Here is a 144,179-nt window from a genome sequence, read left to right on the forward strand (position 1 = left end):
TAATCTAGAAAATTGTAGAATGTCTTGGGTGCCTTGTAAGCCCGTAAGCAAGTAGACCGATCTGGATAGCACTGCCTTGACCAGAGTTTGGCGCCCCGACGGTGATAGAAGATTTGGCTACCTCCGCGACATCCTGCGTGCCGTCTTATCAAAAACAGGCTGTAGGTCAATGGTAGGCTGTGGTATTGCATTGGGAAAGGTTCCAGTATCTCATCCAAGTTGACCTACAGCCCAGGATGTCAACTTGTTGGATGATATCACCTCACTCTGTTGCACACGGCCATGAAGTTGCCCTAATTCGGCCATCTTTTATGAATGTACTGTCGGGTAACGGGTAGTTTACCTTAGCTACCGTCAAAGATGGTCGGGTTGTCGGCACGGTACAAGGTACGGATTGATTTAGACGGGTTGGCACAGTCACTGCCTGCTCTGGCTGCCCGCCCTCGTGTCGCCTGTTAGCCCTGTCTTGCCGTCTGGCCTCGCCTCCCTGCTCGGCCCTACCGTCTAGTGGCCTGGTATGATTCGTCGTGCCGCAACCGTATCTAGGTCGGTCCAGTATGGTACTGTGTTTCACGGGTCGTGCTGTGGGTTGAGAGCGCGGCACACGGGTCGGCACGGCACGGCTCGTTACAATATTCGGATCTATCGGGTTGGGCCCATGCTGGACCGGCATAACTGGTCTATTTGGCTGTCTCTGGCTACTGTATTTACTTAAGAAGTCATGCTAGTGCAGCGAAAGGAGAATTAGAGTAGAATAATTCAACGTCATACACGTCAAATTCTTCTAGCAGCTTTTCGATCAGATTTGCGACTAGTTATGTGCAGGTGCTCACGCTCTCTGATCAACTCTGAGTAGGTGGTCATGCTCCTTAACTAGTTTCTAGATCAGGTCTGTCGCGTTCTCGATCAGTTTTGAGTGGTCGTATCATGTTGTCCGATCAGATCTGAGTAGTCGTGTTGTGCTCCACGATTAAATGAGCAGGTACGTCGATCAGTTCGTTATGATCGGCGACCAGTCTTGAACACATCGTGATCAAGTCGTCGAGAAGATCTGCGCCATAATAGTAACAACGTTTCTACAGTATCTATACGTATTAGGTAGAAATACAGCACGCACGTTTAGGCTTTTGGGAGATCGTGTATAGGCTCTGAGTAGGGTTTCGGAGTGGCTTAACTTTAGCACGCTCTATCCACATCTCTCCTTATATAGAGCTTGTCAATGTGCTCCTAGTTGAAAGCCGTTTAGGACTAACTTATCATGAATCACAATCTAATCAAAACCCATATACATATTCAATTTGCATATTTTATTCCAACCCATTAAGTGTATAACCCTTTAAATTCATGTACAAATGGCTACGACTGAAAAACCCTTTCCAAACCGAAATCAATAACGGTCCCTAGCAGGACATGTTGACTCCCGAGTATATACAAAAGATCATATCGGTTGGACCTTGATATACACATGCACCGATTCCTTCGCCTCACGAAATCAGTCAAGCTCAAGACAAGATATGTGCGACCATTGTGATAGCTCGACCATTCACTCGATCAAGTAGTGAATTCATCAAGACTAACTCTTTAATTATATTGGTATGATCATGCACTTTCTCGATCCAACTACCTCGAGGGGCACAGAGATATCTCTCCCGTTATCAAGGAGGAGCAAATTCCATCTTGATCGCTCACACCCTACGACATGTTTCATGATAAGCTCGAAAACTATCGTTATAACTACCCAGTTACGAAATAGCATTTGGCAGCCTCAAAATATGCCATTACATATTCTGAGAATCAATGACGATCTTAGATCTAAGGATCCTGCAGGTACAACATTTGAGATAACAACTGATGGTACATCATAAATAACAACCCCAACAGTATCTCAAGGTGAGTCTATCCAACATCATGTTCTCTAACATAAATATCCAATTATTGACTTGGTATCTTTATACCTATGATCTATAAAATATAATCATCAATCAATACATGTGCTGGTTTTATGTATCATCACAATGACATGCGACCAGGGATCAACTAAGAATAATATCGTGATATAAACAAAGAGTTTATGAATAAGTCTCATACTTGTCCATCAATGTAAAAGGTAGTTATTTTTTAAATAATATATTATTTAAAAGTACATTAACATAGATATATAATATAATCATCTTTATGATTGTTTCTAGGGCATATCACCTTCATGTATTTTGAGATCAGGAGATGATATTGTCTATGTGCTTTGAAAGCCAAAGGGCCAGAACTTTTGCAAGCAGTTTGGTAAAAGAGTGGATGATGGCTCATAGGTCTGTAGTCACTAGCTGTGGTGGCTGCCTCTTTCTTTGGTACCAAAACTATCTTGGTTGTGTTTAGTACTGTGAAGGCTGTCGTTGAGCAGTTGTGGGTGCATAAAAAAAACTACCATGACATCCCCTTTATGATCGGCCATCAAGCTCTGTAGAAAGTGCCTGTGAAACCATCAGACCCCGATGCCTTCTCAGTCGGCATTTCAAGGATGGTATTCCAAACTTCTCCTCAATGAAAGACCCTTCCATGTCATTTGCATCAATCTGCGGCAGCTAGAGGTTTTCCCATTTAATTATGCACGATCTGCTGACTTTTGTTCCTAGCAAGGCCTTGGAATGTGTAGTAAGGCCACCATCGAGTCTTAATGCGTTGAAGCAATGCCATTCATTGTATGCAAGGAATGCACATATTTTTTCCTCCTTCCATTTGTTTTAAGATAGGAAAACTCTGTGTTCACATCACCTGCCTTGAGCCATGTAACTCTATAGACCTGACTCTTCCTAGTCTTCTCTACAGCTTGAGGTTTTTTCATAAGATCATTTCATCTAGGGTAAGGGTCCTACTTTCTTGGGCTATATCTATTAGAGTATATTTGGTAGTTAGGATTTATAATCCTGGATTGCCATTTGTATCGGGGAGGCTTCTTACCCACTAAGTCTCTATACTCTATTTATACCACCCAAGAGGCTCAATGGAATACACCGACAACATTCAACCAATCCTCATTCTCTCACATGGTATAACGAGTTTAGGTTCTAAACCTAGACCACAAACTCTAGCCGCCACCAGCTTTCGCACTGCGCGGTCTTGGAGAGATCGATCTCTATGATCTCCGTCGGGACAGCGTTGCCTATACCTAGGGTTCGCGCTGCTGATCGTGTTGATCAGCCATCATAGAGTCTTTTTTGATCTCTTGTTTCTCTTGGTTTTTCTGATCTACAATCAGTTTGTGTTGCACGTCGCCCTCCATCGTCCTCGCGCGTCTTCGATATCGGCACGACAACACCAGCTCCCTCCGTTCATGCACCGTCACCTCGCACATCGCCTATCTCCGATCACTGCCCTGTCTCCACATGTCGTGCGGTGGTCCTCTATGTGCCATGCCTCCACGCCTCTCGTGCAGCATGCAACATGTCCACACGCCAGGACGTCCTTGAATGTGAACCAGGCATCCTCGACCACATTGTGCCTCCTGGATCACGACTCCAGTCTTCGCTTGTCTACGTTGTCCCATGCCCGGCTCCATGCACCGATGGCCTCCACGCACATGTCATCGACCACAACACCTCTCTCTGGCATGTTTCCCATCCATGAGCCTAGACTCCCTGTCGCGATGCGAGCCCATGCACACATCTCCGTCCGCAAGGTCACCACACGCATCTTCGTCGCCACGTCGCCACTTGCCCACCTCGACCACACGCCCATGCGCACGTCTACACGTCACAAGCCTGTGGTCTTCATCCTCAACTCCATGCGCTTGACCACTCCATCTCCACATGCACGATCACGCCGCTCGACCACGTCGCCCCGGACCACGCTGACCACGGCCGCACGTTGGACCGTCGCGCTGGATCACCGACCCCGACCACGTCGTTCGACCATGATTGTCCTCGACTAGCTCCCTCGACCACGGCCATCTGCGACCACGTCTAGGCACATAGTGCTTCAGGGGAGGCCCTCACGTGTCACTGCTCTGCCACTCCATTCGCATGGCGCTCCATACAGGTTCATCATTGCCTCCACCACTCAGGACACCTGCACCACGACCGCCTTACGTGCCCTCGGTCTGATCAGCAGATCGCACATGCCTCCCGAACAATTAGGTGTGGCTCTCGTCCTCCACGAGTACACGCGTCTCCCTCCCAAGAATCGAGTGCCGCTGTGTTGCCTTTGGGCCACAGTCCTGCCGCCTGTGGTTGTGCCTCCGCAGCGCTGCCGCACCTTCCCTAGCACAGTCTGACCGAACAAAGGATCTCGCTGTCGCCCTACATCATCTTCCCACACGCCACGGTATTTTGGCCGACTGACGTCGCCTCTCTCATCGTGTCATCACCTCAGTCGTCGGCACCCTTGGTCTTCGTCATGCTGTTCGGATGTTCTTCATCGGCTTCTTCGAGCACTACCGTCACGCTATCTCGAACACTGGTATTGCCGCTCCAGGCCACTGGTGAAGCATCTAGGCTCATATATCTATAGTGCCACAATTGCTCAAATTTGCATTTCATATAGAGTGAGAAATTTAGTTTGAGAGAAACCAAAGAAAGATGGTCTTTGGGGTGTTTCTGAGTTGTGGCGGCCTGACCGCTGGAACGGCAGGTCTGACTGCTGTATAGCAAAGGTTGTTCTATTCAAGTTTTAAGTATCGCGGTCTGACTGAAGGGCTTTGCCAGTCTGACCGTTGTATAACCATGTTTGAGATGTGTTTGGACCTCAGTCCTGTTCTGACTGTGGTGCGGCTTGATCTGACTGCCAAGGAACAGAGGGGTTTAGACCCTCTGCTCTGGCTGGCGGTCTGACCGCCCGTGAAAAGAGAGTTTTGGCACTCTGTTTCCTGCTTGCGGTCTGATGGTCAGCCTGTGTCAGAAATCATCATCACGACTTTATAGATGTTAAATGATTGGCGGTCTGACCACCAGTTGACTTACGGTCTGACCGCTAGTGTCACAGAGATGTCAAATCAATAGAAACAGTCATATTTTGGAGTGTGGTCTATATATAGTCGCTTGGCTGGTTCAAGAGAATTCTCTAGCACTTCACTACAATACATTTGAGCTCTTACCTTCTTCCTCTCCCTCTTCACTACAATACAATACTTGATTTGCAATTTGTCCAGCAGGAAAGAGCAGATGAGGAGTCATCGCTACGTCTCTCTCAGGTGCTCCGTTATCTTCCAAAAAGCAACCCGGATGCTGCAGCGACGGAAATTTCGCCACACCTATATTTCATTTGCCTTTTGCATTTGGCAAATGAGCACTCTCTGACACTGCGGGATTGCCCAACATTAGATGAAATTGACATCTACATAATAACTTCAGCACTTGTGAAGTAACCTTGCTGCAGCTTAATGTGTTGTACATGGTTTTGCCATGGGGCCATTCTTGGCCAGGCAAATCGCCTTATAGTATTAGATGTTTTTGCATTGTATCATGTAATATATCATGTGATGATGATTGTATGACCGAAAACTATTGTCTAATTCTACTTTGTAGGCCTCTAGTACAACTGGAGAATGCTAGCGGATAATTTATTCTTTTTTTTATCTGCTCGTTGCAGGTGAATGCAATTTGTTTTGCTTCCGTGACAGGATATTTAGCAGCCTGCACCAAGAGAACAATCAGGAATTTCCACGACTTTTTGGCTATTGGCTAGAGACCTCACTTGAAAACTGTAATGTGAGCTATGAGCTAGCAGTTCACTATTATAAAACATCACATATATATCATTCCATCAGTATCAGTTCAATAGTAATCAACACTGAATACGTATCAGTACCGGTTCTTAAACTCTCGCGCGCGAAGAATGACTGAGGAGCAAAGAACCGACACTGATATATCAGTGTCGGTTTCAGCCACGAACCGACATTGATAGTGACTGTATCAGTGCCGATTCTAGACACGACCCAGCACTTATATATCAGTACCGGTTCTAACCATAAATCGACACTGATAATGAGTATCAGTGCCAGTTCTAGCCACGAACCGGTACTGAGACTAGTAACGAACCGCTTGTTACTGTCACAACTCATCTTGAAAATTCATAACTTTTTCACACGAAGTCGGATGAGGAAGAACTTTATATAAAAATCATATCTCTCGATGAGATCTACAATTTTTGAGTTGAAAACTTTTTAATTTGAGGTCATTTAAATACCTAAATAATTATAATAAAGTTGCAGCAGTGGTCGACGATAACTCATATTAAAAAATTCATAACTTTTTCACACTAAGTCGGATGGGGATCTCTTGACGAGATGTATAACTTTATATTTAACAACTTTTTCATTTGAGATCATTTAAATATCCAAATAGCTATTCAAACGTTTGGTGAGAAGATGTCAAAATGATTTATTGTGCTACTATATTCACGAACAGATGATAGCTGAGATGGTTAGAGGGGTCATATGCGCACATAGGCTATGAGATCTTTAGTTCGAGTTTTGGTTGCCACATGCGAGTGAATATCGTGTGACTTGCGAATGTCGGGTGGACAACCTTTTGTCAGGTTGTCCGTGGTCGCAAAAGAAAATTTTGAAGCTTTTTTGACAAAAAATGTTGAATCAAGACCAAGACTATCAGTGCTAGTTGGTAGCTCTAACCGGTATTGATAGTGATTTTTATGCCGATTTCACACCCGACACTGATAGTCAATATCATTGCTGAGTAATTAATATCGATTTAAAATCTGTCACTAATGACGATTTTAAACTGACACTGATAAATTTTTTTACAATAGTGGTTGTAGCTGCTCAACTGGTATTTGCACGAATTGGACTGGTCTTATTTGCATTTGGCAGATGCAACTGCTGCGATGCTGCCGACTTTTTAACATGATCTCACCATCTCTTCGCAACTGCTGCTAACTTACATGATATTACCACCGTCAAACCTTTCTCGAGATAGATTGAAACTTTCAAAATTTAAACTTAACCAACCTATCTCCGTTTCCTAGTTTGCACATATCTCAATTGGAGGGATTGGCTGGATTCGCATGTCAGATTTTTGAGGCGCCATTTACGGCAGTGGTAATGCTTGTATCCGCATGTACATGTGTAAAAAGAAAGAAGTTGCTAATATGATAATCTCTTTGGAGAAATGCCAACCCAGTAATCTCTTCTTCCCCGTTGTAATACTCCTGTGCCATCAAATAATATGCTTTTTTTTTTACTTATGTGCCATCTTAGAAATTGAACTCCCTTGAATGACACTGCTTCTAATTACCATGGAAGCACTCAGAAAGTGCATATCCTCTATTACCATAGAGGGTATAAGAATATTGGTGATTGGCAACTGAGTTATTCCCTAAGTACTAAATTAAGACTAGTTTATGAATTTCTCTTTAGTGGTACAAGCCAAATCCTGAAGCTCTATAATTGGCAATTGCCAATTAGTGGATTCAACTAGTTGAAAGTATTCAACCTCCCGTATAAGGTTTGATCTGTTATATCTAGAAGGAATGTATCATTGCAACTCATATATCCTCATAATCTTCTGCAAGGATTAGTCCTCTATAAGTAGAATTTGTTTGTATTGCACAACTGTAATCAAATTAGTTGTCATTTGTGCATGAAGCATGTTGCTCTAATTACTCTCATCACAATAGTAGAAGTTGTGAGATAAGTCTATGAAGGACTAAGCATTGTAGTAATTGCATTCCATTGCTTATGCATTTATGAAAGAATGTGATTAAGACATTTTGAACAATGAAGTTTTAAGAATGTCATTGTGACGGGGGCATATATATTGAAATTTGATTATCACATTTTAGATTTGAAATCTTTATTTTGTTTTCCTAGAAGGATTCAGCTTGATGATTGATAGTTGAATCTGTCTTGAAGGTATGCCATTTAAGTTTTATGATCAAGTAGATCAGTATTACAAGATCATAAAGATCAATAACTATTCATGAAGAATAGGAGGTCTAGAAGACCATATGACCAAGAAGGTTAAGTATTGTACTCTTTTTTCCGTTTCTGAGTTTTTACTCAGAAGTTTTACGGGATGTTTCACGGATTCAAAACATGCGTTTGAATTTGTATTTGTATAACTGTGAATGTATGTATTACGGGCGTGCCAGTATACCAAGTATATGAGAGACCAGAGAATAATGTAATGAAAATGTAAGCTTTATTAATTCATGTCGAATTCATAAAGTACATTTTTTATTACAGGGTGTTACTCCACAAATGCACATGCTGTCTAACTATGTAATATAATCTGGCGATTGCTTTGTCTTAGTTCCCAGTGCTTCGTGAAGCTCTCCGGTTAATTACGCCCGTCCTCGGGCTGCCTCCGATTAAGCTGCGCTGGCGGTTGTCATACTGAGGTCGTCTCCGAGTCTGCAAGGCTATAGTCACATGCAACAAAGACCAACCAAAGTAAGCGTTAGAAATCAAAAGGTAGCGAAGAATGGGATAACAGTCTAGCATGGGTTTTTTGGACTGTTTATGTATCCCGGGTCATCATCGGTCACGTAGGCCTTAGAATTATGTATGTGAGAAGAGGTGAGCTAGGAGCGCGGCATGACGCGTAGCTTCAACCGGAAGGTGGCAGCGAGGCCACAACCGGGAGCTCCGATGTCATGCTTGACTCACTAACTTCCTCCTCAGCCTCGAACGTGTCCTCATCGGCCGACCAAAGGCAACATGCCACAAAGGCGAAGCCACATAAGCAGGGTAATCACTTTGGGCCACAAAGGCAAACACCACAAAGGTGAAAGGGTAATAACATCAACAACCAAAAAGATACCCGAACCGCCAGGCCTCCATAAAGTCATCGGCTGCGACACAATACTCAACTCGTTGATCATCATCGGCCCATCAACATGATTATCATGCTATCAATAAGAGCAGTGACAAAAAAGGCCTCAGGTTAAACAAAGACTCACATCATAGATCCCTTACAGTACGGCCATAGCACAAAAAGGGGAACAATCGACAAAAGGGGCTCGCATGCATCAAGCCGGCCACAGTGAGACACAAAAGGTGAAATACCCCAGCAGCAGAGAGAGTAATCACAAACATATCATAAGAGGGAAAGCAACAGCATGCCACAAAGCTATCAGTAATGATCAACACCTAACGCTCAACCATCAACAGGTCAGAGGAGTAACTCAACCGTCACTAATCACAATAGCACTAAGCTCACAGATCAGCAGTAACAAAGGCTAACAAATCAAGGCCTTCAAGATCAACACAAGTGTATACCCACGACAGCAAGGGCCAGCAGACCAGGCGTAAAAGACCATACAGGCAACAAGGGCGCCCAGGCCATAGGGCCATCACCACTAACAGTCAGTCAAACCAATGACCAAACTTGTCATAAGCATTTTGAGTAACCAACAGCAGGCGCCAACAACAAGTTTGGGCTATAAATATAACCAGCGACAGCCTCAACCCTAACAGCATAGCCAAACAAGCTGGCCATATCATCAAGACCTAAAATAACTAGAGATCGAACTCATCACCAGCAGTAATCGGTCACAACATGCTAACCGAGCTCTACCACACATGGATCAGAGCCTCAATGACATTACAACCATCACCCACATATGCTCATGAACTAGCTATACAAGGGAAGGGTACACAGACGCACCATACCTCCCTGATAACATAACATGCACCTGACGGCGCTTAGACTCCCTGTTGGTTCGTCGGCGGCCCTCTAACTCCCAATCGGCCACATGGACATTATAGCAAACAGAAAAGGGAGAAAAACACATTTGTATCCATCCAAATTCACGACAACACATGGTTACGAAATAATCAACAGATATACTATATCAAAAAGACAACACATATGTTGCACATAATAGGAGGGCACACCAGCCGGCATGCCTCAATAGCGAGGAGACGAAATGCTGCTTACCACCGCCGACGGCATGGCTCACCCAGCTGACGGCATGGCTGCACAGCCTACCCATCCGGCGGCGGAGAAATCAACGGCAAACATCAAAAGTCGATTGGCCGAGGATAACACCCACACAAAAGAACATCCAGACCCAATATAACAGCACAACTCCACCTTTGCAGACGCGGCGCAAGAAACACCGGCCGGATCACCATCATAAGAACAGCCAGCCAGAACATATACCAACAACATAGCACCACCACAAATCACAATGGCCGGCCATCACAGATCAAAAACAACCGGCAACCAACACTGCTTCCTCCACGAACGCGGCACATCGGCTGGCTGGGTTCACCACCAAGCAACAAGAACAGGTACCACCTCAAAGCCAAAACAAACCGGCCACCACCAAATCACCACCCGGCCACCTCAAAATATCATAGCACAACATCATCCCACGGACGCGGCGCGATGGCCGGTCAGACCACAGAACCACAAGAATGGCTGGTCGGGTTCAATTACGAACACCTCGGCACAGTCCAACACACGCACGGACGCAGCATGAACGCCGGTTGGCATCACCATGCACACGGCACAAACACAACACCAAAGTGCCGGCTGGCCAAACCACATGCACGGACATGGAGCTGAAGCGACAGCCGGCCACCTCTGTAGCAACAAGAAGGAAGGGAAGGAGGCAGCTATTGCGGAGACCTACCAGCGAGAACGACAGCCATAGCCCTCAGGCAAAGAAAAAACATGACGGCAAAGAGTGGATTGAAAAAGAGGGAGAGCTCTCCTCTCTCTCTCTCTTCTCTCCTCTCTCTATTCTCGCCCTGATCCCCCCTCCACGGGCACCCCCTTTCCAGTTATATAGCGGTGGCGGGGGGCTCCCACGCGAAGGGTTCGGATTGATTCGGTTGGGGATGAGGATAAGCACAATGAGGAGATAAGGTAGGGCGAGCAGCTCGGGGGCGGCGCAGCTCGGGCATGTGGGGTGGCGTGGCTCTGGCGCGGTGGTGGCACGTGCTTGAGTGCTAGGCCCATGGAGCAGAGGAAAGGGGGAAGGGGAGAGGAGAGAGCGGGGGGAGAGAGAGAGAGAGAGAGAGAGAGAGAGAGAGAGAGAGAGAGAGAGAGACGGCTCGGCCAGGCGCACGCGTGGCGGTGCGGCACGGGAGCGTGGGCTAGCGCGACGCTAGAGGGGGCGGCGGTGCATACGAGGGATAAGAGGAAGAAACACAGTGGCCCGGGTGCCCTAGGGTGATATGGTGCACACGAGGGATAAGAGGCTGCACGGCTGGGCCGGTGCGGTGGGAAAAAGGAGCTGGGCCAACCGAAGCAAAAGGTCGGCCGTCTCTCTTCTCTTTTTTTCCTTTTTCTTTTCCCCCTCTTTTTTCTTTCTGTATATGTGTATATGTATATCGGGGGATTGCACATATACGTGGTAAAATACCGTCGTACAAGGGAATTGAATTTTTTCCTAAAAAATTTCACAAGTTCAATTCCCATAAGAACTTGTAAAAAATTCTCACATTCCAAATGACCAAGAGCAAACAAACGCAAATGTTGAGCGCAACACTTAGAGGTACTAGCCATCATCGACTTCAAAATATAGTCAGCCCATCAAGGTTTTGTTTTGTTTTAGACTAGCGAATTTTGCAGTATCGACAATGCTGAACATCTTCCCCGCAAAAAAAGAAAAAAGAAAAGATAATGCTGAACATCTTTGAATAGAAAAGCATCCATCTAAAACATGCATGTTTTTAGAATTACGTTTTCTACAGAAGTAATTCAAATGTCTAAGGAGATGATGTGGATTATCTCATATAGTAAACACACACCATTAGCCTTGAGTGGCTTTTATCCAAATAACTTCACAAGAAAGATATGCCTTTTGAATCCCACTTACCCATTTACTAGTAGGTGCTAAATTTCTTACTAGATACATTGTACAAAAGGCAATCCATGAAGGGGCAAAACATATACTGATATACCATCTACTAGTTGTGCGCCCAGAAACTAGTAAACCTCAGTGCAGTACTTACGCCAACAATCGATCATGATAGGAAGAGAACTTGGGAGTTGGGCGAGTCTATAGGATAGATGAAACCTGTCACTCGGAGTCCCTGAAATCCTCCTTCTGACCAGCGAGGATCCTTGAGATCTGGAGGCCCCGGCTGAAGGCTTGGTTGAACAGCAGCCGCGTCTGGAACTCGGAGACGAAGGGAAACCACGACAGGAAGCCTATGGGCAGGAAGAGGACTAGACCCATTATGTTCTCGTACTGCCTCCCGAGCTCCATTATGGAGTCCCACAGTCCTATCTTCTTAAACAATGGCGAGCATGCTTGTCCGATCTGCGAGCAGGAAAGCATAAAAAACCAATATGTACATGTTGAAGCGGATGCGCTCAGCCAGTCAAAAAGGGAAAATTGCTAGAAGAAAAATCCTGGAAATCTTCGAAGCGATTTGACTGCCAGAGGTGCTTCCGATCAATGTGCTTCTCAATAAACTGCATGCTTATGATTCTCTTCACAGTTTTTTTATATAATTATTACTGAAGTTTTCATGCACATATGAAGCAATGTCGAAGATTGGAGACAACCATGATGAAAATCTACTCTCGATATGGCTGGCTGTTTAGTAATGGATTTTGTGCTTGACTACTATCGGACTTTGTTGATGATGTTTTTGTTTTTCCATAATTTACCCGGAATGCCGGGTTTTATGTCAAGCTCTGTAATAATGAATGGTTGCGTGCATAACCTTGTGCAGAGACTAGAATAATTTCTATTTCTTTATCTAAAAATGAAGCAATGTCTCAAAGACAAACACATACATAAATGGAGAATGCTTACCAGAAGAATACACCATCCAGTAGGCAAGAATCCCAGAATACTAGCGAAGACATCAGTAATTGTGAGGTTACCGACAAGAAATAGGACAGCTATCACGCAGACAAAACCAAGGAAGAGAAGGCCCTTGAGGATGCGGAACATAAGCTGCAGGTCCGTCCCAAATTTCTGCCGTCCTATTGAAACCGTCTAGTTGGAAGGAGTAACATTCAACTGGTAAGATTATTTAAGAATATGATGTACCTTGACCAAATGAAAGATCGCAGTCTTACCTTCAGAACTACTATAACAATGAGCATAACCAGCCATGACAATGCATATACCTAGATGTTGAAAGGAAAGGGGTTAACGGGGCATTGCATTAGATATCCTGCAAATGTGCTGACTACCAAAAAAAAAAAAAAGCAGATCATGTGTCGATAATGTACCAGAATGCTTCTGCTGCGGCGTGCTATGTTCAGATGGTACACAATGCCATACTGATAGATCAAGAAACGAAGTGAAAGGATTATTTCCAACAGAAGGGCGCGGACACTAGTTTTTCTGAGATGCTCCTGCTCATTTATCCACCATGCCTCCCAGCTTTGATCCACAGACATGCCGATACCCCCTCGGTTATCCATCCACTTCCTCCAATCTGTCCAGTCATCAACCGTCTTCTGCCACTCAAAACCTGATGGATTGAAGATAAATGGTGCAAAGAGCCAAGAACCAACCAGGAACCATATGGAGAAGGTGACAAATAGGTACAAGTTGGAGCTGTGATAGGAACTTCCATAGACTAGGTATACAACCAGAAGTATCAACAGTTCGAGTCCTTTAACGAAATGGCTCCGGGAATACATGCGGTAATTGTCAGCAAACTTGGCGTGGTAAACAACAAATCCACGGCCAGTAGGTCTGTATTTAGCGCCACCATGGAGTATTGTTCTCCCATAGTAGTGGGTTTTGGTGCCAAGCTGGAATGTGAAGAACACTGAGGCCAACTGAAGCTGCATGATTACAAACTCTCCTAAGGCTGTGCGGAACCCCTTCTCTAAGCCCACTTCCATGATCATAGGGAGGACAAGCAGCAAACCAAGTTGGAAAAAAGACTGTGAAGCTAGGGCGTTTTCAAGAGGCTTGATGTTCTGCTGAATACGTGGATCCAGTAGAATAGACCTTTCCAGACCACTCATAACTAGGTATAGCCGCCCATACAAAAATACATAGACAGTAAGTACAGTAACCTGAAAGAAAGAACTATGGATGTCAGCATTGCAAAATATGCAGGAAGTCCACACAACATGTAGACACCATGGTTAAACTCAGTCATAGTGCTAAGCATGTGTTACCACTATGGTAACTGCCTTTCTCTTTCACGGGTTTGAACCCCAGCGGCAGACTGGGTAGTTTAATACTACTCAGGTGGAAAAACAACCTTTATTGATACCAACTCAAGATTTGGATAGTCCATCATATAAAAATTAAAAACAATTTTCCATATGATGGACTATTCAAATCTTGGTGCATCGAGAAATAAATGGCAAAGAATTAATTAGCCACACCTGTGGTGGATGCAGTTTCCCAGTTGCAGGGATGACTCTTATAATACTTCCTCCAGTTCAAAAAAAGTGTTGCTCTAAGTTTGACCCTTAATTTCAAAGGTAATATATTTATAGAACATATCAAAATTATGATATTGTGAATCTATCTTTTCAAGACAAATCTACTCATGTATTTTTAAAATATTCAAACTCAATATTCAAAGGATAACCAATTTTTCAATAGTTTGACTGAACACAGCCCAAAACAGCAAAACGTCACTATTTTCTGACTGGAAGCAGTACATCTTTCTTTGTTTCCTTCTAGTTTTACAAAAAAAAAAGGGTCCTTTTGTTTTCTTAAATTTTCATAGACCTGTGCAGTACCCCTACTGTTCCAATCAGAAAGAAATAAATAGCTTAAACATTGTTTAGTTTCTTACCATGCTACTGAAATAAAAGCCAACTGTAGTAAAGTAGAAAGATAACATTCTATAAAAGTCAAATCTGCGTCCCAGCCGATAGATGTCGCGACTCAATGTTTGTTCACCATTGCCATTGGCCACCTTAGCTTCAAAGTTAGAAATTTGATTCATTCCCACATCACGCCCCATACCAACTTGTATGTATTCGTGATGTGTAACATTTCCTCCCCTCATTGTCGAATTAAAACCTAAGAACATTAAACTCTGTAAGTGCCTATCAGATAAGAGATGACTGCATGTTGTCTCTACGAGATGCATGTACCTGAAAAGATATCTTCACTTAAATTTATAGTCTTTGAAGCTTTACTTATGCCACCTCTAGTAATATGGAAGAGCCTATCAAAAATATCTGGATGACCATAATGGAACCGAACCCTGTATTAAATTGGAACAGTGAATTATGAGATACAAAGCCTTATCACCATAAATGATCAATAACATGATGGCAAGAAATGTGAACTTTCCATACAAACATGGAAAGACCAAAATATCCAGTTCTATACATCAACGGGCTCACCCAAAAGACTAAGCTAACAAGGAAAAACGTGCACTTCACTTGTCATTGAACACAACCCTCGCGTGTAAGCAGCCTCACACCTAAGATGTGGAATAGAAGTGAGCTCAATTTTTTATTTAAATTGCGCTAACTAGGACTTGAACTCAAGATCAGTCACCTCTACACCCCCACCCCCGTGGTTACAGCTCAGAAAAAGGTCAGTTGTGATCGCACAAATAGTCGAGTTACAATGACATGTCAAAAAGTACATATTATGATCAGAGAAGGTAATGAGTTAGGATCATTTTTTTTTCTTCTCCGACTTAATATTTCAAATGGAATTGCATTTTTAGGTTATACAATAATTAGTGTTAAATTTTCTTTAGGTTGCAAAGCATCGGGCAAGACATTCGATAACAATTGTGTTCATTCATAACACAATTGCGACACAAGATTTTTTTTTTAATTACTACAAGTCGTAACTCCTCTATTTTATGGATCACAACTGAATTATTTTTATGACCATAACTAGAGTGTGCACAGTAGTAAACTACATTGAGCATACCTATAGAAAGTCTATTCTGCGCATGTAGGCAGAATGACCCAACGCGCAGCACTGGCCACTGGACCGAGCCAGCTTCCTTATGTGCTCAAGCTCTAGCTACTTTTCGCACCCCTCAATGCAAAAACAATGAAAAAAAGTCATCTAGCATGTGCCACGTTGCTATCCATCCCGCACATCAAACAAATCTGTCCGCAAGGAATCTTCGTTGATTTCAATATTTAAATTGTGATTTCTCATGAACCGTAAATCTGATTTGCGATCCATTTGAAACATGTTGCTGAAAAAATATGCTTAACACAACAAGATCCATGAAGGCTATGTTTTGACAGAAGTTTTACATAGTTTTAATCAGAATTTCCATGGGTCCCATGACCTTGGGCCCGCCAAACTTGGTGCTCCAAACTTCTATTGCCAATGAGCTTTCCTCGCCTCCACCTAGCATCCCCCATGACTCACTCAGGCACCCGTGGCAGAGCCGGTTCCCCAGCGAGGGGCCATGTGACTCTCGTGGGTCCCACAGTAGCGCCAGCAATCTCATCTATCGTCGCCTGTCCTATGGATTCTGCTTCCGCCACCGCCTCTGATGCACATATGCAGGCAGAATCCAGGATGATAGTGGCTCTTGTGCCGTTGCCCGAGCTACCGTTGGGCGTGGTGCTCCATCGAGCCAACAAGAAGTACCCCTTACAGACCAGTACGCTAGGGGAATCTACCATCACCGAGGCCGAGCTCGATTGGATGTTCAAGGAGGGTAAGATCCCTTCCGACTTCATCGCCCGTGCCCCATGAGCGAAGGCTGTCCCAGCACCCCGAGGCCACGAGACAATGGTCTTCAAGGCCTTCTTTGACATGGGCCTCAGCTTCTTGGCAGTGCTGCTCCTTGAAGGGGTGCTTCGCCACTTCTACCTAGAGCTCCCCAAGCTCTCAGCCAATGTCATCGCCCGCCTGGCCATCTTCGAATGGGCCATGCAGGCAGAGGGCTACGAGGGACGAGCGAAGCTCTTCGCCGCCATCCATGAAGCCAGCTACTGACTAAAGACCAGGATGGAGGGATGGGAGATGAAGGCCCTCAGTTTTGGCAGTGTGAACTTTTAGCTCCGTCAAAAGTACCAGGATGCATTTCTAGCGAAGGCCATCAATGATCGGTGGTACACCAGGTGGCTGAAGGGATGGTTTTACTATGACATGGGCTCTGCCCCCCCCCCCTTGTTCCACCAACTAGGACATTAATTATGTTCGGACCCCGATGGCCAATATTCCAGGGGCCCAGCTAGCTTTGAGGGTGTCACTGCTCCGGAGGGTGGCCCGAAGGATGAACATGCATGACCTCGTGGAGGAGTTCACCATGCTACGAGTTTGACCCCTCTGAGCTGATTGGGACCATGCCTTCAAGCAAGGTGAGTAAGGTGAGCCAAGCATGTACACCAAGCCCATCGTTTATTCTGGTGAGTCCTCCCCTTTATCTAGCATCGAATCCATAGATGTGAGACACCTTTTGCTTTTAGAGGCTTGCCTTACGCTAGATCAAGCTATTGAGATCGTGGAGAAATTCCTCGACCAACCTTCCATTGTGGAGCGGGACCAGTGCGGGGGGCTAGTTGAGAGCTGGGGCCAGCGCAACCACACTTGTTCTCGCCTAGGGATGACAGCTCTGGCATGGCCAGATCAGGTGGAGCCTAAGGCCATCTGAAAGCGAGGGAGCTGGGCCTCCAGCATTGTGGCATCCACGATCCCCGCAGTCCTGATTCGGACTCGTCCCCCACCTCCTCCTGTGGCTTTGTGTGCTACTTCAGCAGCGAAGTCCTCTGAGGCAGTTGGATGGGGAAAAGCACCAGAGGCTTGTGACAGGCTCTCGGACTGTGAGGGGTGAGGTTGAGGAGGAGGTTTAGGCCGAAGATAGTGGCTTCGAAAACTCTCCAGCCATCCCTGACTCAGCCGACCAAGGCCAAGGTAGAGGGGAATACGAGGCCTCCCTTGATGAATTTGCGGCTTGGGGCATCGTCAACCTCTTCGATGACGAGGACATCACGGGCCCTATTGCCACTATGACCATCAGCATAGGTGAGGAACTGTCTCCCATACTTCCCTGCCAAGCTTCCACTGAAGGATTCTGACCTCTGTGTTTTTCTTATTTACAAAGGAGGCACTGATGCTAGTCTAGTGTCGGCCTCTACCCCATAGGTCTTGGCTCCCCTAGAGGACCCAGTGGTCCCTCAGGCGGAACCGAAGGATGCTGCTCTAGGGGTGACAGCTTTGCCGTAGCGGGGTGTCTCACCAGGTCGTAACTTGGCTCTCTCGGCTAGGATCGTAAGTGTTGTACCCTCCATGGCGACCGCATTGGCACCCTTAGAGCAGGGCTTGAGCTTCAAGGCCTTGACCCCCGATGACTTCGTGCTCCGTCCCGAGGTGTCGAGCGCCTTTGCCTCCCCTCGTCTTTCCTCAAGAGCACGGAGATCGGGCTATCCCTAACTTAGAGGCCTCTGAAGGAGGTGGCATCATGCCTTGAGGCTGCAGCCTAGCAGGTACGTGCTTATATGTAGCATTTTTGACCCTTAGGTAGCCAACCTTATCCCTTCTCTATTGTGCTTTGCAGCAACTGCTCCTAGCGAAGGCTCTAGGCTACTTGTAGTGTTGGGACCTCATGACGGCACATGACTCGACCCATGATGAGGCGGCAGGGTTCCGTCGTGCCCTAGAGGAAGCCGAGAAGTGAGCGGAGTCTATAGAGGACAGGTTGTAGGGAGAGACGACGTGCCAGGAACGTGCGAAGGCTATGGCCTGGGAAGCTACCGAAGCCCAACTTGTTGCAGATGCTACGACCCAAGAGGTTACTAAAGCCCGTCGGGTTGTGGAGGCAGCCATTGAAAAGGCCATTGCAGGCCACATTGCCACGGAGGGCGAGGCCTAGGATCTCCAGATCGTGTTGCCATTGGACCAACAAGAGTGGGGGGAGGGGACCTAGGAAGCGGAGGATGCACGATGCATAGAGCGCCAACAGTTGGCCAAGCACGCGACGGAGGCATCCTGTGCCATTAAGAAGGCTTTGGGTGGCCTCAAGGCCAAGGGTCCCTCATTTCCCTCTGGACCAGAGACATTGGAACCGGCACTCCATAGGCTCTGATCCGCTGTGGGGGTGATGGCCAGTGTCGCCAAAGCCTTCACCAATTCCAGTGTACACATGACCCTAGTGCTTCAGCTGACGCTGCTGCACCATGCGGGGTGCAGCCAGCTCACAGCTTTGGAGCAGTCAGCCCCAGACTTCGTGGCTAAGGACCTCCGTCCAAAGGCACCTCTAGCGAAAATCCACGCAGCCTTGGATGGCTTCCACTATGGGATATAGGTGAAGCATGGCATGCAACGACTCTATGCTTCATGGCGGATCGCAAGAAGTCGAGTGCTCGAGGAGCTTCCCGCTCGGATTCCCTCACGAAGGATCAAGCCACACGCCTGGAGGTTTCCTCCCACGGACTGCCACCTGGACAAGATGTCCCTTCATCTAAGCCACCTGTGCAAAAGCCGGCTCCATCGGCCGATGCTGCCTCCCTTCCAAATACCACATCGTAGGAGCAACTTCCACATGCAGGTGATGTCTCACATGACCAGCCTTCTGAGTTGTAGCTCTGAGTAGGCTTCATCATTTTTTTGTTCTCTCTTATTTCCCTATGGAGGATCGAATACCTAATGTGTTTACTTGGCCCTCCGCTATATGTATATTATCTTATATTGACTTGTTTGCCAACTTTATAGAGATGTGTCCCTTTTTTATTCCATTCCTTTATTTGTGCGTTGTGCTGGGACACATGTGTCACATGGCTAACCCTTTTAGAGGGGACGTGATGCAAGAGAAAACTTTCTAAGCACCTGGGCTGCTACCTCCAGAGCTGGGTCCAGCGTGCCTTGATTGTTCGGGCCTTCATTACCCCTCTCACAATAGGAGCACTTCCTCATTTTTTTCCAGAGGAGTTGGACGACCCCTCTGCTTCTACTTCAGAGGTTGGCTCTGACTCCGTAGGGATGGAGGGGAGTTGAATTGGCTAAGAAGCAACATGCTAGGAATTGTACTTTGAATTCTTTGGTCTGAGGCCCATGGCCCTTGGCGCTGGGACTCGATACGATCGTAGCATGCTACTCTCATCATACGGGGATATGGGACCGAACGCGATCGAGGCCTGTGGACTTCAAGGTGCGAAGGGATCGTTGCTCGATGCAACCAAGGCTTATGGCCTTCGAGGTGCAGAGCGATCATTTTTCGATGAGAAAAGTGGAGGGATTGTTGCTCGACACGGTCGAGGTCTATGGCCTTCGAGGTTCGGAGGAATCATTACTCGACACAACTGAGGCCTATGGCCTTCGAGATGTGGACGGATCGTTGCTCGATGTGACCGAGGCCTATGACTTTCGAGGTGTAAAGCTATGGTTGGAGGCCAATGGCCTTCAGGATCGAGTTAGATAGGGCACACTTGGATGATGTTTTACATCCATATATTACAAAAGATTGCCAAGGCCTTAGTGAGGGTACATTGTTTCTTATATACACCAGCTCTCTTCCTACACTACGAGGAGGGGGAAACTTTACACATGATATTTACGAAGTGCCTTTGCATGCCAGGTGTGCTCGATATGGGTCCTCTTTGTATCAACCAAGCAAAGGAGCCAGGTCTGTTGGATGTGAGTACCAGTTAAGTGACTTCCCATTTGATCTGTAGCGTTCCTGGAGCCAAGGCACACCGAAAGGATGAGGTCACTGGGGTGGAAGGTTCGCGGCGTGACCATAGGATTGTACCAACCCTTGGTTTCAACAATGTAGCGGTCGAGGTTCTGGATGACATAGAGCTTGTGCCTTCAGCAAGGGTTGAGGGAGAGTTCTCTTTCTTTGGGGCTCCCTAGAAGCTGGACCAAAAGGGAGCATCCCTTGACTTCGGTTGGAGTCATAGCCTCATCACCAAACATGAGGTGGAAGGGAGTAAATTCGGTGGGGCATGTGACTGTCGTGAGGAGGGACCATAGCACCTTCGGAAGCTCTTCCACCCATAGGCTTTTGGCAAGGCCGACAGGTGCTGGTTGGGGTCAGAGAGGATGCTGCCATTGGCATGCTCGATAGCCCATTGGACTATGGGTGATGAACTGCAGTGAAGCAAAGCTCGATGCCGAGCTCGGTGTAGAACTCCAACAATGGGTCAGAATCGAACTACGTCCCGTTGTCGGTGGTGAGTTGGGGAGGGACGTTGAAGCAACATATGATGTTTTTCCAAAAGAATCACTGGACATTCCTGGACATGATCACCATGAGGGGCTCTGCTTCAATTCACTTAGAGAAGTACTCCAAGGCCACCACCACATACTAGAGGTTCCCCTTGGCCTGAGGGAATGATCTGATCCAGTCCATTCCCCAACGCACCAAAGGCCACACATGAGCGATTGGCTATAATGGAGTCAGAGGTCGGTGGCTTCGTCACCCCATCCACTATCATCCTTTATAGGTGCGGACGTGTTCCTCTGCATCGGACATAATCGTTGTCCGGTACAGCCCTAGGTGTACTTTGCCTTTAAGGGCACGAGGTGCTAGGTGGCTGCCGCAAAGTCCTTCATGAATATTTGGAGGAGGTTGGACCCCTGCTGCTTGGAGACGTAGCGGAGCAGAGGGGCGCATACTCCAGTCTTGTAGAGGGCTCTGCTCACCAGGAGGTAGCCCCTGGCACGTTGCTCCACGTGACATTGTTCAATAGGATCATCAGGCTCCTCCGTTCTGTTTATGAAGGAGACGAGGGGGTCCTCCAGTCCGGGAAATTGATGGGGAGGACAGTGGAGGCAGCCTCACCGGAGTTGCCCGCCAGTTGGCTCATAGAGGACTTCAAAGAAGGCCCCTGGTGGAAGGTCCCTGCTCCCAATGGTAGCTTTGGCCAAGGCATCAACTTCTTGGTTATCTGTGCACGGTATGCTCCACACTGTAATGCCACGGAAGGACCCCTTAGCCTTCTGGATGACCGGGAGGTACTTCGCCAGGTTCGGATGCCGAGCTTGGAAGATCTTGTCAATGTGCTCAGTGATGACCTGAGAGTCTATTTTCATGATGAGTCTGGCAAATCCCACTGCTCAGGCCTTTCAGATCCCTAAGAGGATGGCTTCAGCGATGTTGTTGGTTGTCTTAAACTTGAGGCAAGTGGCGAACGCAGCCTGTTGCCTAGCCAGGGAGATGAGGATGTTCCCGGCCCTCATGCCGGTGGACCCATAGGCTTCATTAGTGTATATCATCCACATACCTTCGAGGGGAGTTGCAAGGAGCCCCGCGAAGGTGGGAGTCGCTAGGACCTGTGATTTGATGGCCTAACATGCCATAAACATCACCGAAAAGGATGCTAGTTCCATGGCCCATTTACCTACGTGTCTCATTGCCTCCCGGTTGCAAAACATGTTGCCCAAGCGGTATGAGGACAGTACGGTGATGCTGTGGGTGAGGAAGTAGTGTCAAAGCTTGCGTGAGGCCATCAAGAGCACATACACCATCTTCTCGAGCTCAGTGTAACACATTTTGGCTCTGAATAGAGCCTTCGAGATGTAGTAGACCACCCTTTGAACATTGCAGCCATCAGTCTCCTCCTCCCGCACAAGCACGACACTCACAATGTAGGTAGACAAGTGCAGGAGGAGGTCTTCATTGGGGTGTGGTATCACAAGTGTCCTGAGGTCGTACAGGTGAGCCCTGAGGGCCTTGAAGGCGTGTTTGCACACCTCCATCCACTGGAAAGGCTCGGAGCCCCTTAGCGTTTCGAAGAATAAAAAGGTTATGCTCTGTGGACTTGGCAAGGAACCGGCTGAGGGGTGCAAGGCGATAGAGTCGCTCCTCCTCTGCACGTCCATACTCCTCAAACTTGCATATGAGGGAATCCATCATGTACACTGAGCACTGGTGCAGTCGATCAAAGAGGGGCTCAGAGGCCAGATCTTGGGTCGTTGCATCGATGATCGACTACTCTGAGATGTCCTTGATCTGGGCCTTGATTCGGGTGAACCTCCGAAAGTAATCCTAGAGGGTCTCTCCCGGCTGCTGCCTAATGGCAAACAGACTCACAAAAGTCACCGGTTCGATGAAGGTTCCCTAGAAGTTATTGCAAAAGGTGTTCCAAAGCTGGGTCCAGGCGTAGATGGACCCCGACTCCAGCGCCCAAAAACCAGTGAAGGGCCACCCCGTCTAAGGCAAGGGGAAAGCATTTGGCCATGGCAGCCAGTCCACCCCCATTGGCCTCGATGGCCAGGGCGTACAAGTGGACGAACTCGTTCGAGTCCGAATCGCCCTTGAACCTAGGAAGTTTAGGGGCTCAAAACCCACCAGGGAAGGCCACAACCTACAGGTCCGCCTCTAGGGGTGAGACAGAGTTTAGGAATGGAGCCTCGCATCGATGGGAATGAGGCTCGAGCTCCCAAGAGCTGAGCAGAGGTGGTGCTTGGTGACGATGGGGAGCGGTGACAGTGTCCTCGCTAGCCCCTGGATCCCATGCCATAACACTAACTAGAGCAGTCCCAGCTCCGGCCGGTGCCTACTGCACGGTCCGTAGGGCTGTCTGCAGCTCCTCCAGCTGGGCTTGAAGGGCCACCACGTGTGCCTGCCGGGTGACCGTGGTGGTATGAGCGGCCACGGCCTCAGTCGCGGCCCCTTGGGGGTGCAGTGAGGTTCTCATTGTGCTGCTACTGAAAAGCGTCCGAACCGGCCACGGTGAGAGTCATGACTGGGTCGATGGTGGCCTCAGGGACATCGACGTTAGCATAGCATGCATTTTGTCGCGGCTTGAGTGTGGATTTTCGCACAGGCGTTGCCGCAGATCCAACTGCTTGGGCCGCCACCCTAGCGGTCTTCTTCTTTGGTGGCATCTTTTCTCTCTGAATGCTTGATCCCCATGGACGACATCAACTACTTTGATAATGTCACCCCCCTCAGTAGAGATCGTGGCGGCATGAGGCCACATTGCTCAACATGTCCATCTGCTACAGCGATGGGGCCGTCAAATACAAGCAGTCGACTTCCAACAACTCTAGCATTAAATGCTGGTCACTTTATAATAGATTACAGGTAGCAGGTAGCCCCCCTCTCTACCAGTCCTTGGCTACGGGGGTCACATGCCTTCTTAGGGCTCCAGAAGCCCGCGGCCTCCGAAGCTTAAGGGCCCTATGGATCCATCCTTCGAGATGACTCGGAGCTCGGGGTCTCCGAAGGGGCTTCGAGAGCCACCCTAGTACGTTAGGGGGCTCGAGGTCTCCGGAGATTCTCCGGAGGCCTTGGTAGGACGGTGAGCCATAGCACCAACATCCCCTCTTTAACTCTTGCCTCTTGGGTCCCTGGGCTCAGAGCCCCGCTGCCTTTGAACTCTGAAGAACGAAGCGAAGGGACGTCGGGAACCCTCATGGGTGACCTCCCCAACAGGAGGTCCTCCCAAAGACTGCATGCCTAGGACCACCTCGTATCCCTCCAATGGAAGCATGTAGAAGTCCAGAAAGTCTTCCTTCAAGATGGAGATCTGCACTGCATCGCAGACACCTGTGCTAGGCACACGGTCCCAACAAGATGACGAATGATGTCATCATCTCTGATGGCCCCCACTCATTCTGCACCTCCCTAAGGATTTCAGTGGTGCATCCTTCAATGACAACGTCATCAAGTGTGGCGCCCTAGCCTCTATCTTGGCCTTATCCCAATACCCATTACTGGATTTGTTGTGCTCTAGCCCCCATGTCACCGAGGATGACCCACACTCCACCTTCGTCGTCCACTCCACCATGGGCTCCGAAGGAGCATCCTCCAGGTAGCACGAGTCCATTCCTGACACCTTTATCCGCAGCCCAGCTGGCTCATCCATGAAATTGGGGGAGTGAGGAGGAAGTTGGAGGAAGGAAGTGCTAATATGTGGGCTCATTGTTATTTTATATCAGTGGATGAAGAGGGAGGTGATGATGTGGATGCTGACATGGATGCCATTGTGTCAAAACCACTGTCGCATGTGATAAAAACTGGTTTTGAATCGGCAAGAGGATAAATTGACTGGTATTGATCGATCAGGGAAGACTCCATAAAAATTTTAGGGGGTGAAATGGACTTGTTCTTTTTTGTTTTGACAGGGAGGAGGCACTGCTGAGGGATTACGTGAGATCTAGACGGAACTTTAGTATTCACTGCTTAGTCAACTAGGACTCACGGTGGTGGCACGATTGCTCTAGGCCAGGGCCAATAACATGAGATTGAAAGGGTCCGATCAGGGTTAGAAATTGAGGAGGTCTCACGGCATTTTCTTCCAAGAAGAAGAAAATGGGATAATTTGCACATATTTCTCTGTTGGAAACGAAAAGGAAAAAGAAATACAATTGTCGTTATGTGACTCAAAAGTAATACAAAATCAGTCGTAGCATTCATTTATGGTATACATTAGTAAATGACAGGCATCTGTAGTGTCCTACAACCTATTTTGCCAATGTATAATTTTTTTTAAGTATGTAAACGTATGTCATTTTCTTTAGAATGATTTATCAGATAGAGCTGAAAATGAGTTCAAAACACTTCCGGCCCCATGGCCATGGTTTGGCCAAAAACAAATTAAAAATTAAAAAGTGAACCTAATGGCCAATTTGAATATATTTTCATTTGAAAGAAGGAACTGTTGTAAATTAATCTTGTTTTACGGTAGGTTTAGTTTTGGCATGTAGGAGAGTCCATGTCAAAGTAGAGAGTTGGAGTAGAATTAGAGTTCTAGTAGGAATAGGATTGCATCGGAGTAGGATTAGGAGTCTAGTATTTAGCCCTTATATAATGAAGGGAGGGGGGCACCCTATAATGTGCCTCGGAGAAGAGAGAGGTGTCGTGTAAAAAAAAAGAGTCGTGTCTGTGAATCATAAAGTGTGCGTGCGTGAGAAATAAAGTAGTAGCGTGTGTTGAGAAAAATCTCGTTGTTATTTTGTGTGTTTGTGTTCTTCGTGTTTGTTCGATCCTGCTGAAAAAGCCAACAATTAGTATCAGAGCCTGTCAAGATGTAGAAGCTGATGAGATCCGAAGGCCGGTGCTATGTCGCGGGTGTGCGGCTTGAGCGCAGTGTAGCTGCGTGGTGCGGCTCGTGAGGCCAGGCATGACTCATGCGGAGGTGGAGATCGACAGGGGAGTTGATGGTGTGGGTGATTCGGCAACTCGGACTCGATTCAGCGGCATCTAGGCGGTTGCGCTGCGAGTTGAACTGGAATGCGAGAGTTCAACTCAGTTACGTTTGTGTGACCGGCTGCTATTCAGGAGTCGTACTTGGTTGGCGGCGTTGGTGTCTGTTTCGGGATCGGGCATCGGTTTCGGATCGGTTGGTGGGGCCCAAGTTGGAGTGCTGCACTGGAGGAATCGCGGGACGGGGCATGAAGCGTGTCCGGTCCGGACTCTGTGCTTGGCTTGTTGTGTGGGAGACGGTCCAGGTCTTGCCACGTGCAGCAGGCAAGGCTGCTTGGTGGCTGGTTTGGGAGCGTGGTCTCAATGGGCTTGCATGCATGCTGTGCGGCTCTTGTGGCTTGTGGGGCTCCTGTATAGCCAAGTATGCTAGCAAGACGTGTGCAGCCCGTGGGCGCTGGTAGAGGCCTGCCTCGGTGTAATGCAGTGCGAAGCGTGTGATCTTATGTCGAGGTGTGGTCATGCATGTCCAAAGTGCATGTGTGGTGAGTGCAGGGTGAAAGAGGTGTGGTCTCCATCCTCGATGATGAAGTACTGTTCGTCGTCCTAAAACAAGTGCAGGGTGAAAGAGGTGTGCTGTCCATCCTCGAATGATGAAATAGTGTTCGTCCTAAAACAAGTGCAGGGTGGAAGAGGTGTGCTCGCCATCCTAGGTTGATGAAGCAGTGTTCATCATCCTAAATCAAGTGTGCAGGGAGGCAGGCAGGAGTGTGCTCGCCATCCTGAACTAAGTGCAAGTGCATTCAGGGTGATGAAGAAGTGTTCATCATCCTGAATCGAGTGCAAAGAAAACAAGATTAAGGGGGAGTGTTGGAAATTAATCTTGTTTTATGGTAGGATTAGTTTTGGGTTGTAGGAGAGTCCATGTCAAAGTAGAGAGTTGGAGTAGAATTAGAGTTCTAGTAGGAACATGATTGCATCAGAGTAGGATTAGGAGTCTAGTATTTAGCCCTTATATTATGAAAGGAGGGGGGCACCCTATAATGTGCCTCGGAGAAGAGAGAGGTGCCGTGTAAAAAAAAAGTCGTATTCGTGAATTATAAAGTGTGCGCGCGTGAGAAATAAAGTAGTAGCGTGTGTTGAGAAAAATATCGTCGTTATTTTATGTGTTTGTGTTCTTCGTGGTTGTTCGATCCTTGTGAAAAAGCCAACAGCAACCTGGATAATCTTATATCAACTTGCAGAAAGAAAAGGATTGACATACTTGAGAGGATTGGCCAGAACTCGTTGCCCGATTGTAACAAAACTGGTCTCTTGATTGGACATAAACCAAGCAAGCGACGAAACACTAAAATAGAGAAACGGCACAATGTTATTAACATAAATATTTGGCATATAAATGGCATAAACAAGGCTAATCGAAAAGATGTTTCTTTGGACACATGGACATACCTTCCAGTAAAAATGTGTTCACGTAGGCCTAATATAGTGGGTTTGCTCTTTCCATACTTATTACTCTTAAACTCCTCCAGTACATTTCTCATCTTAAATGCCTCTTCGATGTAATTATCCTATTAGCAAAGCTACATAAATTACAAGTACTTTATAACTTGTGCAGAATGTGGAATTCAAAACTGAACCTGATTCATATCAATGGCCTGGAGTGCTTCTCCCCTAGTGAAAATTATGGCATGATTTTGATTTTCAGGTTTTCCTTCTCCAATGTCCGTGGGTTTGCCAGGAAGCTTGATGCGGTAAATTTCCTAAAATAAATTTAGAGCACTAAGTACGAAAATGTCATCTGATTAAACATATATGCATAAATAATATAGTGTTGCTTAACCTGAACTAAGCTAGGTTCAGTTGGTGGGAGGTGTGGGTGTACACCCCTTCTCAACTTGAATTTAGTGTCTATTTATTCTTATATGCAAAGCCATCTAGTTACTCCTAGGTTAGTCGTGTTTTTTCTCTTTTTTTGGCGTAACCTGAGCTTTTGGCTTGTATAAATTGGCGCATAAATTGATGAGAAACTAGTAACAAAATTAAGTACAGCGTGAAGAATAATTTTGTGCGCTGGCAGATTTCCTTTCCTTATTTTTCTCCAATCAATTAGTGTGTGATTTCTCCCTGATTGCTAGTTGTACATGCTGGAGAAAATCATGGGATTGTATGCATTAATTAGTTTCCATTTTCCTGCTGTAATTCTTCTATAAAAGGAATGAGAAGGTCAGAAATAGGTGTGCAGTTTGGCAGCGGCAAAACTTCTCGTGTTCTAGTGCTCTTGGTTGTTCTTGTGTGCGTGTGCAAGGGATTGCTTAGGAGGATTGCTGGCATGGTACACTGCTATGAACTTCAAAACAAGTGTAAATTTTAATGAAAGGTGCGCTCATGTAAGAATGGAGCTTTAACAGGAAATCATTGTACCAACACAGCCGATTATTTTATAAGCCTTCATGAATCAAAACATAGGTAAGTAAAATATGTAATTTATATTCAAATACCTCATCATACTTTTCTTCGACAAGATTAGAACAATATCCTTTGAGAAGAACAGAATAATATGTCTTCTCTGTTGTTCCATGTCCAGTCGGAGCTTCTACCTCATCAATGAATGCAACTCGTAATGATGGGTACCTGTGCAATTTAAGTTTCAGATGGATCGGAGCAATCTTAATATGTAAGAGATCTCTTTGCAAAACAGAAAACATTAGCCTTCTTACAATATCATGAGATCAAGGATATTCTGATAGCGGATTTTCTCTTTAGCATTCTTGGACATCTTTTGTGTGCCATAGGCTTGACAAGATACAACATATGTGAATTTGATATCAGCAATAACTTGTGCCATTTCACAAACATCCTCTAACTCCTGATTGGACGCCAATGTTCTACCACGGTCCAATTTAGCTGCAAATTTAACATTGGGTCAAAAATATATAAACATGAGCACACATTGGAAAAAGAAAAAGGAGAAAGCATTGATCTGACCAAGATCATTCGTATCCTGAATACATTGGATCTTAAGTGCCTCCCTATAGTACATGATTCCTCTCACTAGCAAAGTAAAAGCAAATAGTTAGAGGACAAGTTAGATGTCAATGAAACACAGGATTTCCCCAGTGATATTACCAGTTCTGGCGAGCGTTTGACCCCTATAAGATGCCCAAGGACAGATTTCATGCATCACATTTTCATCCTTCCGATTGATATCTATCCTCTCAGTAAAGTTCCACCATTCATCTATTGGTACGCAAGATTCATATTGTATGATTTTCTGACAGGAGAAATAAGTAACTTGTTCTGTAGATAGAATACCTGGATATATTTTCCGTAGATAGAAAAGTATGGATATACCATCCTCATTCTTTTTACTAAGATCTTTTGGTGAAAAGAGCACTTTCTCTGTGTAGTACGGAGTTAAAACACTAACAACAAAGCACAAAGGCCATTAAACAAACTACTAATAATAATCAGTATGGCAAGGTATGATCTGACATAAAAAATGCTTTCGTAAAAAGCTACTGTTGACCTCAACAAACAATTTCAAACTGAGTGCCAAGAAAAGGCCAAAAACCATGCCAACATTGATTGATGAAAGAAAAGAGATAGTGGGAGAGTGAGTTTAAGTTGCCTACCTGAAGGACATCATGCTACGGACCGGTTGAGCCTTAGGCATTTTCATAAAAAGTGAGTTTGCAAAAAAGGTGATTCTACGCCGAGCTTCCAAATTCGTCGGTACATATATAGCAGATTCTTTTGTTGTCAACAACAGTTGGAGCCTAACACACTGTTAACATATGATATCAATAGGTAATAGTGTACTGCTCCTAACTATATAAACAATGAATATTACTAATGAAATAAGATGCTCAAATGGAAGCACGACCTTCTCCTTCCAAGCTTTGTCCTTTAACAAGCCCAGATTTATATTTGTAAACAGTAGTTTTTCCTTTTGTTCTTTTCTGTCCTCGTCCTTCAAAATACTGCAAGATTTGCAGAAATTAGGATCATTAGAAATTATTCATGTGATGCTCATATTAGCGTATATATTACCCTTGTTCATTTCTCATAATATCCTGCGTGATAATCTCCACTATATCTTGTAACAGATTGGCAATTTGTGTCTTAACTAACTCAATCTGATCCTCAGGAGTTTTCTGCGAAAGGAGCCAGTCAATTTTTTAAGTTTTATAATAAAAGTACGGTAAAAAAGATATTAATCAAATACTGAGAAGATTGGTTACTAGTACCAGTATATTATCGAACAGCTTATCAAACCTAGTACTTAGCTGAGGAAGCTGATCCAATCGGAAGTCTCTCACAAGTGACCGACGCTGGATGCTGCAGTCAATGCGGTCACGTATTCGATTTAAAACTCTGTAGCCATGGTAACATCAACTGAATTAGTTAGCCGGAATATACACACACACAAGCCAAGCACTAGCATAGTGGACCAAATAGAAGATATCTTACTTCTTATCACTTTCTTCAGCCATGAGGCTGCAAAGAATTTTCAACAATGTCTCGTAGCATTCTTTTACTGCATAATAGGTATAAGGATCCTGGTTTATTCTCTTTATCAACTCTTCGTCCGTTATTTTGACACTTTTTGCCATGTCAAGTGCCATTGGAATCTAGAACATCACAGCAATAAGCATCACAGTACTTTCTCAGGGAGAAAATTGTGCAGTTCAATTAGTGCATAGCTGAAATAGCGTATACCTTACTGGCAAGAAGAAAAGGAGGCCATTGAAAAACAGTAGCGTCACCGACCGATGGTGGAACAACTAATAAGTTTTTCTCCCTGTACGGAATGGCAAACACAATATTTGTAATATATGGCAATTCAACAAAATAACAAAAAGATGAGAAGTTAAACAACGATGCCAACCTATTGTTTAGTAAGTCCTCATTTCGCAAAGAATCAATAAAAGCATTCCATATGTTAGCAAACTTATCCAAATTTTTGTCCTCCTGGTGAAAAAGTTTACACCACAAGTACGAAACAATAATTGTAAATCCACTATCAAGTCAATTAAAAACAACGTCACAAATAAAATTTGGAAACAAAACTTTAGCAGAACCAGACCTCATGTATTTTTGATTGACTACCATGATTAGGTACAAGGTTATTGCTAAATGCACTTGGGATTGCGTTAAATCTTGATCTTAACATCTCGAGGGTTCGGATCTGCATGAAAGCAAATATTTTGCATCCGCTAAGATCAGTAAATACAGAATGTCAGCACTCCAAGGCTATGACTAGTACTAGACTACCAACCTCACCCAAGTGGCTGAAAGCACCATTTACTCCACCACATATTGTTGAGAAAATTGCATACCATATCTGTGTATCCATGAAGTATACCTGTATGAAAATTTTAATTAGCAACATGGAAAATTTGAAAAACAAAATACCCACCGCAAAAGAAAACTTATAAATTGGCACGTACCATGACAATTGGTGCCCATACAGTAAGCACAACACCTAAATTATGCTGCACTGTGAATCACATTCTTTTCAGTGCCACAAACTTTATGCAAATGAATTAAATATGATGATACTATAGTATGACAACATAATCTTACAGTAAGGGAAGAACTCATGCCACTCATAGGTCCCCACTCCCAAAAACATGATTGTCCTGGTAGGCCCAACTAGAGGAGAAATCTGCCCATGGTAAATAAGCATTAAAAAATCTCAATAATTTTGCATATTTGATGTTATAAAAGATTAATAATTTTTCTCTTAAGGTAATAAAGAAGTTGGAAAAAGAAAGGGGAATTTTTCATAAATTCCAGGATTTATAAATAGTTATCTGAGTGTAACAGTGGTAATGTAAAGGCAAAATACATACTAGAACCACGACACGTGCTAATAAAAAGTAAGGTATCAAGCCATATTTTCTTTGGTGATGGATAAGATCAAAGGGGCATACAAGGAGATATCCTTTGGTGTATGCTCTTTGATGACAATGTCATACTAGTATACGAGAGTAGGACGGGTGTCAATTGGAAATTGGAGTTGTGGAGATAGACTTTCAATTCAAAATGTTTTAGATTTAGTAGGACTAAAGCCGAGTATATGAGGTGCGACTTCAATGCTGCTAGGCATGAGAAGAGAGATGATACCCTAGAAGGACATGTAGGGACGAAGACGGTGACACGATCATGGCAATCGTGGCGTAGATGGTCAAAGCCAAAGTTGATAATGTCAAGGTCACCATAGGCGAGGCATCACACCAGGTTTGCCAAGCCCTGAAACACATTGTGAACGAAGGGACGTATCTGTATAGCCAATGCCAAACATGGGAGCGAGAGTACCATCAACCACGTGCCAATATTTGAGGGATTAGTAGAGAAGACTTTTGTGATAGTTGTGATGCATAGAGCAGCATGAGGAAAAATATGCCAATGCAGCCCACTGTTGCCAGAGTAGATGAAGCGTTGTGGGGAAGAGATGGCGACTCTGGCGATGAGGCTATAGTGGATGAAGAGAGACTGAAGAAATAGATGATCGGATAGGTCGGCTAGGGGCCGCATGGTCCACTGCATGGGCCAAACATTCCGGTGCAAGGGCGCTCAGAGAAGGTGGAGAAGTACCTGAACGGTGAACGAAGACCATGCGCATGTTGTGGGCATTGATGTGGTTTCAAGCGTAATTGTGGCAGCATTAAAGACACAATGGCAAGAGCCACCGTGGACAAGGACGCACCTAAGAGGGCACACCCCAATCGGGTGGCACCCATTTCGGGGGCACTATGGCCCAAGGAGGTGATGCAGTGGCAACCCTAGTGATCAGAGGTGGTGCACGTGTAATCGAGACAACTATAAAACAATAACGCATCATAGCCATGCGCTTAATCGGACCAAGGCGCATACATGCAAGACTATGAAGGACGGTGCCATGTAGATAAAAGGTGGTGCCAGCATTGATAGGGACAACTGGATCAGGACGGGATGACATCGAGTGGTGCCGAGATGATTAGGACCAGCAAACTCTAAGCCACGCGCCCACACTAGGCGGTGCATCATGTCAAATAAGCGGCACTTGGATGCCTGACCGGCATCATGCGTGACCGATCAGATCGGTAGGGAACACATGTATCATGCGAGGAGACAAGTCGGACATCCTGATTGACATTGGCGAGGATGAACCGGCATCAATGCCATGCAGATGGAGTAGCCGGTGGAGTCAACACTAATGTCCCTGCACGCACCGCACGCTAGGCCACGTCACACGGGTGAAGACGAGGAGCACTTGGTGGAGTCGACGTTGATGTTAGAGTTGAGGCATGCCAGGACGATGGGCAGTGGGCAATGCAAATCAATTTTAGATCAAAAAACCAAAAAGAAACGCTGATCAACATCCAGCGAGAGAGGAAAAACCTGACCAACAAATTAGAAAAAGACTATCTAGGTTGGCCGATCAACACGATCGGTAGCGTGAAACCTAGCTACATGTTGTTTAGCCCTCAGCTAAGATCATGGCGATCAATCTCTGCGAGGGCAGCACAACGGAAGTGACGGTTTTGGAGCTAGGACCAAAACCTAAACTGGTACCATGTAAATAAGAGAGAATTGGCTATTTTAGCTGTGGATTTGTGAAACACAGATTTTGGATTGTGAATTTTAAAAAGTTGGATTGTGGATAGTTGAAGCTCTAAAAACTAAAGCCATTTGGCATTCTGTATTATGGATGAGTTAAGTGGTAGCTTTTGTTGTATAATGTCAGTGTCACCACTATAGGATGGGAGAGAGAGACAAGAGATAAGGGAGCAATGTAATGTCATTAGTGGGTAATTTTCTCAAACTACAGGGTGACTCGTATCTTCTAAAATCACATTCCATAGAAGCCGATGGAGGCAGCTTGTGAATTGTAGTGCAAAATGGGGTTGGACTGTAGAAGCTACGTACTCATTTGTTTTAGCTTCAACTTTTTAAAAACTAGAATCCACAACCCCAAGCTAAACAAATAGGCCCTTGATGTGGCGTGTTGTATTGTTGAGCCATGAGCGAATTATGTAGAGTATAGGGCTTGGAAGACAAAAAGCCTCTGCTAGAGATAAGACAGAATCACATAATTACAATATAGAGTTATGCTAGCCATGTTCACTGCCAAACAATTTGAGCATGAGTTGTCTCGCTGCAAGAGGTGTAATGTTATCGGATTTGGTCCCCACCAGCAACAATACGCTGCTGAAGTAAGGCACAATCAAAGCAATAAATCTATTGTGATCAGTGATCTGTTTAGTTTTTTAAGTTATGATTTTGCAAGATTATTACCTCTAAGGTAATGATAAGATTGGTCATTTCCCTTATTAATTGTTGCCTAGCTTATAAAGTCTATGGTAATTATCATTAGGAAGAAAAAAGAGAAATAGAAAATTCTCTTAGGTACCTACCCCTAGTGTTCCCTGCTTATCCACACTGCCCCCAACCCCCGAGGGGCCCGTGGCTTAAAAAAAATCTCTACCAAGCCACAAACACCTACATACACACATATAGGCAAATCCACTTATATGTCGTACACCTCCTATTTGACTTTTTTTCCCTCCCTATTTTAAGCTGTTGCCTTGGCCTCCTTTTGATGGCATTTACGTCGATATTACCAGGTTTATAAGACACTACTAGAAAATAATAATGCCGGTATTATACCAACCTCAACATAAAAACTGAAGGCAAGCTTGCATACAAGCAATAGAATCCAGAACGATGTGTACCTGTTTTATGAAAAAAAAATCAGTATTAAATGGAGATCATAAAATTGAAAAATTAGGTATCAACAAAACGTAGCTCTTACTTAAGAAGTGAACCTGTGCCCTCATACATGCCTCGGGCAACATATAACTTTGGCTGATTAGAAAACAAACATGTCAGAACTACCAACAATTCTGTTAAGAGGTTATGTACACAAATCTAGTTAAATGCTAAAAAGCTTACCTGAGTCCACCACAAAAGAAATCTAACAATGTGAGCATTTGAGCGCTCTAAGGCCCCACGAATAGGTAGAAATATAAAGAACAAGGCACTGAATATGTTTGGTAACATGTAAAGAGCAACTGCAAAGTTATAAATAGATTCACTCTGCAAATTTCCAATCCAGTTGCTAAAGAACTTCACAGGGCCTGTGAGATTTCGAGTAGAGCTTGAGTATGTCGTCGGAAGAATGATTAACCAGGCAATAGATACGGCAAATTTCATGATATATCTTATTATTTGTGAGCACTCCAGGCTCCTCCAAGCTTCCCAGTTAAGAACAATCTCTAGTGTGGCTGAAAAAGTTTAAAAGGCCAAATTCAGAAATTGGTGCATCATTTGGAACAAGGACCGGACCAGCACCAAATTCTATTAAGATGCATACAAATTGAAATTAAGGAAGGCTTGCTTAAAATAATTGCAACAAAAGAACTAAGGTCACAAGATGCAGAAAGCCCCTCAGTAGGAAAGTAAATTTGTACTTTGAAGGAAGTTTAGAAATGCAGCCGTTATGAAGATTGTCAACACATTTCTGAAAACCGCTGGTTCAAATATAGCAGAAAGCGATCCAGAAGGGCTCCAAGCAATAATTACCATGGCCTGCAAGTGCATAAAAATATTAAATCGTGCATATAAGAAAATGTAACAATCCTTTAAGCAATGACAAAGGCCAATGTTTACCTGGAAAGCTAATATAAAGAAGGCCCACATACGATCAAAACTTCTGAATAGGTGCAGAAATGTACGAATTTCAACAAAATTTGTTTTTGGAATCCTCGGACTGCTAATTGCATGATAATGTTGCTGCAAACATATAAAATTAGTTCCACATTGTTTTTCGAAGCATATAGTTTCAAGTGGCATGAAATTTCCTTAAAATATAAGCAAACTGGACGATCAATAGTAAGCATGTAAAATCAATTGATGTAGCATCCTCTAAATTTCTGACTCTGTGTTGTGGCATGGGCACTAGGCCTTGGGCCACAACGGTGCCGTACGGCCAAGGAGCAGAAGCACCACATGTCAGGCAATCAAGAGGAGATAAGGATCATTAGTTTCCTTCAAGATTAGACAAGTTAGTAGCAGATTTTGTTAGTTAGGATTTAATTAGATTTGATTAGGTTTGATAATGGAGTCCTAGCCGGCTATATAAAAGCCACCCATGCCACGTTAGGAAGTAGGCAAGAAAGAAGTAGGCTGGGTCCCCTTCTTGCGCTGTGGGCTGAGGCCCCCGGCCGCGCTATATCAACTTGGTATCAAGAGATCTTACCGGCGCATCGCCTCCATACCCGGCACCGACGATCTTGCGATCGCGACCTACTTAGCCAAGATCGATTGCATCCTTTGTCGAGATGGAGATCGTCCTCGGCCGCTTCAACGACTACCACGACGACAATGAGACTCGCATCGTTGTTGTGGAGATGGCCAGTGAGGGGCACGGTGCCACCTCGACGACCCATCTACAGCACGGGAACGCCTTCATGTTGAAAATAGAGGAGCAACTCCAGAGGGATTCGTTGCATTTGATGGCATGGACCACCCACCCTCAGCATCTTTGCCTCTGCAGTCAAAAGCGACATGCTGTGCAGCCCTCCCCACCCTTCTGCCTGCATCTTCAACACTGCCACCACCAACCCCCCTCTAGTGCCATCAATGACATTTGCTCCGTTGATGTAATGGTATTTGATGTAATTTAAGAAATACATGTAGTTTGAATTAATGTATTAAGTGTTTATCGTGACTTAAACATTAGAAGAATTGATGCATGTGATGCATTTTAGATTGTGCATTTTCTTAGCTGCCGAATATCTATTAGTGCCGGTTCCCTAGGAATCAGTGTCGGATCGTGGATTGAACCAGCACTGATAGTGATTTTTAGTACCAGTTCCATACCCAACAATAATAGTCAGTGACTATCAGTACCGAGTAATCAGTGTCGGTTCAAAACCTGTCACTAATGGCGATTTTGAACTGACACTGATGAGATATTCTGCAGTAGTGGAGCCAACCATCATGGCTTGTGTTGTCAACTTGGAAGTGCCATAGTTGGTTCTGCCATCACTATCCCCAAGGGCGACATCATTGGCGGGCATCCATGGCATAGCAACTTGTCACCGTTCGTCAAGAGAAGGGTGACCAACTATCATCTTGGAGGAATTCCCAACGTGTGATAGCAAGGATGACCCATTGTCCTAGCTGTGAGCAGTTCTTCTGGGAGAAGCCACACCGGAGGAGAAGGCTTGGCTCGTGTCATTTCACATGACCGAGGTTGTGTTGATGTGGTACTACCGATCGGGCCTCTGTGCAGCACCTCCTTCGTTGGAGGATTTCAAGGTGCACATCAGCAATGGTGCTAGAGTCTATTGCAGCATGCAAAACACACTGCAGAACATTATCATTGCCCCCAGCCTCAAGGCCCAACGCATGACAAAAGATCATTGCAGTCTAAGGATCTGAGGGAGAAGATGAGGCAGCAATAAGCCATTGCGCCTTCACCACCAGCACATCACCGATGATATCGTCACCAACGCTGGTGATGTCTCATCAATCGCGATAGCTGAGACATCGCCAACCATGACAACCACAATAATGCTAGGGTTTGTAGCCACAAACTCTACATGTTTTCACAGGAGTCTGCTGCTGTCGTGCTATCCCGATCTGCAGTGGAGCTATCTGTGAGTACCATGATGGTGCCCAATGTTGATGTAACGGCACCACACCCTGTTTTGGCCATTACAAAATTGCAACAATAGCTACAACATTGCTGCAGTTGTCTGTAGAAATAGATGGGCTGCCACAACATCATTGGGGGCTCTTATGGTGCTGGTGGGATCACCTCAACTGTCCATGGTGCTGCCACATAACATGCCTCACCACTAATGCTCATCAACGTGGGGCTACCAAGGACTATCGTTGTGGCCACCACCACCACAGCTCGACAATTGAGCTGTGTTTTAAGGACGAAGGAAAAGGAGTTGAGGAGGGGCAGGGCATGAGATGTCCAGCAGCTGCCCTATCACTCCTTTCAATAGTGAAGGCTACACTTCTCCTCATCCATAGGTGCTATGGTAGAATAGGATGCAATACATGCACAGTCCCTTCCCTAAGCAAGGATAGCGATACTACACAATGTCCCTTCCGTAAGCAGCGGCATGGGCATTACGTGTAATCCCATGGGTAAGGGTGATGTTGCCCCAAGTCTTGAAGGATCAAGCCAACTGCCATTGTCGAGTCCTTTCAATAATGTGGGGCCTTCTTAGGTATCAACCATGGCCCCCACCAGCTCCAAAACGAGCTATGTCGAAAGAAGGGTGGAATTGTCATGTGCAGGTCTAGAGCAGGGCCTTTGGGTACTGTAGTAGGCACTTTTTGCTTAGATCTTGAGAAACTTAATTGAAATATGTCTTGATTTATATGTAATGAGTGATTAACAAGATTGTTGATTCGATCTGATGATTTCAGGTATTGCATGAGTATGTCTATGTATTGCAAGTTTGATCATGACTAGCTAAAATTGGTGAGAATATTGGAGTTGGACTAATTAGAGATGGAATTGGAGAAACATGTGTGCTTGTCTCATAATGTGCAGGTAATAGATGTAACTTGGCGGTTGACGGTGGGATGATTGGGGCTAAGCGGAGTGCTTAGAGCCGGGTGATCAAGGAGGCCAGACGGAGTCAAGGCCGATCCTATCTGTATACATAGAGATCAAGAAAAGCATGAAAAGACAGATAAAGACGGCGTGTTGACAAAGTCAAGCAAAAGGGATGTCAGTGTAAGTGGCAAGGCGGCTCGAGGGATCGGGAGCGGGAGAGACTTGTCAGCGGTTAAAATTGCAAGACGGAGAACACATATCGACACCGGGATGCTTGATTAAGGTATAAGCAAGTGGCAGTGCGTCACGCTTTGAGAAGCATGCAAGGTAACTCGTGATTTGACCTCAAAACCTTGGAAGGATAAAATATACGTGGTATCATCATGAAGCTTGTGTCGAGGTGAAGCTAAGTTATGAAGGCGCCATGACCATCCGATGGACGAGATAAAAGATGGACAAAAATACTCTCGATGATAGGTAGGAGTATATTGAAAGATAGGGGCATTTTGGCAACAAATTAGAAAACTTGAGAGTCAAGGAACCTAGACTATAAATAGAGGGGGAGGGCTGATTAAGCCCTTTGAATCATCCATTTGAGAGTTGAGAGCTAGTATTTTAGAAGAGCAAAGGAGTGCTTAGCCTATGTATTAGATGAGAGCTTTGTGAGGAAAAACGCCTTGTAATCCGCTAAAATTGGGTGTTCCTCTGCTTTTAATGAAGATGTTGTGTTCATCTTCTTCTAGTTTCTCTCTATTGATTCTCTTGCTTTTTTTGCAAGTTCTTTAATTTTTGTGGCAATTTTCGTTTTTATTGAAGAGCTGAAATTTTTCACCTTGTTGATTTGTTCTTCTTGTTGCTAGAGGTATAAAATTCACATACAAATGTATACAGGTGAGTATTGAATTCCATTGCCTCTAAATAATTAATTTGGAGAGTTTCTTCACCCGATGACTATCTTTTTGGTTCAAAGTGTTCTTTTTCTAGTTCCAAGATTTTGTGTGCAATGACACATGATTTGGATTTCAATAGAACTTAGTGTTTAATTCCAACTATGAGAGCCATGTTTTCTTTGAGGATCTTTTGGTGCAACATGTCTTTCTTAACTTTTTGCTTCATCTCTTGTTTTTTAAGTGTGTTGGGTAAAAGAATAGGAGAATGTTGTCTATTTCAAAAGAAATTTGTAAGATATCTATTGACTCCCCCTCTAGTTGCTGTTCTCTATCCTACAATTAGTATCAGAGCTGAGTTTGATCATTTGTTGACCTTAATTGGTTTTGTGATCCGTAGGCGACAACAGAGAGACATGAGAAGATCCCTTTCTTTAAAGGTCGTAATTTTCGTACTAGAATGTGCGTATAGATGCTTATCTCTTAAGCCAAGGAAGTGTTATATGGGAGGTTGTAGACTCCAACTATGAAATTTCTATCACTCGCACTTCTCAGACCCAGATTGAATAGTATGAAGTCAACAGCAAGGCTAGAAATATATTGTTCACTAGTCTGAGTCGTAATGAGTTTGATAGAATTCAACACCTCCGCACTACTAAAGAGGTATACTCTTAGTGTCTTTCATGAGGGCACTAAGCAAATCAAGGATAGGCGTCATAGCACTTACAATAAAGAATATCAGATATTTGTGTAAAGACCCGGAGAGTCTTTGAATGCTATATTTGCTCATTTTGATGGAAGTGTTAGCAATCATAGATCCACTGGGGTTTTGCCTTACTCTGATCATGAGTGGGCGATCAAGTTTCTCTATGCTCTCGACTGTAGCATTTGGGAAGTAATGATCTCTAACATCGAGGAGTCATCCAGTTACGACACATTGACTTGTGATGAACTTTTTAGCAAGCTAAAGTCCACAGAGATAGCCAAGGAGGCTATGATAGGTCTAGAAAACCTTTGTCTCAAAACATGACGTTGGTTTTAGGACCTAGTAGTGGTAGTTAGGCTGAAGTTGATTTTTCTTGTGCTAATCCTTCATCTAGTGGATTTACTTTGTCTTCCTTGGTCTCTATCACTGACTAGTAGGTGAACGCACTCGATGATGAGGATTTGGCTTTGATTATGAAAAAGTTCACCCGCTTCTACAACAGTCGAAGAGACCGGAGGAGAGGCGGCTCTCACGCTTGTTATGAGTGTGGTGATACCACTTATTTCAAGGAGGACTGTCGAAAGCTCAAGAAGGAAGACCGCGGCCATGACCATGACAAGCATAAGAAGAAGAACAAGAAGCCCTTCTTCACAAACCACGATAGGATAGCCAACAATAGGGCAGCCAAGATGGCATCTCGATCTTTTGTGGAGGCACTCAGAGACATTGACACTTCCTTGAGCGAGGAAGAGATCTCAGAGGGGGAGCTGCCTATGAAGAAGAAGAACAACAACAAGGACTTCGCCAGCTTTTGCTTCATGGCAGATGACAATGATAGCGATCTTTAGCTTGATTCTTCTGAGGTATCACCTACCTATGACCAGCTTTCTATTCAGGTTGATACCTTGAATGATGCTCTTGTTAGTAAGGATAGATTACTTAAGAAAGATGTTCATGAGTTGAAGGAGCTTAAGTCTAGTTATGACTGTGTGATAACTGAGTTTACCTTATTTAAGTCTAGGGCCAAAGATGAGGATTGTGATAGTTACCTTGTGCTCATGAGTGAGCTTACCGAGCTTTAGACTTTGCATACTCAAGACACCAGTCGGCTTGAGACTACTGAGAAGAAGCTACTTGAGGAATCTAGGTCTACTCTCTTGGGAACTTGCAAGAATTGCCCTTTGCTTGTAAAGGATGTTGAGATGAAAGACAAATGCATCAAGGAGCTAGCGTTTAGATTGGAGAGTGCTAAGTGTTCCAAGGATGTGCAGCCAAATTGTTCTACCTGCATTGTCTTTAAGGACAAACTCAGTTTGGTTAGAGGGCAAGTTCAAAAGCTGATGGTTGAGAATGAGTATTTCATTTCTTAGTGGAAAAATGCTTAGAAGGCAAAGGAAAAATGAGTCTGATTTTGGCCAAGATCAAAATGAGGGCAGATAAGACAGGTTTAGCTTTAGGGTTGGGTTTTGAGAGAGTGGATTACAATGGGGATAGAAAGACTGTTCTCACCACACCTACTATCTTTGAAGCTGAGAAATTCAAAATCAATGTCACACCACTACCCACTAAGAAGAAACCCACACCCTGACCAATGAAAGCTCCACAGTCTAAAATGAAAGCCCCTGTGAGAGAGTCTGGAGTGACCGGCAGAAAAGTTCCTCAAAGACGCTATCATTGCACTTACTGCCAGAATGAGAGGCATGAGTGGGAGTTGAGTATTTGGGACATGTACCACCCTTCCCTTGGTGTATATGAGCTTTTTCTTCGCCCTCACTCATGGGTTTCAGGCTCTTTTCAGTTTCCTTCTAGAGGTGGTGCCCGGCGTAGATCATATCATAATTCATATGGTTTTGGTTAACATATCAGAGACTTTGAGTCATACTGCTTTGTCGGACCACTCTTTCCTCATCGTGGTGCCCTCCCTCAGTGTGCTAGGATTGATTTGCATACACCTGCTTTTACCTCTTCCCCTTGAGTGTCTCGATACTAGATTCTCAAAAAGTTTCTTACTTACCTTAGCACTGAGTACTCGAGCTCTTCTTATTTGATGTAGGTGGTAGGTGGAGGCTTGGAGAACAAGTTGCTTATTGATTCCAGTTGTTCGCGCCATATGACAAGAGATGCATCATGGTTCTCCAGCCTCACCCCGATGAAGCGACTTGAATATATCACATTTAGGGATGGCAGAAAAGGAAGAGTGAAGGCCAAAGGTATGGTAAAGGTGAATAAGAGTTTTTCTCTCAAAGATGTGGCTTTGATAGAGCATCTGTGATACAATTTACTTTCTGTATCTCAATTGTTGGATGAGGACTTGGAAGTGCGCTTCAAGCACAATGCTTCTTGAGTTCTTGATCCCTCGGACGCTTTGGTTTATCCAATTTCTCGAGTTGGGAGAGTTTTTACAGCTAATTTTTTTGAGTTATGTGGTTCTTCTCTATGTTTAATTACACAACTTTATTCTGAGCTTTGGATGTGGCATAGTAGGCTAGGGCACATGATTTTTGATTTTCTCACATGGTTGAGTAGCCTTAGCTTGATCCAAGGATTATCCAAGCTCAAGTTTGAGAAGAACCTTATTTGCACTCCTTGTCGGCATGGCAAGATGATTGCCGCTTCTTACTCACCAGCTAATCTGATGATGACTGAACGACTAGGAGAACTTCTCCATATGGATACTGTTGGTCCTTTTTGAGTTCGTTTGGCAGGTGGGAAGTGGTATGTACATTGTTGATCACTACTCTTGCTATTCTTGGGTTTTCTTTCTTGTGAGCAAGGATGAAGTGTTCTCACACTTTCGGAGCTTAGCTTTGAGATTATTCAAGGAACTCCTTGGTGCATTGAAAGCAATATGCAGTGATAATGGCACTGAGTTTAAGAACTATCTCTATGATACTTTCTGTCTTGAATATGGCCTTGAGCATCAATTTTTTGTTCCACGTGTTCCTCATCATAATGACGTGATTGAAAGGAAAAATAGAACTTTGGTTGAAATGGTTAGGACGATGCTTGATGAGCATAGGATTCTTAGAAAGTTTCAGGTAGAGGCTATTAGCAAGCTTGCTATATCTCTAATCAGATTTTATTGCGCTCAATTTTTAATGTGACTTCTTATGAGTTGCGCTTTGGGAGGAGGCTGAAGGTTTCTCACTTGAGAGTTTTTTGTTGTCGTTACTTCATCCTAAAGTATGGCGATCTTGATAAGTTCGAGCCGCGCTCTTCCGATGTGATTTTCATGGGTTATTCTCTGCATGGTCATTCTTACAGGGTTTATATTCTTGACACCAACACCATCATGGAGTCCTATGATGTGACATTTGATGAATCAACCTATTGTGCTAGCTCTGTTCTTGAGTGTGCAGGTGATCAAGAGATTAGTGAAAATATCTTTGTAGATGACAACCTTCCAACTCTCAATAATGATAAGGATGACCCACTACTTCCTGCTATCACACCTGCTTTAGAGCTGGCTCCTGCTTCTTCGATACTGGCAGAGGGTCCTACAACATCTACTTCCACTTCAGCTACTTTCGAGCCTACAACAGCTGTGTTTGAGTGGAAGATCATTTCACAGTGCAAGGCCCCTCAGCACATTCAGCGGAGACAGTCGACGACTTTGGTGAAGGGTAACAAGGTCCAAATCTGCTCAATATGATCATTTAATTGATTATGTATTTGTTGCTTTTTTTGAGCCCCATGATATTGGACACACTTTTTCTAATTCAAATTGGATCAATGCCATGCATGAAGAACTAGAAAATTTTGAGAGAAACTAAGTTTGGGTTCTTGTACAACCACCCCAAATATTCATACCATAGGCACAAAATAGGTTTTTAAGACCAAATAGAAGGAGGATGTGCCCATAGTTAGAAACAAAGCTAGAATTGTGACTCAGGGTCTCACTCAAATAGAGGGGATAGACTTTAGAGAGACCTTTGCACATGTTGTTAGATTAGAAGCCATTAGGATCCTCCTTGAATTTTCGACATCCTAAGGTTTCAAGTTGTATCAAATGGATGTCAAAAGTGCTTTCCTAAATAGTTTTATAGAAGAAGATGTCTATGTCAAGCAACCCTTTGGTTTTGAGCACCCTAAATACTCACATAGAGTATATAGGCTTTGAGTATTTAAGCTTCAAAAGGCTTTGTATGGGCTTAAGCAGGTGCCTAGTTAAAGTGCATCTAGCCCTTATATGTGGTTTTGATAATTAATGACAATATCTATAGACTAACGATGGTGTTGAGTTTGTCAGTAGGTTATTCCATAGGTATTGTATTGAGAGATATGCATGAGCTCTAGGTGAATGGGGCGATTAAAAATGCATCAAAATGAATGAGCTCTAGGTGATGCTCGCGTAAGTGATGACAATACCTATGGACTAACAATTATGTTAAGAATTGTTATTAGGTTATTTCATAGGAGATGCATAAATGATGAATCATAGATTTTCTGAGAAATGCCATGAGAACAAAAGAAATGCATCGTTCTCATTGAGCTCCTAGTGATGCTCATAAGGAGAAATAAAAGCTCAATAAGATTGACAATAAACTTGAAGATTAAGTTACTTGTGGAGATCAAGTAACTAAAGGTATGACATTGTCAATAGAGTTTTATGGACTAACCCGTGTGCTATGTGCTTGAGAATGAGTGGGGTTATGTTCTATATGAAGATTGAGAATATGCATGAAGGCTAATAAGTTATGTGTAGAGATCAAGTAACTTAAGGTACAAAAGTTGTCAATTAGGTTTTATGGACTAACCCATGTGTTTTGTGCTTGAGAGTGAGATGGGTTAGGATCCATTAGAAGGCATAAGTTGAATTGAAATCATATATACCAAGAGTAAAGAACAAGAGTGGACTCCATATTTGATAAAGTTAATTCCTTGAAGATGTCGAATACAAAGTGGTTTTCTACGGCAAGACGATGAAGGACAAGTAAGACTCGGTTGCGGTGGACCATCCGTAGTAAAGAGTAAGAAAATGGCTTGGCACCGAAGGAGTCTTTGGGTGAGGTTCTGAGGGGAAGTCTCAGTTTGGGGCTGTTTAGTTCACCTGAAGTCTCCGGGTGGAGATGGGTACTCCGGGTTCCAAAGTTTCCGAGTTGAGTTCCAGCCAGGGTTCTCGGTTAAGCGTTCCTGTGCCAACCCAGAGTCTCCGGCTTGACCTAAATACTCCAGTTAGACCAGAAAAGCCTATAACAGCTAGTTTTTCTAAGTGGGCTATAAATACCCCCTCAAACCAAGAGTCTCCGGCTTGACCCAAATACTCCGGTTAGACCAGAAAAGCCTGTAACAGCTAGTTTTTCAAAGTGGGCTATAAATACCCCCTCACCCCCATTCTTTGAAGCTGCTGCAAGGATACGAAAGAAAAATCTTTTAGAGCCAAAAGAACTCCTTCCCACTCCATTTTAGTGAGAGATTTGAGAAGAAAAGTGAATTGGGTTGAGAGACTGGAAGATACAGTACAAGTGAGCTAAAATTTATTCTTGAGCACTTGAGTTCATCGGCAAGAAGTTCATGAAGTATTTGTTACTCTTCGAGGTAAAGCCTCCTCGCCGGCTAGGTGTTGCCCGCCGAGCTCCCGTGCGTGTGGTGAGCCGCAGGAAAGTTTGTGAAGGTCGATCTCGCCTCTGCAAGGGAAGAGATAAAGCTAGTGGATTGAGAAAATCGGTTGAAAGAGACCTGGCTCGTTGGAGCTTCCTCAAAGGAGACGCAGAATTCATGGTGGTGAATCCGAACTTCAGGAAATAAATCTTTGTGTCTCCACTTCGGTTGTTTACATTTGAGTTCTTGCTCAATATTTGTGCATATTGCTCGATCTACTCGTTTGTGTGTTTTTTATTGTAGATTCTCCATGGATTTACTTGGAATCATAAATTGGAACACACAATTTCATTTGGTTTGAGGTAGAACTCTTTAGGCGCTATTTAATTTCAATTTCGAGCTTGTTTCTGTACAGACCCCGGAGATTCCAGATTTACCCGGAGGTTCCGGAACTGTACAACCCGGAGTATCCAGGTTCGGATACTCCAGTGGACAGTGCTTTCAGGGTTTTTCAATTAATGTTTTCTTGCATATGTTTTGCTAGAATTGGATAATTTTTGTCACCGTAGGATTGTAACTTTCACACTTATTTAGGGTGTTTGTGCACTAGTTGAGCCTAGCATATTTAGATTTTTCACTTGTGAAAAATCCGTTATTTTATATTGCTTTGCAAGTTTAGGCTAATGGTAAAAGGGGATGAATTTTTGGAAAAACGCCTATTCACCCTCCCCCTAGGCAACATCATTGTCGTTTCACCTAGGGCTCGGTATTATAGGCTTAAGTCCTTCTTGTTAGAGCATGGGTATGTGATGGGGTCAGTCGATAAAACTTTGTTTACCTTCAGACATGACAATGATTTTCTACTTGTTCAGATATACGTGGATGCTATTATTTTTTGTGGCTCTTCTCATACTCCTGTGGTCAAGTTTGTAGAAACTATGAGCAGGGAATTCAAGATGTCGATAATGGGCAAGTTTAACTTCTTCCTTGGGCTTCAAATCAAGCAATGCAAGCTAGGTACATTCATCCACCAGATGAAGTACACCAAGGATCTGCTAAAGAAATTCGACATGAGCGATGTGAAGACCTTGGTGACACCGATGGTTACCTCGACCGTACTTGATCACGACGAAGATGGTGAGGCGGTAGACCAGCGAGAGTATAGGAGTATGATTTGCTCCATCCTGTACCTGACGGCAACAAGACCTAACATTCACTTTGCCGTCTGCCTATGTGCTCGCTTCCAAGCATCACCAAGGACATCTCACCATCAAGTGTTGAAGCGCATATTGAGGTATCTCAAATACACCCTTGAGTATGGTTTTTGGTTTTCTGCATCCTCTTCGCTTTCTCTTCGAGGTTTTTTGGATGCAGACTTTGCTGGTCATAGGGTTGATAGGAAGAGTACCTCAGGTACTTGTCCTTTCATGGGTTCGTCTCTTGCTTGTTGGTCCTCTCGCAAGCAGTCTACTGTTTCCCAGTCTATTTCTGAAGCTGAATATCTTGTTGTTGCTAGCTGTTGTTATTAGATTTTATGGATGGTTGCCACTTTGAGAGATTTTAGGTTAGATTTCAAGAGTGTGTCACTTTTGTGTGACAACACCAGTGTCATAAGCTTAGCTAATAACCTAGTTCAACACTCCAGAATAAAACATATAGATGTGAGATTCTACTTCTTGCGAGACCACAATGAGAAGGGAGATGTTGACTTGCAATACATAGATACCCAATACCAGCTTGCTGACATCTTTACCAAACCTCTAGATTCAACTAGGTTTGCATTTTTAAGGGAAGAGCTTGAAGTGTGTCATCCCTATGGTATTGTGTAAGGGGGAGTTATCGTTGTACATACTCTTTCTTGCTTTTGTTGCATTTGCATCACATCTCATCTTGTAAGATAATCATAGTAGTTGAGTTTTGACTTGTATGTCTTTAGCATTTTTAGTTGCTAGTCTTGAATTTGAACTAAGTTGATTAGTTGTGCGAAGTAATCTTTCATCTTAGGCTCCTCTTGACGCTTTGACGTGAAACTTCTCGAGCAAGCTAGCTTTCCTAAAGATGAAATTTAGTAATTTTATGAATCATGTAGACTATGAAATGTTACATTCTAGATCACCATGTTCGTAATTATTTTGACTTAGTCAATGCTTGTGTTAAGGCTAGTTTTATTAATATCTTGCTCTAAGATTTTTAGTTCAGGACAGTGGATTGGGAAACATTGCACTATATTTTCTATCTTTGTCAAATATTTGGATCATGATAGAACCTTAGAGGAATATGTGTTCCTTGTGTCACAAAGACACTACTTAATTTGATCTCGTGAAAACTTGATACCTTGTGAAATATGAATAATCTTGAGTAATCAAGTTTCTTGTGCTAAAATGTGATCAAATACAGTTGTCTTGAAGCTTTCAGGTGTTTGCGTACCCAGTTGTGCGACATTTCGCTTGGATAAGAAACAACTTGAGGATAAATGAATTATAAAGAACTGTGTCTAAATGCTCAATCTTTTTAATCACTTGATCTAACTGAGTCTTGGTTTCATACGTGAGTGTTTGCAAAGCCTACTGTCATGAATACTTATTTACCTAGTTTGAGATTATAGTTTGCTAGTTCTTAATACTTGTATTGCCTCAGCACGAGTGGATGGTGGTCGCTTTTACTATGATTCAGCTATGTGAACCTAAATACGCCAACAATTCTTCAGGTTTAGCTTGTGTAGCTTCATGCTCTTTTGTCGCTGTCTCTTTTTGAGACTTTGTGTGATTGTGAGCTCCACATTCTACTCTACATAGCTCTTTGATGTTTCTAACATTTGCAAATGCTTTTTGGTATACTTGTGAAAGCTTATTAGGATTGCATGTTCATGCATTGCATGATGTTTTTGTCCTTGATGTTTGCATTGCCAAAGGGGAAGAAAATATGCACTAATCTTCTGGGGATAATTTATGCACAAAACCACAAAGAACAATCTTGCATAATGAAAAGAGAAATTGTGCATGCATCAATGAGGAGCATTTGATTTTGTGCATTTGAGGTTCCTGGCTTGTCTTTGCTTTTCTTCGGGCTTATGCAATCTTCTTATGCCAAGTGACCTCAGTTTGCTCTTTCTTTAGCTTTTGGTCACTTGGATGAGCTTTCTTGTTGCAATTTCTTCAAACCAAAGTCTTTGTACTTTGAGAAGTTGTCAATGCATTTATCAAGGGGAAAATTGAGAAACCAAGTTGAAATGTGTCTTGGTTTATATGTGATGAGCGATTGACAAGGTTGTTGATCTGGTTTGACGATTTCAGGTATTGCATGAGCATGTCTATGTATTGCAATTATGATCATGACTAGCTAAAGATGGAGATAAAATTGGAGTTGGACTAACTGGATATGAAATTAGAGAAATATATGTGCTTGTCTCATGATATGCAGGTGATGGATATAATTTGGACTAATGGAGTCAAAGGTTATCCTAGCTATGCACATGAAGGTCAAGCAAAGCGTGAGAAGACAGATGAAGATGGTGTGTTGACAAAGTCAAACTAAAGGGATGCCAGTGCAAGTGACAAGACGGCCTGAGTGGGAGAGACTTGTCAAAGGTCAAGTTCGTAAGATGAAGTACACATATCGATATCGGGATGCTTGCTTAAGATGTAAGTAAGTGATGGTGAGTCACGCTTTGAGAAGCGTGCAAGGCAGTTTTGTGGTTCAGCTTCAAAGTCGTGGAAGGATGAAATACATATGGCATCATCGTGAAGCTTGCGTCGAGGTGAAACTAAGTCATTAAGGCGCCACGGCCGTTGGATGGACAAGAAAAAAGATTGACGAAAATAGCCTCGGTGGTAGGTAGGTGTGTATTAAAAGAGATAGGCATTTTAGGAACAATTTAGATAACTTGAGGGTTAAGGAATCTAGGCTATAAATAAAGGGAAGGGCAGGTTGAGCCCTTTTAGCCATCCATTTGAGAGTTGTGAGTTGGGGTTTTAGAAGAGCAAAGGAGTGCTTAGCATATGTATTAAGTGAGAGTTTTGAGAGGAAAAACACCTTGTAATCTGCTAAAAATAGGGTGTTCCTCTGCTTTTAATGAAGATGTTGTGTTCCTATATGCGTGTGTTTATCTCTTTCTAGTTTTCTTCTATTGGTTCTCTTGTTTTGTTTACAAGTTTTTTGTGCTTTTTTGTGATTTTCTTTTTTATTGAAGAGCTGAATTTTTTCACCTTGTTGAAGTTGTTCTTCTTATTGCTAGAGGTATAAAATTTAGATACAAATATATACAAGTGGGTCTTAAATTTTCTTGCCTCTAAATCATCAACTTAGAGAGTTTATTCACCCAGTGACTATCTTTTTGGTTCAAAGTGTTCTTTTTTCTAGTTGCAAACTTTTATATGCAATGATGCATAGATTGGATTTCAATAGAACATAGTGTTCAATTACAATCATGAGAGTCATGCTTTCTTTGAGGATCCTTTGGCATAACATGTCTTTCTTAAGTTTTTGCTTCCGCTCTTGTTTTTGAGGTGTGTTGGGTAGAAGAATAGAAGAAGACCATCTATTTCGAAAAAAATTGTAAGGCATCTATTCATCCCCTCTAATCATCATTCTCGGTCCTACAACCCTTATGTTAGATTGGTTGTTAGGGATAGTATCAGATCAGATCGGTTATACTAATCTATTTAGAAGAGACTGGATTAGATTCATTTTTAGGGCCAGCTTCTATATAAATGAGGCCATGACATCCATTATTCTTCAAGCAATAAGAAAACCAATATGTTCTTAGTCTCCTTTCTCATACCCTAGCACTTTGGGTGCGTTTGGCAACCGATGGGAATGGAAAGGGGAGTTGAAGGAGTGTGTTGAAGAGGAGAGTTGAACTTCCAGGTTCCACCTGTAGTTGATTAGAGGGGAGTTGAACTCCCATTCCCACCAAACAAACAAAAGAATTTTAGTCTCCTGCCTCTAAACTCCCATTCCCTCCTATCAACTCCCTCCAAATAAACGCACCCACTTAGGTGCGTCTACCGCCCTTCAGCGAGGTCAAGTTGCTTGGGTTCAGAGCCATCTAAATTGGTCCATTGCACAAACTGCTGACAGCACATGTTTAAAAAAATCAAAATAATGCAAACAATTAATGACTAACCGCGATTTTGCTTTCAGTTTCGGGAGGACGCACGAAAAAGTCAGCTGTTAGATCCATTGGCCATCCAACTTTTTTGAAGCATTTCTTCGACCTGAAAATGTGGATGTTTATCACAAAAACACAACTGGTACAAAAAGTTTGGCTTATTAATAATCCACCTGTTTCGTCGTAGCGGAGGCTGCAATTTGTATGTGACTATGTTACAAAAATATAAGAATACAACAAAAACCATAGTGCATTTAATCCAAAGTTTTCATGTTTATTCCCTATCAATTGTTGACATAGCATCTTTTGATAGGGATTATACATGGCATATTTTCCTACTCTCACCTTCGTTTCAACATTTCTTAGTCTTGGTGAAAAGTGCAACGGTGGGCCTTACATTATGAAAATGGGACACGGATCCTCTGCATTAATGACGATTAATGCAGAGGATTACTGTTTTGTACAGTAATATGAGGCTATTGCTACAGCTCTCTGCATTAATTAATCACGGGTTACTGTGGATTACTGTAGCTGCAGTGTTTGATTCTACTGCGGCACGAATCTGTACTGTAGCATCAGGTACTGTAGCGTTAGTGTAGCAATTGATCCAATCCATACATCTCCAAACCAAGGGTTGTGGAGTGCTCCTAATACACTCCACTGTAGTTCTCTATAGTTATCAGTGGCAACTGCAGAGGATCTGTGTCCATGAAAATGAACGGAGTAGGTAAAGCATAGAAGGTGCAGCTATTAAGAAGGAATTACCAAAAGTACTCATTCAAGTCATCATAGTTTCTCCACTTCGAGTGGCTTGCAGTAACTCTTTTGCTCCATGAAGCTTCCTATTGTATCAAATGAAAATAAAGGAAAAACAGAGCCAAATAAAATTTAGGAAATAACATTATAGAAAGATTATTGAAAGGATTATTCATAACTGGATGTAGGTATATACACAACTATGCAAGAGAGTAAAGTTAGATATGCAAAAATTAAACTTAAGAATACAAGATCTAACAATAATATCTGAGCACGTACCTTGTACATAACATCGTATATTGGTTGAATAATTAGCTGCAGAAATGCATCATCGCACCCCTCTCTCCGAAATGGTGGGTCAAAAACTCCATCTCTATCAGTTATTATATCATGTAAATCTCTCGCCATCTAGCTCATGAATTATTAATGAGTTAGTGTATGCTCATACATGCCCGAAGACATTAGCCCCTAGGCCATTTATCAGAAAAAAAAAATGCTTGCAGGTCCATTTTCTGAATTTTAGTTAAAGAATATAATTATTTAATGAAAAAAAGGTTAAAGGTGCGGTAAGGTTTGAAAGACATACAGACAATCATATTAATTTTCAAGGTGCTATTGAGTATGTCACTTATGCTGTTGTATACTTCATTCTTCCATAGTTCATTTTATAAAAATACATCACGCATAACTCAGAAGTCAGAAGACAACTTTGTGTTCTCAGGACTCTATCCAATTACATAACATTCAGAAATGGACAAAAAGATATTCCTTCATGTTAACGGTATTATTGTCATTTTACTGAATTAGGGTTTGAGCGTGTCTTGTACTTTTTATATAGCCCTTTTGAGCTGTTGAAACAGATTGAACACACATTCTTATATGGTAGGAAAAATTGCATATTTGCCATTAGTTTCACCCCCAATCTGCATGCTCGCCATTATAAAAGGTCAAACTGCAGACTTGCCATCGAAACGAGCCTCGAAGCCTCCCGTTTGCCGCTGCTCCGTTGCCATGAGCAGAACTGTTCTATTTTAGAAGCAAAAATAATTTACGAAAGCCAAAGAAAAAATTTTAGTGTCATGAAAGGACTCAAATACCCCGACAGCTGCCCGGGAGCAGGAGTAGCATTCGGAAGGCGAGAGGCAGCTCGGGCCATGGAGGAGCACAGAGGAGCGGCGACGGGGTGACTCCGACGGCTACAACATTTAGTGGAGCAAAATGGAGGCGGGAAGGAAGAGAAGACCACCGGCGGGAGTGATCAAGTATGGCCGTTAGTGGACTATGGAGAGAAACAGAGGGGCATTAGCGTCAAGTGAACGGTGTTAGTGAGTTCTGCTAGTCCAATGGCAAGGTTGTTCGTGAGAAACCAAGTTGAAATATACTATGATTTATATGTGATGAGTGATTGATAAGTTTGTGAATTTGGTTTGATGATTTGGGATTGCATGAGCTTGTTTATATATTGCAATTATGATCTTAGCTAATCAAAGTTGCAGAGAATACGGAGTTGGCATGTTTGTCTCTGAATCTAGAAAAATTGTACACACCAGATGATCCGGTGTTGGGGATTTTGTACACGCTAGAAAGTCTGGTGTTCAAATGAGTTTCACGCTGGAGTATTTAATCCCAAAGGTAAAAATTGAAGTGTACACCAGAAGATCTAGTGATGGAGTGAAGTGAACGTTTGAGCTTTTCTTACAGAGAGATTGCAAACTAGCTCTGATGTACTTGTACACGCCGGATGGTCTGGCGTTCAGAAGGACTTCACGCCAGAGCATTTCAACTCAGAAGAAAAAATTAAAGTACACACCAAATGGTACGGCGTTAGGCAGTAGTGCTCATTGGAGCATTTCTTACAGAGAGGTTGCAAAATGGTCAATCTGTTGAATTGAACTCGCCGGATGGTCCGACGTCCAGGAAGTGTATGCGCCCGAACATCCGGCGTTCATGTTTTTTGAGGATTGTGTCCTGAAATAGAGATTTTGATTTTGACTAACTTTTGAAGGAGTTAAATGGAGTTGGAGATATGTGTTTATTTGTCTCATATTGTGCAGGTGATGGATGCGACTTAGCGGTCGACGGTGGGATGATCGGTGCCAAACGGGGTGCTTGGTGCTGGATAATCAAAGAGGCCAAGCGGAGTCAATGGTGATCCTAGCTGTACACATAAAGGTCAAGCAAAGCATGAGAAGATGGATGAAGATGACGTGTTGATAAAATCAAGCGAAGGAAATGCCGGTGCAAGTAACAAGGCGGTCCGAGGGATCGGGAGCGAGAGAGACTTGTCGGCGGTCAATCACAAGACAGAGTACATGTTTTGACATTAGGATGCTTACTTGAGGTGCAAGTAAGTGGCAGTGAGTCACACTTTGAGAAGCGTGCGAAACAGTTTTGCGGTTTGGTCTCAAAACTGTAAAAGGATGGAGTGCATGTTGCATCATCGAGAAGCTTACATCGAGGTGATGCTAAGTCGTGAAGGCACCACGGTTGTCGGAGGATTAACTCCTGTCGCAGGGATCCCGAGAGACCCCTTTTTTAGAGATTCGGCCGGGGGGATGATCCTGAATGAGTTCGTCGGAGAAATAAATGGAAGTGGAAGTAAATGCAACGGCCGGTGGTGGGGGATGATCAACCTAGTGCAAAGGGAAGTAAATGCACCGGAGTTTAGACAGGTTCGGGCCGCACGGGGGCGTAATACCCTACTCCTGTATGGATGCTATATCCTACCGTGAGGGGGATCCCTCAGGGATATGTCTGGTTACAAGAATGTATTGTCTAACTAAGAGCTTGAGGCTCCTTGTTCTAGCTCTGCTCAGGCTTGCTTGCGATGTTTTCGTCTGAGAGTGGCACGATCGACTACTTGGGCTTGTCTTTTTTCCAATTGTTCTCTCCTCCGATGTTCCGATTTTCTGATCTTTTTTTCGATTGTCTTCTTCTCTCTGTATGCCAATCCTTTTATGCACTCGCCGGCCGCGACATACCCGAACGGGAAGGAAGGGGCACAAGTTCCAAGGCGCCACGACTGAGAAAGGCGTCATCATTTCCTCTGGGCGAAGTGACAGGGGCGGTGGAAAAACGCGGCGCGCGTCCGGTCACTCGTCACTGTGGACGCCCTGGCGACGGGCGCCGTTGAGAGGGCCCACCGAGCAGCCACAGAGGCACCCGGCGTGCCCGCCCTGTCTTGTTCCTCTGCCACGGCAGGGCGGCAGGCAGAACGTCTTGATCCTGGCAACGTTATCCCGAGATATACCGGATGATACGGGACGGGACCCGTGCAATTAATGGCCCCACGCCTCCCTGCCAAAGCATGGCAGGGACTGACACTGCGGCGGGAGCAGTTGGGAATATCAGGCCGCGCACGCCCATTAAATGCGGCCTCGGACCTCTGATTGGTTGACACCTCATCGGCGGGTCTCTCGGGGGCCCTTCTGGGTCGTCGGGGCACCGAGTGCTCGGGGGTACTGTTCACCTCCCCGAGCACTCTCGCACGAACCTTCGGGGAACCGAGTGCTCGGGGGCTACCACGTGCAACCCCGAGCACTTTCTCCCGAGCACTTTTGCACTGACCCTTCGGGGAACCGAGTGCTCGGGGGCTGCCACGTGCAACCCCGAGCACTCTCTCCCGAGCACTTTCGCACTGACCCTCGGGGAACCGGGTGCTCGGGGGCTGCCGCACGCAGCCCCCCGAGCGCTCTCTCCCGGAACTTAGCTCTTCTGATCGTCGGGGGACTAGGGTGCTTGGGGGCGACCGGGCACCTCCCCGAGCATTTTCTTCCCGGTACTTGGATTCTGCGGGTCATCGGGGAACTGGGGTGCTCGGAGACCAGAGGCTGTGGCCCCGAGCACCTTCTCCCGGAACTTAGATTTTCCTCATCCCGCAGGAGGGACCTCGCGGGATGGTGATGCGTGGCGGACGGCTGGCCTGGCCTCGGGACTCAGGGACCCTCGGTTCCTGATACACCGATAGTAGCCCCCGGGCCCATTGGCAGGCGATGGCACGGAGACTGCGGATGGGCCCTTCGCCGCGGACGAGGCCGAGGCTAGCGTGGACGCCACATGGCAGGCTTTCAAGAGGTGGACCTTTAGACCCGGGCCTCTGGTACGGCCTAGCGGGGAGACAAGCAGACGCGTGGCCACACAACTTCCGAAGGGCATGACAATGGTACGGGCGGCACGCGCGGCTACCGCGCAGATCGAGGAAAATACGCCTGGCAGCCGCTGACGCCGCACGATCGGTGGGAGATTCGCCTGGTAGTTGCGTTGACCGAGGAAGCCGTCCAGCCGAGCGAACCGTTGGCCGGCAATGTTTGAACTCTGAAATATAAAAGGGGGAGGGGATCAATCCACCCCCCTCTTTACGCCTTCTTGCGATCTTGCTCTTGTCTCCTTCGTGCTCCGGAGCCCTTAGAAATCTTTCAGGCGATCGGAGCGCTTCTACTCCTTTCTCTCCACCACCAGACAACCTCCCCTCCTGTCGAGATGCCGAGAGCCGGAGGAGGCCGTCGTGACAGGACTCCGGACAGCGTGCTGCCGGAGTCTCGCCTGAAGAATGAAGAGGCGGCGGCCAAAATCAGGAAGCTGCTGGTCCCCAATGGGCAGGAGGGAGCCGTGGTGGTGACGCCGGTGAACTTTCCGCCGGCGACGACCGTTCCCGGGCGAATCGTTTTGTTCACTTCTTTTGTGGCGGCGGGGTTGGTGCCGCCGTTTTCAACTTTCTTCCTCCAAGTTCTCGACACCTACGGCATCCAACTGGTGCACTTGAGCCTCAACTCCGTCGTGGTACTGGCGGTCTTCGCGCACCTCTGCGAGATGTTCGTGGGGGTGGTGCCTTCGGCGACGCTTCTCCGGCATTTCTTTGTCCTGCGGCCAGCCGGGAAGAAGAGGGGGTACTCCACGGCGGACGTCGCGGGGTGCTGCAATCTTCGGCTGCGAGACGGCTTGGGGGAGCAGTACATCCCCCAGGTGCTACGCAGCAAATGGGAGGAGTGGCGACGGGACTGGTTCTTCGTCGACGTCGACCCCCACGATCGTCTCACTCTACCGGAAGCGGCGGCGGAGCCCTAGAAGTCGACGTGGGAGGTGCCGTCGCCGGAGGACGCGAGGTTGGAGCCGGTGTTCGAGCGCATCAGGCTCCTGCGCGACTCCGGGCTGACCTCGGTAATGGTGGTGGCGGACTTCTTGCGCCGTCGCCTGGTGCCCCTGCGGGAGCGGGCCCGGCCGTGCTGGCTCTACACCGGGCCCGAGGATATCACCTGGACCCAAATCGGTGCAAGCTGGGACCTGGGCCCAGCGGAGCTGAGGGGCATGACCCGAGTGGTGACCGGAGTGGAAGACATGAGCCGGGCGGAGCTCCCGTGGCCGGAGATGGCGCTCTGCGCCAACCCCGAGCGCGCGGCGATCATGGCGAAGCTGCCGGAGTTTGATGCCTAGGGGCTCGTGGACCGGTCGAGGAGCCAGAGCCCCGAGGCCCCCGAGCTCCCTGGGTTGGATGAGTTGGCCAGCGAGGAGGCCACGAACAGCCCGGCGCGGGCTGGTGGCGGGGCCGCTGCAGGCAGCAGCCGCCACACCAGAGAAGAGGGCACCGCCGACAGCGTAGTAGCGGCGACGCCGGGGGATCGGGGGAAACGCCCCCGAGTCTACATCCCAGTGCCGGATTCCCCGCCGTCGCCATCGGTAGCGGCGGCGTTCCCGGTCCTGGAACCGCGCCTTGTGAGGATGGGGCCTGACCCGGCGTCTGGGAACCGCGCGGCGGCCCCGCCGAGCCCTCGACGGAAGAGGAGACGGGAGGATTCCGGGCCGGCACTGCCGGACCCGGACTTCAGGCTCCCGGTGGCCAAATGGCAGTACCGGGGGACTACGACCGAGTAAGTTTCATTCTTCGCTCATTCTTGGGTGCTCTTTGCCCGAACTAGGCTTCGATTTTAAACTTCGTCTATCTCCCGCAGGTCACCCACGGGCGCCGCTGCGATCGAAGGAGCGCCGGCGCCGGCGCCAGAGCCAAGCCCGCCGGCCGAGTCGAGGCAGGCGGACGCAGCGATCACGTTCAGCATGGCCGATCACCTCGCGAGTACTGCAGCCGTGGGGCGACTAGGGCCAAGGATGAAGAGTATGATAGTTGCCTTATTGTAATGAGTGAACTTGCTGAGCTTCAAACTTTGCATGCTCAAGTTGCCAGTCAGCTTAAGACTGCCGAGAAGAAGTTCCTTGACAAGGAGTCTAGGTCTACTCTCTTAGGTGCTTGCAAGAATTATCCTTTGCTTGCAAAGGATTTTGATATGAAATACAAGCGCATCAAGGAGCTAGAGTCTAGATTGGAGAGTACTGAGTGTTCCAAGGATGTGCAGCCAAACTGTTCTACCTATATTGTCTTTAAGAACAAACTCGGCTGAGTTAGAGGGTAGGTTCAGAAGCTCATGGCTGAGAATGAGTATCTCCTTTCTCTTATGGAGAAATACTCACAAGGCAAGGGTAAAATGGATTTGATTTTGACTAAGACCAAAATGTACGCAGATATGGCAGGTTTAGCTTTAGGGTTGGATTTTGAGGGGGTGGCATACAATGGGGTTGGTAAAACTGTTTTTACCTTACCTACTACTCTAGAAGCCGAAAATCCAAGGTCAATGCCACACGCCACACCACAACCCATTAAGAAGAAACTCACACCACAACCCACTAAGAAGAAACCCACACCATAACCCAAGAGAGTTTCACAGGCTAAGATGAAGGCTCCAGTGAGAGAATCTAGAGTTACCGGCAGTCAATTTCCTGAGAAACGCTACCATTGTACCTACTGCTAGAGAGAGAGTTACCTAGTTAGATTTTGTTTTCACCGTAGGAGAGATGAGTGGCGTGAGTGGGCTTGGGGCACTTGGGACATGTACCGTCTCTCTTTTGGTGTACATGAGCCTTTTCCTCATTCTCGCTCATGAGTTTTTGACACTTCTCAAGTCTTTTCTAGAGGCGGTGCCTGACGTAGACCATACCATGATTCATATGGTTTTGGTCCGCATGTAAGAGGTTTTGAGTCGTGGCGCTTTGATGGACCACACTTTTCTTATCGTGGTACTCAACCTCAGCGTGCTAGTGTTGATCTGCATGCATCTACTTTTATTGCTTTAGGGTAGATGACCCAGTACTAGATTCCCAAGAGGTTTCTGTCTAACCCCAATACTAAGTCATCCACCTACTATTCGTCTCAGATATAGATGGCAGGCGGAGGCCTAAAGAACAAGTAGCTTATCGACTGTTCATTCCATTTGACTAGAGATGTATTATGGTTCTCCAGTCTCACCCCGACGAAGAGACACGAGTACATCACATTCAGGGATGATATAAAAGAAAGAGTGAAGGCCAAATGTAGGGTAAAGGTAAATGAGAGTTTTACTCTCAAAGATATGGCTTTGGTGGAGCATCTTCGATACAATTTTCTTTCTGTATCTCAGTTGCTTGATGAAGACTTAGAAGTGCACTTCAAGTATGATGCTTCTCGAGTTATTGATTCCTCAAGCACTTTGATTTGTTAAATTTCTAGAGTTGGGAGAGTTTATTGAGTCGATTTTCTAATTCTTTTGGTTCTTCTTGATGTTTGATTGCTTAACCTTCTTCTGAGCTTTAGATTTAGCATAGGAGGATAGGGCACATGAGTTTTGACTTGTTTTCACGGTTGAGCGCCCTAGGTTTGATCCGAGGATTGTCCAAGATCAAGTTTGAGAAAACCTTGTTTGTGCTCCTTGTCGGCACGGCAAGATGGTTGCAGCCTCTCACCCACCAATCAATCTAGTGATGACAGAAGGACCAAGAGAACTTCTCCATATGGACACTATTGGTCCTTCTCGAGTTCGTTCGGTGGGTGGAAAGTTGTATGTCTTTATCATTGTTGATGACTACTCTCGCTACTCTTGGGTCTTCTTTCTTGTGAGCAAGGATGAAATGTTTGCGCACTTTTGAATCTTAGCTTTGAGGTTTTTCAAGGAACTCCCTAGTGCATTGAAAGCAATTTGCAGTGATAATGGCACTGAGTTTAAGAACTATCTCTTTGATGCTTTTTGTCTTGAACATGGCATTGAGCATCAATTTTCTACCTTACGCGTTCCTCAGTAAAATAACATGGTTGAAAGAAAGAATTAAATTTTAGCTGAGATAGCTAAGACAATGCTTGATGAGCATAGGACTCCAAGAAAGTTTTGGACAAAGGCTATTAGCACAACTTGCTATATCTCCAATTGGATTTTCTTGTGCTCGATTTTGAATGTGACTTCTTATAAGTTACGTTTTGGGAGGAAGCCAAAAGTTTCTCACTTGAGAGTTTTTGGTTGTCGTCGTTTCATCATAAAGCGTGGCAATCTTGATAAGTTCGAGTTGCATTTTTTTGATGAAATTTTCTTGGGATATTCTCTTCATGGTCATTCTTACAGGGATTATAATCTTGATACTAACACTATCATGGAGTCCTGTGATGTGACCTTTGATGAATCAACCCCTTGTGCTAGCCCTGTTCTTGAGTGTGCAGGTAATCAAGAGTTGAGCAAAAGCATCTTCGTAGATGGTGACCTTCCAGCACTCGGTGATAATGAGGATGATCAACTACTTTCTACTATCACTTCTGCTTTAGAGCTGGCTCCTACCTCTTTTACATTGGCAGAGGGTCCTGCAGCCTCTACTTCCACTTCAGCTACTTTCGAACCTACACCAATAGTGTTTGAGGGGGAGATCGTCTCACAGTGCGAGGCTCCTCAACACATTCAGTAGAGACATCCCCCATAGCTGATGATCAGCAACCTTGGTGAAAGGGTAACAAGGTCCAAATCTGCTCAACATGCTCATTTTACTGATTCTGCATTTGTTGCTTTTTTATGTCCCATGATGTTTAACACTTTCTTTCTGATTCAAATCGGGTCAATGTCATGCATGAAAAACTAGAAAATTTTGAGAGAAACCAAGTTTGGATCCTTGTAGAACCACCTCCAAAGGCGCAAAATAGGTTTTAAAGAACAAACAGGCGGAGGATGGGTCTATAATTAGAAACAAGGCTAGACTTGTGGCTCAGGGTTTCACTTAAATAGAGGGAATAGACTTTGGAGAGTCCTTTGCACCAGTAGCTAGACTAGAAGCCATTAGGATTCTCCTTGCATTTGCGGCATTCCAAGGTTTCAAGTTGTATCAAATAGATGTCAGGAGTGCTTTCCTAAATGGGTTTATAGAGGAAGAGGTCTATGTAATATGTAAAGTAACACACTAGGTTTGAGCACATCAAATATCCACATAGAGTATACAAGCTTCGGAAGGCTTTGTATAGGTTTAAGCAGGTGTCTAGGGCTTAGTATGATTGGTTTAAGTCCTTGTTAGATCACGGGTATGTCATGGGATCGGTGGATAAAACTTTGTTTAGCTTCGGGCATGACAATGAATTCTTACATGTTTAGATATAGATGAATGATATCATTTTTTTGGCTCTTCTCATGCCCTTGTATCTAAGTTTGCAGAAACTATGAGGAGTGAATTCGAGATGTCGATGATAGGTGAGCTCAACTTCTTCTTCAGACTTTAAATCAAGCAATCCAAGTAAGGTACATTCATCCACTAGACAAAGTACACCAAAAAATTGCTGAAGAAGTTTGACATGAGCGATGCGAAGCTCTTGGTGACAACGATGGCTACCTCAACCGCATTTGATCTGGATGAAGATAGCAAGGCGGTAAACTAGCTGGAGTACATGAGAATGATTGGCTCCCTCCTGTATCTGACTTTGACAAGACCCGACATTCACTTCATCGTCTGCTTGTGTGCCCCCTTCCAAGCATCGCCAAGGACATCTCACCGTCAAGCGATGGAGTGCATCTTAAGGTATCTCAAATACACCCTTGAGTATGGTCTTTAATTTTCTGCATCTACTTCGCTTTCTCTTCGAGGTTTTTTGGATGCCGACTTTGCTGGTTGTAGAATTGATAGGAAGAGTACATCAAATACTTGTCATTTCTTAGGTACCTCTCTTATTTGTTGGTCTTCTCGCAAGCAGTCTAGTGTTGCGCAGTCTACTGCTGAAGCTGAATATGTTGCTGTCGCTAGCTGTTGTTCTCAGATTTTGTGGATGGTTGCTACTTTGAGAGATTTTGGGTTAGACTTCAAGAGTGTGCCACTTTTATGTGACAACACTAGTGCCATAAGCTTAGCCAATAATCCAGTCCAACACTCCAGAACCAAATTCATAGATATGAGATTTCACTTCTTGCGAGACCACAATGAAAAGGGAGATATTGACCTATGTTACATTAACACCCAACACCAGCTTGCTGATATTTTCACCAAGCCTTTAGATGCAACCCGATTTGCTTATTTGATGGGAGAGCTTGAAGTGTGTCATCCATATGGCATTGTGTGAGGGGGAGTTACTTTTATACATACTCTATCTTACTTTTGATGCATTTGCATTGCATCTCATCTTGCAAGATAATCATAGTAGTTGAGCTTTAACTTGTATGTCTTTAGCATTTTCTATTGCTAGTCTTGAATTTTGATGAAGTTGAGTAGTTATGCGAAGCAAATTTTTAATCTTAAGCTTCTCTTGATGCTTTGACAGCATTTTTGGCAAGGTAGCTTTGCTAATGATGAAATTTGGTAATTTTATGAATCATGTAGACTATGAAATGCTACATTATTGATCACCATGTTCGTAATTATTTTGGCTTAGTCAATGCTTGTGTTAAGGCTAGTTTGACAAATATCTTGTTCTAAGCTTCTTGGTTCAAGACAGTGGATTGGAGAATATTATACTATATTTTATATTTTTGTCTAATGTTTAGCTCATGATAGAACCTTAGGGAACATGTGTTCCTTGTGCCGAAAAGACACTACTTGACTTGTGAAAACTTGATAATTTGTGAAAATTGAATACTCTTGAGCAATCAAGTGTCTTGTGCTAAAATGTGATCCAATACGATTGTCTTGATGCTTCAAGGTGTTTACCGTACCTAGTCATGCTACACTTTGCTTGAATAAGAGCCAACTTGAGGATAAAATGAATTACAAAGTGTGTCTAAATGCTCAATCTTTTCAATTATTTTGATTTAACTAAGTCTTAGTTTTGTATATGAGCGTTTAGAAAGATTACTATCATAAATGCTTGTTTGCCTAGTTTGATATTGAAGTTTGCTAGTTCTTAGCTTGTATTGCCTCGGCATGAGTAAATCCTTACGTGGTGATCGATTTTATCATAATTCGGTTATGTGAACCTAAATGCGCTAACATTTCTTCAGGTTTAGCTTGTTCAGCTTCATGTTTTTGTATCACTGTCTCTTTTTGAGCCTTTATGCAATTATGAGCTCCACATTCTACTTTTCGTAGTCCTTTGATGTTTCTAGCACTTGAAAATGCTTTGTGATCTACTTGTGAAAGCTCATTAGAATTCCATGTTCATACATTACATGGTGCTTTTTCCTTGATATTTGCATTGCCAAAAGGAAAAAAATATGCCCTAAGTTTTTGGAAGAAAATGAAATCTTGCACTATTCTCCAAAGAAGAATCTTGCATGATGAAAGGGGGAGAAAATAAATTTGAAATCTTGCATAAAGAGGGAACATTTGAGCTTTTATTGCGCTTTTGAGGTTTTTGGCTTATCATAGTTTTTTTCGAGCTTTTGCAATCCTCTTATTCAAGTGACATCTTATGCTATTTCTCGGGTTCTTGTCACTTGGATGAGCTTTTCTTGTTTGGATTTCTTCAAACAAAAATCTTTGTGCTTTGAGAGTTGTCAATGCACTCATAAAAGGGGAGATCGAGAAACCAAGTTGAAATGTACCTTGGTTTATATGTAATGAGTGATTGACAAGTTTGTGGATTTAGTTTGATGATTTGGGATTGCATGAGCTTGTTTACGTATTGCAATTATGATCTTGGCTAACCAAAGTTGCAGAGAATACGGAGTTGGCATGTTTGTCTCTGAATTTAGGAAAATTATACACGCCAGATGATCCGACGCTAGGAATTTTGTGCACGCTGGAAGGTTTGGCGTTTAGATGAGTTTCACGGTGAAGTATTTTATCCTAGAGACAAAAATTGAAGTGTACATCGAAGGTCCGGTGATAGAGTGAAGTGAACACCGGAGCTTTTCTTGCAAAGAGGTTACAAACTGGCTCTGGTGGACTTGTACACGTCGGATGGTCCAGTGTTTAGAAGGACTTCATGCCAGAGCATTTCAACTATGAAGAAAAAGTTGAAGTCCATATCGGATGGTCCGGCATTAGGTAGTAGTGCTTGCCGGAGCATTTCTTGCAGAGAGGTTGCAAAATGGTCAATCTGTTGGATTGAACTCACTGGATGGTCCAACGTCCAGGAAGTGTACGCGCCAGAACATCTGGCGTTCATGTTTTCTGTGGATTGTGTCTTGTAACAAAGATTTCGATTTCAACTAACTTGTGAAGGAGTTAAATGGAGTTGAAGATATGTGTTTGTTTGTCTAATGTTGTGCTGGTGATGGATGTGACTTGGCAGTTGACGACGGGATGATTGGGGCCAAGTGTATTGCATTGTGTCGGACGATCAAGGAGGTCGTGCGGAGTCAATGGTGATCCTAGCTGTGCACATGAAGGTCAAGCAAAGCATGAGAAGATGGATGAAGATGGCGTGTTGACAAAGTCGAGCAAATGGGATGTTGGTGCAAGTGAAAAAGCAGCTCGAGGGATCGGGAGCGGGAGAGACTTGCCATCGGTCAAGATCATAAGATGGAGTACATGTGCCGACATCGAGATGCTTGCTTGAGGCGAAAGCAAGTGGCAGTGAGTCACGCTTTGAGAAGCGTGCGAGGCGGTTTCGTTGTTTGGCCTCAAAACCATGGAAAGATGGAGTGCACATGGCATCGTCATGAAGCTTACGTCGAAGCAAAGCTATGTCGTGAAGGCGCCAGGGTCATCCAATTAATGGAGGAGAAAATTGACCAAAATGTCTTGGTGGTAGGTAGAAGTGTACTGAAAGAGAAGGATATTTTAGGAATAAAGAAACTTGGCTTCCAAGGAAGCTCCCTAGGCGTATAAATAGAGGGGTAGGGCTATTAGGAAAGATTTAGTCAGCTATTAGAGAGTTATGTGGTTGTGTTTTTGGAGAGGGAGAGGAGAGCTTAGCCTTTGTAATAATTGAGAGCTTTTTATGAGGAAAACACTTTATAATCTGAAAAAAAAGAGGGCTGACCTTCACAAGAAATGAAGTGCATATTTTCTCCGATGCTTGTGTTCATCTCCTTCTAGTTTCCTTCTATTGGCTCCTTGCTTTGTTGCGAATTTTTCCTTTTTAGTTGTGATTTTTGTTTTGATTGATGATTTGAAATGTTCTTACCTTGGGAAGTTGTTCTTCTTGTTACTAGAGGCATAAAATTCACATACAAAAGTATACCCTTGGGTCTTGAATTTCCTTGCCTTTAAAACATCAACTTAGAGTGTTTCTTCACCCGGTGACTATCTCTTTTAAACCGGTTTTCTTTCTCAAGTTGCAATTTTTTTTATGGCGTTAACTCTTGGAATGATTTGCAATGGAACCTAGTGTTCACATACATCCAAGCGAGCCATACCTTCTTCAAGGACTGTTGTTGTCCCTTGTTTCTCTTGGTTCTTTGTTGCCGCGTGTGTTTTGAGTTGCTTTAGGTGTCAAAATAGGAAAAGACCATCCGTTTCAAAAAAAAAAAATAGTTGATGCGCCTATTCATCCCACCTCTAGTTGCCATTCTCGACCCTACAGTTTTGGTAAAATACTATTCTAGTGGCAAACATGCAATTAAGTTTTTGTAATGGCAAATATACATCAATGTTTCAAAGCAGTGGAAAAAATGCAAATGGCCCTATAGTCCTTGCTTCAGCCCCGTCAATCCAAGTCCACTGCACTTGCTCTACATGTTCATCTGTGCTATGCGAGTCCACGAATTCCTTGGCAGTCGGCCGATTGATATTCATTTGTCGTTGGCCACTCTTTTGGCTAATTGCTTCTCATCATTGTTGATGCAGCTTTGCCTTCTCATAGGGATGAAAACGAACGGGAACGGTCGGGAAAACCCCCTAACCGTTTTCATTTTCACATTTTCTCTCGAAAACGGAATCGAAAACGGAAAAGCCGGAAACGGGTACGAACTCGGGAATGTCGGGATATCAAAAACGAACCAATCCGAACATAAATATACGGGTATCAGTCAGGAACCGATAATTTAAAATGAGAACACTGATCCGTAGAATAATGATTTCAAGCATCGGCGCGACACATAATTAATTCACACCAACAAAAGTAATTTATATCATACACAGATAAACCACATAATGACATAAGTATCAACTAAAAAACAACTATCATGTTGTAACTCGAGTACTCGGCATAACATACAATCATACAAAGACTAGAATTGTAGGTGGTGCAAGAGCTTGAACAACATCGGTAGGTCAGCAGCCAACTGAGACTGGACCACTGGGATTTGGTTGAACTTTGGGATGGAGGTTATGTTTGGACTGGCCGATCGGGCTTGGTATGTGGGCTACATTGTGATTTGTGAAGTTTGATCTCAATTAGAAAAACGGGAAATTCTAGATTAAAAACGGGAAATCCGAAAACGGTCGGAAAAACCCCATAACCGTTTTCATTTTCACATTTTCTTTCGAAAACGGAATCGAAAACGGACAAGAAAATATAGAAAATGGATCGGAACGGAACGGGATTTATCCCGTCCGTTTTCATCCCTACCTTCTCAGTCCTCATGTCGCCCCTAACTGCTACTTGTAGCTTCGCAACTCTCAACTAGAGACATTTCTTTATCGGCCAAAATCATGACTCTATTCTCATGCTCCTCATGTCACCCCTAACGGACACTATGAAGCTCCCGGACACACTATAGGAACACTATGCAGCAGATAAGGCTAGTTTATAGACTGACGAGACATACTATCACTACTTGTCACTATTATTGCCATTGATGCAGGTAGCTAAAGGAGTTGGATAAACTAAATGTTTAATACAATAGAACAAAATGAAACAGCAAAAGAACTATGTTCGAAATTCACATGCGAATAATGAATCATAAGTAGAATAATGTTGCCACTTACATGGTGGAAGATATAGCAAAGGCATTCAGGCATAAAGCGAACATTGGAAGCTTCACCCCAAATCAGCAAATACAGTCCTATATAAAGAAGTTCTGCCTGTAGTATGGAGGCACCATTTGGGATTCTACGACACAAAATTATGATTAATGAGGTATATGATTTCAAGAACCAAACGTACATCAAACTATTACACTGCTTACATAATGTTTGACTTCAAATGCAAATATTGACACCAAGATTCGTAATTCTGGAAAATTTTCTTCCTCAAAGATTTCACTGTAGCATCAGCTATCTGCAAATCATATGATTAAATTTGCAAAAGCGCTTGAAAGAAGATGAATTCATTCAAGATAACCAACATAAGAAGTTTGAAGATTGTTTACAATATGAAGGTGTCTTTCAGTCTGGTGGGCATTATGCTCTCTTCTCATATCAATGTTTGCAAGCAGCAAAATCAAATGCTCCTTTTGATTATATACATTGCCTTTCTACAACAACGAAACAACATACAGTATTACATAAGACATGTTTACCAACATTCTAAAAACAGACCATATAAGATGTATTCACAACACTCCTTGGTGCCTAGGCACCAAACTCAAACACCACTATATTACTTCGCAATTCTAGAACAATTAGATAACAATAAGATACTAAAAAAGATTCCACAAAGATAGTTATTAGAAGTCTATATTTTTGCCTCTTGGAAATGACAAGATACAGGTAAAATCAAACATAGATTAGAATAACATGCCTTCTATTAATTTATATCATTATGCATGCCACATTTCAGGAATGAGTGCAGTCAAGTTCTATTTTGTTACGGCTAGGGGGCTGTGGCAGGTGACGCAGGAAGTAGGAGTGCTCGACGAGAGGGTGAGGCTTGAACCCTCACCTTCCTGGAGTTATGGTGGCTGTAGGTGCAGGGCACCGGAGATAGAAACTAGAAATGAATCTTTGCTTGCCTTCATTCACTGATGAGCCTATCCTTATATAGAGAAGGCCTTGCCTAACAAACATGATTAACAGCTTAACAAAAAATTCTGTCACTCCTAACAAACCCAATCTTTATCTAACCGAAAGGATGGCAAACACATATCTCTTGGAATTAGGTTGTGTCGCTCTGCTTGTTGCACCAGCCATAGACTTTGCCCCTCATAACAACTCTCCCGCACTCGAGAAGCCGCTGAAGCCGACTGGCCACACCAGTGGATGAGCTCCTCTCAAACGGCATGGACAAGGTGGAACTTTAGCTCGCGCTTAGGCTCCATAATCACAACACCATGGTGTGTGGGTGGCAACGATGGAGCTACGGGCGGAGTGCCAATGTATTTCTTCAATAACCTAACATGGAACACATCATGAAGGAACACAGGTGGAAGGCGATAGGATTGATCTCCTCGATGACCATGTATGGCTCATAGAAGCATGGACGAAGCTTGAGTCGATGACAAAGTGACAAGAGAGCCCATTGGTCAGTGGCGAAGACGGAGCCACTCCCAATCCTCTATCGCAATGGTAGCCTCTCAGTGGTTGCAGTCATAGCATCACTTGGCCAGTAGTGGAGCCTACTCGAGCCGATAGTGGACATCCACCAAGAACTCTTCGCACTCCCTTTATGTACTGGCCACCATGGTAATATGGGAATCCCCTACCTCGCATGAGCGAAGGGATGTCGACTCTTGGCCGTAGACCATGTAGAAACAGCATGTCATGCAGTATGGAGTGGAATGACATGTTGTATATGTACTTGGCCCACGGAAGCCACCGGACCTAGTTGCGTGACCAATCTCCGGTCATGCACCACAGGTACATAGCGATCACCTTGTACATAGCTTCAGATTGGCCGTTGGACTCAGGGTGAAATGCCAAGGTCATATGAAGCTTGGAGCTAGTGGCATGGAAAGCTTGCTAGAAGGTCTATATAAATAATAGGTCATGGTCGTAGACAATGGAGGGCGGCATGCCGTGAAGGCACATGATCTCTACAAAGACCACCTTGGCAATATATTCGGCAAAGTATTGGTACACCAGTGGCATGAAGTGCCGCATACTTTGAAAACCTTTCCACCACTATTAGAATGACTGTTTTTGCGCCCCACCTTAGGTAGTCCCTCAATGAAGTCCATGGCGATGCCAGACTGCTGATGGCACTGGCAAGGGTAGTAGCAACCTGACCGGGTAAAGATGGTTCGTCTTGTTGTGCTAGCAGGTGGCGCAATAACGAACATACTCCTACACGGCTGCCAATGTGTTCGGCGTGTGGAAGTCACGACGCAAGCAATGTAAAGTCTTTCGAATGCCCTCATCGTCGTCCTCATGTATCGTAGCTATGAGGGCCTATAGCACTAAGGCACGTAGAGCTGGTGCTAGAATGTGACAAGGTTGTTAATGAGCGCCCATGGTTCTCCCAATGACCACGTCATGATCAGTCACACAGTTCCACCAGAGCTAGATCCATGGTAGCGGTGGCCCGGTATTCATTGATGATGGTGAATATTGATGCAGACATGGCAAGTAGCACACCGGCATCATTGTCACATTGAGAGAGCTTGTATTCCACTGAGAAACCAAAACCAAAACCTAAAAATTTGCTTACCTAGTGGTGCTGCGGGATGGTGGCGAGACGCTCACCAAGAAGGAACTTAAGGATATCATGTTCAGTCTTGACGACAAACGACCTCCACCACAGATAAAGACACCAATTACGGACCACTTGGACAAGCTCGATGAGCTCACGTTCATAGGCTGCTAGTAAACGATGGTGAAGGCTGATCAGCTAGCTAAAGAACGCAATTGCCCCCACACCCTGATGAAGCATAGCACTGAACACCGAGCCAGACATGTCGCATTTGATGATGAAGGGTTGCTCGATGTCTAGCAAGGTGATAATCAGGGCCATGGTGAGCGCTTACTTCGGTGCCTGGAACACCTCCTATGTTGGAGACCATGTCAAAACCTTCCTTCTTCAGTAGCTGTGTCAAGGGTGCGGCGATGGAGCCAAATCCTTGGATAAACCTTTGGTAATCACTGGCGAGTCCCAGGAAGCCACACAGGGCCTGAGTAGAGCAAGACAGAGGCCAATCATCAACAGCCGCCCCTTTGGTGCTATCCATAGCCACCCCTGCCATTGAAATGAAGTGGCCCAAGATGAAGATGGAGTCCTTGCTGAACGAGCACTTGGAGCACTTGTGGAAGAGTTGATGCCAGTGCATGATGGTAAGGACAGCGCAAATGTGACACAAGCGGCTAGACCATGATGAGTTGTATATTAGAATACCATAAAAGAAGAAAAGGATGAATTTGCTGAGATACGACCTAGAACGTCATTCATCAATGCTTGGACCATGACCGACGCATTGGTGAGCCATAAGGGCATCACCAGAAACTCGTAGAGGTTGTTGTGGGTGTGGAATGTCATCTTCTCCTTGTCGGCAATGTGCATTCGCACTTGATGATAACTGGATCAAAGATCCAGCTTGATGAAGAATGTGTCACCATGGAGTTCATCGAGGAGCTCGTCGACAATGGGGATTGGAATCTTATCCTTGATCGTGTGCTAGTTGAGGGTGGTAGTCCACACAAAAGTGCCATGAGTTGTCCGCCTTCTTGACCAACAACACCGCCAGATCAAGCCTTTTCCTCCATGCCATGGCACTGGCACTTGCATTCATATTTGTGCATCGTCGGGTACCGATAGAGCCACACTTGCAACCGGTTCTATTCTGGGCAAGAGGTGAATCCCATGAAAGAAGTGGTGGCAAGCTGGTTGGCTCAGCGAAGATGTACTTCAACTTAGCAAGGAGTTTCTTCAAGAGTTTGTGCCTATCATAATAGTGGAGCTGCGGACTAGGCTGCCTGACCACGCCATGCTAGGTGACGTAATGATCATGACACTCGAAGGACATGGGGGGCGCCCAAATTTCTAAAGGATTGGGCCTAGCATTGTGAGCCACTACGTCCCGAGAACAATGTCATAGCCACTGAGTGGTAGGACATAGAGGTTAGCGACGAAGTGCTCATGTTCAATGGTGAAGATAGCGTGATAGTAGACACCTACACAGGGCACCCATTCACTGTTGACGACCATGATGAGACGATTCCCGTGAAGGCAAAACTGGCAGCTAGTGCAATACGTGGCACATCAAACACGAAATTGTGTGTCTAGCCAGAGCACCACCAGCCGCTCGCCACCCAAGCTGATGGCCACATGCATTGTCTCACTGGTTTGGGTCCCCGTGATCGCATGTAAGGAGATGTCCCATGTGACACCATCATCGTCCGTGTGGCCATCATCGTCCACGAGCTCCAGGCTGAAGAGGCACGTGTAGGTTTATGTGTGGCCTCACATGTACTGCTCATTGCAGTTGTAGCACCAGCCGAGGCATCATCATTCTTCCATTTCTTTTGGCATCAGGCAACGGACGGTTAGCCCTCAAGTCGTAGTTGTATGGGGGGGTTGTCGCTGCTGCATTTGGCTAAGGCATGGTCAACATCCTCGATGCTTGGCGTCAATGAAGAAAACAGCTTGGCTCATAAGGCCACACAAAGGGCGCGACTGTTATTCACTACCGCTTGCTCCTAGTGCTCGAAGGAGCGAGCTAGGGACATGGCCATCTCAAGGCTCCAAGGGTCTTGCATCCAAACGTTGAGGCTCATTGGCTCCTGAAAGTCGACGGTGAAGAGTTGCACTTGTTGGTCCTCATTGAGAGGTCCTATTTGGAGACAACAAAAAGAGGAACCATTTCGCGTAATCGGTGATGCAGATTGACAAGCTCAATGAACTAGTTCTAGTATAGCGTACCTTCTTCACTCTCAATGTGCATGTACCATTGTTGGGCGATGTCAATGAAATGGTAGGGCATGAGCCAAATGTTCTCCTTCTCGTTGATGCGCTAGCCACAGAAGAATTGTTCACATCGATTGATGAACAACGGGTCCTCTTGGACATCAAACTTTGGAAAATTGAGCTTGTGGAATCGTGGGGATCACTCATTGTAGCAACCGTCCCCCATCTAGTTGTTGTCGTGACTGTGATGGAATGCACCAGCACCGTGGGCTTGCGGCACAATCTCGTGCTTCTGCTCCAAGAAAAAGATGGTGATGTGGTGGGCATGTTTTTTCTGGTCGAAGTCTTGGATTTGTCCCTCGATCATTCTTGGAGCTGCCCCTTGATCAAGTCGAGTTTGACAAGTTTGCCCAGGATGGTCACCAGGGTATGCTTCTTGTCGCTGCTATCACCATCTCAACTTCCAGGCATGGTGACAATGGGCACAGGATCGGCTGAACCTGATACCAAGGTGCTATGGCTAGGGGGTTGTGGCAGGTGGCGTAGGAAGTAGGAGTGCTTGACGAGAGGGTGAGGCTTGAACCCTCGCCTTTCCGGAGCTATGGTGGGTGTAGGTGTAGGGCACTAGAGATAGAAACTCGAGATGAATCTTTGCCTGCCTTTATTCACTAATGAGCCTCTCGTTATATGGAGAAGGCTTTGCCAAACAAATTCGACTAACGGCTTAAAAACATTCTCTCACTCCTAACAAACCCAATTTTTATCTAACTGAAAGGATGGCAAGCACATATCTCTTGGAATTAGGCCGTATCACTCTGGTTGTTGTGCCGGCTGCAGATTTTGCCCCACATAAAATATTCACAAGACAACAAGATTTTCTGGATGATAGAATTTCTAATTTTCTACCAAGGGCATATCAAGTACAGAAATAATAGCTACATGAGGTCACTGTAATCTGATTAGTTTGCTCTTATATGCCCTCATTTAGCAAATCATGATTCTAGCTTGCCTGACTTTTTTTTTTTGTAACTCACATTTTGAATTTTTTTTGTTGGGGGGGGGGGTGCTAATATAATTTTCACAAAAGCCTATTAGTATATAATAGAATAACTGGATCCAGTTTTAGAAAAACAAAAAACTTCACTCAAATGATACCTCACCCGCGTAACAATTTGAATTCCGTATGAATAAAACTTCTGCAAAATTGTATTTTCACAAAAGCTATTATCAAAATTGGAGATCCAAAAAAACCTTGCATGTTGATCTCTGTAATTACTATCTAAAAAAATTTCAAAAATATGGATAGTCAGGAACTTCCGAATCAGATCTGTAAGATTCAGATTAGATAATTAATAGGCAATACGCTACAGTCTAGGAAATGAAATAAATTCGGTGTTCATTTCGTTGGAACCTGAAATCCAAATGTGAGCCAAAGCCAATCAAGCAAATCATTAACAATAGGTATTTCCATCTCTTTAGGCGCTATTCCGTCCGAGCTTTGCGGCGCTTCAGTCCTCGGCATTGGAAGGCCTTCTAATATAAGAAGGAGCTGCAATGCTGCCTTGATCTGTATTTTTCACAGCACATGAAATTCATACTACATGCGGTATTTACAAAAGCAACTTGAATTAAATTTAAGGTATATGACCTCAGGAATTTCCATTATTGGTTGTTTGGTCTCATCAGAAATATCAAGGGGTAGAATATTGTATGGAAGTGAAGGTTTCTTTTTTGCAACCCATTTATCATGCCTATCAAGCTGCAAAGATAAATAAAAAAAATGAAAATGTAATATTACTGCATGATATAGCAAAATGTGAAGAAGATGAAATAGCATGCTGCCAGTATATGTAAAAGTTGGATATGGAACCTCAGCATGTAATTTTTCAGGTGTCACAATTTTTAGAACATCATATAGGACGGTTGCAACCTGATAGTGCCTAGCTGTCTCCTCCCTAAGTCAAATAATCAACAATAAGTGAACATGGCTAAGTATAATAATTTATAAGGCTACTAAATTGCTAATGCAAAGCAACATTGATCAGTCTTACGGTTTTCTCCCTTCATGACCCTCTAGATATTTTCTACAGTATTGCTCGTAGAACTTTTGTATCTCCTTTTGATCGGTTGTAGCAAGCTTGCGCATTGTCTCTAGTTCATCCTGCCAAAGAAAAAATAAAGGGCAAACAGGTGGAGATTGTATTATTATTTTTGGATGGCAGCTAGAGTGGTTGACATACTGAGGCATTTTTAGTTACGGACAATCCCTAATGATTCTCTTTGGTTTTCAATTTTTCATATTATTCTTGTACATGAACCCCTATTTTCATAAATTTCTTTAAGAATTATTACAAGACCTCTCACTCCACAAAGTTGTTCCAGAAATAAAGGAAAATAATTTGTCACTGCATGAATCACCAAATTCCTGTTTTACTGACAAACAATGTATCAGCTAATACCAAGACAATTTATCACCGGCAACTAGCTTCAAAGTAGAAAAGGACCCCAAGTGGTACCCGGTCTGGCACCGGTATTAGAACACCAGCTCTGAGCCCTCTCAACATACAGTAAACACTTAAATCAGCTGATAAAATAAACCATTCAAACAAGGTGTTCGTTGCTTCATGTCTGGCTGTCTGCACTATGGCCAATAACATGAGAAAAAGTAGAAAAACCTGAGGAATTAAACTTTGTCTTGTGTAACTTGATCAGTCAAATTTATAATGATACCATTAATACAATATTCTGTTTTTGCAGCTGAATATAATTTGTAGTTTAGTTTAGCATTGACTGGTCCGCACCGAGCATACATATATATACCTTTTCAAGCCTGTGCAACAGATACGTCTTGAATTGCCGAACTCCACGTCCTCTTGAGTCAGGATCCTTTGTGTGAGCCTTCTCGAATGCAGCAAATCGACCTTGTTCATGAACAAGTCCAAAGAATATTAATAAGCAGAGAGGCACACGAATAAAATCAGTTTTTCCTCAACAAAAGTGCACCGATGATTCTCGAAAATTCAAAGAGCAACAACACCGGCAGTGTGTGTGAGAACTTGTGCAGGTGAAAGAGCGAGGTAGCAGCACTAAGTGTTGGTTGGACGCGCACAAAGGTAGGCGACTCGCGGGTTCTCGTCTTCGATCTCGTTGGCAGCGCGGAGGATGGGGACAAGGATGGAAGCGAGCGAGGGGGGCACGAGCTCCTCCTGGTCCAAGGGCGGGCCCCCGGCGCCGTCGTTGCCGGGGAAGCCGTCCAGACGCATGGTGAACGCGCGGCTGGGCTGCCGCGAGAGCGTCCGCCTCCGCCTCGACAGCGACCGCGACGGCACCGACGGACCGCCGGTGGTCGCCATCCCGACCGCCGCTCCCAACGGCGCTGCTGTCGCTGTGCGCGCGCGCGCGGCGGCGGTGGCGCAGGTGGTGATCTACTGGTGGTGCGGCGGTAGTGGTGAGGAAGCGACGTGTGGGAGGGAGGGGAGCGGGGCAATGCACCTTCTTCTTAAAGAGGTGAGGAGGGAGGGGAGGAGAGGAGAGGAGAGCTCGGTGCAGTGCCGCCGTGCGACGCTTGTGGCTTGCTGCTGACTCTGGCGTGCGCTTTCTCGCTTTACGGCTTTGCGCCGCTTTGGCTCCCGGGGAAAGCGCATACTTGCGATGCGTTGCTTCTTTAGCGGCGATGTGTCGGGGAATTTTCGATGGCCGACGAGGGAGTGAAGGAATTTGCGACGCCACGGCAGTTTTTGATTCGGCTCGGCGGGAGTGGCAAGCGAAGCGGGGACTGCCGGGGACCGAGGGCGGGACGGGACGAGTTCAACTGACGAATTAACTTATATTTTAATACAGAGAGAGTAACTAGTAATACCTGTGCTTCTTCATTTTCGGAAATTGTGTGGACACTAACATTACTTCACTGTCCAGTAAGCATCGATTCGTATGCCTTGGTGAAGACAAGACTATCCCCTCGTCGCCTCCAGGTGGGATGGACAAGACTATCCGGGTCGGATGGAGCGAGCCCGGATGGATAGAAGGTGCGTTTAGGATGGGTCTAGATTCTTCTAAAAATATTTTGGATTTAGATTATTTTTGAAAATATTTCTCTGGTGAATCAGAATTATTTCTAAAAATTGTTTGGCTAGCTATCTTAATAGTAGTGTAATTGACCATTTTACCCTTTATTGATATCCTAATTTTTATTTTTATTTGATTTTTCTTTCAATACAAATAATATTTATTTCACTTTTCTTTTAACACAATTAATCTCTCTCTTATTTCCCTCCCTCATCTCTCCCTCTCCCTTATCCACTCATCTCTTTATCCATTCCTCACTCTCTCTCCCAAGTGGGCGGTTGAGCGGGCGGCGCAACGGTCGAGCGCGGCGGCCTAAGCGGGCGGAGATCGGGCGCGGTGGGCATCGGACGAGGGCAAGGTAGGAAACCAAGGGTAAAGGTGAGATTGAAAATCTCAGTAAACAAACTTGTTTTAACAAGATATTTAAATCATAAATTGATTAAGCATCGATTTAATATAGGACTTCTCTAAACATAAGGCATGTTAGGATAATATCAATAATATTAAAGAATAACCTCGAATAACGGTCATAACAACAAGTATAACTTCATATCTACAATAACATATAAATGTGATTAACTTCCATGAATGCATATGAATGCAATGAATGTCTTCTTTTACATCGCACCCCTCCTCGGGTAACGTATGATACGTGCCGGTACAGTCATGATCATTACGACATAACTTCCAATACATATGCAAATGCAAATGCACATAGCAGAAATATGTTGCAATTGCACTAAAGTATACCACCAATAATACCTCAACTTCATTCTCAAGTCGAACAGCAACATAGTTCAACAAGAATTGTAGCAACATAAAGATAGACATAAGGCAATATTTAACCATGCTTAAAGGTAAAAAACAACATAGAATTCATATCATATTCAAATTTTATCATGGTTCTGAAATAAAGGTGTAGGTGATAAAAATAACAAGTCAAAATAGTAGCAACACACAACTACGTTTACTTGCATGCAACCGATGGTAACGGTGGACTACAAGTGTGAGACAAAGCACCACCACCTAAACACAATCATATCTCAGTACCAACGATCCTCATAACAAGCAAATACATAATACAAAGCATTCCTACACCCGAAACCCTCAACCCATCGCTCATAAGAGAACCACAAAACAACACATGTATCCATCTACCGATAAAAGCAGTAGGGATTCACATATTCATATCTTTTTTCTGCAACTGTTAACATAGCAAAAATCACACTTCTAGAAACGACACAACAAAGGCTAAAACTTTTGTGGAGAAATCATATTTTTATTAGGTCAATAAAGGCCTCTAATCTACTGTTGAAAACAGTACTGAAAACTATCTCGAAAAGTCTGATAGAACCCTTCACATTTTTCCCGTAATTAATCCACAAATCCAAAAATTCTAAAACTTTTGCGGAAGCTATAAAACTCCATTACCTACCACTTTCTAGTTATAGTTTTTTGTATTTGAAGCTTCTACGGTGGCCAAATCATGCTCTGAACATGACTGAACTTTTCTGACGATGAAACGACAACAACTTTTAAAAGGCCATAACTGGAGTTCTACTCATCCTATGATAACGTTATTTACACCATTGGAAAGATTATGAAAAAAACTCTACAACTTTGCTTCAGATCATACCCTAAAATTATCCCATTATGATGGCCAAAAACTAGTTCGATCTATACTGTCCAGATTCTTGGCAGAGAAAAAAATAGTCAAATTGAAACGATGATATATCTCAAACTAGAGAGGCTATGAGGGTAATATTGGTGCCAAAAGAAAGGTATTGAAGTCCTCTACAACTTTGTCTATGGTGGACAAATTTATTTCGGCCATTAACTTGCCCAAAAATGACGTTGAACAGAGACTGCACAAGCTGACAGATTTCAGAACGTGGACGAAATTGATTTCGACCAAACCTCCAACTAAACCCCCTCTAAACTCGTGATTAAAACCTCATAAATTTACCAAACGGATGGGATTAGAGTGGAGAATCTCACCTAGGCAACCACAAAGAGCACAACGACGTCCCTCGAGGTTCTCCTCTTCTTTCTTCTCCTCCTCTCTCCCTTCTTCTTCCCTTCTTCCTTTCTCTTCTCTCTCTATTGCACAAGAGCAACAGCATGGGTGAGGACGTCCAGCAGGTGCAGGGTGGCGGCCAGGGAGGAAAAACAAGTTCTGGCGAGGGTTTTGGCCGGGTGAAGGGGAAACAGAAAGGGGAGGGGCCCCTGGGCCTTTGGGGAGGGGCCCCTGGGCCTTTGGGGAGGGGTTGGGCTAACCGGCCCAAGCCCAGGTTAGCTCAGCCTACTCCCCAAGTCATGTTTTTTTTTAAAAAAAAAGAAATTTACTGTTGCTATTTTGCTTCAATTTCTTCTCTTTTCTTTTCCGGAGAGAGCGATTGAACACCGGAAACCAGAAACGACAACTTCTAACTTTTTCCACAATTTTAGGGCATTACATTCTCCCCTCCTATAAGGAATTCGTCCCCCAATTCAGCTATACTACGACAGCTACCGAAAAGAAACATACCAACTGAAACCAAACTTAAAACTGACCTTCCTCGAAGAGCGTTGGATACTTATTGCACATTTTCTCCTCGAGTTCCCATGTAGCTTCACGTTCCGACTAATTAGTCCATAAAACCTTCACATATTTGATCATCCTCCTCCTCATGATTCGCTCTGACGAGTCCAAAATACGCATTGGGTGACACTCAACAGACAAGTCCTGGTGCACTGTGATAGGCTCGAGGTCAATCTTATGTTCTGGATCTCACAGATATTTCCTTAACATATATATATGGAAGACATTATGCACACTACTGATAGAATCTGGTAACTGTAAACGATAAGTTAAACTACCAACTCGAGCTATGATAACAAAGGGTCTAATGTACCTCGGGCTAAGCTTCCCTGTAGTGCCAAACCGAACAACACCCTTTGTGGATGATACTTTGAGGAGAACCTGGTCACCCACTACAAACTCCAACTCACTTCTCCTCACATTTGCATAACTCTTCTGTCAACTTTGAGCAGCCAACATGTTCTGCCGTATCTCCTGCACTTTCTTGGCGGTCTGTTGAACAATCTCGGGACCAAGCACAACCCTCTCACCAGATGAATCCCAACACAAGGGAGAAACACACTTCCTACCATACAAAGTCTCATATGGAGCCATCTTAATGCTAGCATGATAACTATTATTATAGGCAAACTCCACCGAAGCAAGGTGATCCTCCCGGCCGCCCTTCCAAGAGAGAACACAAGCACGTAGCATATCCTTCAAAGTCTGAATGATCCGCTCCAACTGCCCATCTGTCTAAGGATGGAAAGCTGTACTCAAAGAAAGCTCAATGCCCATTGCACTCTGAAGGCTCTGCCAAAACTTGGATACAAACTTGGTGTCTCGATCTAACACAATCGACTTAGGCACACCATGCAATCTCACCACTTCCTTGATATACAAGGGAACCAAATCCTAAGCTGAACTCGTCGTCTTCATAGGAATGAAATACGTGGACTTAGTGAGCCTATCCACAACAACCCATATGCCTCCCATTTCCACTCGGGGACCTCCAAAGACTGAAGCAACCCCACAGGCCTCCTATGATCGGCTTTTATCTGCTGACATACACCACAAGCTGCCACATACTTGGCAATATCAACCTTCATCCTTTTCCACCAGAAGCTCTGCTTCAGATCTCTGTACATCTTAGTCTCACTAGGATGAATTGTATATAGAGTCTGATGAGCCTCTCTCAAGATGTCCATCTTCACTTCTGACTTCTGTGGCACACAAAGACGTCCTCTGAAACGGACTACATCATGCTCATCAATCAACATGTCTCCGGAAGTATGCAAAGCTTAAATACTTCAATTTGACATCATAACAAATTGTAAGAAAGAGCAAGTAATTAACATTATATTATAAATTCTTAAGCATTCAACCATTTACAATAATTTACATCAAAAGAGATAAACCACGCAGCAGAAGAATTAAAACCTAATAACAACAAAAAGACTGGTGGACCCATATGCCCTTAGGCTCCACCGAAAACCTCACCACATGAGTAGACGGCACTACTCTTGCCCGCTGCCGACATTGGCAGACATGAAGTAGCTAGAAGCTAACCTTTTCTTGCCTGCAACCTGAAAAGGTCGCGTGAGTACGAAGGTACTCGCAAGACTTAATCAATATATGTTACATATAATAGCCTGACTCCAAGGATTATGCATTTAGGTATTTAGCAAGAATATCCACAAGGTTAAGTAATTTCATATGTAGTAGCAACCTTAAGACCTATGTGTGAGCACCTATACTTAACCAAACAACTTATTTCTTTTTCGGTAAACACCAACTGAAGTATAAATGTAGCTAGAAACATAATAAACATATATATATATATGGAAACAGAACCATTTCAACCGCAACCCAATATACCAAACCATCACCCCTTATTCGTGACTCTACGACCGATGCGGATGAACGAAAGCATACTCATAACCGAGAACACAACAATTAAAATTGATTTTTACACCCTATAGGGGAGTAGTCCTGGACCCACACGAAACGAGACCATCGCTCACACAACCCGTCAGTTGCGAGTGATGATTCACGTATCAACCGTTCGCGTACCCACCCCAAATCTTTGTTCCCATGTCGAGTAATGTGGAGGCCACCTAAATCTCATGCGTACCACAACTTACCGACACAATCTCAGACACCCCTAACACATTCCCGCTAACATCTTGACGCATAGGTCAAATGAATGTGATGACTTACGGTACTTAGCTTACCTATCTCATATCCGAGTATGTGGTAAATACGGAAATGTGCTAAAGCCAACGACACCGACAGATGGTGCTTAACCGATACAAGTGGTCTATGGCATTCGGTCTCCCCTCCTGAACTACCTCTAGCACCGCCCGCATCTTGTCTCATCCTCACATCTCAATATCATCATTATATTTATGAACAATAAGTAATTCCTAAGATCACGAACAATGGTTGGACCATTACTCGACTTCTATCGATGATCTATGCATAGCTAAGCATATCGAATAGACTTGTAATTAGATATCAACAATGTTATCAAGGCTACAAGGATATGGATAAACAACAACTCAAGGGAGAGGTAATGCAATCAATATAGGTTCTACCCATATAAGCCCGATATCAACTCACTGAACATGTAACCATACATAAGCAGTAATTTATCAATTTAGACTTCATTCGATTTGAACCAAATGGTGCAATATACTTAGATGCTTGCCTTGCTGTTTTTCTTCAATTCAGGATCAAACGTCAAACCCCTTCACGAAAACCCGTTATACTCCGATTCAACGATCACTAAAGAAAAGAATGCATCACAATAAATATATACTGAAATGCTATAAAATATGATTTATAATGCATGAAAATATTTTTCTTAGTTAGAAAAATTCATAAAAAGACTAGCAACCAATTTTGGACTTATAAAGAATTAACAATAAATTAATGAAGCTTTAACCTAATTAACTTATTTTAGAAAGTTAATTAATTATTTAATAGCTGAAGATATTTTTAATAGGTATAGCAGGTTATTATGAAGCCAAAAAAATCTGTTTCATAATTTTGAAGGTACAGAGAAATTATTATGAATTTGATAAGTTTTAGGAAAGAAAAAAAAAAGAAAAATACCCTATAAACAGTACAATCCGGATATTCCGGGTTGAACTCGTACCCTCCAGGTTCTGGAGTCTCCGGATGGGGGTCCTCAGGTATTTTTGGCTAGGATCATCCAGAACCTCTGGGTTATGACCCGAAACCTCTGGGTGGGTCAGAAATGCTAATTTTCACCGGGTATCTCTCCAGCCACAATTTTGGCTGCTTTTCGGGTAGGGATTTTGGACATAGAGCATCATTTTGACCTCCTCTATCGCATAGGATAACATGCATAAGCCGAAAATGACTGAAACTCGGCTATTGCCTCCAATGATGGCGGCGGCCATTGTTGAGCCCTTTTGAGCTCAATGCCGGTAGATCTGGCCATGAGAATAAAATGGGAGGGGGTTGGGATGTTCATCACGTTCTAGCAAACTTGTGGCTCGGTCTTTAGGGTTGGAGAAGGGCTGGAGATTGAGATAAAGCCAGAGAGGTGGTGGCCGGCTTGAGGAGGAAGAAGAGGTGGCCGAGGTGCTTGAACTCGATGGGGAGGATGACCTTCGGCGGGCTGCGGTGGAGGAGCTCATCGGGGACCCCTCCTTGGCCTCCACTTGCTTCTCCTTCTCTCCTCCCCTCTCCTTTTTCTCTTGGCCAGTTGGGAGAGCAAGAGAGAAAGAGAGAGCACGTGAGGGAGAGGGACTGGGTGGGGGTGAGAGAGAGGACTGCTGGTGGGAGTGGGAAAGAGTGGGTGAAGCGGTGGGGCTAGCTAGGTGGGTCCCACGTGTTAGGGAAACTAGTCCGTTTTAACTCAAAAATATATTCTTTCTTTCTTGAATTTCTTTCTCTCTCTCTTTATTAATCCAAAACGAGATATTCTAGCGTTCTAAAATAAAATTGTTCAAAGTTAAACACGATGCTTATGATGCATGATCATGCGTAATTACGTTATTATGGTTTCAGGACGTGACAATATTTTTCTATAATCCTCCGTTTGAAACGAGTGTTTGCTAACAAAGTAAATGCCTTGATACGATGCCATATCGAACATCCCAAGAAAGATGGAATATTTAGGCATCCTGCTGATGGCATGCAATAGAGGATATTTGATACAAAATACAAGGAATACGAGATCTGAGTTATGTCACTGTTCATTCGCTGTTAAGGTTATGGATTCATTCCTGGAGTGAATCATGCAATAGAATTAATTGGCTAGTCTTCCGTGTTTTATGGCTATCTATTGTAAAAGGCTGAGACCGGATATATTTGTTGCCCCTTGGTCCTTATGTCAATTGCCAATTCGGAAGTTGTAACTGTTGTTCCCTGGACTAAGTGTTGCTGACATTTTATTTTGTCTTCACTTGGCTTAATATCTTCTTTAGTTTCTCTATATACCAGCAAATTGTTAAAAAAGAACTTAAAGTTGTAAAAGTACCTAACAAGTTGTTAAAAGATGACTCAAAAGATGTTATCTTGACAACTTTCTCTTTACAACTTGTTAGTCATTTTCTAACAACTTGTTAGTCCTAAACTTGCTATAATCTTTATTGCTTAGTAATAACAACTAACATGCAAGCAACTTTATACTTAAGTTGCCAATAACGGTATATATATATGTGTGTCACTAATACAGAAAGTGTCATATATGTCCCTATTTCATTGTCAGTTCAATAATAACTAGCAGTGATAATATATCATTACTGGTTCTTAAGCTCTAAGCGTACATAAAAAGTTAAGCCAGTAAAAACCAGTAATGATGGTCAAATTATCATTGTTGGTTCTTAAAAGATGTGTATAAAAAGATATGCCTTTAATAATTGGCAGTGATAATATTTATCTCAACTGATTTGTATTTCAAACCGGCAATGATAATATTTATCACTGTCAGTTCATAATTTAAACTGACGGAGCAATAATTGACAAAGATGAACCAACAATGCTAATTATTATCATTGCTGCAGTTTGTATTCCAAACCGGTAATGATAAGTCTTCTATAAATAGAACACGTCTCTCTCAACCGCTCCCATCTCATTTCGCTCTCCTCGAAGTCGTTCAAGAGGGGTAGTGACGGTTGAAGTGGAGCGGTGGTCAATGTCTCTACTACGGTCGTCTCTACCCCTCGTGCCTGGCTTCAACATCACTCACACAAACTCCTCGTCGTAGCCACCTCGCGTTCGCCGAACCCACCGTCTCCTAAGCCAATGCGCTGTCGCGCGCCTTTCTCGTCTCCTCTCTCTGCAGTCTCCTCATCTCCTCTTACCGTCTCCACTAGGGCCGTTCGCCGTCCTTTGAGCCATAGCAACCTCGCGTACGCTCGCCGAGCCCGTTGTCTCTCAAACCAATGTGCCATGCACCTTCCCCGTCTTCTCCTCTCCTCTCCCATCTCCATTGTGCGCACAAATATTATATAAGGATGATTGTGGCAATAGATAGATCTAAACGAATGTCAAAAAGCACATTCGCTTCAAACTAAGTTTGAGTGTTAAAGATTGTGCTTTTGTCATTCATTTAGATTTACTATTATCACTCGGATAGTATTATCTCTCGGCTAGCGCATGATGTATAATGGATGGCACATGGTTGCTGTATCATGAGCTCTTTGGCGTGAAACGTCTAAAGAGCTCATGGTACGGCGGCTTCGCAACATTTGTTCTTATTTTTATATTTAGATATAAAATACTCTATCATGAATATTTCGATATGAGGATTTTTGCCTTAAGTTACAGATCCCCATACTGAAGAGTTTGTGGTGAAGTATTTTTACACATGTATAAGGATTATCACTGTCAGTTCAAGATATAAATCGACAGTGCTAGTTAGATTATCACTGTCAGTTCAAGACTTGAATCGACAGTGATACTTACTATCACTGTTGATTCATAAGCTCACACTAATAATCATGAATAATCATTGTCGCTACTTCACTGCTAGTTCAAAAACCTACAGTAATATCAATTTTAAACTAGTAATGATAACTTTTTCTATAGCAATGTATAACTTACGATTAGATATATATATATATATATATATATATATATATATATCTAAAATATGCGCAATATATGTCTCATTTTGTTAACTCAATATAGATAACAAAAGAAACTCAAAACATGCACTAAATAAAGAAGTTACAAGGCAAAGGAAGTCATCTCGATACGTAAGGACATGCTGACGTCACCTCAAAGCTACTTTGTGCTTGTCTTGTTATTTTCCTTAATTACATGTTTCTATTTGGAGCTAGCCGTGGAGGCGTCGGCTGCGCTTTTGCACTCACCGGGTAGGTTGTGGAATAACCGTGTCCTTTTTTTTTTTTTTAAGAAACTCAGGAATTCCATAAAACGAATGATCCGAGATACATGTTGATGCACTATGGACGCACATTCCCAATCTACCGGACACAAAGAACCCCACACACCACACGACCATGACAAGTGTAGCCCAATTACTTTACTACAATTATGCTATTTCATATTTAAGTGTACAATATTTGACATCCTTGCTCAGTCTAGCCTAACTGTACCTACCCCACCACACACGCCACGTGGCTGCCTAGCATGCGCCAAGTGGCCGTCCAACTTGCTCATCCGTCACGTGACGCTAGTCTAAGTCACGCTCGCTCAATAGTTATTCAGTAGCTATTATTTAATAATTTTTTATAACTATCATTTAATAATTTTTCAGTAGTTGTTAGTAGTTTTATTTAGTAGTTATATCAGTAGATAATAGTTTTAAGTTATAGAAAATTTATTTAGTAGTGTCAGTAGTCGTTAAAAGTTTAGTATTTAGTAGTTCTAATTTACAGTAAAATTGTTCAGTGGTGTTAGTAGTTTTTAGTAGTTGCTGGTATGACCGGTAGTTTTGATTAATAATTGTTTAGTAGTAACAGTAGTTGCTAGTAGTATTATTAATTTGTTCAGTAGTTATTCGGTAGTTACAAGTCATATTAAAATTTATTCAGTAGTTTATATCAGTAGTTGCTAATAGTATCAATAGTTTATTCAGTAGTATTAGTAGTTTTTTCAGTAGTTATTTTAGTAGTTCTCAGTAACTGGTCACATCTTAAATGGTCAATAGTTACGCGTGCGGGCTAGGTCGGCAACCTACTGTGACAGGGTAGGCTAGGTCGAGTAAGATGTAGGATAACTATTTTGTCATATGTTGTAGAAAATTACAAGTTTTAGTCCTTATTTCAAAAACCTATAACTATTTTTTTTTTAAAAACTATAACTTTCTCACCGTAAACTCACATATCATCCTCTAGCAACAAATGACTCTACGATTAATCCTCGTATTACATAATATAGAAGATGATAGATGAACTCACGATGTTTACAACATGTGTTAAAATAGTTGTAGGTTTTAAAATTTACTCTATATATATATAAGTAAAACTATTAAAATCTTTTTGCAAGAGATTCGTCAACTCACAAACAGGTTATCCCGATGCTGCCAATGCGTAAGATGAGGTGGTTAGTGCTTGCTTGACCAATAATGCATCCGTCTCAATCTCAATATGATCCATAACTGGTACAACAGCAGCTCGAACGGCATGCAGGCATACAATTTTTTTTTGCATGGAAAGGATCTTGTGTAAATGCCATGCATGCGTGTAACAATTTCTGTTTGGAAAGGATCTTGCAACGGGCAATGAGAAAAAAAAAAACATTCAACTCAAACATCTACTTGTGCAATAAAAAATAAAAAAGATAAATTTTAAAATATGAGTCATATTTTTACCTAAAATTTTTAGGCAGCTAGATGATAACATCATCTACACTATATAATTTTTTAATGACTATTTCGATAGTGTTTTGAATTTTAAGAGTATTATAATATAATATTTTTATTTTCAAACTTGTCGCTGTTGGAAGTTGTTTAAGATACTTTTAATGGACGACGGAAGTCTAGATCAGCAATTTTGAAATAGGACCTATATATATTTGTAATTTTTATTAAAAAAATAAAAAATAAAAAAATCTCATAACACCACAATTCCCCTAACCAAAGGCCCACGGCCCACCAAGCGCGGCAAACTAGCCGAACCAAACCTATCACCGTCCGCTTCCTGTTTCGCGTCGTAACCTCCTCTAGGCTCCCCCTCCCCCCCCCCCCCCCAACACACAAAAAAAGGCCCTTGCTCTTGTCTTGTGCGGCTGTTCCTCGTCTTTTCTTCCCGTCTTCCCAAACCCTAACTTTTCCTCCTCCCACGAACCGATCGACCGAGAGAGCGCGGCAGCGATGGCGGGGAAGGAGGAGGGACGGATCTTTGTGGGCGGCCTATCGTGGGAGACCAACGAGGGCAAGCTCGAGGAGGCCTTCCGCCGCTTCGGCAAGGTCGTCGACGCCCAGGTACCCGCCCAGCCGGCGGTTGGTCCGACGTCTCCACTAGTGCTTGTACCGTGGTAGTTTCGTAGTCTCCGTGGTTTATGTGCGTATTTTTATAGATTGGCGCTGCTAGATCTGCTAGTTTTTCATCATCCGCGATTCGATTTTTGAGGGTGCGATGGTTGGAAAGGCGGTGGGTGTGGTGGTGTAGGGAGAAATTTGGATCTGTTTTTTGCTTTTGTGTGTGGTCGAAGGGGAATAAACTCGTGGGTGGGGAATATGTTAGATTTTGTTGTTGCGTTCCTCTGGTTCTGAACTACGAGGCACCAATTGAGGAAACAAGATTAATCACTATAATTTGAAGTAACCGAATTCTGTAGCTTCATGAACAAGAATGATTTTTTTATTAGCTAGGCATATTATCTTTACATGCTAAAAGAAAGCAGTCTTATCTAGGCCTGGTGGGAATGTGGGATCTTGTTTCAAGTGAAAAAGAAAATCATGATTCAACGTCTTAGCTTCTCAAATAGAATAAAAAGGTGCTATATATTGGGATTTGTTGTCTCTTATGATTATTTTGTTTTGCTGTATATTTGCCTTCTTTAGTTTGCGATTCCTCAAGAGTACTTACAGTTCTTGTTTTTCTATCTTCTTTGCAATTGGGGATCTGTGAATGATCTCTCTCTGCCATTCTTTGTTTACTGAGGCCAACTGAGCTGCCAGATTCTCAGAGCTGGATGGCATATGGATATATATTGCTTTACTGGGCTGAATGCTGGTGACGTTCACTGCAATTAGATACCTGTTTTGAGCACTTTTTACCTTTGAAATTGGATTGAATGAGCAGGGAACAGTGATTGATCCAACTGTTGTTAGTGATAGTTCAAACTTTGTGATCTGGTAAAAGAGATTGGATGTTGCTGCAAAGTTTGGTCTGATTCGACGAGCAATACCTGCACTGCTCCTGTAGCTTTGTGATTGTCTGCTTTCGTTGTGATTTCGAAATCCTGCTCTGCCAGCACCGGAGCTGTACCTATATTAATGACACAGGGCGATCAGTGAATTTTTGTGGCCCATTGCTCTACTATGAAAACATCTGAACAAATTTTGGCTGTGTCAGGTCAATCCAAGTCGATTGGCTGATAAGATACAACACAAATAATCAATTTATATAAGCGTCTGGCTATATTCACTGTTCATGAACATGTTTCTTAGTTGGGTTCATTGGCATCCATGCAGCTAGAGATATCAGCTACAGTTGATCTGATTTTCTTTTCTTTATATTACATGTCTGCATAGTTCTTCACACCTTGCTAGCTTTTTCAGCATTAAATGAGCTGGCAACAAGCTTGATTTGTTTCTTGTTTTATGTTTTTGATAGAACTAGATAAAACTTTTCTTTAATGATGTATTCACTGCAATTATTCATACATATGTTCAGTTCGTTGCATCATTAACAGCTGCAGCAACCTATATGATCTTTGCACTTTTTTTGTATTAAAAGTCCCAGTAACACTTTTCAGAAAGACACCTTTCCGTGAAGTTCTTTCTTGTACTGTTCTGTTTTTCTAATTAGTATCTTTGCTGCTAAGAGTCAGTAAATGCTTTCTTTGATGAAAGTCAATTTGAGTTGAAAGGCCATCTTTGCATATTGGTGCATTGTACAGTATGGCAGTATGCAGTGTTCATGTATGGACGTTTTGAAGAACTGCCGAAGCAAAAATTTGATGTTAGCCCCACTGATGCAGACATTTGATCATTGTCTTTTGCGTGATGTTGCTTGAGTTGCCTCCATTGTATTACAGTGGTGAAAAGATAAATCTCAAGCTTATTCAGCAGACAAGCCTTCCAGCAGTTCAGACTTTAATTGATGTTGTTTCCATGGAAATGGAACTTGTTTGCATCTCTAGGTTCTTACAATTGGTTTATTTGACGTGATATGTCCGGTAGAGAACATGGCAGTGGGCATTTCTGCTGGATTGTCCAGACACCAGAGGATGTTGAAATTACCGAGAAGTCTGTTGAATGTGGGTACTGGCAAAGAAGTTGCCTGGTTGGTAATAGTTCACTTTTCGTTAACAGAGTGCCAGACATTGTTCTATAGCTTTACTGCTTGTCAGAGCTTTACTGTTGTGGGAATAGATTCTGTCGTGAAGGTAGTTACAGCTAGATGCACCTGTGTCAGAATTACGATTTGTTCTTTAATCACTGAGATCCAGGTATGGGCTCAACACTTATCCCAAGGTAATATCTTTGTGTTGTCAGTCAACCATTCTTAAATTTGTCCAGAATTCATTCTAGTTAGGGCAATCTATTTAACACGTAGGCTGCAATGGAATTGGTGTGCTGTGTTTTATGGTTACTTTGTGTACAACTGCTCCTTTAGGTAGCTGTGTGGCAAGTGGCGAACTTTTGTAAGTACTGGTATGCTACTGTTTCAAACGAACTTAGAAGATATGATGCATTTTCCAATAAAGTAGTAAACTTGGAGTTGAAATGTTATAGCAACCTTTCTGTACTGAATGTTGAATTGTTTGCTGAAACTAAATATTTTTATCGCCCCTTAGTCAATGTCAAAACTCAAATACTCTGCATTGCTTAACTATGGATGGGGTAGATGCTTAATTGTGTATGTATTTACAGTATTGTAACTATAGTTTCTGGACAATGTGTTACAAATTTATTTTTGTTTCACTTGGCTAAGTATCTGTTTGTCTTTGCATACGTTCCCTATACTCATAAGCGTTTTTCCTGTAGATCATGCTGGAGAGGCACACAAACCGCCACAGGGGCTTTGGCTTCGTGACATTTGAAGATCGACGAGCAGTTGACAGCGCTATCAAAGATATGCATGGCCAAGAATTAGATGGTCGGATAATTTCAGTGAACAAGGCTGAGCCTAAGATGAATACAGATGACACAAGGTATGACAGTGGTGGTGGGCGAGGAGGAGATTATCGTGGTGGTGGGCGAGGAGGAGATTATCATGGTGGTGGCAGAGGTGATGGTCCACCCCCTGGCAATTGCTTTGAGTGTGGTCGCCCTGGTCATTGGGCTCGTGACTGCCCTAGCGCTGGTGGAGATCGTCCTGCAAAGTTCTCTTCCAAGTTTAGTAGTGGTGGCAGCAGAGGTGGCAGGGGAGACCGTTTTTCTGGATTAGATAGGTTTGGTGATCGTTACATGGATGATCGATATGATGGTAGCCGCTACGGGTACCGTGACCAAGTTGACAGCAGAGACAGGTATGCTGGGGTCCGTGATCGTTATGCCAATGATCGCTACCCCTCTGGTGGTGATCACTTTGTTGCGGACAGGTATGGAGGTCCAGATCGTTATGCGCCAAGTGGTTATGGTAGGGAGCGAGAAAGAAGCTATGAGAGAGACGGAGTTCGTGGCGGTGGCGGTGGCGGCGATGGCTATGATAGGAGTGGCCCAAGAGGTGGTGGAAGCTATGACAGGGATGGCCCAAGGGGTGGCATGGGTGGTGGGTATGACAGGGATGGTCCACGTGGTGGTGTTGCTGACCGTTACGGTGGCAGAGGACCTGCACGCCATGGTGGAGGGAGTTACAGGGAAAGGCCTGGGCCGTATGATCGCCCCAGCAGGGGAGGACATTTTGATGATCGCTACTGATGAACTGTCTGCAGACTTGAGCTCTTTATTTTGCAGTTTAATGTTTGGAGTTTCGCATGGCTGAATGCTTAATGAGTTGTGGAGGATGCTTGATGTATTCCCCTTGGCACTGTTATATCTATTCTGTACTTCAACCAGTACTGGCACCGTGTTGCCTTCTTGCTAAGTTTATCCAGAAGCCTTGTTTGCATGCTGAGTTGATTCGCCTCGCTCTGATCTGTTTGTTACCTCGCTGCTAAATGCTTCAGTCGTGCATCCTGCAGTTGTAGGGAGTTGACGTCTTCACTGATTGCTTGTCATTGTTGATCTGAATATCTGTGGTATGTCAGGATTATACTTTCAGTGATTGCTTGTCATTGTTGGTCTGAATAGCTGATTATCTGGTATGCAAGGATTATGTCGGATACAATGGCCAAAGTATCTCTGCGCTGGAAATTGTTGAAACCATGTCAATCTTGATGTCAATTATTGAAAAGCACCGAGTTGGACCACGGTGGGTGGTGTTGTGTGATGCTGTTGTTTAGCTAATTAATGCGGTAGCAACTTTTCTTTCTTTCGTTTTCATATCATTGTTTGCCTGTGACGGCTTGTACAAATTACATATTTACAATCGTAGCATTCGCATATATCATTGTTCGCCTGTGACGGCTTGCACAAATTACAGATCTCTGAAGATTGAGTTGAAATCCTGTAAATCGTAGCATTCGCTATGCTTGAATCAGGTGAGTATTTCAATGTCATTTTAGCACTGGGGAAGTATGCGCGACGCCGACGGGATGGGAGGCGTTAGAGGAACATCGATAAAATATGGAATGCAAGAAAAAAATTGGAGTAAATAAAACTCGGTACAGGTAGTCCAATCACCGTCTGTCTTTATATCACCACCGTCCAGCATGACTTATCCAAAAAGCTCCCATCTCTTTCATCTTTGACTTTTCAAGGACAATCTCAATCTTGGTTTAATAATACTTCGATCCACCTCCGCTTTATCCTGTAACCCATGAACGCCCGGTAACGCTAAATTAATCGCCGTCACCATCAACATTAAACGTCACATTTATACTCGTTTAGTGAAGCATTATCAAGAGTATTATGTCGATCGAATAACTGTCAAGGAGTGCCTTGACTAAATATAGATGGTGCTTGATGAGCAACTTTGGTCTTACATCTTGTCAAGTAGTTTAATTACACACAAATAATAGAGAGAGAGAGCAGGAGTTGATTGGTGTGTCATCCTGCCACCTTCACTTCCCATTCTGTTTAATAAAAGATAAAAAACTGCATCAAATAAATAAAAAATCAGAGAAAATCAACACTAACGGCGCCCTAGAATTGTGCTCTGTCCGCCGCAACTGACCACAAATCGTTGCATTGGTTATGCACGGATCCGACTTCCACTCACCTTGGCTGTCCTTTCTACTCCACTCAGATCCATCTAGCGTGCACCCTACATCTTAGGTGGGTGTTCTCCGAAAGCAAATTTTATAGAACTCGGTCCTATAAAAGGTCTTCTTCCCTGTGATGACACGTATCTACTTTATCTCCCATTTAGCTCCGCCATTAAATCATAAGATAAATAATATGAATGGTGTCTCATGATGGTTTTTCTGAACATGATCCTATAGAATTTGCTTCCGTGTTCTCCCTCGTATTGCCTCCTCCGCCAAAATCGAGAAAAAAATTATATAACTATATCCAAAAAGACCCTTATAAGATTCTATCTATACAATCTATCGTATAATCTAATAGCTACTATGTTCAGAAAGATCCTATAATCTAATAGCTAGATTGAAGAGGAGAGAATGTATAAACACGTATTATCACATGTATAGAGTATTTCGTAAAACCAGGTTGTATAGAATTTATAGAACCCACCAACCCGACCACCCCGACAAAATCAATTTGCTGTCCCTGTATATTCCCACTCCCAATCCCGCCGCTGCCGAGAGTTTCGGAGAGGAGAAGATGCTGCACTCCCTGCTCCTGACACCGCCGCGCCAGGCCTCCATGGTGTCCACACCGCCCGACGTTGGCCTCCATGCTGCCGCCTGTAGGCATCCCCGCTCAACGTCGTCCGAAGGCCAAGACGACGCCCCAACCTCCGCCCCTCACGCTCCCTCCGCCATCCTCAACCAGAGCTCGATGTTTTCCTCGGGTTTGTCCCTTCTCCATCTTCTTCTCTTTTGCCCAATTGCGTTGGTGTGCCTGAATGTCTCGGTTCAATCTGTTCCTGAGCCTGAAAGCGAGATGCGAGCAAATGTGCTCTCGGTAGCTTCTTCTCATTGTTGATTTTAGTTTTTCCTGATGCAAGATGTCAATTTTTTGTTCTTCAAGCCACCTGCTTGACTAAATTAATGACACAATCAAGTTGTGATCAGGTTGCTCCACCATGCTGTTTAATATATGTTTATAGCTTCAATACATATGTACATGAATGAAGGAATTTTGTGATTGTGAAGATTCAGAGTACGTGGTTCAGAACATGCCATCACTGTTGTTCAGGACTTAGTACTTTTTGACAATAAAAGAACAGCTGTTCGATTCATCAGGTGGTAAATTTTTCTCTTAATTCTGGTAAAATATTTACTGTCTCGATTGTCTTGTACGTTGTCATTGGCAACAGGTGAGTGGAGCAGCAGTTGTGCATCATGTTGATCGACAAATGAGCTCACAACTATATTTCACACAATTGCAACTCTAGATTCCTTTGTCATAACTGAAATAATGTTTCTGAGAAAAAAATGCTTCGTTTCAGTTGGGCACTCAGTTCTGTCTTTAGTGTGTAACTGTTCCAGGTGAGGTGCAAACCGGTTGTTCTTGATTTTTCTGCCTCTTTCCTATTGGTTGGATTCAGCAAATGTTATACTTTACTACAGGATATCGGAATTAGGATGGAATCTAGGATTACGAATTTACTATGGTCTTCTTATGCTCAGATTTGATATATTATATGTTGGCGCTGCCTCCTCGATCACGCACGCGAACACCTGGAACACGAACTCACACGAGCTCTGGACAAGGAACTTGGCAATATTCGCACAGGCAAGAACAAGAGAGATTTGTGCCGCACACAGACCACGGCTTTTCGGTTTTTTTTCTCTTTTTATTGTGACTCGATTATATGCAGATTAGACTAACTAACAAACTAACTCACAGCTAAAGACTCGGCCGCACGACTCACCCGGCGGCCTCGCCACGAACTGGAGCGTGACTCGGACCGCATACGACTACATGCAAGGAATCTATGGGCCGCGACGCTAACTGAGGTCGCCACTGCCAGACTTCAAACAAAATCAACGTGGAACAAAACAAGTGATGTGTTTAACCCAACAAACCACCCCCTTAAGCACAGCATCTATTCTTCACCTCCACCGCACCCAATCTTTGCCGTAGCTTGATGAACTTCATGCGCTCGAGGGGTTTCGTCAGAATATCGGTAAGTTGATCTTTAGTCTTTACATGCTCCACTTCCACCATGCCATCATTGACACATTCCCGGATATAATGAAACCGGGTGTTAATGTGTTTGTTACGACCGTGATGCGCTGGGTTCCTGCACAACTCGATCGCAGACTTGTTGTCGATGTGCAACTTCACTTGCTTTGGTGCGGCTCTTGTCAGGTCCCCAATCAATTTACCGAGCCATACTCCATAGCCGCTGCTATGTACTCAGCTTCATAGGAGGAGAGAGCAACGATCTTCTATTTCTAGGACACCCAAGTAATTAAGCTATCTCCAAGAAGAAAGCCATCCCTGATGTGCTCTTCCGGTCATCAACATCACTAGCAAGATTATTGTCACAGTACCCATGCAATCTAGGCTCCAGCATGTCGGACCGCATGTATTGACACCCAAAAAGATGCAGTGCCACGACAAGGATACACATGGATACAAGGGAATACTGCATTGTAGTCATCTTCAAGGGATTCTACAACATCTCCAAGGACGTCATCACCATAATTCATGTCTTCTCCGAGCTCATCGCCAAGTATATCTTCTTCGTCAATATCAATGGCGCAAAGAGGGAGAAAGATACTACCTAAGGGTGCTACTAAATCATGTGGCAGGTGCAACTTCATATGAGCATCTAAAGATTGTGGATGGTGTTGTATACCTTACCTTTTGAGAAGCCATCGAGAAAAGAGGTCTTATCAAGACTGATGGTAGCATCGATGATTGGCTAACAGAGATCAAAGGATTCCATATGACATCATCTCTTTGAAGGCTATTTGCTACAATATTGGCGTTGTGTGAACTTATGATGTTTGTGGACTCTCGAATAAACAAGTGAGAATATCGCTATGATGTATGTTATCTTTGATTAAAGTATATTTACACATCATAATTTTTTTTCGAGCTTATCGTAATAGTAGGCCATGCATTCAAAACATGTTTGACTAAGGTAATAGTTGGACATACGTTCAAAACATGGATACCATTGTAACGCACGGGCATTGTACTAGTTGTGTCTGTAAGACAATAAATATGGCAATTTCATTGGGTGATGTGAATATAATGTGGCCTCATGAGATTTAGAATATGTATCGTAACACAAAAATAACCATTGGGTTGCATTTCAATTTTTTGTTCTCACTTTCTCAATCCTCCAACCTTAAAATCCTAGCAACAATAAGCATAACCTATCCAAGGGAGGCGTCATATATGGGCCAGCCCTGTTGGGCCTAGACGACTGCATCCTAGATTCGACATTCTATGCCATTAATCTATTTGATTTCTCAAAAGTTTCTATAGATTTTGATTCTATTCCTAGAGCCATATACCAAGATCCACCTCTTAACCTACTCAAATGTACCTACTCGCTTTTGATTATCTGTTATGTGTCCAATAGACAACCTTCTCCAATAACTCATCATAATTTAAGCTTGAAAAGATTCATCTTTTGTGTTTTTTTGTTACAATTGCAGTTACCTGATTCTCATCATGTGAATAGTTTGGATGGGCATTTTCTCTTTGACACCATGCTATGATATTGTTTTAATTCAACTGCCCTTTTGTTTTTTGTGGTTCTTCTTTTTCTCCTTCTAAAATGTGCATCATACATCCGCCCCCAAGGGATAGAGTAGTCAAATTTATTTTTTTTTTTAAGAAATTCATGTTATGTTATAAGTTCTTTCCTACAAATTGTATTGGTAATTGTTATTGAATAACCTCGAATGTGTTTTTTCTACGTTGGTGAGGTAAAATGTGATACTCCTATTAAGCGCGTGTGTGCTACCTGAGCAAGTCACACATGGTTTGGCTAGACCACGTGATTTCCCTTTTCTTCCTTCCTCCCCGTTCCCTTGTTTCTCTCTTAAAAGAAGGGCGATACCGAGTGCATCTACTAGAGAGGGCACCATCTCTCTATCCATCAATCACTTCCCTATTTTCTCTAAATCAGATCTAGACTTTTGAGGAGTTACAACCGTGTAGGTGGTCAACAGTAGGCGATCGCTGCCAGCAGTCGACACGAAACCCAAGGGCACCACCATTGAGATCCTACGTGAAACCCTAATGCTACACCATGCTTCACCCGTCAGATCTAGCAGTGTCACCATCAACGACGGTGGATCCGGCTCTAGTCTTGGTTCCGGTGCCGCTTCACCGGCATTGAAAGGTTAATCTTGGGATTTTTTTCCTTAATTTTTTGGGTAATAATTTCACTCAACTTTTTTTTTTGAGAAATTAAAAAAAGGAATCTTTTAGTTCAAATCGTTATCAATTTTTTATTAGCTCTCCCACGGTTGCTTGCGTTTTCTTAGATATCAGGGAGAAAGGATAAAGAGAAACTCTCCTAACAAAAAATGAAAAGGAGTAGCATGGATTAAAATGAATAGCGGGACATTGATTTTATCATGGAGGGATGAAACAAAATTTAGGAAACCACAACTAGTTTTCTTGCAAAGAAAGGCCAATCCAGCCATATCAACCCCTGGCAACCCAACCAAGTGCCAGATCAAATACTTGTCCCATTTAAACAGCCGTTGAAATGGAAAAAGGATGAAATAACCCGCAAATACAAAATAAGCGCCTCCCATAAATACAAAATTAATATGCCCGAAAAATAAATCCGAAAATCTCCATTCCTCCTCCGCCTTCCCCATTGATCCCCTTCTCCTCTCTCCTCTCCTCTTCCCTCTCTCGTTTCCCAAATCACCAGCGAGCCATGGCGCCTCCTCCCCTCCCGTCGCCGCCCCTGACTGGCTGACCCCACCCCCTCTCTCTCCCTGCCACCTGGGCCCCACCACCTTGCCCTTCCCCTCGCCCCCAAATCCCCAAATCCCCCGAGGGAAGAGGAGGGAATTGGTTGGCTGACCAATCGGCCGATCCGCCGCCGCCGGTCTCTCAATCCGCCGCTGCCGCCATGTTCAACAAGATCATCAAGCGGGGCGCCCGCAAGGGCGCGCGGGGGGACGGGGCGGAGCCCGCGGCGCGCCCCGCGGCGCCCTCGTCGTCCTCCGGGGGCGGGGGCGGAGGTGGCGGTGCGGGGGGGCCAGCGCCCGTCACCGTCAACCACTCCTCCAGGGCCTCCGCGCCGTCGCCATCTTCGCCGACCTCGCCGCACCTGGCGCCGGCCGCGTTCGCGGCCAACCAGGCGGCGGGGGTGGCGTCACACCCCTCGCCGCCGCTCCTCGAGCCGCTCCCGCTCCTCCGTGACGTCGCCGCCGCCGACCGTCCGGGGCTCCTCCTCCGCAAGCTCCGCCTCGTCGCCGCGCTCTTCGACTTCTCCGACTCTCTCAAGCACCCGCGGGAGAAGGAGGCCAAGCGCCAGGCGCTCCTCGAGCTCGTCGACTACGTGCAGGCCCCCGCGCAGACCGCGGGCGCCAACGCGCCTGCGCGCCTCCCGGACCACGTCCAAGAGGCACTCATCGCCGCCATCTCCGCCAACATCTTCCGCCCGCTGCCCCCGGCGCTGCACGAGTGTGCCGCCGCGATCGACCCCGGAGCCGCACCCGACGAGGAGGAGGAGCCCTACCTCGACCCAGCCTGGCCGCACCTCCAGCTCGTCTATGAGCTCCTGCTCCGGTATGTGGTGTCGCCCGACACCGACACCAAGGTCGCCAAGCGGTACGTGGACCACGCCTTCGTTCTCCGCCTCCTTGACCTCTTTGACTCCGAGGATCCCCGCGAGCGCGAGTACCTCAAGACCGTGCTCCACCGCATCTATGGCAAGTTCATGGTACACCGCCCCTTCATCCGCAAGGCCATCAACAATGTGTTCTACCGGTTCATCTTCGAGACGCAGCGCCACAATGGCATAGGGGAGCTCCTTGAGATCCTTGGGAGCATCATTAATGGCTTTGCCCTGCCAATGAAGGAGGAACACAAGCTGTTCCTTGCCCGGGCGCTCATCCCACTGCATAAGCCCAAGTCTGTCGCAATCTACCACCAGCAGCTGTCATATTGCATTGTCCAGTTCGTTGAGAAGGACTACAAACTAGCGGACACCGTGATCAGAGGGCTGCTCAAATACTGGCCGGTCACAAATTGCCAGAAGGAGGTGCTGTTTCTGGGGGAGCTTGAAGAAGTACTCGAGGCGACACAGCCTGCCGAATTCCAGCGGTGCATGGTGCCACTGTTTAAGCAGATTGGGCGCTGCCTTAACAGCTCTCATTTCCAGGTACTGATTTAATTGATTTGCTGATCTCTGATTTACTTTCTGTTAATTATATTTTCATCAGCATTCGATTCATGTCTCAAATCCCTACTAAATAACTAGTTCCATGTTGTTGATGTTTTATATATTTTGCTATCATACGTATACAAGTGTGGCTGCTCCTGTATGTTTGGAGAAAGCCAAATCTCCATTTCTTATGAAAAGGCACTAGTGCAACTAATAGGAAAAACGAAAGGGCTGTCTTGCAATGTGCATCATGTTGTTGCAGGCTAGCATAAGCAGTTCTGTTATGGGTACACAAATGAGTTTTCAGTCAGATAGTGCGCAACTATTGAGAGTTATAGTTTTGCATTGGTATTTGTGGTTTGTCCTTTATTGATTCCCCCTTTCTAGCTTACTGCTAGTGTATACTGGGCACCATATGGTATAGGTCTCGTGTGCTTCTTGACAGCAAGGTAATTTTGGAGTCCACCGGCTGCACTGGGAAGTTAAACTGTGTCGCAGGGAAACAAAATGTTTACATCAGTTTTAGCGTTTCTTTCTCACCAAAGTCTTTTGGCTGTAATTGGCCAGACAAACGGATATTCTTTCTTTTACAGTAGAACGCACTGGGTGATAACCATTTGTGATGCTTACTGCATTCTAATTTTAAGAACGTCAGAGCTATGTGGGTGTTATATGCTGTATTCTGATGCATACTGCATGCTAATTTATCACTGTTTTTAGTTTGATGATTGTGCAAGTATAGCACACTGTGTTCTTGTTAGTTCTCTAATATCTCTTCATAGTGCAGCACTAGTGAGTATTGGTTGATAAAGTGCTTCGAGTCATTCTCAACTCTCAAGAAGTTTGGAGCTGACTTTTAACTAAGCACACCCATTTTAGCAAACCATAGCGTCAGCATTTTTTTTTGAATAGCTTGCCTATACTATTAGATGACTAGATATAAGTTATATCCGGTTCTTCACTTAAGCTTTTGAGCTATACTATTTGTGCAAATGATTGAAATTTCGTTTCTTTTTTTGAAACTTGAATATGTCATTGCAATCTCGTGGACACCTTATACTAGGTGCCCCCATATTTTAGGTTGGTAAATGAAGTTATGTACATGATCCTATACCAGGACCTTCTATCTGACAATGGAAAGAGTTGCTTCATTGCCCTTCCTCTGCTTACTTTCGTCTCCCATTGCCTCTCTACGCCATACCTACAACAATGGCTATTTCACTTGCCGCATTCCCTTCCTGGTCTTTGCCTATGAATCATCTTTTTCTTTCCTTATGAACATAATCCTATGTATATTCTGTCATTGTTTCTCATGTTGGACATGTTTTAGATGAAGATCCATAAAGCCCAAAGGACTACCCTCTCCCCCGCAAAAAAAGGGCGGTACATCTACAATTGTGCAAAAGTAGTGGCACATCTATACTTGTGCCTTTTATGGTATTTGGAGCAACAGAAATTTGACTGGTTCTGTTTTCAAATGCTGATGTTAAATAGATCAAATAAACTTCTCAAAGTATCGCTGGTACCCTGGGGTACCATATTAAGGCCTGTTAAATGGCTGGTACTGGCATGTTGCTATGTCAGGTTACTTGCCAGTGGCTATGCACTAGCCCAGCTACCCTTGCTTAACAAAATATGTTATCTATTGCTAGTTCTGATAAGCATTTCACTATTTTAACCCTGCTCTTGTGTATAGCCATATAGGACCACTTCATCTCTCTGATATCTATGCTTGATTATTGTTTTTTCCTTTGTTAGGTTGCTGAGCGGGCCTTGTTCTTGTGGAACAATGATCACATTGTAAGCTTGATAGCCCAAAATCGTGGTGCTATATTTCCAATCATATTTGAAGCTCTTGAGAGGAATATTCAGAGTCACTGGAATCAAGCCGTTCATGGTCTCACTGCAAATGTGCGAAAGATGTTTTTGGACATGGACAGTGAGCTATTTGAAGAGTGCCAGCAGCAGTACATGGAGAAACAAGCAAAAGCCAAAGAGATGCAGGAGCAACGAGAATCTGCATGGAGACAATTGGAAGCTGTTGTTGCGGCCAAGGCTGCTGGAGATGACATGGTTTTGGTGAACTAGGTAATATAATTTTCTTGCTTCATTTACTTGTTAGTGCTTGTGTTGGTAAGTTGTTTTTTAGTCTTGTAAGTTAAAACTGTATTACTGTTATGCCTTCTTGATGTTCTCCCTTTGTTTTAGCATTTCTATGATATGCATTGCCACCTTTTGTACTGCTGACTTTTTGTTTTGACTTGGTCAGGGCAGTTCACAAAAAGATGGAATATATTTGTATTAACTTTGAATTTATTATGGACATTTAATCTTATTAATTTTAAGCAAACCCTATTTGTGTCTTCATCCATAAGTACCCAAACATTGTTTGAAAGGATGTTTATGCTTGCTCAGATGATTGTTGCTCACTATCCCACGAACATCCATGTGCATCTGTCGACAAGATATCGATGCCAGCTGCAGTGTGCTCATAACCACATTGATGACTTGGGATTAAAAGGTCAGTGTTCCTTGGATTGGGAAAAAATGCCGACAGAATTCAAACACGATGATGGTAGCAAAGGCTAATTCTTCCAGAGTCGCTATGCCTAATGAGGTCCTGCTATGTTGTCCTTCCTTTGTCCAGTCCCTCCCTTTCTGTTTTGTTAACTTAGGAATAATCGGACACTTGTATTAGTGCTTCATTGCTTGCCCGAGTTCTCTGCCCACAATTGGGAAAATGGTAGTAGAAAATGACTGAGCTAGATGTAAGCCTTTTCTTTTCCTCCCTTCTCTCCTTGGAGTTATTTCAGTTCATCAAGTTGTATGGAAGTAACATCACTGCCAAAGATAAAAGCTCATTTAATTTAGTGTGTGGTATGATAGCAATAAAATGGCTCATGAGTAGGAACTTGTGTATTGTGCTGTGGATGTTCTACGTTTTGGCGGCTGCCAGACCAGACTTTGGTTCTTATCGTATATATGCTGGATAACACTATGGTCACATGATAATTCCGGGGGAATGGTAGATTCACTACTTATATCCCCTGAAAAAAAAATTCATTTAGAATGTTTTTTTACTATGCCCGTTCTGTCAGTTTCCAGGTTAGTATTTCCTTGGCGCCTACATGTGTGTGACAGTCAATTTTCTTCCTCTGCTCGCTCCATTCTTCGCCGTCCAAATATTCTTACGCAGCTCTGGTCCAAATCCTAGTCGGGTGGTTGATATTTGATAACAGTTTGATTAGCTGTGATCAGGTTCCAGCTTCGAATTAGTTGCAATTTGTAACTTGCAATACGTCACTGGCACTTGGGTTGAGTGAGCCACACGATTCGATGTAGTAACCTCCAGCTCTAGGAGACTTGTTAGTCACGTGAATAGATGAAAATTTGGTGGCCGGGAAATATCGCAACTCCTGTCGGATATCATGCTCACGTGCCTGACCGTCCAGCCAGAAAAAAAAAACGCTCGAGCTCATGCTCACTCTTTTTTCTCCGGCAAGATTTTCCTACTGCAGCGCATATGGGCCATGCATTTTTGTCTAGTTGCCTACCCTAACCAAAAGATAATGTCCAAGAAAAAAAAATTGGTGCAAAGACCAAAGAAAACGACACTCAGTTAATGTGTATGCAGCTCAGCTAAAAGGCTTTTGTCGTCTGATAAACAGATTACTTCATTTCAGCATAAATATCCACCAATAGTACGCAAATTATTTGCACAAAGCCCCAAAGGCTGGTTGCAAATGCAGTTACACTGCAGTACTTGGGCAATTAAACGTTAATCACATTACAGGAATTCTGCGAAGTATGCAATCAAAGTTTTGTACGGACGCTGATTCAGCCCCAGCAGAAGACGCCGCAAGACAGAAAAAAAGAAGAAGCACCGTCTACTGAGAAGACCCAACGTTGATGACCTGAAAGTTGAGTGTCAACAAGCAACAATGGTTCAAGCGATGCAAAAAAAGAAGAGCTAAGTGATACAGAGTTGTATCACTTGGATGCAGTTCTTTGAGCTGTAGAAGTGCAATCGGTGCTTTACAAAGGGAACATCACCGGGACTTCCATATCCACCAAATGCATTTTGGCGAATGAATACAGTGGAAGAAACATGAAACTTGGACACAAGTCCTTTTGACCACTTACCTAGTATTGAGGTCTCAAATTCTGGTGAAAGCAGGCACTTGAAAATTGGGCTTGCATTTTGTCTGCATAAGAGCAGGGGCGGAGCCAGAATTTGAACGCAGGGTGTGCTGATGAAAATTTTTGAATCTAATATACAAGTATAAAATTTACTAGAAGTACAATATAATAATACTAAAAATTCTCAACATAGTAAATTCAACAAATAAATTTAAAATTTACGAAAAGTACAATATAAATAGTCCAAATATGAAATAAAATCTTGCATAAATTGATACATATAAGATTACAATACATACTCTAGAACTCTACTCTACGCTTTCTCATGACCATGAAACTCTCGATTATATCATCCTCACTTATCTTGCAGAAAATATCATGCTCAATAAATATGACTAAACAATCATTCAATAACTCATCACCCATACTATTTCTCAATTTATTCTTCACTAGACTTAATGCTGAAAATACTCTTTCAACACTTGCCATCGCCATCGGTAAGATCAATACCAATTTAAGAAGCAAGTACACCAAATCATAAAGAGCATATTTATTTGTTTCAACAAGCTTAATAGAGAGCTCCTCAAGATTGTTTAGACATTTGAATCTATCGTCTCTTCTCATATCATGAATAAAGCTATCAAGTTGGATTTCAAATCTTATCAAATCCATGCTTGATATGTCCTTAGGACAAAACTTGGCAAGTCTAAGTACCTTGTGTGCATCATAAGAAGCAAATGAATTCAACAGATTCAAAACCGACATGCAAAGAAGCAACTCTATATTAACCTCATCAAACCGATTGTCAAGCTCTTGCCGAATTTTATCACTAACACCATGATATACCTCTCTTCTATAATGATCATCAATTGCTTGTTCGGGGTAAAACCGTGAGGATCTTCCATGAGGCACATAATTACCATCCAATAAAGGAATGTTGATGCTATATTTTACACAAAATGATGTAACCTTTCCTTTAAAGAACTCTTCCCATCCATAAGATCTCATATGTTGCATTCTTTCCTTTGCCAAACTCACAAGTGACATTGCATTAATAATATCTTGGTCTCTCTTTTGTAAAGACTGACCCAACTCATTTGTGTATCCAAGAATGACCAGCATCAAGTGAGCATTGAAAACAAACTCAAATGACTCAAAGACATCAACCATAGCATGTATGTTCGGCCAATCACCCCTTGGTGTGGGATCTTTTCCAAGAATTATAAGCACTTCTCGAATTGTGGAATACGTATCAATAATGTGCAAAATAGTTTTGTAATGAGAGCCCCACCGAGTTTCTTCGGGTCTAGCTAAGCCCATCTCTTGATTTAATTCACTTCCACTTTCTATTTCACCTAATTCAAGTGCTATCTTTAGTTTTTGAGCTCTAACATTTCGAAGCATATCATGACACTTACAAGAAACTCCAACAATATTCAACAAGCAAGAAAGTTGAGACCATACACAACCATCATTTTCCTTGGCAACAGCAACCAGAACCAATTGGAGTTGATGTGCAAAATAATGGATGTAATAAGCAGAAGGAGACTATTTCATGATCAATGTTTTCAGCCCATTGATCTCTCCTTTCATGTTACTAGCCCCATCATATTCTTATCCACGAATTTGAGTAAGAGTCAAGTGGTGACCAATAAGTAAAGATTGAATTGCTGCCTTAAGTGATAAAGAAGTGGTACCAGCTACACGAACTACTCCAAAAAACCTTTCACATACCCTTCCATGTTTATCAACATAACGCAAGCAAAGAGCTACCTGTTCTTTATGTGATACATCACTAGACTCATCAGCTAAAATTGCATAATGATCGTCACCAAGTTCTTCAATTATGTGCCTAGTAGTTTCCTCGACACAACACTGAACAATTTGCTTTTGTATGGGAGGGGAAGTCAAATGCAATTTTTTGGAGCATTTTTCAAAACCAACTTACTAACTTCTTCATTATTTTCTGCAAGCCATTTCAAAAGTTCAAGAAAGTTTCCTTGATTGCTAGATTCTTCACTTTCATCATATCCACGGCATGCCAATCCTTGATGCAAAAGAAATCTCAAACATCTAAGTGAATAAGTCAACGTAGCTTTGTAAAGAGATAGATTCTCTTATGACACCTTCACAAGAACATTACCAATTGGTTTACCTTGCACAAATAAATTGTATTTCTTTTGAGCCATATTGTGAGCACTACCTATACCCCCTACATGTTTTTCTAGTGCCTCACTTTTGTTCCAATTTCTCCAACCACCCTTAACAAATTTACCACTTCCCTTGCCAAACAAGAAACAAACCATGCAAAATGCTGCATCCTTCTCAATACTATATTCAAGCCAAGGGTATTTATGAAACCAAATAAGACTGAAGCAGCGATCTTTACCGTATATTTTTCTGGTTTCGTACTCATGAGCATAAGGTTGGTATAGACCTTTTAGAATATATCCTCTTCGAACTACATCTTGATCATTGATATGATAGTTTACAATAGACACCCTTAATCCTGGATCAAGTTGGAGACGATTAACATCGTAAACAGGAGGTGGTTCATGTTCTCCTATTCGCACTTCATCCACAACTGGAACCGGAGATAGTTCTTGTTCTTGAGTTTGCTCTTGAAGCCCTTCATCCACAACCGGAACCAGAGATGATTCTTGTTCTTGAGTTTGCTCTTGAAGCCCTTCATCCGTAATATTTTTTGTCTTTGCTTCATGTTTCCAAAAAAGTGACGCAATGTTGCTATTCCTCTTCATGTCTTAACTGTTAACAATTCTACATTTGTAATTCACAAGTAAAATTGAATAAGAAGCACAAATTGATGCAACAGCAAAGATATAAGAAGTACAAATTGAATACATTACAAATTGATGCAATAGGAAAAATATAAAAACAATTGTTCCTTTTCAAAAGCTTATACAAATGGAATACAATTTCTTATCTGCATTAGACTATACCAAAAGGAGTTAGCCTAGCACCCTAGCCTTACCTCTTTTCTCAAGGTGCTTTGTGCCCCCATCCCAGGTTACACTTCCAATTTGACATCACTTTTCACCTTAGCTTTTACATCATCCTGGGAAGAAAAGATTAAACAAAAATTACTCAAAATTACAGGAACTTTGTCATGAAACCTCACATTCACTACAGATGACAGTGTTAATGTTGCACAGAGGAAAGGAAAAATTACCGTCTTAGCGGCTTAGGTAGAACAAATATTTTGTCTGACGAGCGCAAATCATCTTTAGCATATATATCCTCAAAATAACTGCCATTCAGAATCCACGTAATCACATTTTAAGCATTCTTGCCAACAGAACCAATGAACTTTGCAAAAGTAAAATCCTGCTGACACCAGCCTCTTGGATCGCTTGTGCGGTTCTGAAGAACTGAGAGACTTCACTGGCTCACTGCCTTGGCAAAAGCCAGCAGGCGGCACTGCGGCAGCCGACTAGGCGCAGGTGCTGGCGGCACCGCGGCAGCCGAACCAAGTGGCAACTGGCGCTGCATTGCAAGCGTAGCCGAAGCAACGCAGGCGCACTGGCGCAGGCAGCAGCGGCCAGCAGGTAGCCCCTGTCGGCTGTGGCGGTGTGGCCCTGTCACCTCACCGACGTCCGGCGGCCACTCCGTCACGGAGCTCCATCCCGACAGCCCACAGCGAGCACGGCAGCACGCATCACTTGTCGTCGATCGGTCTGTCGGTGGGGATTCCAGCGAGGCGGCGACTTGGCAAGGAGGCAACGGTCGGCGACGAGCACGGATCAAGCTAGGGATCGTGTAACACCCTACTTCCAACTGAGCCTAATCATCTGAAAATAGGAAATTTTGGCAGCATTTCCTCTGTAGAGTGGTATAACTGACCATAAGAAACAAACCTCAGGCAGCCAAAACAGATATAACCATCATATAAATAACCTTCACGACGCTACCAGCGTCTCACCATTACATATACCAAAACAATCGTCAACCCATCAACAAAGCTCAACTCAAACACCGGGAGACTATCGGTTTTGTGATGAGGGCGTGCGTGCAACTACCAAAAACCATCCCCGACTAGCACGTTAACAACTAAACATACCTGTAAAAGATTTAACAGGGGGTGAGACGAGCTCAGCAAGTAACAGCTATGTATATAAACACATCTCACTTCGTTTTGAAAGTATTTGGGAATACACAATCTTCTCACATCAACAAGCCAAAACACATAGTTTTAAAGAGGTTATCATTTTTAGAATATTTGTCGAGGAAACAACGACAAACTCCAACCCGTTCTTCCACGCAAAATGGCATTCAAACCCCAGAATTCTGTATTCTCCAGATTTCGTAGAAAAAAGAAATGTATGAATGCCATGATGCAACTCCATTTGAGAGCTGGACGATACCAACATCTCATGCAACTCCATGTACCGGTACGAATCACGCACGATGGCAGTGATCGGCCTTTATCACCATATGAAGTGCATAAATGCATATGTATGCATGTGAATTGACGTCAATTCTTTATTTCTTTTTGAATAGCTCATGATGAAAACCACAATTGATTCATGAAGACAAATTGATTTCATGAAATAAAGGTACAGTCCAGATTAATAAGAAAAGCATTGATTTAAATAATCGAAAGCAACGGCATCCATAATTTAAATGGATTAGAAAAATAAAACCATATACTTCAATTTTGTTTGCAAAAGAAATAAGACATGAATATAAACATAGCATAGAACCACACCCCCAAGTTACTTGCCTTTTACCAAAAGCGACGAAGCAAAAGCAAATCACGGCCGCCCAGAAGAGGTACCACCTGTACACGTATGTTATTAGCACTAAAACACATTTGAAACACATAAAATATGAAGCGTCAACCCTACGTCGGGAAACGTCGCGTCTACGCCGATATTTCGGACAATTGAACAGAGCTGTATCGCATGAAATGATACACTATTTCCAATTCAGGGTTGAACTAAAATTCTCATTACTTAGACTTCATTTCGATGAATTGAAAACTTCAACTCGGATGTCGTATCTTCGAGTCAACCACGATTATCAAAACGAATCAAACTATTGATCACATGAAATAATACGTCACGAATTAACTGAGTTGATTTAATCCAACCACAAACGTCCAGAAAATTACCGAAAATTCGCCTTCGAAAGATTGACGACGAAACTGACGAAATTCCAAAATTTCCAACTTTTTTTTTCCTTTTCTTTTCTTTTTCTTCTTCTCCTTTTTTTTTTCTCTTTCTTTTCTTTTCTCTTTCTTCCTTTTCTTTTCTTCCTTCTTCTTCTTCCTGCTTCCTTCTCCTGCGCCGCTTGGTGGCTTTGGCTGGCTGGCTGCTTCGGCAAAACAGAGAAAGAGAGGGGGAGGTAGCTGGCGGCGGGGCCGGCGGCAGCGGCGACGGCTGGCGGCGCGTGCAGCAGCGGCGGCAGTCGGCAGCACGGCGCAGCGGCGCACGCAGGGGCGCGGTGGCCGGCGGCTGCGGCGGCCGGCGGGCTGCGGCGGCCGGAGCAGGCGGCTGGCGCGGCAGTAGGGGCGCGGCTCGGCAGGAGAGAGAGAGAGAGAGAGAGAGAGAGAGAGAGAGAGAGAGAAACGAGAGAGAGAGTCCGGCGCTCGCTCGGATGCTCTGGATGGGTCGGGGTGACGACCGACCCATCCGGCTTTATCTTTTTTTTTTAAACAACGAACGATCTAGATTTATTGGGCTCGCTACGGGTCCCAGAGTGCCCGGAACGGACATATAAATAGCAAAATGGGTTCGTCTCGACGAGATGAACGCAACCGCGGTCCCCGATCGGCCATCCGAGCGACGGATTAAAAAGTCAAAATTTGGTCAACTTCTCCCTCTTTTTTTTCTTTTTTTTTTTCCAAACTTCAGTATTATATTCTCCCCTCCTTAAAAGAATTCGTCCCCGAATTCTACCGCTTCCATGGCAACTATGAAACAGAGGTATAAATATTTCAAAACTTATGACTCACCAGTCTCAAAGAGCTCAGGATACTCCTTGCGCATTTGTTCTTCGAGTTCCCAAGTTGCTTCTAGTTCTGTTTTGATTTGTCCAAAGGACTCTCACAAACTTGATAGTCCTCCTCCTCATAACTCGCTCTGAGGAATCCAGGATACGTACCGGGTGGCACTTTACGGTCAGATCTTTCTCTATCGTGATTGATTCCACATCAACTTTATGCTCCGGGTCTCTCAGATATTTTCTTAGCATAGAAACATGGAAGACATTATGTATTCCACTCATTGAGTCTGGTAATTCAAGACGATACGCCAGACTGCCTACTCGGGCTGTGATTAGAAATGGACCAATGTACCTTGGGTTAAGCTTCCCAGACATACCAAAACGTACAACACCTTTGGTTGGCGACACTCTGAGAAGAACATAGTCACCAACTGAAAATTCTAGTTCTCGTCTCCAGATATCTGCATAGCTCTTCTATCGACTTTGAGCAGCCAACAGGTTCTGACGTATTTGGTACACCTTCTCTGATGTTTGCTGAATCAAATCCGGACCAAGTAATGATCTCTCTCCAACAGAATCCCAACACAAAGGGGAAACACACCTTCGGCCATATAAGGCCTCAAAAGGAGCCATCCGAATACTTGCTTGATAGCTGTTGTTATAAGCAAATTCTGCTAAAGCCAGATGGTCTTCCCAACTACCTTTCCAAGATAAGACACAAGCACGGAGCATGTCCTCCAAAGTCTGAATGGTCCGCTCCGACTGACCATCCGTCTGAGGGTGGAAGGCTGTGCTAAGAGAAAGTTTCGTGCCCAAGGCACTTTGCAAACTCTGCCAAAACTGAGATACAAATTTGGAATCCCGATCTGAAATGATCGATTTTGGCACACCATGCAACCTTACTATTTCCCTGATATATAAGGGAGCCAAATCATGTGCCGAACTGGTTGTCTTCATTGGAATGAAATGTGCAGATTTTGTAAGCCTATCCACGACAACCCAAATAGCATCTCTGCCTCGAGATGAACGAGGCAACCCAACAATGAAGTCCATAGTGATATGTTCCCATTTCCATTCTGGAATTTCTAAGGGTTGCATTAATCCTGCAGGTCTTTTATGTTCAACCTTTACTTGTTGGCAGACCCCACAAGATGACACGTACTTAGCAATATCCACTTTCATCCTTTTCCACCAAAAATTTTGCTTTAGGTCTCGATACATTTTGGTTTCACTTGGATGAATAGTATAAGGAGTCCGGTGAGCTTCTCTCAATATATCCATTTTCACATCTGCCTTCTGCGGTACACAAAGACGTCCTCTAAAGCGTATTGCACCATGATCATCCACACTAAACTCTTTTGATTTCCCTGCTGAAATTCTCTTTCGAACTTCTAAAAGAAGACGGTCATACTATTGAGCTTCACGTACACGTTCAGATATAGCAGATTGGATAATCATTTGAGTTTCTTGCTGCACAGTGCCAGCAAAGCAAAAAGATATCCCCATCCGATCCAACTCTGAATGTAAAGACATTATTGCTTTAGGTACACCTGTTCTGCTAAGGGCGTCAGCCACCACATTGGCCTTTCCAGGATGGTACTGAATTGTCAGATCATAGTCTTTGATTAATTCTAACCACCTTCGCTGTCTCAAGTTCAGATCTCTTTGAGTGAAAATATACTTGAGACTCTTATGATCAGTGAAAATATCACATGACTCCCCATACAGGTAATGCCTCCAACTCTTCAAGGCAAAAACCACTGCAGCCAATTCTAAATCATGAGTGGGATAATTCTGTTCATGAGTCTTCAATTGTCTGGAAGCATATGCAATTACCCGACCTTCTTGCATAAGCACACAGCCAAGTCCAATCCGAGAAGCATCAGTGTATACTGTGAAACGCTTACCACTCTCGGGTAAAGCCAAAATATGAGCATTCACCAGCTTATTCTTTAAGGTTTGGAAACTGACCTCACAATCATCAGTCCATACAAATGGAACGCCCTTTTGGGTAAGTCTAGTAATAGGCTTTGCTATAATGGAGAAGTCTTGTACGAAGCGCCGATAATGGCCAGCTAGTCCAAGAAAACTTCGAATCTCTGTCACATTAGATGGTCTTTGCCATTCTATTACTGCAGCAACATTCTTTGGGTCCACAGTAATACCATGTTGATTAATAACATGCCCAAGAAATCCGACTTCTTCGAGCCAAAAGGCACATTTCTTTAGCTTCGCATAAAATTTATTCTTCCGAAGAGCCTCCAACACCAGACTGAGATGCACCTCATGTTCCTCTTTTGACTTGGAATAAATCAATATATCATCGATGAAAACCACCACAAAGACATCCAATTATTCATGAAGCATCCGGTTCATAGCTTCCATAAAAACAGCAAGGGCATTCGTTAGTCCAAAAGACATAACTACATATTCAAAATGCCCATACCTTGTATTGAAAGTCGTTTTCTCAATATCCTCATCTCGGATTCACAATTGATGATAACCCGATTGCAAATCGATCTTCGAAAATATCATAGCACCCCTCAACTGATCAAAAAGATCATCAATACGAGGTAGAGGATATTTGTTTTTGATTGTAACTTGATTAAGCGCCCGATAATCCACACAAAGCCTTTTTGTGCCATCTTTCTTTTCCACAAATAAAACAGGGGCAGCCCAAGGCGACGTACTCGGTCTGATAAAACCCTTAGCAAGGAGTTCATCCAATTGCTTCTTCAATTCCTTTTGTTCCATTAGAGCCATTCGGTATGGAGTTTTATAAATGGGTTGTGTACCTGGAATCAACTCAATACGAAAGACTGTTTCTCGTTCAGGAGGTAATCCTGGAAGCTCACTAGGAAACACATCAGGATAACGACACACTACTGGGATATCTTCCACACGTAGAGTGACATCCTGCCCTTCAACCAATGACCAAAGAGCACCAGATTTCCACATCCTTCGGTTAGGAAAAATCTTGCACAACATGGAAAGGGTATATGGCAAGGCATTCCCTTGGAAAACAATCTCCACTCCTGATGGAGCTCGCAAGGTGATGATTCTCAAAGAACAAGAGATAATGGCTTGGTACTGGGCAAGCCAATCCATACCAAGAATAACGTCGAAGGACTCTAAATTGATCATCACCAAGTTAGCCGTGAATTCCTCATCTCCAATATTTACAACACACCCCGGGCAAACATAAGAACTGGATATAAGACCACTGGGAGAGTTAACTATCACAGATTGCCCAATTTGTTGTACTGATAGTCTCGCTCGTTTAACGAAGTCTACCGAGACAAATGAAAAGCTAGCTCCAGAATCAAATAAAACATGTGCATCAAAAGAGTCCACGGGTAAGATACCTGTCACCACGTCATTATGACCTCCTGTCTCAGCACTAGGTAAAGTATATAACCCAGAAGGTGTCTGAGATGAAGAGGTTCCTGCCACGTGGGAAGAAGATGCCCCAACCACCGGTGGTGTCTGTGTAGAAGTCCCCTGAGGAAACACAGGCTGATGTGACCAGTAAGGCCCAGTGGGAACTGTAGAAGGAAGATAATACTGCATCGGTGGAGCCATCGGGCCAGTGATGACCGTAGGAGTAGGAGTAGCAGCCAAAACATGTGCTGATCCCTTCGATGAAGAAGAAACCCCAGACGAAGAAGATACTGGTTCCCACCTGATGCGACTATTCGGGTTTCTGCGACACACCACATCTTTGTAGCCTGGACGACCACATACTGAACAACTTCCCTTCCAAGAGCATTCACTCTGCATATGGGAGTCACCACACTTGAAACACACCAAACCAAAACCAGGTTTAACCACTGTACGAAACTGGGTACTGGTGCCTGGAGAATGCATCTGAGAGGATCCACCACGGTATGGTTGGTGACGTTGCTGTCCCTTGTACTTCTTATGGATGGGACCACCAAAACGACTCTTCTTCTCTTCTGATCCTTTATGCTGATCTGCTCCCGATGTCTTGCGAATATCATCAGTGTAAGATTGCTGCAGCTCAACACCAGAAGCCTGCGCAACCATAGAACGAAAATCTGTAACAGGAAAAGCACCAAGCACATGAAGAATAAAGGGCTTCAAACCCTGCCTGAATCGTCTGGCCTTCTCTGCATCATCGTGGGCTACATGAGGTACAAAGCGCACAATTTGATTAAAACCCACTTCATATTCTGCCACTGATTTCTGACCTTGCGTATAGTTGTTCAAATCAATTTGCATTTTATCCAGAAAAGTGGCTGGATAGAATCTCCTCTCAAATTGTCTGACAAACTCAGACCAGGTTAGATCTCCATGGCAACAGTCCTGGCTGACTGTACACCTCTCCACCAGATCTGGGCTTCTCCCTTCATCAACTGTACCACATATCTGACCTTGTCTCGAGGCAGCACATCAAAAGCATCCAGCTGCATCTCTATATAAGCAAGCCAATCTGCAGCCTGAATTGGAGTCCCTGATCCATCAAAAGAGTCCAATTTCATACTAACCCATTCACGGAGCGACACACCACTAGTAGCACCCCCTTCAGGCATCTCTCGTGCCACAGTTCTAGCAGCAGCAGGAGTATTTGGAACAACCTGCCTCAAAGCTCTTAGCTCTTCTTGTATTTCCTTCATAGTGGTCATCAGCTCCGCTTGACTGATACTTCCTGTCTAAGAGGACTCAACCTCAGCAGCCGATAACTGTGCATCACCACGACCTGGGGCTGCTGTACGACTACGACCTACCTCGGTACCTCGACCACGACCTCGCACCTTCGACGGCATAGCTACAAACACCACAACGGATAAGTAAGCATGCACTAACTGCAAACATACTTCAAACAAAAAACTAAAGGGAATATAGCGGATCAAGGCATATGAAAAGATATGCAACCCCTTTCCCATCCTACATGTGCATGTGTGGCAAGGTATGAACTGCTTATCCTAGAACCTAAAGCCTAGGCTCTGATACCAAGCTGTAACACCCTACTTCCAACTGAGCCTAATCGGCAGCATTTCCTCTGTATAGCGGTATAACTGACCATAAGAAACAAACCTCAGGCAGCCAAAACAGATATAACCATCATATAAATAACCTTCACGACGCTACCAGCGTCTCACCATTACATATACCAAAACAATCGTCAACCCATCAACAAAGCTCAACTCAAACACCGGGAGACTATCGGCTTTGTGATGAGGGCGTGCGTGCAACTACCAAAAACCATCCCCGACTAGCACGTCAGCAACTAAACATACCTGTAAAAGATTTAACAGGGGGTGAGACGAGCTCAGCAAGTAACAGCTATGTATATAAACACATCTCACTTCGTTTTGAAAGTATTTGGGAATACACAATCTTCTCACATCAACAAGCCAAAACACATAGTTTTAAAGAGGTTATCACTTTCAGAATATTTGTCGAGGAAACAACGACAAACTCCAACCCGTTCTTCCACGCAAAATGGCATTCAAACCCCAGAATTCTGTATTCTCCAGATTTCGTAGAAAAAAGAAATGTATGAATGCCATGATGCAACTCCATTTGAGAGCTGGACGATGCCAACATCTCATGCAACTCCATGTACCGGTACGAATCACGCACGATGGCAGTGATCGGCCTTTATCACCATATGAAGTGCATAAATGCATATGTATGCATGTGAATTGACGTCAATTCTTTATTTCTTTTTGAATAGCTCATGATGAAAACCACAATTGATTCATGAAGACAAACTGATTTCATGAAAATAAAGGTACAGTCCAGATTAATAAGAAAAGCATTAATTTAAATAATCGAAAGCAACAGCATCCATAATTTAAATGGATTAGAAAAATAAAACCATATACTTCAATTTTGTTTGCAAAAGAAGTAAGACATGAATATAAACATAGCATAGAACCACACCCCCAAGTTATTTGCCTTTTACCAAAAGCGACGAAGCAAAAGCAAATCACGGCCGCCCAGAAGAGGTACCACCTGTACACGTATGTTATTAGCACTAAAACACATTTGAAATACATAAAATATGAAGCGTCAACCCTACGTCGGGAAACGTCACGTCTACGCCGATATTTCGGACAATTGAACAGAGAGCTGTATCGCATGAAATGATACACTATTTTCAATTCAGGGTTGAACTAAAATTCTCATTACTTAGACTTCATTTCAATGAATTGAATACTTTAACTCGGATGTCGTATCTTCGAGTCAACCACGATTATCAAAACGAATCAAACTATTGATCACATGAAATAATACGTCACGAATTAACTGAGTTGATTTAATCCAACCACAAACGTACAGAAAATTACCGAGAATTCGCCTTCGAAAGATTGACGACGAAACCGACGAAATTCCAAAATTTCCAACTTTTTTTTCCTTTCTTTTTTTTTCTTCTTCTCCTTTTTTTTTCTCTCTTTCTTTTCTTTTCTCTTTCTTCCTTTTTCTTTTCTTCCTTCTTCTTCTTCCTGGCTTCCTTCTCCTGCGCCGCTTGGTGGCTTTGGCCGGCTGGCTACTTCGGCAAAACAGAGAAAGAGAGGGGGAGGCAGCTGGCGGCGGGGCCGGCGGCAGCGGCGACGGCCGGCGGGCACAGCCGGCGGCGCGTGCAGCAGCGGCGGCAGCCGGCAGCACGGAGCAGCGGCGCACGCAGGGGCGCGGCGGCCGGCGGCGGGAGCACGGCGGCTGGCGGGCTGCGGCGGCCGGAGCAGGCGGCCGGCGCGGCAGCAGGGGCGCGGCTCGGTAGGAGAGAGAGAGAGAGAGAGAGAGAGAGAGTCCGGCGCTCGCTCGAATGCTCTGGATGGGTCGGGGTGACGACCGACCCATCCGGTTTTATCTTTTTTTTTCAAAACAACGAACGGTCTAAATTTATTGGGCTCGCTACGGGTCTCAGAGTGTCCGGAACGGACATATAAATAGCAAAATGGGTTCGTCTCGACGAGATGAACGCAACCGCGGTCCCCGATCGGCCATCCGAGCGACGGATTAAAAAGTCAAAATTTGGTCAACTTCTCCCTCTTTTTTTTCTTTTTTTTTTTCCAAACTTCAGTATTACAGATCGGGATGGGGATTGGGGAATTTTGCGCAACCGATCGGGATGGGGATCGGGATGTGGCCGATTGGAGAGCTTGCCGAGTTGAGTTCAGTTGGCTATAGTCAGTAGAAATTTGTTGGCTTTTTCTTAATTGACATGAGCTGCTGAGTAGTATAAAAAAAATTGAGCCAAAATTACAAGGTAGTCCAGGACCTACCTAGACTACCCTATAGCTCCACCCATGCATAAGAGATCTAGATCGACATGAGTGAAGAACGTAACATGTCCCATGGGCATTTGCAGCAACCACCAAGCTCCCCTCCCATCCCACATCATCTTACCGCTGTGCCAATGGCGGCGATCGTACACCTCATTTGCTAGTTCTCAGCGAGAGACTTAAGTGGCGAAAATAAAATTAAGATGAGAAAAAACTGAATGACTTTATTGGCTACAAAAGAAACCACCCTATGCCTTTATCTATGCTCTGCAGCTATATAATCTAGCGATGGTCTCACCCCTTTGCGTGAACAGAGCATATCTTAGTTTGTTACGGTTCTTGTGGCCTGTCCACCTGAGTTTGACTCTCAAACTTGGCATATGTGCTCACATTTTAAATCTTGAGAAGAAATATCACATATATATGTGGATGTGTTCAATAGTTAAAGAGATCTCTAATCTAATTTAGACATGTACTAAGGCATACCTACATAGGTGTGTGTGAGTGCGTCTGACTTGTATTAAAAAAATGGTCTTGCCCCTTTGTGGAAGAGGAGGTTAATAGCCGGCAGAAGTAACACAAGAAGAGTTATAGGGGAGGCTAGGTTATGTTATTGGGAAGGGAAGGGAAGGGGAATGTGGATGGAGGAGGCGATTGGAGGGTTATTAGGAGCAGTAATACTATCTTACTAATGTTCGGGCATGTGAAAATTTCTGGATGTTGCACTTACCAACGGACTCAGAAATTTCTTCTATTTCAGATCGCTGGAACTTAGCATCCATGGACTAGCTCAATCCTTATCTCCTCACTCCTCTCTATCTCTCCTCTCCTGCTTGTCCCCACGGGTTGAGATCCTCTAACTTCAACCCTTGAAGTCACGGTGTGTCTTCACCCCTCGATCCTCCCTCCGTTCCTCGAATCGAGATCATGCGGCTCTCCCTCTCCCTCGTAGCTCTCTCTCTCTCTCTCTCTCTCTGACCATGAAAGAATAGAGCACTTCTCACAAAGGCGCCCTGAGCTCAAATCTCACCCACTCGAGCTCAAATCCAGCCCCAACATTACACATGCAAGTTCGTGTTAAGTGGTATTGCGTGTTCCTGCACAAGTGAGAATCTAGTGCCCTCTAATCTATCCTAGCGTGTGTAAAAAGGGACGTGCACACGTGTGTGTGTGCACGTTTAGTAGTAGATGTGGGTGGGTGTGTGCGTCATGATTGTACTCTTAAAAAAAAGAAATCCACACAACCAAGCCTTAAAATGTGTTGAGGGACGTTTTGCGAAGGTTTCACCTCACTTTCCCATGTGAATCCTCCTTTTCCCAGGCTAAATCATCCTTTCATGCACCGTTCTTCCACAACTCTGATGACTCCGATCCTGTCCCAGCAAGCCTCCGCAGGCGTGCTTCTCCTGGCCAACTAAGGGCACGAAGATCTTTCGAAGACCCTTCGTCGTTGGTTTGTCCCTGGCACGGCCGTCCGCGTGAGCCGAGCATCACCATGGTTGCCATCGGCTGTGCTCCAGTCGGACGAAGTCTGAGCTGGGTGGTTCATCATCGCGCGCTCTAGCTAAGGGTATCCTCGGCCAGCCAAATTCTGCCTCCATTCAACGGCGACGAGGTGCGCCGCCATGAGCAAGGCTCCGGCCATCGCTACTAGCCAAGAAGCATCCAAATCAGACTACCTGACATGGCTGAAGCTCCTAGTGCCGACCACCGTTGCCACCTCACGTCGGTTGCCACCGCGAGATCCTCAGTCGTCTTACACCGCCATCCCCTCCGCTCTGCACCATTCTCTGGGTCACGCAGGCTAATGGTGAGCTGTCTTGCTGTGTTGGAGCCACGACTGTGAGGATCTATCACTCCTGCACCGATACCCGTCGCTTGTAGCCCTATATGCACAATTGTCTACATCGTGTATCCGCCATCACAAGCCCAACCTCCTCTGCTAGTCTTTTATTTAGGATACGTGAATGGGGGAAGAAGAAGGAAAGGAGATGACACCCTTGAGAATGATTTCCCACGAAGAATGATGCGAGGGTGATTTCCCGCGCAGTCAATTTTTCTCTGTCTAGGAGCTCGATGTATCAGAGAGACTAAGCTGCAAAATCTTGATTTGAGGAACGTACAACGGATCTGATGGGTGAAGTCACTCCTGGTTGAAGTCAGAGGATCTTGATCCCCCACCACGTGCTCCATGCACGCTGCAGGCTCTTTCTCCCACTTGCTTCTGCCATGCATGGCCTGCCCCAAGCTTCTCTCCCTTCCCCCTTCCTTCCTCCCCCACTCTCCTCTCTCTCTCTCTCTCTCTCTCTCTCTCTCACACACACACACACACACACACACATGCACTTGAGGAAAACTGCAGTGGGGAAGGGAGCTCACCGAGGTGATGCTCCCTTGCAGGAAGATGGCCAGACTTCGATTAATTTGGCACCACTATGGTTGGAGCTTGCTGGATCATGTGAAATTGATACCTCGATTAGGCGGTGTTATGGTCGGATCCAAATCCTCTGACTTTACCGTCAGAGAGGAACAATTTATGTCCATTTTTCTAGTTCAGGTTTGATGTCCATTTTCCTAGTTCAGGTTTGTAGAGGTTTTGTTCATAGTTAGGAAATGTTGCAGTTATGATTTTGGAATGTTGCAGCTTCTTGGATGTTGCAGCAGTACTTTTTTTATGTTGCTCATGTTATTTTTGGATGTTGCAACAATACATTTCCACATTACAATTTTTTAATGTTGAAGCAATACTTTTTTTCATGTTGCTCATATTATTTTTGGATGTTGCAGCAATAATTTTCTCATGTTGCAATTTTGGATGTTGTAGCAATACTTTTTTTTAGAAAATTGTTTCGTTCAATCAAACTTGTTGCAGATGTGGTTCTCGATTGTTACATACACAGTTGAAAAATATTGTAGTACCTCGATCTCATTGATCTATTTATCTGAAGTTACTACGAATTTGGATCGTGTTTGTTGCAAGTGTTTTAAACAGGTGTTGAACGAAACAATTATCTACACGAGGCAATATGTTGCGCTAAAAATCATCTACACGAGTCAATATGTTGTGCTAAAAACCAAGTAGATGATTTGTTTTATCTTGGAAAAAGAGCTAATACCTTAGAGCATCTCTAACCATATTCCCTTCATTTCGTTCCATTTCCTGTTTCCATTCCTTTTATTTTTTCTCATCTTCAACAGCTTCCCTTTGAGGGGAATCACGAAGGGAAAAGAGAGAGAATCCCGTCCTGGAGTGAATGACCTCAGGAATCCTTTCGTGACGGGAACCGTGAAGGAAAACCGTTGGAACGTTAAAGTGAATGAAAATACCTTCACGATAGGAATCTGAACCGTAAAGAAAAACCCTTAACCATAGTCTTAGGTTGACAAAAGAGCCAGAAGGTTGGTACCGTTTGACAAAAGAGCCAGAAGGTTGGTACTTGGTAGTGAGGCAAGTAGCACGGGTGCAACAGCAATCAAAGACAAATATAAAGGCGAAGCACAAAAGTTTCGTCATTCTGCCACGGTAGGCGGAAGTAACGACAATATTGATAGTTGTACTGCGAAAAGGAAACTAAGGGGGTGCACTGAGGAAGAAGACGGGGAGAGCCAGGATGCACGGTTGGGAGGGCGAAGACGACGAGTGGCTGACTGGTTACTACAAATAAGACGCGTCAAAGAAGTATGATGCACAATCACAACTGATGACTGCCTCCTCATCTTTCTGTGCTTGACTTTGATGTATTCAACCTATATCATGATGTTGCCAATATATCTAATCAATCGAGAAAACTCGGCACCTTATATGGTGCATGAGAATGTATGCCTATATTCACATTGGCTTTGAGGCTTTATATTTGAAAAATAATATAAGCTTACCCAACCAAGTGAAATGGAAAAATAAGAAAGCAATGGTGAGTCATTAAAAAATACCACAAAAAACCATACATGCAAGTGTAGCAGCCTGGCACTAAAGAAATCTGTTCCATCTAAAAGACCAGTGCGATATTTCTGAGTACACATTTCAAGCACTGTACTATTTGACAGTGATAGGTAAACATTGATTATTCATATATTGAAGAAACAGTTGGTAAGCTAACAATCACATGTAAGCTAGCATATTGATTAAACATTTCAACTAGCTGGGAGCACAATTTTGTACCAGATTGGGGACAGTGTAAGCTAAAAGGCTACAGGCAGTACAATTTATTTGTTAACTTAAGCAGTACAATACATTATGTAAGAAACGGATTTCTTTACATAAGTCAATTACAAAATACTTAAACAGAGTGGGAAAATGGACATATATCTATATGTTGTTGAACATATCAGATATAGAATTGAGCTGTTCAATATCTAACTACTTATAGCCTTGTTTGGATCGGCAGAAGATGAACACTTTGGTTGGTGAATAGCTAACACAAAGCAACACTCTAGAACCAAAAAGCAGCCATGTAAATAAATTGAAATTTTAGATTGAGCCCAATGTAATAGAAGAAGTCGGCTCATTTCAAGCTCTATTTCACACAAAAATCTCAGTAACCTAGGATCAGAAGCGTTGCTATTCCTTTACAATATACTTTCTTTTTTCAAAGCACCGAGATTCAGCTCATTACTACCGCCAGGGCTACATCCCACTGAACAAATCTACGTAAAATAACCCCAAAACTACTCTGTTAACATCAAACCAGATGCTTGAATCAGCAGATTCACCAAGCATGACACTTCCTCCATTCCCATTTTATACATCCCCATTTCCCTAGCTATGTTAGAGACAAAAAGTGGGGATGAACAGCACGCGTTAATCAAATTGAAGGTCCATGGATTCAAGAACAGGGGTCGAACTAGACAGATCAAATCAAGAGCCAACGGATGGTAGCAAGGAAGCAGCTAATATGAATCAGGAAATCAAGAAGCAGCTCAGCTCCCCTGGTTGACTCTTGCCGAGCGAAGACGTTGGGGCACTGGCTCCGTGGAGGACCGGATCGCCGTCCAGCGCGTGACGAGACTGGTGGTTAGCAGGGACTTCAATTTCGTTTTACAATTTTTTTCGTTCACCGAAGAAAAGACCGAAATTCGTGATATTTCACAGAAATTTTGATCATTTTTCGTTATTTGCTCTGTGGATCTTACATTTCAGTGAAAGAAAATTCCAGAATAAGATATTTTGTTTTTCACCGAAATTACTGAAATTCGTGAAATTTTACCAAAATTTTGGAGAAATTTTAATCCCTGGTGGTTAGTGGCATCGATAGGGTTATCGGGGTCAATAACACAGTAAGCAGACATCCTGGTTGTGGGGTGGTAGCGTTTCCAGCGAGATCGTCAGAGAAGTCAACCATTGTACTTGATCTAGAAAAGTAGGAAGACAATCTTGGGGAGCCGTAGCAGTTGATGCCGCTGGTGGTGGTCGTAGCTCCAGAGATGGAGACGGAAGTTGCGGCTACGGCGCATGGGGGGGGGGGGGGGGGAAGCGGTGGCGGCAGGAGTGTATCTGGTTGAGGTCATGATTCAAGGGTCGATCGGAAGAACAACGAGGAGCTGTGGCGTTGGAGCAGCCGGGCCTGCGCACCCGTCGAGCGCCCTCATCTAGTCGGAGGCGAGCAGCACCATAGAAGGAAGAGGAGACGACGGTGATAGGGAAAGGGGATTGAGGCTCAGAGAGGTTGGACCGGGATCACTGGCAATAGAGCTAACCACCCAAATCTTCTACTACAGTACTCGTGCAGTAAATATGGTGCACTGAAAAACGGTGTACGGTACATCGATCACTGGTTCTACAGTGATTTTATTACATACTACTTCAGAGAACTGTAGCGTAAGACACGTATTATTGTGCCGTTCTCTGCTTTAGCACTGTAGCATAAGATACGTATTATTGTGTCGTTCTTTGCATTAGTCTCAGTACTGCAGAGGATTCAGATCCAGTTCGTGAACGAGGGGATCGAGTTCTAGAGAAGGCCGAATGTCGAGCAGTGGCAGCTCCACTTTAGACAGTCCTCAGCTCCCATAGCTTAGATCCGACAGTGCGAAACCAGATTTCGACGTGGATACCCTGAGAGCGCGTGAACCCGCTTGTATTTATACAGATAAGATGGGTGTCGATAGTTAATTTCTGATAATAATTTTAGAGTGTACCAATTGATGAGCGTATGAATAACGTTTGCGGTGTGCATGTGTTTGTGATGAACTAAAGAATACGGTGTTATCCAGGTTTAGGTATCTCGAAGGAAAACAGCTCTACGTCCTGTATATTTTGTTATTAGTGTTTGTGAACAGGTTACAGATGAGTTTTCTTGACTTCTCCCCCTACAAAATGAATCTTCATCTCTTTATATACTAGAAAGAAAGAGAACTTAAAAGTGAGCCCTATTTAGTAGATCCATGTCTGACTAGATATTCTACACTTAGATCATTAACATGGAGGATCGGGTGAACCTAACTTGCCCTGAGAGCTCTGTCTATCCGTCCCATCCATGGAATTCCACCGCACATGCTTTCCCCGGTCGCCTGGCCTGTCCCATCATCGTGCACCGCAAGTTTGTCTACCAAGCCATCCCGTCCCTGTGCTTCATGAGTCTACCTACAAAATCATCCATTTACCTTGTTGTTCTGTAGATCATGTCCCATCCATCACATGACACAAGTCGGTCCACAACACCCCACTCCATATCAATTAATGCTATGGGATAGGGCGTTGCCCATCTGCACTGGCCACGACTTCGTTCGCTGGAGGAGATGCTTCGGGAAGAAAAACACTTGAGTAAATACTAATAAATATGATTAGATAGGTTAAGTATGGGTGTCCCACGATCAGCCCGGGCTGGTCGTGAGACCATATTATATCGCAAGGAGGTTGGCCACGCAAACCTTACGTTGGTCGTGCAAGCTAAGGCTTGGTCGCTTGATAGGTCAGGGTCTAGAAAAAATCCCCCACCGGTCGGTACATTCCTCGTAGGGCCGTTAGCCAGAATGCCGCCTTCCTCAATACTCCGATAGGAGCCCCCAAGCTTCCTCGTGGTCGTGATCAGGTCTAGTCGCACCACTTGGGCTCCGTGGGTACATAATCCATCCAGAGAGTGGTCGTCGACGCTGTTTAGCTTTCAGATTTTGACTTTGAACTTCACGCCACATGGGGAGGTTAAGCATCTTGAAAAAGAAAGAGAGAGAGAAACATTGATTGCCGCTGGGCTCGAGGGACTTTCAGTTCCCCATGCGCGCCCCCTTGGATTTTGAGCGATTCGAATGCCACGCTAGTTGAGGTTGCTCAGTACTTCCGAGAGTGAGGTGTTTAAGATGAGATAGGTATAAGAAGCTAAGGTGTTGGTGTCTAGATGTAGCCATGCTTGCACGGTTTTTGACCGGGAAGCAGCCGTAAGCCCCCAGGGTAGTAAATGATAGGATCGGGGACATTCCCCATGGTAGTTCCACCCTTCACCCAGGAGTGAACCAATGGCTAGCCGAACAATAAAAGCAGGAGGTCACCCAGCTAGCCACCCATCGAAGTTTTTGCAAGGCAATAAGGCAACTCTTCTTGTGGATCATGGTGTCCTCCTCCCATTCCTAGTGCAGGAAGTTCGATGATCTTGGAGGATTTGGCAAGGGCCGAGTCGCCTCTGACGCCGACTTCATTTTTTGTGGTGTCCCCAGGGACAGACAATCTCAAAGTCCTTGCGAGGTTGGAGCCGACCACCTTCGTGCTTCCCTTGTTACAGAGAGGGTCTCCTCCTATCACTCTCGCTCAATCTCTGGCCCGTGCGGTTGCCCAGATTGAGATTATTGACATCTCCGATGATGAGGGGGAGGTCGACTGGAACCTTCTGGAGGAGGAGATCAACGGAGAGAAGAAGGTGGAGGAGGTGTAGAAGGAAGGTCAATCAGGTTTGCCAATGTCGGTTAGCAGCTCTGGCAGGTCTTTGTGTCAGCCACCCTCCCTGGTCCCTACGTAGGCTATCGTCCGATTCCAAGGGTGACTAGCTGCCACCCTAAGGAAGAGTATAAGAGGTTCCTTAACTCGTTCAATGGTAAGTAGGGGTTCGTATATTTTGGAATTTTTGGAGGTGATGGATCTTCACGATATGTTAGAGTTAGGCGGAACCTTTGGCTCTAGCCACCCGAGTCGAGAGGGAAAGAACAAGCATGTAACAGGATAGTTAGCCCGGTCCAATGTAATCAACCCGCTTGTAACCAATCTTTTCCATGAATTAAAAATGTTCCGGCCCTTTCTGATGGCCTTGCCGATGGCTGGAAGACCACTCGGGAACCCTGTGGGTTTTGGACCATCCTTTCCTAGCCGCTATTCGGAGTGTTCAGAGAGTTTTCCTTGTGTTGTCACGGTGAGTAGGCATTGACTGGCCCGCCCTACTTGTTAGTTAGGCTTTCGAAGCACGAGACGACCCTTAGCACGATAAATCCTTCAGTAGCGACCAGCGCCCAGCTCGAGTGGGGACTTGTGTCCTTGTGGTCATTATCCCGAGCTGTTTATACCTTTGACATTATATGAGTAGAGATCCCACACTATTCATGAGCCTTCGGCTATCTGGTCGTTTTAACTTCCTAGTCGCCAGGTCCCATAGTGATCATCGAGCATTGCTGTGTGCAGTAGTCGGAGAGCCAATCTGGCGCGAGTTTGCTGGTGGTCGTGAAATCCTGTAAAACAGAGAGTCTGATCTTTTGGGAAAAACTTATAAGTTATATTCCACGCTCATCCGGAAGGTTCTACAAATAGAGAAACAGATATGTCTCCGAGTAACCCTATACATAGAACTTGCATGGCAGGGTGATGTTCTATGAGTTGTGTAATTCACGGCCGTCCTCCATACCTAGCTTGACCGCACCAGGTCGGGTGACATCAGCCACTCTGTAGCACTCTTCCCACTTGAGGGAGAGTTTATTCTGACCGGCCTTATTCTGAATTTGCCTAAGGACAATGTCGCCTATAACCAATCTTCGCTCCTGCACCTTACGATTGTGATAGCGTCTGAGGCTTTGCTTATATCGGACAGCTTGAATTAGGGCATGCTCGCGAAACTCTTCAATCAGGTTTACATCATCCTCTCGTTGCACCATCTGGTCGTCGTCCGAGTAGTTGACCACTCGGGGCGATTGAAAGGTGATCTCGAAGGGAAGCATTGCCTCTACACCAAAAATAAGGAAGAAAAGGGTTTCGGCTCTAGCCCTAGTGGGAGTCGTTTGTAGCGACCAGGGTATTGTGAGTAATTCATCCACCCAGCATCTTGAATAGCTTTTAAGTCGATCAAAGACCTAGGTTTTGATCCCTTGCAGTATCATCCGATTAGCCCTTTTGACATGTCTGTTGCTTTGTGGGTGTGCCACCGACGTATAGCAAACTTTTGTCCCGATCTCTTTGTAGTAGTCCTATAAGCACTACTGACGAACCGAGTCTCGTTGTCCGTGATTATGTGATTTGGACTACCAAACCGTACTACCAGCCCTCGTATGAACTTAATCGCTGCTGCAGCGGTGATCTTCATGACGGGCTCGACCTGTATCCACTTGGTGGATTTGTCGATTGTCATGAACATGAATTCAAAACTGAATGGGGCTTTAGGGAATGGTCCCACAATATCGAGCTCTCAGAAAGTGAAAGGCCAAGAGAGTGGTATGGTTTGCAGTGCTTAGGATGGTAGGTTGGTATGTTGGCTATGGTACTGACATGAATTGCACCGTTTCACCAGCTCACGAGCATCCTAGAGGGCAGTGGGCCAATAAAATTCTTGCCGGAACGCTTTTCCGACCAGAATGCAGTACGAAACGTGGCTTCCACATATGCCTCCAAGGATATCAGAGAGCACTGTGCCCCCTCTTGCTGAGTGATGCACTTCAGTAGGCCGCTGCTCCCTCGACAGTAAAGGTGTCCCTCTACTAGAGAGTATCTGTGGGCTTGCCACGAGACCATCGTCAAGGATTGCTCGATTTTGAAGGTAGTCCGAGATCTGATCCATTTAGGTCATACCCAAATCGAGCAAGGTGACCACATAATGGCCACCCGAGGTCGACGACACTGAAGGAGGCGTTGCCTTCAAAGGTGTTGCCTCTAGTGCTCCGTTTTAAAGTGGAGCATCCCCTTCACCTTGGCCCAAGACTATGGTGGATGGTTGTGTAAGTCTTTCTTCAAAGATTTTGACCCGGACAGGTTCGTGAGAAGAAGTTAGACGGGCCAGCTCATCAGATAGGAAGTTATCCTTGCGAGAGACGTGCTTGACTTCAAGACCAAAAAAACATCGCTTCAGTCTTCTCACTTCGGTGAGGTATGCCGCCATTGTCGGATCAGAGCACTGAAACTTCTTTGCACCTGGTTAACAATCAATATTGAGTCCCCTGTCGCTAACAAACATTTAATCCCAAGTACGGAGACTGCTCGCATTCCAAACAAGAGGCCCTCATATTCCGTGATATTGTTAGTGGCTGGAAAATATAATTGAACTACGTACCTGAGGAGGTCACCGGTTGGTGACATCAGGACCACTCCATCCCCCGCTCCCTTCAGCGTAAACGATCCATCCAAGTGCATGGTCCAGTGCTCGTCCGCCTCTGGTCGCTGTATCTGCTCTGGCTCAAAGGATGACCACTAGGCAATAAAATCAACCAATGCCTGGGCCTTGATAGTTGTTTGGGGGACAAACTGAAGATCAAACTCCCTGAGCTCTACTGCCCACTTTGTTGATCTTCCTGTCGTATCCCAATTGTGGAGAACTTCTCTAATCAGGAGCAAGGAGATTACTCTGATTTTGTGGGCTTGTAAGTAGTGTCTGAGCTTGCCAGAGGCTATCAGAATAACGTATAGTAGCTTTTGAGCCTGCGGATATCGAGCCTTCGCGTTGTATAGGACCTCACTGACGTAGTATACTGGTCACTAAAGATCTTCTCGCTCGACGACCAGTACTACGCTCATGACCTATGGGGTAGCTGCAACATAGAGCAAAAGATCCTCGTCTGTCGAGGTGTGGTTAGTACTGGAGGGGAGGAGAGGTATCCTTTTAGATCTTGGAGGGTCACTTCCGCTTCTAGGGTCCACCAGAAGTGGTCACTCTTCTTCAGGAGCTTGAAGAGCGGTAACCTCTTCTTTCCCAGCCTTGAGATGAACCTGCTCAAAGCTACCATATATCCTGTTAGTTTTTGGACTTCCTTTAGCCTGGTCAGGGATTTCATCTGGTCGATGGCTCTGGTCTTGTCAGGGTTTGCCTCTATCCCTCGACTAGAAATGAGAAACCCGAGCAACTTCCCTGATGAAACTCCAAACATGCACTTCTTAGGGTTCAGTTTCATGTGGTACTTCCGAAGGTTGCCGAACATTTCCTGTAGGTCTGCAACCAGGTCGTCCTTGGTTCTACTCTTGACGACCACATCATCAACATACGCGTCGATATTTCTACCGAGTTGTGGTCGAAGAATGAGCTAAATGCAACACTGGTAAGTGGCACCAACACTTTTCAAACCAAAAGGCATTTTTACATAACAAAACACCCCAAAGGGTATGACAAAATTAGTCTTCTCCCCATCTTCCTATACATGTGAATCTGGTGGTACCCCGAACGGACATCTAAGAAGCTAAGAAGATTGCTGCCAGTGGTTGAGTCAACAAGCTGGCCGATCCAGGGTAGAGTTAAGAGATCTTTCGGGCACGCCTTGTTGAGGTCAGTGAAGTCGATGCACATCATTCACTTACCATTGTGTTTTGGGACTATGATTGGATTAGCCAGCCACTCTGGGTACTATATTTCTCGGATAAAGCCTTCTTCTAGGAGCTTGTTGATCTCCTTACAAAGTGTTTCCTTTCGATCGGCTGCGAACTGACGAGCTCTTTATTTGACCGGTAGCGCGTCAGGTCGCATGGATAACCTGTGCTCGATCATGTCCCTAGGGACTCCGGGCATATTAGATAGACTCTATGAAAATATGTCCGCGTTCACCTGGAGGAAAGTGATGAGAGTTAGTTCCTATTTGGGGTATAGACTGGCCCCTATCTGGACCGTTCTGGTTGGGTCAGAGTCGTCAAGACATACTGCCTTAAGCTGCTCATCCTGGCTGGCGGTGACATGAACCTTCACCGAGCGGTGACCAGGCATAGCATTCTCCAGCTGTGAACCGGGAGTTAGCTCAACCATGTCGATGCTCCTTTTGTCGCAGTGCAGGACCATCTTTGCACTGTCAAAGATAGTGATGGCCCTAGTCGGACCAAGGATCTTAATCACCTGATATGCGTAGTGGGTGACGACCATGAACTGGGACATCATTGATCGCCCCAAGATCACATTATAAGCGGTCTCGAAGTCTGCCACATCAAACAAGACATTTTCGGTCCTAAAGTTAATTAGCGAGCCGAAAGTGATGGGCATCTCGACCTACCCCAAGGGCTTAGCTGAAGAGCCCGAGGTAATCCCAAATAAAGGGGAGACAATTTCAACATGCTCCTTCGGATTTGCAAGACGTCCAGCGCATCGGTGAAGAGGAGGTTGATGAAGCTCCCTCCATCGATTAACACGTGACCCAGCCGGATGTTCTGAACTGTGGGTTCGACCACAATAGGTAGCGACTATGTTGCTTGACACTCGTGGGGTGGTCAGTCTGACTGAAGGTAAAGGGTACCTCCGACCACTTCAGACGCGGGCTTGGGCCTGGCGTGGTCGCCCACACTTCCCATACCATCGACTTGTATTCCTTGTTCGAGAAATATGTTGTGGCGCCCCCGAAGATGTGGTGGACCATGTGATCGATCTGCTGGTACCCTAGTGCTGACTGGTCAGGGTCAGCCCCATCCTCACCATCCTTGTCGTGCTGGATTTACGCTCTCCAGACTCCTTGTCAATAATGCCCCGCACAACCTTACACTCGATCAGGTCGTGGGTATCTGTGCCGTGGATCGGGCAGTAGCCATGACCCTTCTACCCCTCCCTTTTCTCGAAGCACCAGCATGATCGGCCAGTCTACTCGACCGTCATGACGTCGGATGGTCCCTCCTTACGTTTGTTCTTCTTTTTCTCCTTCCGACCGACCCCTTTGGAGAAGTCAAGCTGGTCAGAGGTCAGCCACGACCTGGCATCAATCTAACGCTCTTAGGCCTCGTGGCCTGGTGCACTTGTTTGCAAGCTCGAAGAGATCGGTAATGCTTCAGATTTCCTTAGTGGCCAGCTTATTGACCATCTTTAGGTCTCTGAGCCCTCTCTTGAATGATATGACCATAGATTCACCCTTGATCCTTGGAATGGTGTTTTGACACTCGGTGAAGCACTAGATGAAGTCTCACAATGACTCACCTTGTTGCTGCTTGAGTTGGTACAGGTTGTCCTCAACCCCGGGTCAGGCATAGGTTTCCTAGAAGTTGGTGAAAACTGGTCCCACAGATCCTCATAGGAGTGAACCGACTCACAAGGTAGGTTCATAAGCCAGGACCGGGCTGAACCGATCAAGGCAGTTGGGAAGTAGTTGATCATGACTTTTTCGTGGCCTCCTACGGCTTGCACCATGGTGGTGTAGATCTGCAGGAACTCTCGAGGTTGGTCAAGCCATCATACTTTTCAGCTAGGACCGGTCAAAACTTGTCTGGCTAGCACACCTCCTGCAGCCGGGCTGATAGGCCATCATATATTTTCACCCGTTGATGGAAGACAGCGTGTGCTCGAGAGAGAGACGATGGCCACGCGGTCCTAGGGATGGGATGGAGGAATCTGACGCCTCTATGCATGGGGGAGGCAAGTGGTAGGGCTGCTTGCCCATTTCCTGCTCTCACCGGGCGTGGTTCTCCTGCTCTCGTGTGGCCACCTGGCTCTGGATCACGCCACGGAGGTTGCATTTGTGCAGAGAGTCGCGAAGGTCGTAGGGTTGGCTGTCCCGATGTAGGGAACCGTCCAGATAATATTCTAATTAATCATCAAGTTGGTCATTTGCATAACCACAACTACAATGATTAACTTAAATATCACCCCGGTATTCCCGGTATGTGTTTCCTCCAGGATCGGAACACACACATTTACAACAAGCACATCATCATAAGATATAATAAAGAGTGACTAATTAAATTAAGTTACAAGCATTTAAGTAGATTTACTTTACAACAAATGTATAAACCGAACATTGTTAGAGTAGCTACGCAGCGGAATAAAATACATGACAACAAAATATGAGTGGTGCCATTTGCCCTAAGGCGCTACTCCAACATAACATCAACCGAGTAGACGACACTACTCATGCTCGTCGCCAACATCGACGGGCATAAAGTAGCCAAATACTAAACCTTCCTCACCTAAAAAGCAAACCAAGCACATGAGTACGAAGGTACTCGCAAGACTTAATCCATAATAGACACTTATAATTAACCTGACTCCAAGGAGAATGCAATTTGGATAATTAGCAAGGACTCAACCACAAAGTCAAGTGAATTTTATATGAGAGCAAATTTTGACTCAGTGTAAGCATCTACATCTAACCATAAACAATCTTCTATCCTTGAGATCATTACCATACCATAATCTTAACTTGAGTCGTATCAAAACTTAAACAATATCACCATACATTTCACAATACACTATCACAACCACAACTAGAACTCTAAGATTGATGCAAATGGATATAAGCATGCTCATAACTGAGAGCGCGACAATTCGAATTTAAATACGTAAGCTCATAATAGAAATGATTTATTTAAAGTCTGTCCAAAAAGGATCTTAATTAACCTAGCTATCAAGACTAAATGAACTTCATCAATTTAAATAGTAATTTCATACCAAAGTATATTTTTCCTAGATAGCACTGATCATAATATGAATTGTCCAAGTGGTTTGATAATTTTAGGACATTGCATTAGTTAACTGTGATTTAATTAAGCTGAAACACAAATAAATAAATAATTAAATATCAAAAAGTATTTATTGAGTTAAAACATTTATAACATGTATTTCATACTCATACAAAGCTAACACAACTGGTTTCATAATTTTTGGAGTTCGTATGAATTACCTATGAAATATACAAGTTATCAAGATAAAAAGAAAATGCCTAATGAACAGTAAAATCCGGAGTCTCTGGGTGAACTCGGACTCTCTGGGTTCCCGAGTCTCCAGGTGAACCTTCAGGTGGGGGTCCTCAGATATTTTTGATGAAAATCACCTGAAACCTCCAGGTTTACCCGTATAGTCCGTGTTTTGACCGCAAAACGCGAGTTTTTCGACGATTCTTCAGCCGATTCAACTTGCATGTCAAAATCTACGCCACCTAAACATGTAAAGGTAATAAAGTATTGGTTCTAAACCTAATTTACTCTCTGAACAAATTCGAATCGTTAGCTCAACTCCATCTAAACTCCTCATACTAGCTTTTGCTAAACAAAATCTCTCACATTGGCTCCACTTTCACATAAACACTAAAGTGCTTCACCAACTCTAGATTGCAGCCCATAAAACCTGTCCAATTCTGAGTTAAAGCGTTTATCCTCACATGAAAAGCTTAGAAGACTTACCCAAGGTGTTTAGCTAAGGTTTGTGGCTGTCAATTTGGAGAAGAATCGAATGAAAGCTTGGAGAAAGGAAGACCAAAGGGCTGCTGAAATTTCAGAATAGATGGGGTGACGAATTTTGATTAGCAAACCTTCAAACTTTCATGTATGTAGGCAAGAATTAGAGGGATGGAGAGCTAGAGAGGAGGGTATTTCAGTGATAATACATGCATACCTCAAATCCATGGACTTGGAGTGGGATTTGGGTAGAGAGTGAGAGAGTTTGAGTGGGGAGGGAGGGAGCAGCAGCTCCTGCTGCTATTTGGGCGTGGGGAAGAGTAGAGTAGAGTGAGGGAGCTGAGGTGGAGGGGTGGGGTTGCTGCCCAAGTAGGGAGAGGGTGTGGGGCCGGCTAAAATGGGTCCCACAAGTAAGAGAGAATAAAAGTTCAGCTGAAAAATAAATCTTTCTCTCCCCAACTTAATAGTCCAAAGATTAGAACTCTAGTGTTTTCTACATTCTCGCGAACTCTAACATCGGCCATTTTTTTAAAAAAAATCCGAAACAGGTAACAAACCACCATATGAAATTTAATAAATTCACAGCACTTAACACACATAAACATGATGCTTAGGATGCTAATGACATATGTATGCTTAATGACATGATTAGGAAAATTTGGGGCGTGACAAACCTCCCCCCTTAAAAAAATCTCGTCCCGAGATTCGGTACGAGTCGGGGAAGAGTACAGTGAAACAAGGAGCTTCATGATTTCGCGTTAAACCATGCTGTGAGAATTAGAAACTAGAGCAAAACTCACAAGTTGGCGAAAAGCTCAAGATAATCAGCACAAAGTCAATCTTCTCGTTCCCACGTCGCTTCATCTTCGGCATGATTACCCCATTGCACCTTGAAAAACTTGAAAGTGTTGCACAGGATGCTCACAATAAGAAAGATCAGGTTGTAGTTCTTGGTCATCCACAGTCACAACTTTGGTTGGAACGCGGAGACATTTCTTCAATTGTGAGACATGAAAAACGTTGTGCACGACGGATAGGGATGGAGGTAGCTCCAATTGATAGGCCACCTTGCCACGCCAGACAACAATTCGGAAAGGACCAACATATCACGGCGCTAACTTCTCTTTGATTTGGAAATGCCGTGTTCCCTTGAGAGGAGAGACCTTGAGATAGACGAAATCTTCGATTTTGAAAACAAGCTCACATCGGCGATGATCAGCGTAGCTTTTTTGACGAGATTCAGCTGTGAGGAGATTCTTGTGGATGGTTAGGACATGCTCTTCTGCCTCTTTGACCAAATCTAGGCCTAGAAAAGCTCTTTCACGGGACTCGGACCCATTTAGAGGCGTTCGACACTTCTGTCCATAAAGCACTTCGAAAGGCGACATCTTGATGCTAGGTTGGTAGCTGTTGTTGTAAGAAAACTCGGCAAATGGCAAGCAAATCTCCCATTGCTTTCCATACTTAAGAGTACAAGCTTGCAATGGGTCTTCAAGAATTTGATTCACCCACTCGGTTTGACCATCGGTCTGGTGATGGTAGGCGGTGCTATGGAATAACTCTGTACCCATGGCTTCATGAAGGCTCCTCCAGAAATGAGAGACAAAGACGGATCCACGGTCGGAAACTATCTTCATGGGAATTCCATGGAGGCAAACTATTCGAGCGAGGTATAGCTCCGCATATTGCTTAGCAGAGAACATTGTCTTGACGGGAAGAAAATGAGCAGACTTGGTTAAATGGTCCACAATGACCCAAATCAAGTCATACCCCTTAGAGGTCTTAGGAAGTCCGGTAATGAAATCCTTTCCGATCTCCTCCCACTTCCAAGAGGGAATGGGTAGGGGTTGGAGTGTACCAACCGGCTTGAGATGTCCGGCTTTCACTCTGCGATAAACGTCGCACTTGGTGACATAACGAGCGATCTCACGCTTCATGCGGGTCCCCCAAAATCTTTGTTTGAGGTCCTGATACATTTTGGTGCTTCTGGGATGAATAGACAACAACGAGTCATGAGCCTCATCCAAAATCTTCTTCCTTGACTCATGGACCCTCGAGACCACAAGTCGCTTTCTAAACCACAAGATGTTGTGATTATCCTCCGAAAAGTCCACAGCTTTGCCCTCCTTCATCTTGTCACAAATTCGGGACATGCCCTTGTCATTCTTCTGTGCGTCCTTGATTTGATCGAGGAGGGTGGATTTGACCTCAAGATTTGCAAGAAATCCCTCCGAGGCCATATTGAGTCCAAGTCTCCGAATTCATCATAGAGTGTGGTATTTCCGGGCTTAACCACAAGATAATTGCACCGAGCCTTTCGGCTCAGGGCAGCAGCAATGACGTTCACCTTGCCGGGATGATAATGAACCTCCAATTCATAGTCTTTGATCAATTCAAGCCATCTTTTTTGCCTCATGTTGAGGTCGGCTTGAGTGAATATGTATTTGAGACTCTTGTGATCGGTGTAGATATTACAAAGATTGCCAAGAAGGTAATGGCACCAGATTTTTAGAGCATGCGCAATGGCAGCAAGCTCTAAATCGTGAGTTGGATAATTTTCCTCATGGTGCTTCCATCAGCGAGAAGTATAGGCGACAACTCAGCCCTCTTGCATGAGGACATAGCCGAGGCCTATATGGGAAGCATCACAATAAATGTTGAAACTCTTGCCCACATCTGGTTGAGAAAAGATAGGAGTAGTTGTGAGAAGATTCTTCAAAGTCTGGAAGGCTTGCTCACAAGCATCAAACCAAGCAAACTTTACTCCCTTCTACAAGAGTTCAGTCATAGGCTTGGTAATTTTGGAGAAGTTCTCAATGAACCGGCGGTAGTATCCCGTAAGTCCAAGAAGACTCCAGATGCCGATGATGTTCTGCGACTGCCCCAATTGAGTACATCTTGAACCTTGCTTGGGTCGACAACGACACCATTTTCGGAAAGTACATGACCGAGGAAAGCAACTTTCTTGAGCCAGAATTCGTATTTGCTGAACTTGGCATAGAGAAGATGTTCATGGAGCCTTTCAAGAATGACTCAGAGATGCTGGGCTTGTTCTTCTTCGGTCTTGGAATAGACAAGGATATCATCGATGAAGATTACGACAAAAGAATCCATGTCCTCCATGAACACTGTGTTCATTAGATACATGAAGTAAGTCGGTGCATTAGTTAGGCCGAAGGACATGACCGTGTACTCATAGAGTCCATAACGAGTGGAGAAAGCCGTTTTAGGAATGTCCTCCGATCGAATCTTTATTTGGTGATAACCCAATCTTAGATCAATCTTGGAGAAGAAACGAGCACCGGTCAATTGATCAAACAAGATATCAATGCGGGGAAACAGATATTTATTTTTGATGGTGACTGCATTGAGAGGACGATAATCAACACACATCCTCAAAGTATTATCCTTCTTCTTGACGAAGATAGCCAGACATCCCTAACGTGAGGAGCTCGGACGAATGAAACCCTTCTCAAGTAATTCCTTCAACTGTTTCTTCAATTCCATTAACTCATTCGGATGCATACGATAGGGTCTTTTAGACACCGGGGTCGTTCCGGGTGCGAGTTCAATGACAAATTCAACATCCCGGTTGGGCGGAATCCCCGGCAATTTTTTAGAAATAACATCCAGGTACTCGCACACCACTAGGATATTCCAAAGGTCAGTGGTTGCGGCACACTCCAAAGCATAGAGATGGGGACCACCCTCTCCCAAGTGGAGGGGGATCCGGACACCGGTCAAATTTTTTAGAGAGATGATCCTCCGAGCGCGATTGATGAGAGCACCATATTTGGTCAACCAATTCATTCCTAAGATGACATCCACCCCCCTAGTATCAAGAATGATCAAGTTTGCAGAAAACAAAACTTCTTCAATGAGGATCTCGGCCAAAGAAATGACTCTATTGATTTGCAATTGGGTGCCGGGTGCATCAATATTATATGAAGAAGGTAGAGTCTTGGTGACCATATTGTGACGCAAGACATAACCCTCCTTAACGAAAGAATGAGATGCTCTGGAATCAAAAAGTGCAACTGCAAGGTAGGAATTCACAAGTATCGTACCAACGAGCACACTGTCGTCCGCCTGAGCCCCTTCGGCAGTGATGTGGTTCCCTCGGCCACACTTGGGAACTTGTGTAGCCTTGGATGCCTGCTAAGAGGGTTGTGCTTGCAGTGGCGGCCTTGGAGCATTGGCCATGGCTCCCATATTTGGGAAACGACACTCTCGCGCGAAGTGCCTGACACACTCACAATTGTAGCATGGGCCACCGGGACCACCAGTCACACTTCCTTGTGACCCCGCAGGCCTTGGAGTCTGATCTGACGATGAGGAGTATGAACGTTGCACCACCCACATTAGACGTGGAGCAGATGGTGTCGACATGGAAGATGAAGGGATTTGATTCCCCGTTCGCTGGTGTTGATAGCTCCCACCTATAGAGGATGACGGGACTCTCTTACCCTTCTTCTCCTCTTGTTGGTTCTTCAACTTGTGCTCGACGGTGAGAGAGGTGCTCACCAACTTATTGAAGTCAGTAAACTCGTGAACGGATAAACGGTCTTGCATCTTGGTGGAGGGACCGTTGACAAAGTGATCTTGCTTCCGAGCATCAATACTGATTTCTTTCGGCGCATATTGTGCCAAGTGGTTGAAAACTTGAACATATTCCATGATCGACTTGCCTCCTTGCTTAAGGTCCAGAAATTCCTGCCGCTTGATATCCATTATCCCCTTAGGGATATGATAATCGTGGAAGGCCTAACGGAACTCTGCCCATGAGACACGATGATCAACGGCGTGCATGATGAGGTAGTTGGTCCATCATACGCCAGTCGCGCCTTGGAGTTGACCTGCGGTAAAGAAGGCCTTCTTGTGGTCTTCGCACTGTAGGAGAGCGAAGTTTTGCTCGATGGTGCATAGCCAATGGTCTGCGTTGAGAGGATCCTCGACGCGCGTAAAGGTGGGAGGATTAGTATGGAGAAAATCTGAGTAGTCATCACGGCGCTTGGCTCCTCCTCCTTGAGGAGCCGTGTTGAGCACAAGCGCCTCGAGAAGAGTGGTTTGCGCTTGATGGTTCTTCTCGATTTGCATGAGCACATCCGCCATGCTCGGCGGCGGAGACGGTACATGATTGTTCTTGTTGGACTCCTCAGGAAGATCACCCGAATTGCCGAGGGTCCTCATCCTACTGTCAATTCCAAGATTAGTGACGATAAGATCTTGACAAGGAAGATAACGAAAAGGAATTTATGATGACAAGGGATGGATAATTCAACATGTATGCGGTCGGACTCCTTAAAGCCAATAATAAGTAAATGCGTGCAAAAAGAGAGACATGAATGAAGTATACTCGATCCTTATCTACGCGTATCTTTCTTGAGTGCATCACTCTCCACAATCATCACATGCATATATATGCATTAATCCCCAATCATCACCCTTCACACGAAAATGAAAAATGGTGTTCCCGCGAACGGCTTGTGCAACTCGCCACACAAGCGACATTTCATACGTTGTTGCCAACATATTCACTTCCCGTACCATCATCTTATACGACACCACATGTAATCACCACATGGGTAGACGACCATAACTACCATCGTATGGTAGATGTTCATATATCATTGCTAACGTATTCCCCTTCTCGTACCATCGCCGTATGGGACATACCAGGCCCCTACCTCGCACTGGTTGAGCCCCCGATACCGCCATCGGAATGCATCCCTTATCTTCTTACCCTTTTTTGTCGATTACGTCGATGCAATATGAGTAAAATGACAGAATAATAAATAACAATCAACTGAATTGAAAGATATATTAAACAGTCATAATACTCGTACAATAAAAAGGTACACCATACAAGTCTCATACATAGGGCATAATATAGCTAAACTTAATCATCCAAAAGTTCACAAAAGAAACTATGCCCTATTACATTTTTCTTATCTCCACCGACTTAAAACCACCCATGATACGGATCCTAAACAAAGTCTTCCGAAAATTCATCCAAGAGATGAGCTTGCAGAGAGCCCGAATCGTCAATGGCGTCGGGGTGCGTGAGATGCTGCGACTCACCTAACAACATTTCCCTCGTGACCCCCTCATTGTGGAACTAGGGCACTCGTAATCCAAGGGATGCTCACACGCTGGGGACGAGGTACCCATGTGCCTTGCACCACCAGAAAATTGGTTATGAGGTTCCATGCTATATGACGTCATATGGCCCTCTCCATACAACACCTCGCATTTCACCAATCCATAGCGTACTTGCGGTTCCATCGTGTGTTGCAGTCGGTTGTAGCGCCTTCGCGTCTCCCATAATTCAGCGACCACACAATGGTAGGATTGGTCCAAGGAGCGAACCAACTCTACCATGTGGTGCTCATTCAATGGGGTTGCATCCGGAACATTTTCAAAGTTGTTGACGTTGTCGCCCCGGATGGGAAAGTAGATGAAAGGCCATCCTTGTAGAACCGGTAACTCACCACGAAGGGCAGCCATCGACTTGTATGCCACCGCTTGAACCGCCATTTCTTTTGAAGTTCCAATTGCCTCCAAGTAGTGAGGGTTGGCTCCGCCTTCTATGATCCTTGTTCGAATGTCCACGGTTGCTAGGTAATCCACCAAGTCTGGCCTAACTCCTCGAGCATACACCGCTACTCCGGCGCATAGGTGAAATATGCGCGCCAAAGCATCTCACGGAGGAGTGCGGGAAAACCTTCCACACCCTCGACACGAGTAGCCATTACCAACGTAAGAGCGGCCATCCTTAACCCATTAAGAAAGAGATGAGTTAGAGACCAAATTTAGGCATGCTAACAACAAGAAGAGGCACGATTAGCTCTAAGACAAGATGAGGAATAAAAATAGAACAAACACTTAGGACTCAAGGATAAACTTTAGTGGTTGTCTTAATGAGGTTGACAAAATTTTATTCACCCATTCTAAGCATTTTTAGGCTATTTTATTAAACCAAGCTCTGATACTATGCTGTAGGGAACCGTCCAGATAATATTCTAATTAATCATCAAGTCGGTCATTTGCATAACCACGACTGCAATGATTTACTAGAATATCACCCCGGTAGTCCCAGCATGTGTTTTCTACAGGATCGAAACACACGCCTTTACAACAAGCATATCATCACAAGATATAATAAAGAGTGAGTAATTAAATTAAGTCAAAAGCCTTTAAGTAGACATACTTTACAACAAAAGTATAAACCGAACATTGTTAGAGTAGCTACACAGCGAAATAAAATATATGACAACAAAAGATGAGTAGCGCCATTTGCCCTAAGGTGCTACTCCAAAATAATATTAACCGAGTAGACAGCACTATTCATACCTGTCACTAACATCGGCGGGCGTAAAGTGGCCAAATACTAAACCTTCCTCACCTGAAAAGCAAACCAAGAACTTGAGTACTAAGGTACTCGTAAGACTTAATCTATAATAGACACTTATAATTAGTCTGACTCCAAGGAGAATGCAATTTGGATAATTAGCAATGACTCGAACACAAAGTCAAGTGAATTTTATATCCAAGAGCAAATTTCGACTGAAGTGTAAGCATCTACATCTAACCATAAACAACCTTCTATCCTGAGATTATTACCATACCATAATTTTAACTTGAGCCGTATCAAAACTTAAACAACATCACCATATATTTCTCAACATACCATCACAACTACAATCGGAACTCTACGATTGATGCAAATGGATAGAAGCGTGCTTATAATCGAGAGTGTGGCAATTTGAATTGTTTTACACCCTGCAAGGAGGCACTCCATTATCCACATGACTTAAGGACCATACGGCTCGTATGACCACATATGTCCACACAAGGGGTACTCATGTCAACTTTTCCCAAATAAGCCCCAATCGTTTGAACATATGCCTCGGCATGCGGGGGTCATCTAGAACTACTCCAAGAGCTACATAAGGTATTCGGCTCATTCATCCCATATACGAATATGTGGTAAGTACGGACAAGTGCTAAAGCCAACTGCAATAACAGACGGTGCTTAATTGATTCAAGCAGACCTATAGAATCCGAGACTCCCTTCTCGAGCCATCCCTATTGCCCGCCCGAATCTCGGCTCATCCTCACTAATTGACACCATCCTCCATCATCATTATTTTTGTGATATAAGGTAAGCCCTAAGCTCGTGAACGATGGCCGAACCACCGCTCGACTTCTACTGATAACTTAAGCCATGCTAAGCGTAACACATTCTTTTTAAGTTAGATCATTATGTGACATGAACAACTCAGGTTACAAAGGATCAAGTGATAAACAATGTCAAGGAAGGGTAATGCAACAAATAGGATCTAACCCAAAACCCGACATACGACTCATTGACATACAAACATACATAAAGCATAACTTATCAGTTGACACAATATATGATCCAAAGTAATGAGATGAAAATGCTTAGATGCTTGTCTTGTTTATCAGCTTCACAAGCAAGGGAAATAACTTCCGGATCGCCCTCGATCACGCCTGCGTCATCCTCCGGTCCTTCGTTCACTAACGAAGATCGCATGCAATGATGAGCATGAAAGAGATACAATAAAAATGCTACAAAATTTTAATGAGGATGTGGTACTAGGTAATAAACATAATGCATCAAGAAACACCCGAATTTAAATACGTAAGCTCATGGTAGAAAGGATTTATTTAAGGTTTGTCCAAAAAGAATCTTAATTAACCTAGCTATCAAGACTAAATGATCTTCAATAATTTAAATAGCAATTTCATACCAAAGTATATTTTTCCTAGAAAGCACTGATCATAATATGAATTTTCTAAGTGGTTCCATAATTTTAGGACAATGCATTAGTTAACTGTGATTTAATTAAGCTGAAACACAGTTAAACAATTACTTAAATATCAGAAAGTATTTATTGAGTTTGAAAATTTGTAACATGTATTTTATACTCATAAAAAGCTAACGTAACTAATTTCATAATTTTTGGAGTTCGTATGAATTACTTATGAAATATACAAGTTATCAGGGGAAAAAAGAAAAGGCTTGATGAATAGTAAAATCCGGAGTCTATGGGTGAACTCAGACTCTCTGGGTTCCTGAGTCTCTGAGTGAACCTCCGGGTAGGAGTTTTCGGGTATTTTTGGTGAAAATCAACCGGAACCTCCAGGTTTACCCGAATAGTCCGTGTTCTGACAGCAGAACACGAGTTTTTCGACGATTATTTGACCGATTCGACTTGAATGTCGAAATCTAAGCCACCTAAATATGTAAAGGCACTAAAGAATTGTTCTAAACCTAATTTACTCTCTCAACAAACTCGAATCGTTAGCTCAACTCCATCTAAACTCCTCCTACTAGCTCTTGCTAAACAAAATCTCTCACATTAGCTCCATTTTCACATAAACACTAAAGTGCTTCACCAACTCTAGATTACAGCCCACAAAACCCATCCAAATTCGAGCTAAAAGCATGTATCCTCACATGAAAAACGTAGAAGACTTACCCAAGGTATTTAGCCAAGGTTTGTGGCTGTCAATTTGGAGAAGAATCGAAGGAAAGCTTGGAGAAAGGAAGACCAAAGGGTTGCTGAAATTTCAGAACAGATGGGGTGACGGATTTTGATTAGCAAACCTTCAAAACTTCATGCATGTGGGAAAGAATTAGAGGGATGAAGAACTAGAGAGGAGAGGATTTCAGTGATAATACATGCATACCTCAAATCCAAGGGCTTGGGGTGGGATTTGGGTGGAGAGTGAGAGAGTTTGAGTGGGGGAGGGAGGGAGCAGCAGCTCCTACTGCTGTTTGGGCATGGGGGAGAGGAGAGGAGAGTGAGGGAGCTGAGGTGGAGGGGTGAGGTTACTGCCCAAGTGAGGGAGAGGGTGTGGGGCCGGCCAAAATGGGTCCCACGCGTAAGTGAGAACAAAAGTTCAGCTGAAAAATAAATATTTCTCTCCCCAATCTAATAGCCCAAAGATTAGAACTCTAGTGTTTCCCACATTCTCGCGAACTCTAACATTGGCCATTTTTAAAAAAAAAATACGAAACAAATAACAAACCATCATATGAAATTCAATAAATTCACAATGCTTAACACATAAACATGATGCTAATGACATATGTATGCTTACTAACATGATTAGGGAAATTTGGGACGTGACACCCGACATGGTGGGGGTCTCCGAGCGCTCTCCGTTACTGAGGAAAGACGAGATCTTCGCAGTTCTTGGCGATCGCGACCTTTACCAGTCCTAGCGACGGATGTGGTGTTTTCCGTCATAGTTTGGCATCGGGCGGTCTCAACCAGGAGGGCGAGGTCACACATGCATGGCGCAACTGCGAACCCTCTGGTATTGCTATTGATGGGTGGCTAAAAAGTATTCGCATGGTCTGTAGATTCTGTGCAGGCGTCATGGCCTCATAGTCGAGCTACCGAGCACGAAGTGCCGACATATCATGAGGGGGGAGCCCCCTACATTCGTGTGGCGTGATGACCTTGGTGACACCACAGCCAAAGACCGGGTCCTTTACGGTAGCTCCTCCGGGCGACGCTGTGGTGGTTGGGGCTGTGCCAGAGTGTCTCTGTGTCTAACGCCGGTCTGGTTCCCCTCTGGACGCGTGGCTTGGGGATCATCACTGGCACCCGAAACACGGGAGCTTCCGTTGCCCCCTGTTGCATGAACTATCATGTAAACTTTCTGTTGAGCCTTTGAGCCCTCAGATTCCAATTCAGTGTCCCATTCTTGGAGCACACTGAACACATCTGAGTCGTATCCCATGAAGAACGCCTCACGGTGACCGGATTCCTCAGAACGGGACTTAGCGGTTATCATGGATCCGACCATGGGTAGCCTAATCTAATCTTCAACACCTACCAAAACGTAGAAATATGCCAACTATCGAGGGTTAATTCCTGATAATGATTCTAGGGTGTACCGGTTGATGGGTGCGTGAACGACGCTTGCAGTGTGCGTGTGTTTGTGATGAACTAAAGAACTTGGGGGTTATCCAGGTTCAGGCCTCTAGAAGGATAATAGCGCTACGCCCTGTGTATTTTGTTATCAGTGTTTATGAACTGATTACAGATGAGTATTCTTGACTCATCCTTCTTCCCCTTATAAACCGGGTACTCCTCTCTTTATATACTATAAAAAAGGAGAACTTACAAGTGGACCCTATTTAGTAGACCCATGCATGGCTAGATATTCTACTCTTAGATCATTATCATGGAGAACCGGGTAAACCCAACTTGCCCTGAGAGCTCTGCCTGTCTGTCCCATCCGTGGAACACCGTTGCACCTGCCTCCCTGGGCGCCCGACCTGTCCTATCGTCGTGTGCTGTAAGTTCATATGTCAAGCCGTCCCGTCCCTACGATTTGTGAGTCTACCTGCAAAATCATCCACTTGCTCGGTCGTTCTGCAGATCCTGTCCCATCTATCGTGTGGCGTAAGTCGGTCTGTTACACCCTACTCCGTAGCAATTAATGTTACGGGACAATGCATTTCTCATCTACGCCAACCATGAATTTGTTCGCTGGAGGAGGTGCTTCGAGAAGGGAAACACTGAGTAGATACCAATAAATGCAATTAGACATGTTAGGTATGGACGTCCTGTGACCAGCAAGAGTTGGTCAAGGGACCATATTATATTGTAAAGAGGCTGGCCGTGCAAGTCTTGCGCTGGTCGTGCAAGTCTTGCGCTGGTCGTGCGAGCCAAGGGCTGGTCACTCGATGGGCCAGGGTTCAGAAAAAATCCTCCGCCGATCGCCACATTCCTTGTGAGGCCCGTTAACCAGAATGCCCAGTTACTTAATACTCCGACATGAGGAAAATAGTATCCCGTTCATATACTCTATATCCTCTAGATCAAGCATATCTAAATATGAAATTGAACCGAATATTTCCTTTGTATAGATAGAAAGAGAAGAGAATCAGCGACCCTTACACCTATGGCTCGTACTTACATTAGCTATATAGGGTGACTCCTACACCTACAACCCATACTTACATTGGCTACACGGGGTGACAAAGAGAGACATACACTGGGAAGCACCTCACATGTGTCGCCCTGTGTAGCCAATGTAAGTAAGCGTTGTAGGTGTAGAGGTCGTATGGGCCACTCAGAATGAGCACGTCAGTAGCTACGCTCTCTCATTGCTCGATTCATGGCACCATTTTCTAGTCCAGGTTGGATCATAGGCAAAATCCTTTTGACCCTTCCTCGTCATCCTGCAATAATACATTGTTAGGAGCACAATACTGTAAACATCGTCAACCATATAGTTAGTGGACTAAGCACTTACATATGAGAACCATCCGTTGGGTGTCGATGAGTACGTCCCGAAGATGTATGAAGCACGCCAAAGACAGGAATCATGTCGTGCGAGGCGTGAAGAACATCATCAACACTAATAAGAACGCAAGTGGTAAAAGGAGGACCTTTGCATGTGGAACATGGAACGCCAGCGCCATGAGGCTGTACTTAAGAGGCAGGAGGACAAACTACAAAGTCGCTAAATGAGCTACTACACAAATGTTGGGCTATCTTCATCTCCAAGAAGAGATTGAGCGTGAAGCGGAGTGTGTGAGAAGAGAAAATATTCCCACTCAGTTCAGTAGACCTTTTATTCTATTTTACAATAAATTAATTGTGATCCTATATTATTTAGCCATGTTGTACTATTGCAAAAAATTCGCATTATTGCGAAAAAACAAACCCATAAAAATAGACATGTCGGTAATCCAAATGCTGATAGACCTCTCAGCTTTGCAACAGCCGACAAGTCGGTCGGCTAGGCACTTGCCATCTAACATCCCTTTTTACCTATAGAGAGACCTAGCGGCACACCAACTATTGACAAGGCTCTCGTCTCACCTTTACATGCATGTCAAATAGGATTTCAGCACTTCAATTGCCGATAGATGCTAGTCGTAAATTAGAGTGCCGATAGACAACTTATATCTCTATTTTTCCTATTTTAAATTATATTTTTTACAATTTTCTAATAAAATAATATTAGACCGAAGGCAAAAATGCAAAAGCAAATTGCCGACTGCTTTCTCCTTCGGCCCGCCCCTTGTCCTTGCCGCCCCACCACCGCCAGCGCCGCCCGCACGCGCACGCACCGATACCCCTTTCTCCCACACCCGCTTCTGCGAGAGCCCAGCGGCGTGCCATGACGAGCTCCTCCTCCTCCGCATCCCGAAAGGTACCAAATCCTACCCTCTTCCTTCTCCTCCCCTCCTCCCTCGCGTCCACCCCGATCCGATTTCGTCGCCCGTGGGGCAGCCGAGGTGGCGGTTCTTTTTTCTCGCGCGGCTCGAGTTGGCTGATCTTTTCCTGTGGCGTTTCTCGCTCTGCGCGCGCGCGCGGGTGTGCGCAGGCGCTGAGCAAGATCGCGTGCAGCCGGCTGCAGAAGGAGCTCACGGAGTGGCAGGTCAACCCCGCAGCCGGGTTCAAGCACAGGGTCACCGACAACCTACAGAGGTGCCTTCTCGCCCTCCCCTTCTCTCCGCTCGCCCACCAAACGTCACCGCGGTTTCTTGATTCTTCTTTTATCGGTGATTCTTATGCTTTCTTGTGCGGGGAACCGCGACGAATTTCGGTTATTCCTGGTGATATTGCGGTCTCTTTCGCGTCCTGATTGATCCAAGATGCGTTGCGTGCGTTTTGGGCGTGCAGCTGTGGAATTCTTGCGGAATATCTTCTTTTACCGA

General features: G+C 44.1%; 4 protein-coding genes and 1 long non-coding RNA gene across 8 annotated transcripts in view; 4 read left to right on the plus strand and 1 right to left on the minus strand.

Moving 5' to 3' along the window:
* Positions 1–11,242: 11,242 nt before the first annotated feature.
* LOC133915713 (putative callose synthase 6) lies at positions 11,243–74,809 on the minus strand. The gene is made up of 42 exons (XM_062358980.1): positions 74,463–74,809; positions 74,174–74,274; positions 73,405–73,514; positions 73,224–73,308; positions 73,002–73,112; positions 72,765–72,920; positions 66,948–67,052; positions 66,765–66,856; positions 66,565–66,688; positions 51,775–51,903; positions 51,505–51,581; positions 50,755–50,845; positions 35,582–35,704; positions 35,383–35,500; positions 34,865–35,196; positions 34,725–34,777; positions 34,584–34,644; positions 31,511–31,592; positions 31,375–31,424; positions 31,203–31,289; positions 31,011–31,112; positions 30,813–30,895; positions 30,644–30,725; positions 30,395–30,555; positions 30,172–30,298; positions 29,975–30,078; positions 29,808–29,904; positions 29,557–29,708; positions 29,237–29,346; positions 29,051–29,161; positions 28,910–28,975; positions 28,642–28,828; positions 28,423–28,555; positions 27,562–27,684; positions 27,374–27,492; positions 27,186–27,269; positions 14,997–15,109; positions 14,693–14,922; positions 13,155–13,955; positions 12,999–13,049; positions 12,730–12,915; positions 11,243–12,228 (listed from the first exon to the last, which is right to left on the minus strand). The coding sequence occupies exons 1-42, from the start codon at positions 74,704–74,706 to the stop codon at positions 11,986–11,988; spliced, it is 5,796 nt and encodes a 1,931-aa protein (XP_062214964.1). The 5' UTR covers positions 74,707–74,809; the 3' UTR covers positions 11,243–11,985.
* An 11,368-nt stretch (positions 74,810–86,177) lies between these two features.
* LOC133915715 (glycine-rich RNA-binding protein RZ1C-like) lies at positions 86,178–90,211 on the plus strand. 3 transcript variants are annotated; one of them, XM_062358985.1, is made up of 2 exons: positions 86,178–86,406; positions 89,140–90,211. In XM_062358985.1, the coding sequence occupies exons 1-2, from the start codon at positions 86,296–86,298 to the stop codon at positions 90,013–90,015; spliced, it is 987 nt and encodes a 328-aa protein (XP_062214969.1). In that variant the 5' UTR covers positions 86,178–86,295; the 3' UTR covers positions 90,016–90,211. The 3 variants fall into 3 exon arrangements, with proteins under 3 accessions (XP_062214969.1, XP_062214967.1, XP_062214970.1); XM_062358983.1 differs by having other exon boundaries at positions 86,262–88,601; XM_062358986.1 differs by lacking the exon at positions 86,178–86,406 and adding an exon at positions 88,458–88,626.
* A 2,961-nt stretch (positions 90,212–93,172) lies between these two features.
* LOC133914194 (uncharacterized) lies at positions 93,173–94,346 on the plus strand. The gene is made up of 2 exons (XR_009909184.1): positions 93,173–93,451; positions 93,637–94,346. It is a non-coding gene; the product is annotated as an uncharacterized LOC133914194 (long non-coding RNA).
* A 1,713-nt stretch (positions 94,347–96,059) lies between these two features.
* Positions 96,060–100,550, plus strand: LOC133915714 (serine/threonine protein phosphatase 2A 57 kDa regulatory subunit B' alpha isoform-like). Of its 2 annotated transcripts, none has more exons than XM_062358982.1 (3): positions 96,060–97,636; positions 99,398–99,727; positions 99,914–100,006. In XM_062358982.1, exons 1-2 carry the CDS (start codon positions 96,380–96,382, stop codon positions 99,725–99,727), a joined length of 1,587 nt encoding a protein of 528 aa, XP_062214966.1. In that variant the 5' UTR covers positions 96,060–96,379; the 3' UTR covers positions 99,914–100,006. The 2 variants fall into 2 exon arrangements, with proteins under 2 accessions (XP_062214966.1, XP_062214965.1); XM_062358981.1 differs by lacking the exon at positions 99,914–100,006 and adding an exon at positions 100,055–100,550 and having other exon boundaries at positions 96,061–97,636.
* Positions 100,551–143,511: 42,961 nt separating this feature from the next.
* The window catches only part of LOC133915716 (probable ubiquitin-conjugating enzyme E2 18), a 9,517-nt gene continuing 8,849 nt past the window's right edge, over positions 143,512–144,179 (plus strand). Inside the window, exons 1-2 of the mRNA XM_062358987.1 lie at positions 143,512–143,671; positions 143,846–143,949. Coding sequence (XP_062214971.1) covers positions 143,639–143,671; positions 143,846–143,949 — 137 coding nt within the window. The 5' untranslated portion in view covers positions 143,512–143,638. The remainder of the gene's footprint in view (positions 143,672–143,845; positions 143,950–144,179) is intronic.

The sequence above is a fragment of the Phragmites australis genome, chromosome 4, assembly GCF_958298935.1.
Source record: "Phragmites australis chromosome 4, lpPhrAust1.1, whole genome shotgun sequence".
Lineage (NCBI taxonomy): Eukaryota > Viridiplantae > Streptophyta > Magnoliopsida > Poales > Poaceae > Phragmites > Phragmites australis.

Bases quoted from the DNA above. Each gene is read 5' to 3' on its own strand.
- LOC133915713 (XM_062358980.1), bottom strand. From the start codon at position 74,706: ATGGCGACCACCGGCGGTCCGTCGGTGCCGTCGCGGTCGCTGTCGAGG. The intron at 30,299-30,394 runs GTAAGATATCTT...CCATGGCTACAG, and splicing joins GCTGAAGAAAGTGATAAGAA to AGTTTTAAATCGAATACGTG. The intron at 27,493-27,561 runs GTTCAGTTTTGA...CTTTGCTAATAG, and splicing joins AGGCCATTGATATGAATCAG to GATAATTACATCGAAGAGGC.
- LOC133915714 (XM_062358982.1), top strand. From the start codon at position 96,380: ATGTTCAACAAGATCATCAAGCGGGGCGCCCGCAAGGGCGCGCGGGGG. The intron at 97,637-99,397 runs GTACTGATTTAA...TTCCTTTGTTAG, and splicing joins TTAACAGCTCTCATTTCCAG to GTTGCTGAGCGGGCCTTGTT.
- LOC133915715 (XM_062358983.1), top strand. From the start codon at position 88,338: ATGGCAGTGGGCATTTCTGCTGGATTGTCCAGACACCAGAGGATGTTG. The intron at 88,602-89,139 runs GTATGGGCTCAA...TTTTTCCTGTAG, and splicing joins CTTTAATCACTGAGATCCAG to ATCATGCTGGAGAGGCACAC.